Source organism: Rattus rattus, chromosome 1 (assembly GCF_011064425.1).
Source record: "Rattus rattus isolate New Zealand chromosome 1, Rrattus_CSIRO_v1, whole genome shotgun sequence".
Taxonomy (NCBI): domain Eukaryota; kingdom Metazoa; phylum Chordata; class Mammalia; order Rodentia; family Muridae; genus Rattus; species Rattus rattus.
The window spans coordinates 91,122,848-91,231,240 of NC_046154.1; the positions used below are offsets into that span (position 1 = coordinate 91,122,848).

General features: G+C 43.2%; 3 protein-coding genes across 7 annotated transcripts; 2 read left to right on the forward strand and 1 right to left on the reverse strand.

Moving 5' to 3' along the window:
- Positions 1 to 2,372: 2,372 nt before the first annotated feature.
- Cdc26 (cell division cycle 26) lies at positions 2,373 to 17,169 on the forward strand. 3 transcript variants are annotated; one of them, XM_032903307.1, is made up of 4 exons: positions 2,373 to 2,476; positions 5,199 to 5,308; positions 6,689 to 6,797; positions 14,692 to 17,169. In XM_032903307.1, the coding sequence occupies exons 2-4, from the start codon at positions 5,256 to 5,258 to the stop codon at positions 14,866 to 14,868; spliced, it is 339 nt and encodes a 112-aa protein (XP_032759198.1). In that variant the 5' UTR covers positions 2,373 to 2,476; positions 5,199 to 5,255; the 3' UTR covers positions 14,869 to 17,169. The 3 variants fall into 3 exon arrangements, with proteins under 3 accessions (XP_032759198.1, XP_032759206.1, XP_032759213.1); XM_032903315.1 differs by having other exon boundaries at positions 2,401 to 2,476; positions 5,273 to 5,308; XM_032903322.1 differs by lacking the exon at positions 5,199 to 5,308 and having other exon boundaries at positions 2,407 to 2,476.
- A 592-nt stretch (positions 17,170 to 17,761) lies between these two features.
- Positions 17,762 to 46,909, reverse strand: Slc31a1 (solute carrier family 31 member 1). 2 transcript variants are annotated; one of them, XM_032903361.1, is made up of 5 exons: positions 46,754 to 46,909; positions 23,658 to 23,829; positions 23,188 to 23,260; positions 21,539 to 21,707; positions 17,762 to 20,853 (listed from the first exon to the last, which is right to left on the reverse strand). In XM_032903361.1, exons 2-5 carry the CDS (start codon positions 23,775 to 23,777, stop codon positions 20,652 to 20,654), a joined length of 564 nt encoding a protein of 187 aa, XP_032759252.1. In that variant the 5' UTR covers positions 23,778 to 23,829; positions 46,754 to 46,909; the 3' UTR covers positions 17,762 to 20,651. The 2 variants fall into 2 exon arrangements, 1 of the variants encoding a protein (XP_032759252.1); XR_004387995.1 differs by lacking the exon at positions 46,754 to 46,909 and adding an exon at positions 28,288 to 28,756 and having other exon boundaries at positions 23,188 to 23,829.
- A 110-nt stretch (positions 46,910 to 47,019) lies between these two features.
- Positions 47,020 to 105,555, forward strand: Fkbp15 (FKBP prolyl isomerase 15). 2 transcript variants are annotated; one of them, XM_032903337.1, is made up of 28 exons: positions 47,020 to 47,222; positions 54,451 to 54,566; positions 60,222 to 60,306; positions 60,733 to 60,802; positions 65,829 to 65,903; positions 66,222 to 66,320; positions 68,053 to 68,202; positions 69,253 to 69,321; positions 70,489 to 70,635; positions 72,474 to 72,616; positions 73,203 to 73,266; positions 74,646 to 74,753; positions 77,550 to 77,652; positions 79,196 to 79,302; positions 80,919 to 81,033; positions 83,054 to 83,163; positions 84,175 to 84,282; positions 85,170 to 85,264; positions 86,373 to 86,475; positions 92,296 to 92,467; positions 94,291 to 94,427; positions 98,073 to 98,228; positions 99,140 to 99,292; positions 100,172 to 100,291; positions 100,943 to 101,050; positions 101,297 to 102,009; positions 103,026 to 103,122; positions 104,949 to 105,555. In XM_032903337.1, the coding sequence occupies exons 1-28, from the start codon at positions 47,170 to 47,172 to the stop codon at positions 105,024 to 105,026; spliced, it is 3,654 nt and encodes a 1,217-aa protein (XP_032759228.1). In that variant the 5' UTR covers positions 47,020 to 47,169; the 3' UTR covers positions 105,027 to 105,555. The 2 variants fall into 2 exon arrangements, with proteins under 2 accessions (XP_032759228.1, XP_032759236.1); XM_032903345.1 differs by having other exon boundaries at positions 47,055 to 47,222; positions 86,373 to 86,445.
- The last annotated feature ends 2,838 nt before the right edge of the window (positions 105,556 to 108,393 follow it).

A 108,393-nucleotide genomic window follows, 5' to 3' on the forward strand; every position in this document is an offset into this window, starting at 1 on the left:
CTCATTAACACTCAAATTTCCTTCGGTGTTTAGAAGTTGTAAAGCTGCACACATACACCCTTCTATCTTATAGCTTTTTATAGCTTACCATTCTCAGCTTATTAAATGATGGCAAACACATAAACCCAAGTGATGCTTTAGACTGAGAGCAGGAAGATGCGGGCTACCTCTTCCATTTACTTCATTATCTCTTTACATGGCTTAGAACATCTCTCATTTGGAAAGCCTGACAGAGATGTTGCTTCTTACCTGCCATCTGCTGAAACAGTACCTCACACACATTAACTAGTGAGAGGAAAGAATGATCGTGAAACACGGGACTCCTCTGACAAATAGGAAAGGCTTTTTGCGTACTATGGTGACTAGCTTTGAAACTCACAACAAACACTCATATTGGGAATGAAGACAGGCTTGAAGACATTAAGAATAGTGGAAGTATGTATGGATAAAGTGTGAGGATTTTTTTAAATGCTCGTAATTACTTAGTTAAATCAGCCAGGTGGCGGCGGCACATGTTTTCAATCCCAGCACTCTGGAGACAGCAGCAGGTGGACCTCTGAGTCTGAGGTCAGCCTGGCCTAGGGCTACACAGAGAAACCTTGTCCCGAAAACCAGAAACGAAAATGAAAACACAAACAAAAAACCCCACAAAAGTAAAGGAGAGGATCCTATAAACAGTTATGCATTAATGCCAAAACTACATTACCTCTCCTAAAGACAAATACACCTGATGAATCCAAACCCAAACATCCACTGAGTATGCAGATAACCAGTAATTCCTGCAAGGAACTGTATAAAATGTAAGAAAACCACTCGCTGGGTGATGCCAGGTAGGCAAAAAAGGGTAAGGTTGTATGCGTGTGCATGTGGAAGTTGGTATGTCTCCCCAACATTCAATTCCACCACAATGAGCTTTAAAAAAAAAAAGAAAGAAAGAAAGAAAAAGAAAAAACAAGCCAGCAAAAAACGTGAGTTCTGGGGCTCAATCTCAGATCCTAATGGTCACACAGAAAAGCTTTTGGCACCTGAAGTAGCTTCCCAGACCAATAGAAGGTTTTGATCCTATAACATGACTCATCAGAGGGGCACAGTAGTGTACACCTGATTCTAGTACCAGGGAGGAGGCAGAAGCAGTGTGAGGTCACAGGCAAGAGTGTAGTGGAAAGATGAGAATGTGGTTCAGTGGCATGCAAAAAACCCTGGGTTGGATTCCTAGCACTGTTAAAAAAGGGGGGGAGGGGGTGTGTGATTTGCAATTTGCATCTTACCAGACGTTATATTAATATTTCCTGCTTCAATGCCGGCTTTGAGTCCTTCTTTTCCCAAAATCCCAGACTCTCCTTTGGCCAGGCGTTCCCGCTCTTTCTCTTCCAAGCTTCCATAATAGATGTGTGGTTTCTTCACAACAGGAGCGACTAAATCGTCAGGTGCTTTAGTTTTGGTTGTCTGTTAAATCAAAGACCCCGATTAAGGTTTGGTCCTAGCAAACCATGCTTTCCAAAAGAATGAAGGAAATGCTGAGCTTTCATTTTATTTTCTCTCAAAACTAGGACAAAGTCGAAAGTGACTTTGCGCCGAGTTCACGCTCTCGTTAAATTTGGCACACAATTACAATTAAACAATTTCTGTCTGATATGTCTTGGTTTGTTTTGGGGCCTGTTACTTTAATCTATTCGAAATGCAATCTTCGATTTTACGAAAATAACTTCTCGCCACTGGGTAAACACCCAAAACAACCCAAACAATTCGGCGCACCAAGTCACAATGTTACTGGAATACACATTTCAAATACTTTCTGAGCCTATTAGAAGTTGGGAGGCCTCATAAGTACCAGTCGTACAGCTTACGTCAAGACACTGCCCGATTTCAAAGAACCGTGTTTTGGAGCAGTCAGAAAAAGTGTTGTTCACTGCTCAGGGCTTAAGTAAGAGCAGTGCAAAAAGAGCTGCAGTACACGAAGGCGTTTAGAAATCAGGAAAAGGCTGCTAAGGTCCACACCACGGTCCCCCAGCCTTCCTCCTCCTCCTCCTCTGCCCGGACCCGTAAGGTAACGGCCCTTTCCCACGGGGACCCGGTCCTCCCTAGGAGAGGATAAGCATGAACTTAGATGCGGAACTCCGTACCGTGGAAGAGGCTCGTGAGGAGGCCATGCCGGGCTCCGGAGCCGCGAGGCCCTAGCCAAATCCCGTCCTGCTTTTCAGACCGGGAACCGCGCGCCTAGCAAAGTGGAAGTGCGTCACTGGCCGGAAATGTACCAGTTCGTGCTCTAGGAGTCGCGAAGTATCTTGGGAGTGGTAGTTGCCAAGTGTCGGCTGTCATCGATGGGCGTGGCCTTATAGAGAGGCACAACCTCTCGGGAGAAGAGGCGCGTGGGAAAAAAGGCGCAGAGCAACTTGGGAAGTGTAGTTCGGGCTGCGTAGCAATGGAGTCAAGGTGGGAGTTGAGGTTCTGGGAAGCTTCAGAGGCCTGAAAAGAGGTAAGTTTGCGAATCGCAACTCTAATCTGGAACAAACCAAGGGTCTCTGCTCTCCTTCGGGAGGCCTTCCGTCATTTCGAAGCCGAGGCCTGTGCTGCCATTGAAATCTCTCCCTAGACTTCTGCAGCATTGGAGCTGGGAAAGAGGACTGTTGTTCACGACGGAAGTTCTCCTGGGGCCCCTGGAAACTGGGTGGCTACGAAGTGATTTTGTGCTTTAAGAAGACATTAAACTCGAAGAGCCTTCTAAGGCTAAAATAGAGATGTGGTGGAGGAGCTGCGGCCTAGTTTGTTGTTGTTTTACTTGTCTACAGCCTATTCTTTTTATATGTTCTTTGAAATAAAGGGTCCAGGGAGGCGCCAGATAAAGTGTATACCAGCAGCTGCAGTTGCAATGATTGTTAGGCCGTCAGAGATTTTTTTTTAAAACCCTTACATGAAAGTTGCGGGGATTGCAAAATATTCGCGTTTGCTGAGCTGAACAGACTCAATCTCACTCTTAAGCCTCTTTCTTCCCCGAACAACTCCAGTTAGAAGAGCACTTCCTCTTCGAGGGTTTACTAAATGCCACGTTACGCGCAAGGAGCTTATTCTATCTTAGTTATTTAAGTCGCGGGACAACAAGAGTAAAGATCAGAAAATAAATTCTGGCGAGAAAAGGTAATCCGTCGTTCTGGAGCCACAGTGTAGTAGGGTTAGTAATGTGGCGGGTGGACAGCCGCGCTTTTAACCCGTACTCACTGTTGCTCTCTAGTGGTGAGGCTTTCAGTTCATACCCAAGTAGGAAATTATTTTTCTAAGTATTTCTTCCATTTCTCTACTTAGGGATCTGGTAGAAGGTAGTATCTGATAGAATAAAGCAGTTTGAATTGTCACGGGCCAGTGTTTTGTGTTGACCATATGGCCCCTTGAGATGTGATATAATGTGACACTCCTGAGAGAAGTGTAAGAAGTGTAAATGTTTCGTATACATCGTAGTCTTTTGTTTCATTCTGCTAGCATGCAATAATAATTTATATGGATGCACACACTACATCGGAACTTTTTTTTTTGCGGAACTTTCACGAAGATCATTATCACAACTTTTTATTCTAGTGGTCTATGAGTAACTTTTATAGGAGGCTTTTTTCTTTGGAAGACAGGGTTTCTCTGTGTAGCCCTGGGTGCCCTGGAACATGTTCTGTAGACCAGGCTGACCTCAAACTTACAGAGATCTGCTTGCCTCTGCCTTCAGAGTGCTGGGATTAAAGGTGTGTACCACCACCACCCGGCTTCTGAATTTGTTAATTAAACTGTTTGCTTCAACTTTATAAAACTGGAATAATTTTTCAACCTTCCCAAGGCTTCTGTATTAAAGTAATATAAAGAATGGGAATGTGGGTTGGTTCAGTCGTAAAGGAGCCCGTGCTAAGTGTGGTGTCCCACATAGTAGATGGAGAGAACCGACTCCCAGACATTGTCCTCTGACCTCTGCCTGTGGGCTATGTGCTTTCACCAGCACCTAACAAATAAATAGAACAAACTTTTTTTTTTAAGAGGCAAAAACTTTTGAGTTACCAAAGTGAGAAGAAAAACCAATAATGGGAGAGTCTAGAATTTAAGAAAAGTTAGTTTCATTTTCTCTATTTTTTATGGCTCAGTTTACTTTGTTGTGGATGCTGTGGAGGACATAGAGACAATACCTTCAACAGATACTAAAGTCAGCTTAGGTTTTCTTTTTTTCTTTTTCTTCTTTTCCTTTTCTTTTCTTTTTTCGGAGCTGGGGACCGAACCCAGGGCCTTGCGCTTGCTAGGCAAGTGCTCTACCACTGAGCTAAATCCCCAACCCCTTAGGTTTTCTTTTTAACTTTTGATTGATTCTTTGTGAACGTCACATCATCCACCCCAGTCCCACTCATCTCCCTGTCCCTTTGTATCCCCCTTGCAACCTCCCCCCTACAATAAGAAAATAAGATAGAATAAACAAAAATTTGTCATGGACTCTGTAGCACATCATGGTGTATCATGGAGTATACCCATTTGTCCACACACCTAAACTTGTAAATGCTCATTCAGTGCAGTGAGTCACGGGCCTGTTTTAGGGCCTCTGGCTTTTGCTACACTATACTGGAACCTCACTAGGACTCCTCTCAGATATGTTGTTGCCCTGTGTCATGGAGATGTGACCCTGCAGCTTGCGCAGATCATAGATGGGGTAGATGCTGGGGTGGGCCAACTCAGAGCCCTGGATTTGGTCCTGGGAGGTAGCTGAGTTGATCAGCCTGCCACCTGTACCTGCACCCTCAGGGTGAACTCTCCAACACTGCTCCTGCTAGTTTACCCAGTGCCACAGCTGGCAAGGGGGAGGGTCAGCTCTCCTGTTCTCATGTCTTCAGGGACTACCTCATCCACGCCTTTCACCGGGGCTAGCTCTACTGCTGCCCAGGTGAGTTGCTGGGCCCACTCTACCGGGTGCTGCCAGCTCAAGTGTTTGTTCTGAAACAAACATGGGCTTTGTTAACACAAACCTTCATTCTCCATATGAACTTCTCTGACCTTAAGTCTGCCTGCCTACCCTTCAAATTCACTAAGACACCTTTTCCCATAGGGAATTGAGATCCCTAGCCACTCTTAGGCAGCCCAGCCACGGCTAGACGCTCATGCAGTGCTGTTGAAGGACCCTCCTTAGAGTTCTGTTTTTGCCCTAGATTGGCATGGTCTCTTGTGTTGTGTTTTCCCCACAGATTTCGACAGTGACTTTAAACTCCTATAGCTCAGCACAGGAAGCATCTGATTAATGAATGATTTACCCATTTAGGACCAGCTTTGATCCTGTGAATAATCTTGTGAACTGGTAAGTTTAGTTTTCATTAGTTGTAAGCCCGCTGGTTATAATATCCAGGAATGGTCACAGTCTCTGATGATGTTTATAGAAAGCAGATTGGACTGATAGCCTGCCCACTTTTCCTAACTACACTAAATTTGGATGGGATAACCATTTTCTTTTTTTCCTTTGTATGTGTATATGTGAGGCATAGGTGTGTACTGTGAGTGTGGTATGTATATATGATTGTATACCTTGAGGCAAGAGGGTATTGGCTGGGCATCCTGCTTGGTACCACTTTGCCTTACTCCTGGAGACAGCCAGCCAGCAACCCCCCAAACTCAGAAATCTTACATTCCTTCATAGTTCAGACCCCCGTAAGACTATGCCTTTTTTTTTTTTCTTTTTGGTGACAGGGTTTTTCTGTGTAGCTCTGGATGTCCTGGAACTCACTCTATAGACCAGGCTGGCCTTGAACTCACAGAGATCCACCTGCCTCTGTCTCCCAAGTGCTGGGATTAAAGCATTGTTCCACTGCCGAGCTGTGGCTGGCTTTTTCTGTGGGCATTGGGGATTTGAAGTCAGGCCCACCTGCCAGGGCAGGAAGTGCCAGGGCAGGAAGTCCTGTGCAGCCACCTCCCTAACTCTTCTGCTCCTTTTGTTTCTTGTCTGTTTTTATTTTTGAGACAGGGACTCCCTATGTTTCTTTGGCTGGTCTCCAACTTCCGGGCTCAGGGGACCCCTCTGTTGTCACGTGTCACTGTCCTCGGCTTGTTTCTTTTACCCAGTGTGTCTTTTGGAGGTTATTGGAACACAAGATTAAGGTGATGGTTGGTGTCTTGCTTGGGGGCCCACAGCTAGAAGGGTATTGGGACCTGAGAGTGGGGGCCCAAGCTTGCTGTCTGAACTAAGAACTCTGGACAGAGAATAGTTTCTGTGTTGCTCTCTCAGTGCTATCCCCCAGGTTTTGAATAAAGCATCCCAAAAAGTGTTAAAAAGAAAAAAAAAGGGGGGGGGGAAGAATTGCTTAGATTCTCTGATGGCAACTTGCTGGGTTTTGTTTTTAAAGTTTTTATTTTCAATTTTGTGTAAGGGCTGGAGAGATGGCTCAGTGGTTAAGAGCACTGACTGCTCTTCCAGAGGTCCTGAGTTCAATTCCCAACACTGCATGGTGGCTCATAACCTTCTGTAATAGAGTCCAACACCCTCTTCTGGTGTGTCTGAAGACAGCTACAGTGTACTCATATAAATAAAATAAATAAGTCTTTAAAAAAAAAAAAGAGCGTGAAGTCTATGCATGGAATCTAAATGAGTTAATGTCCCATTCATTTTTTGCTTGTGTTTACAGATTCATCTGTTTGTAGCTGAGACTTGGCACCATCAGCTTTTCCTCTCCCACCATTTTAACAGCCCGCAGCTCACCGGGTCTGACTTCATTATGCTGCGACGAAAGCCAACTCGCCTGGAGCTCAAGCTCGATGACATTGAGGAGTTCGAGAACATTCGAAAGGACCTGGAGGTGAGAATTCAGTTTCCGATGCTTAGGGGATACTTCAGACAGTAATTATTACCTTCGGAAGCTCAGACTCCACCAGCAGCAGTTTAAAATCCATGTGGCTGCTTAACAGACATCTCAGAACAAAAGGAACTTCCTGTGACTGTCATAGCAAAGAACTAAGGACTCAGTGGCCTGAAACCACAGAACGCGATCCCTTTACAGTTAGTTTTTTAAGTAGTACCATTTGTTTATTAATTCTTTCATATATTTTGATGATGCTGCCCCATCCCCAATTCCTCCCAGGTCCTCCTTACCGCCTTAGCCACCTAACTTTATGTTCTTTCTCTTTCTCTGAAAAACAATACAAAAGCAAATCCCCAGAAGAAGAAACACCAAGTCCACAAAGTACCACTGAGTTCATCTTTGTATTGGCCATGGAGCCTGCTTAGGAGTGTGGTTGATATATCCAGTGACAGGGGAGATGTTGGAGAAGACTGATTTTCTTTGTGACAGTGCTGTCGGATAGCTTGCAAATAGCTCCTCAGTTAGGGGTGGGTGAGACCCTGTCCGGCGTGAACTTCCGCAGGTTTTGTGTGCACTGCCACAGTCTCTGCGAGTTCTTTCGGGCATCAGCTCTCTTGTGTGTGGATGCTGCTGTTTCTGTGGGGTCAGCCTTCACCTCTGGGTCTCTTAGTCTCTGCCTCCTCTTCCACATGGATCCCTGAGCCTTGAGGGGAGGAGTTTGATGAAGACATTCCAGTTAGGACAGGGTGCTCCAAAGTCATCCACTACCTACACATTGTCTGTTTGTGGGTCTCCGTTAATTCTCATCTAGTGCAAGAAGAAACTTCTCTGGGCAATATCTCGTCATTTACTGCTCTGCTCCTTTTGCAGAGCTGTCTAGATTTGCCCTCGGCCTGTGGCTTCTCTAGTCTCAGGTTGGGCGTGATGGGCAAACATTCTACCAACATTATCCCAGCCTGTTAGCAGTTACAGTAACTTGAAGTTACCATTACATTCCCCTCATGCTGGAGACCAGTGTAGGAGCCTGTGCATGTTAGACAGAACGTTCACCTGTAAATGGTATTTTAAATGCTACTTAATTGCTCTTAGTGATTAATAAGACTCAGCCAGTCCCCAGTAATAAACAGGGTCCCATGGATTGTATTATCAGCTTTAGCACAGTTACTAGGCAAATTTCCCTGAATCTAGTTTTCTATGTGCCAGACTGTTATTCTCACCAAGCACGTGCTGTTTGAGTCTCCTCTGCGTTATTCCTGCCCCATCAGCCTGTCCCGGGGCATTTCACTCGGCTGCGTGATCCGGCTCCATCACGCCTAATGGAAACCTCCTGGCCTCTCTGCCTTCCTTCTCCTCTCCCTCTTTCATTTTCCCCTCTCCCTCACCTGCTTCCTCTCTTCTTCTCTCCTTTTGGTCCTTACCTGCGACCCCCAGCCCAGTAACCTAAACCCTGGCTACCTTTATTCTCCCCAGTAACTGGCTGTAGCCACTTTTATCTAACCAATAGCTTTAAATTGGGGAGAAAGGTTTATACAACATCATTTGGTACACATGAGGATCTTTGGGGCAACCAGATCTTGGGGGCCGCTATTTAGCATTTGAATTCATAGCAGCACCAGACAACCCCAACATTCTACTGTTCTTGGAATCATTTGGTCGTTTATTGTAAAACTCTTTTATATTAGGAACTTTGATTGCACAAATCATATCCATGTTCTTCACCATTGAATTTCTAGAATCTAGCCTGCAGTAGAACACTATTATATTTTTTGTTTGAGACAGGCTCTCACTGTCTGGAACCCATTATGTAGACCAGGCTGGCCTTGAACTTGAACATTTGCCTGTGCTTCCTGAGTGGTAGAGTAACAGGCACAGGCATACGATACCTACCACACCTTGCAGCTGTATTTTTTTCTAAGTCTGGCTTTGCCATATTATATTAGATATCCATTAATCAGAATAAATTCTTTGGAGGCAGAGGTAGACAGATCTCTGTGTGTTTGAGGCCAGCATGGTCTACAGATCAAGTTCTAGGACAACCAGGGCCATTACACAGAGAAACAAAAATAAGAAAAAAAGAAAAGAAAAAAAAAAGATTCTTTCACACCTTCAAGATGAAGTCCAAATTCCTAAGTGTGGTACATGAGGTCCTTTATGACTAGGTCCTTGCTCATCTCTCCACTTTATCTCCCAAGTTATCTTTACTCTCAGTGCTAGTGCTGTCCCTTTGCCTGCCGTGCCCTATCCCTCATCAGGCTCCCCAGCTGGGTTAAGTCACCACCCGTGCTGAATTCTTCTAGGTGCCACCACTTGTGTTGTAACTTTGTTGGTCTGTTTTCTTTGACTGGGCAGGAAGCTCCTTAAGGCTGGGTTAGCATATTGAGCTCTGGACTCTTCTTAGACAGCTCTCTACACCCCAGCCGAGGTCGCTGCTCTTCGAGGTCCTTTACCTGACAGGGAGCTTTGCGTCTTGCATGTACCCGGAATGTGTGGCTTTATATCATTCAGATGAAGATGGATCATGTACGTTTCTCTTGCTCTACATCCCAGCTTCTGTAGTTCCTGAAGTACTGTTAGTTTTTGCTTTGTGCCTGTGCGTGTGTGCGTGTATGTGTGCGTGTCTGTGTGTTTGTTTATTAAACTTCCTGTCACACTCTACTTAGTCAACACTACAAAGAACTGACTTTAAGAAGTTCAACCCAAAAATCTTTATGAAAACTACTTCTAAGAAGCAAAGGAATCTCTGAGAATACTCAACTGGACTGACATCACTTTGAAAGTTTCATGCTGAGAACAACTACAGAGTGTTCCAGAATCTAGTTATGGAGGTGTCGACAAAGTTTAGTAAAAATGAAATATGAAGGGGTGGAGGCGGAAAGGTGACTCAACAATTAAGAAAGCGTATTTGCCGCTCTTGCAAAGGACCCAGCTTCAGTTCCCCGTACACACAGAGCCACTTACAACCATCTATAACCTCCAGTTCCAGGGGTCCTGACGCCCTCCTCTGGCCTCCCACAGACACTGCACATGCTACAGATTCATAATCAAAACCTTCATAACAATTTTTTTTTTAAAAAGAGCAGAGCCAGGCATGTAAGTACAAAATATTAGTACTTGAGAGGCAGGGGCAGGAAGAGTTAGACAGCTTGGGCTGTAGACTTAAACCAGGGAGGGAGGGAGGGACAGAGGAAGACATACTTTTTCTACTGTTTTCATTTAATTCATTGCAAGAGTGTCTCTCCTTCCTAAGCTGCTTGAATGGACACCAAACCCACCACCTTTAGTGGAAAAGCCAACTCAGCAGTGAGCTGACTCTGCAGCGTCAATATCCATTGTGCCAGCATTTATGATTCATTACAACTGAAGTTTAAACCATACCTGACACTCATTCAGGCCTGATGACACACGCCTGGAATCCCAGCACTCGGGAATCTGAGGCAGAAGATCACAGTGAGTTTCAGGCCACCCTGGCCTACACAGTGAGACCATATCTCAAAAACAAAACCAAAAGACAAAAAAACAAAAAACAAAACCAAAAACCTTACCCTTAATAATGATTACCAATATGAGTTCTTTTTTTTTTTTAAGATTTATTTATTTATTATATACACTGTAACTGTCTTCAGACACACCAGAAGAGGGTATCAGATCTCATTATAGATGGTTATGAGCTACCATGTGGTTGCTGGGATTTGAACTCAGGACCTCTGGAAGAACAGTCAGCGCTCTTAACCACTGAGCCATCTCTCCAGCCCCCCAATATGACTTTTTTTTTTTTTCTTTTCTTTTTTTTCGGAGCTGGGGACTGAACCCAGGGCTTTGCGCTTGCTAGGCAAGCACTCTACCACTGAGCTAAATCCCCAACCCCCAATATGACTTCTTAAGAAGAAAGAAAACCTGTGGGCTGGGAAGACTACTCAGTGAGTAAAAGACACTTGCTGCCAAGCGTTAGAGTCGGAATTCAATCTCAGGAAAAAACATACACAAAATTTTTATTAGTAGCATGTCCATGATAAGTGTATGTTGTAGCTGTAACTTTCTTCGGGACCGCCCCAGATCCCAAATAAGGACACAGAGACTTCTATTTATTGTAAGCTTTGGGTACTATGTCTGGGCAGATTCTCAGCTATTCAAACCTGACAATACTGGCCTGGCCTATGTCCCGTCCTGTGGTCTGTTACCTGTCTGTCTTAGTCTCTTCTTGGCACCTGCTTCTTCATCTGCGTCCCACTGGTAACATGGTGACTTCCCACGCCTGACTCTTTTTCAGAGTTCAGTCTCCCCAGAAGTCCTGCCTGCCCTCTCCCACTGTTAAAGGCTGTCCGCTTTTTTATTGAAACCAATCAGAAGTGAGAGAGGGAGTGTTTACCAGATGTGCTACAGATGCTGAGCAACTGGAATAACTGATGGCCTGGCACCAGACCTCTGGCAAAGGCACAAAAACATCAGTCCCACAGTAAGGGAGGGCATTTGTGCTCTAGGATGCTTATGTGGAGGTCAGGGGACAACTTTCTGGAGTTGGATCTCGCCCATCTTGTTCAAGCAGGGTCTCTTCCTGTTAATGTTGTATACTTCAGGCTAGCTTTGCCCATGAATTCCCCTGGCGCTGTCTCCAAGCTTGTTAGGAGTGCTGGTGCTACCAATCCCCACCACCTTATGCAGTTTTGTTTTGGTTGTTTAAAAAAAAAATGGGATCAGGGAATTGAATTCAGATTATCAGTATTGGGCAGCTATCGTTCTGGCCAAGTTCCTTATATTTGTTACTTAAAGGGTTTTTAACCACAGGGTACTTTATATTTGGACACATTTTAGGGTTTGGATATTTGGCTTAGGGATGCTTGATCTCTGTGACTAATGCATAAGTTCCAAAACGTGGGGAAAAAAAAAATTGAACAGTAAATACTTCAGGTCCCAAGCACCTCAGAGAAGGGATCCTAGCCTGGCCTTATTGGATTGACCGTTAATTAACTAATGCTGGGATTTGAGGGTTATGGTTTACTAGTAGGTGGTATGTAATTGCCAACATAATTTCAGTGATCAGAGCCCTTGACTTGTGCTCCCAGTAAAGAACTGTAGATAAAGCATCTGTTGTCATTTTTAGAAAGAGTTATTGACATCTAGTGCCATCTTTAGTGTTAGGCAGTGGGGGCTATGGGAATTCTGTAGCCATTGGTGACTTGGAGCCATATTTTGTTTGTGAAAGAAGCAAGCCAGGTTCTTCTGCTGTATCTCATATTCAACTTGAATTAGAAAGGTTGAGTTCGGGGCTGGAGAGATGGCTCAGTGGTTAAGAGCACTGACTGCCCTTCCAGAGGTCCTGAGTTCAGTTCCCAGCAACCACATGGTGGCTCACAGCCATCTGTAATGGGATCTGGTGCCCTCTTCTGGTCTGAAGACAGCTAGAGTGTACTCACATACATAAAATAAATATTTAAAAAAAAAAAAAGAAAGAAAGGTTGAGTTCAGTCTTCAAATGGCCATAGTCAGTCTGGGTTCCTCGATGTTGCCACCACAGGAGGAATAAGGGTTGTGAATCAGAGGAACCAGGCCTTGATTGGTGGGACTTTATTGACCCAAGCTTTGAAGGTACAGGTCTTGAGAAAGCCCCAAACAAAATGCTTATGGTCTGTCTGGTCCAGGTCTATCAGCGTTTGCTCATCCACAGCAGGTTGTTTGGTGGGCATAAAGTGCAACCAAAGGCCCTTTCTGGAGATGACTTTGTATGCTTTATGACATCGGCAGTGGGGATTTTTTTGTTGGTGGCAGTAAGAAATATTCAGAAGCATGGACTTTAAGAGACTGCTTTGAACTGTATGGCAAGATTGAAAGCAGTGGCTGTAAAAATGCTGGAAGAGGAGTCAGTTGATTCAGAAATAACTCTTTGTTGGCCTCATTTTGACATGGAAGAGGTCCCCTTTGAACAAGATGACTCCACTGGATGACAAGGAGGCTGTGGGATGGATCTGGTGACCTTTCTGGGTTATGAAGGAAACTTAGAGATGTGCTGGAGTAACTTAGGTCATGGTGGCAACTTTGGTAGAAGATGAGGCTGTGTTGGTGGTGGTGGTGGCAGAGGCCATTGTGGAGCAGGCTATGGTGGCTGTATGCATTTGTAAGCAGGATCAAGATGTGGAAGCTAAGGTAGATGCAGTAGTGGTTGAATATATGGTGGCTCCAGTGAAGGGAAATTGGCACTGGTATAATTATAGTGGTGGTGAGAACTATCATGGCTTTGGAAATTGGTCAAATCATAGACCCAGGAAATAAGCGACAGAAACTCAGGCAGGTGGTGGAGGAGATGTAGCGTAATTCTTCTGTTTTGTTTTGTTTTGTTTTTTTTTTTGGTTCTTTTTTTTCGGAGCTGGGGACCAACCCAGGACCTTAAGCTTCCTAGGCAAGCGCTCTACCACTGAGCTAAATCCCAACCCCTGTTTTGTTTTTTTTTAAGGTAAGGTTACACTATGTAGCTCAGGCTGGCCTTGAACATGTAATAGTCCAGTAGCATGAGTTCTGTTTTGATTTTGTTTTTTTGACACAGGGTTTCTCTGTGTAGCTGTGGCAGTTCTGGATTTCACTCTGTAGACCAGGCTGGACTCCATCTTAGAGATTTCCCTGCCTCTACCTCCCTAGGGCTGGGATTAAAGGCCTGTACCACCATGCCTGGCAAGTAGCAGAGCTCTAAACAGCAGAGGCTTCCATTCTTAGGAAAGGAGCTGTCAGGAGAGCTATAGGGTTACTTAGGGACAGTCCAGCCGAATGCCTTCAAGAAAGTCTAGGAAGTCGGCTGCAGAGGGAGTAACACCCATAACAGGATGGAAGGTTCTGCCTGGTAAGCAGGAAACCCCCCTTGTTTAGGAGGGCCGCAGCTACAAGTTGCAAAAGTGTTGCAACTGTTGATACAATGTGGTGCCAGCTGTATTGTCATCAAGGTCATCTGTCTACTGTAGGGCTTTTTCCTTTCTTGTTTTTGTTTGTTTTGGGTTTTTTGTTTTTGTTTCTGTCCCCCCACACACACCCCTCCGGGAATGCAGGGTTCTTTGTGTAGCCCTGGCTGTCCTGGAACTCACTTTATAGATGGTCAGAGATCCACCTGTCTCTGCTTCCTGAGTACTGGGACTAAAGGTGTGTGCCATCACCTTCTGGCTGTAGATTTTCTTTTCATTTCATCAGATTTACCACTCGGTGAGTAGCAGTAGTACCAAGAGGAAAGTTTTCAAAAATAATTCAAAACAAACCCAAAACTAAAACGGGGACTGGGATGTGGTACGGTGGTTGATTACCATTCATGAGGCCTTGGATTCAACTCCTAGCATCCTAGCATCACAAATAGATAATTAATTTATAAAATTTAAAGGCCAGAAGCCTATTGACAAGGTAGCATAATGTCTCCTTGAGTTACTGTAGTCAACATGGGGCCAGTAATTTCTTTTTTTTAATTTTTTTTTCAGGTTGTAGGTTTTGGTGGCTGCTAGTCATGTCATTTTTCTCTTGTTCTCCTTGATAGTAATTTGCTGAAACACCATTTGTTACCCCATCTCCATTATCTCCAACTGCAGGCTCCTGCTGGGCCTTTGTATTGTGCCCTAATTCCTCACACCCCTTTTATCTTTGGCATTGTGAGCTTTCCCATTATAATCCAGAGTACTCTGTGCTATAATTTACGGTTTGCACACCCGTTTGCCTTCTAGACTGTGACATCCTCAAATGTAGGGTTCTATCTTCTACGGTTGCATGCCTGTATCCTTGTTACCATCCTAAACTTGGGATATTTGCTTATTGTTTACTAGGCCTTAACCTTGTTCCATACCCAGTGCCTAGTACACGGTAAACTCTAAACATTTGTTAATTCGGAGACTGTGGTGTTAGATGCTAATTTTTTTTTCAATACTTTCAGGCCCGTAAGAAACAGAAGGAAGATGTGGAAGGTGTAGGAACTAGCGATGGAGAAGGAGCTGCTGGGCTCAGCAGTGACCCCAAGAGCCGGGAACAAATGATTAATGATCGAATTGGTTATAAACCCCAACTTAAGACCAACAACCGCACATCTCAGTTTGGAAATTTTGAATTTTAGAGATGGATTCTCTGACATGCCAGACCCCGGGGACGGAATACAATGATGACAGAAGTACAAACCAGATTTAGAGAATTAAGTGTGTGCAACCAAGCAGCATGTTTTCTGTCTCCTGCAGGGAGAGAGAACTTCTGCATGAAATTATTGCTGTTCAACCTTTCTGATAGGCTGGAAGCCAAATTCTGGCTTGTTCCTGGAAAATTGGACTGCAGAAAGCTTACCTGATTTTTTTTTTTTTAAATAAATATATTTTTGGAAAAAAGGTGAGACGTCCTTAAAGGTAGTAGCCCTGCTAATCCTTAGCTCTGACAGGTAACCGCTACAAGTGACGCCATTCTCCTTGTCTTTCCAAAAAGACTCCAGACCCAGAACACTTGCAGTTGATCCACTGGACTTTGACTTGTTTATTCAGTGTCTGGTGACTGCTGACCATCCCGGAAGCAACAGCAATCCCAGATGCATGTGCTCGGGCTGCAGCCCAGCACTTGGGATGCTGAAGTAGGAATCTCGAGAGTTGGAAGCTACTCTGAGCTACAGAGCGAAACCGTTTCAGAATGTCAAAAAAAAAGCCAAACGAAACCAAGATAAAGATTCCTGGTGGAGACTGGATTCTAATGACCAAATTGTCATAATCAGATCCACTTACAGGAAGGCTTTACACAGGGGGAAACACAGCAGCTCTACCAGTGAGCGATATTCTGTTCTTCACTTGGGACTCTTAAGAATGTTTGCACAGGACCCATCTGAGAGCTGCTCTGGATAGTTTTGCACCATGCCCTATTTTTACCATAAAATTCAGGGACGGAACCACCAGCTGTGGAAGCCAGAACATCTGGAATCAAGTTTCAAAGAAACTCCTTAGCTGGGATTTACCCAGGATTTTGGAGTTTGTGAGTGATGTGAATGGGAAGGTAGAGACAGAGGGTGATGTGTAGTCCCCTCTTCCTGCTCCAAGCTTTTCTACAAAACCTTTATTCCAGTTTTATTGATAACCCCTAAGTCCTGTTATCTTCCTGTCTTAGAAAACAATAAAACCCCCAAGACACAGGCTGTACATAGACTCATATTATTGTAGCCTTCAAAGGCCTTACAGGGGGCAAAGAAAAGAGAGAAAGATATGCCTGCTTCAGTTCTCCACTGCAACTCCGCAGTAGGACTTCCCGCAGTTGCTATGCCTCCTGCATGTCTTGCCTTTTGTACTTATGCTGTCATGCAGAGGGCTGTTTAAGACAGTGCTGAGGGATTCATGCAGATTCTCTTAGTTCCTGAGAGGGCATGCCATTCTGAGTTTGCAGAAGGGAGCCAGAGCAAGGCCATGAAATGGTAGGAACCCACCGGGCAGCCTGCTTTCCATGCCCATGCATCTAATGGCCTCAGCTACATTGCTTTCTTAGTTTTCTCAGCCGAGACTTCAAGAAAGCAGTGTGTGGGGGAGAAAACATTTTAAGTTTCCAAGAATTTCTATGCTCTCTTATTAACAGAATGAGACAATTATTCATCAGGAGACCAGGACTTATTGCAATTGCTAATCTTTTTTGAGCACACATATATTATATGTATCAATTCTGTGATCCTTAGGATGCTTGTTTCTGGATTACCAACACCCAAGTCTAGTCAGGTGCTTGTAAAGACACTTTATTCAGAAGAGTGACCATTCATTTTCCTGAAACCTTCAAGTATAATATAATCAGTACACAGTAAAAATGTAATAAGGCTTGGATGCTTGTCTCATGTGGGATGCCTTACCTGTATTGCTCTTGGTTTAAATAGGTGCTAGTACTCCTTTGTGTGTATGCACATGCAGGGCAAGCTAGGGATGGAACCCAGAGCTCAGAAAGGCACACTAGGCAAGCTCTCAACCAACTGAGCCACACCCATAGCCATTTGTTTTTGTGACAGGGTCTCACTGTGTTTGAATCCCAGGCTCAGCTGCACTTATGTCCATGTGCACCCTGTCTCCACCTTCATAGCTGGTTCTGAGATCCCTGCTGCTACAGGGAGACAGACAGGCTGTGGGGTGTCTGCAAACACAATACCCAAGTGTCAGGGTACACTTTATTTCCTTACAGACCAGGTTGCTAGACTCTAGGACAGTGGAGGGCTTCTGGTGGGGCACATCTGCCACCTCTGTGTATCTCTCCTCACTTCCCTTATGTCCTGAGTGGAACATCTCTTTAGAATTCCTCCCTTCTCCCTGCCACAAAGAACCAGAGATTGGTGTTGGGGCCTGAGCTCTCAGAGCCTGTCATGCTGCTGTCTGTATTTTTATGGTGCTAATTAATAAACTCTGGCCCAAAAGGAGGATTTACCTGTGTTCCCTTGAACTTCCAAACTGAAGACCTTTCATTAAGTAGTCCAGGTCTTTCCTCATGATCTTCTTGCCAAACACTGGACTATCAACCGCCCTTCTGTAAACACTAAGGCTTTGAGATGGCTAGAATAGCTGATCCTAAGTGGTGCAGCCCAGGTTTAAGCCTGCTGTCCCCAAAGGCGATGTTTATCACAGCATGCTGAAAGATTGCAGGAGTGGTGATGGGGCCAGCAGGAAGACCAATAACAGTGCTACTTCGCTCCCACTACAGGGATAGGGAAAGCCTGGCAGTGACCCTCCTGTAAGCCTAGTGCTCCTGCCTGATGGCATGAATACAGGGATTATGAACTGTGGATGAAAGGATGCAAACGTTAGCTTTTGAACTCAAGGGTCCCTCCTATACTGAAATATTTGCTGCTTCACGAAGACCCCATGTGCTATGTGCACAAAGTCATGCTGACCTAGCAGGCATTAGGTCTGCTTGTTAAGAGAGGAGAGGAGAGCAACAAGGCCATGCTATCGGAGAGACTGACGTCCTAGAAGCAGCCTATTTGGATACTATTTTCTGTAGACAGACATGCATGGAATCACAAAAATCAAAATATTTATTTTGTTTTCTTGCACACAACACTTAAAACATTCCCATTACAGCAATCCTGCTCTCTGGGAGCTTACAGTCTCTGAAACAGTCAGTGTGAATGTAGACCCAGGGATTAAGGCATTACATCAAATGCAGACCTGTCGTCTAATGCATCTTCTCAAGTGGCTGGAAAGGGCAGGCTCAAGATTACATGACATGATGTACCCTTGCCTCGCTCTCCTGACTCCTGCAAGGGAGTGTGGGACAACCCCACCACAGACCGTGAAGAAATCGGATGGATGCTGAGGACGGTGCACATGTGGGCAATGGTGCTGGCTGTTCTTCCATCCTGGACTCAGGCAGCACCTAGGACCTGTAACTCTGGGGACGCTAATCCTTTACCCAGCTCTATAGAAAGAAATCCCAGTGGAGCAAACTTAGGACCTCTACTGCTGTGTAAATACAAGATTCTAATTATTAGGTAATTCTAACCACCACAAGCAGTGCTACTGCATCAGGAAGGTGAGAGATGTTAAACACTAAACTACCTGGGGAAAAAGACAGAAAGGGAAAAGGGAAAAGAAACTCAGATATAGCCTTCCCACAGAAGAAAGACATTTAGATAAAATAAACACAAAGGCTGGGCATAAAGTTCAAGAGGATGGGACTTGAGCTCACCTCTGTCTGCACTAACCACATTCTCCAGCAACCTAGTTCAGGGATCTCAAGCTTAGGATTTGCAGTAGACTTATTTCTAATCGAGAGCTACCCTGAAGAACCATGTCAAAGTGAGGTTTCTCTTGGTTTCAGATTCATAGCACCTTGTCCTTGTAGGCCTTGGTTCTTCTCACCTCAATGATAAGTTCCCATTTCTGATAGTTTATGCTTTGCTTTTAGGGTGTTAGGGCTTAAACACAGGGCCTGACACATGCTAGGTAAGTGATCCACGTCCAAGCTGCATCTCAGGCCCTGGAAGGTGTTTTATAGAAGCTCATCTTGAGATTGAGAGAGCATCTAGAGAGCACCAGGGTCACCACTAAGTGTGGTTTCTGTATTCCCCTGGGTTTTTTATTCCCTGTCATCTGAGATGACAGCAGGCTATTTGCACCTTAATGTTGGGCTCTTGTCAGTACCTGTCATTTACATGCAATGCTAAAAACCAGCACAGCGGGATGAACTAAGAGAAAAGCAAAGCTCTAAAATTGATTTCTAAGATCTTTAGCCTCCATCCAATAGGCTTAAAACCTTCTCTTGGTTCAAAGCCACCAAAGTACACATTCCTTGTTCTCTAATATTTAATTGGCACGCACAGACAAAGTACAAACTTCAAAACAGCAAGACGGCAGGTTTGTTTCTTCTGCTCTGAGGCACAACTGGATCTAGCACCAAAGAGGGCAGGATTTTACCGACAGCATAGGAAGAGTAACTTTAAAGAGGTAGTTTGGGAACAAGCCTGCATGTAGATTGATGATTAACAGAACATCCGATGAGAGTCTTCCTTGAGAAAAGGGGTTTTGGCCACTGTGATCTATGTAAATCCCCATAAATAATAAAGGTGGTCGGGTAGAGGATGGGGGCCAACATAGTGCACACTGAGAACAATGCCCCATGTCTCTCCAAACAAGAAAGCTGGGGTTTGCCTTTCTGGCCTTTTGACTAGCTGACTCACCCAGTAGATCAAAGGTCTCTTGGCCTTCAAATAACTTCCAAGGAACCTTAGATCTTTAAAAGTCAGGACTAGAGACTGCATATATGCTGATAAGTGTACTTTGGCTGTAACCCCACACATTGTATGTGGGTATACATAAAACAGTTGGAGGTGAATACAAGTTTGTGGAATGGTTAAGTATCGACCAGCAGCATTTATATGTGACATGTGCCCAAGGCATACCCTACTAACCAGCATCAGATCTTCATGCCTGATACCAGGTAGCCCCATTCCTGTCCCTTCTAGGTGCACTTTTGCTAGTTTAATGCGGAGACTCTTAAGGTAAATCCTCTGGACTATCAGTAGAAACATCACCTAGGAACTCAGAAATGCCAAGTTTGGTGACTCTGGGGCTGCGGCCCACCACGTAGTGTCTTAGCAAGCCCTCTGGGTGATTCTATAGCACAGTAATGAAAATCATTGGTTTTGAGAAACACACACATAAACAATACAAACTCTTGTTCAGTTGGGACAAACCAAGGGACCGAGTCAAAGTCAAATACTAATGGTTTTATTTAACAATCTATTCCTGTTGTCTTAAATTGATTGTCCTGTTTTTGTTTGGTTGGCAAGTTCATTCTAATCAAATGTTAAGTAGGAATACAAGTAGATGAGTGGGTGGGAACTCGGCCTGCGTTTAGTCCCTGTCTGTCCCACCACTACTCGGGTTTCGGCATAAGTGCACTAGGTCTGGAGAGGCACCTGTGTTTCCCACACTGTGCTAAGACTGGAGATTATTTTCTAGTGTGAAATTTAAGTCCCGGCTGGATGAGATGTCCCTAATTGCCATCAATCCTGTTCCATCACTGACCCAGAACCCCAGCCACCAAATACACATAGTATCTGTTTAAAACAAAAATGCACCCCCCCCAAAAAAAAAAAAAAAAACCCCTGGAAAAGTAGAAAGAAGCAGATAACCAAGTCATTAACTAGGAAGCTACCTGGATTAGACAAGGCTCAGGATGATGAGGGAGAAGACATCTCACAGGTGACTTTCAAGAGAAAAGTCAATTTCATCTTATTAGAAAAACCACTACTCAGAGACTGTCAGCTAGACCTCTATTCAGTAGGTGTGTGTGTATAAAGAGACAGGAGAGAGAAGGGATGATTGGAGAGGGAATCATATCTTCCAGTCCCAAGATGCTTCCTACAGCAATTAATAAGGCCGTATGTGGAGTCTAACGTTAATGGCAGTGCTCTGTGATGTCCACCACCACAGCCTTCTTCCAGCTGAAGAGAAAGTATCCTGTCCCAGCCCCTGCAGCTACTGCAATGCATAGGTACCCATTGTAGGTCATGAAGATGAGCATGAGGAAGTAGCTGATGACTACTTGGATGATGTGCAGCACTGTCTGCAGGAGGTGGGGGAAGCTCAGCATCTGCTGCCTGGGGAATAAAGAGACAGGAGAGTCAGACTTGGGAGCCTGCAGGTCAGGAGAGCAGCCATAGCTGTTAGCACAGCCTCAACTGGATGGCATCATGGCTATCATAATAACTCAGCGATCCTGGAAACTCAGGAGTGAATGAGTGTGTGTGTGTGTGTGTGTGTGTGTGTGTGTGTGTGCGTGTGTGCACGTGCACGTGTGCTTGCACACACACGCTTGCCCGCCTACATCTGTTAAGAACTTTTGATTTTCCTTTAGTCAGGGTCTCATGAGCCCAAACTGGTCTCAAACTCACTGTGTAGCCAAGTATGGCCTTGAATTCTGATCCTCCAGCCTTCTCCAAGTGCTGGGACTACAGGCATCCATCATGTCTGATCAGATTTAACTTTGGACAGGAGGGAATCATTTGCACCTGCCATTCTTTTATATCTTAACTATAAAGTCTTAAAATGCCCATTACTATATAGCAAATGTCTTAAAAACTAGATACTATTAAACTTCTTTCAAAGTGACAAACATTTGTAACATAGAACAAATATGTATGTTCCTCTGCAGGATCCCAAATACCATAACCCACAACCTGGAACTTCTAAAGTTACACAGAATCACTAACTCCACAAGAATACCTGCTTTGTTAAATTATTAAGAGCTCTCTAAAATTTTCCTTTGGATCTGTTCTATCTTACCCAACAGTTTTGTGTGTCTCCATAAGGATGGTTCCATTTGGTCCTGGCACAGGCATGGAATTGTAGCGAATGCTGACTTGAGACTTTCGAAGCAGACCCTCTCGGGCTATCTTGAGTCCTTCATAAAACATTGCTAGTAAAAACACTGCCACAAAAGCTCCAGCCATTTCTGAGAAAAAAAGGGCAGGACAGGACAGGAAAGGGGAGGAGAGGGGAGGGGAGAGGAGCAAGAGAGAAAAGAAGGAAGAGATAAGGGTACAGTTAAAACTGCTGGGTACACTGACACAGGCCTCTGACCCAGTGCTCAGGAGACTGAGGAGGGAAGTGATGAGTCACAGTTAGCCTGGGCTACATGGCAAGGAGCTATCTCAAACCAAACCAAACCAAACCGAAAAAGCACCAGGCTAGGTCTGTGAATACACCGAGTGGTTGCATTTCTACCCATTTGGTAGAGCTGAGTGAGCATTAGTGAAAAATCACTGCCTCTGCTCACGACCATAGCTTTCCCATTATATCCAAACACATACAGAATACTGCAGAAGGCAGAGCAACTGTTGTTTTACTGTTCTACAGGGTTTTGTTGTGCAGCCCAGGTTGATCTTGGAGATTCTCCTGCCTCAGCCTCCTAAGCCATGGGATCAAAAGTGCTCACTGTCACACAGGCTAAAACAACCCGCTTTACAAGTGCTGCCTACGTAATTTGAAAGGCATTTTAAGGGATTAGGCATATATAGTTAAGCATTTAAGATGAATGTATTTATAGAACTAACATTTAACACACTACTAGGACTAAATGTTTTCTCTTCCTCTCCCAAAAGCAAATTGGTTTATTTCCAAAATAGGTTTGGTACCTTCTGCAGTAAAGTGACTTAATATTAAGCTCATGCATCTGTAATTTAAATGCAAAGCACACCACTATAAGACAGATACAGAGAGATAGGTGACAGTGCCTTAAATGAAGAGCGGCTCTATGATAGGCCAAGCATCAGGAATATGGAAACCATAGTTTGATGCAGCAGAGAAAGCACTGGTTTAGACAGTTCTAGAAAGTATGGTCCTTGTTTTAGCTCTGAGGTACTAATTGTGTGATTCAGGCATGCCATTTCTACTACACAGGGGTAGGTTTATCTGTAAACAGGCAGTAATGAGATCAACACAGTTGTTTTGGGAGGCAGCATCTACATAGGTCCTGGCTATCTTTGAACTCTCTATGAAGACTAGACTGGCCTTGAACTCACAAAGATCTTCCTGACTCTGTCTCTCAACTGCTGGGATTAAAGGTGTGTGCTCCCATATTTGGCAAGATCAACAGTTTTTAACCTAGGGTTACACCGTGATATTTGCATATGCTTATAATTTTAGGCCTAGGACCAGTAACTTAGCAAACAAGAAAAGGACTGCAAAAGATTTTTATCTGGCATTTTAATTATATTTTAGCGCTCCAAAGTATATACATTAATACATGTACATTAATTAAAGGAAACTCACTGGAGGATCAAAAATGGCCTCTTGTGCCTAGGGACTAGGAATTGCAATGGTTATGCACAACCATACAGACCCCATGAAAGAACAGAGAGAGGTGCTGGGTTTCCAAATCTAGAGTCATCTCTTATGACACTGTCATCTTCGAAGATTATCTGGTTACTCACCTCCAGGTGTGTTGATTACCAAACTGGAAAACAATAGGTCCACATTCTTAAAGCCAAAGTAGAAGGTCATAGGCTGCCAGAAAACCAAACGAGTCAGTTAGAGAAGACTGAAGATCCTAAAGGGAATCTGGGAGTCTCGGGCAATGAGACTTAGAACACTTAAAAGTAACCTGCCTGGATAAGAAGAAATACTTGAGGCAGTGGGAGGCTTACTACCTTGGCACTAAGAGCCCCCCGCCCCCAGTCCCATGTCTTTCTCTCTTTTCTACATGAAACACAAACACTAGGATTTAATTCAGGAAAAGGTGAATTTCAAAAGAAAGGGTTAGGGAAGAAAGAATTCTACAGAATCTTGGTTCTGGTGTCACTCTGTCACAAGCCTGCCACATGAACACTGGTAAGTCACTAGGCTTGCCTGGGGGATCTGCTGTGCTTTCCCTCTTGGGTAACCCCAAATATGGAAGCCTTACCATTGTCATCTCGTGGGAGTGTGAGGCCGAGGTGGTGGGGTGCTGGTGGGGCGGCATGGTAATGTTGTCGTCCGTGTGGTTCATCCCCATATGATGCATCTCCATGTGGTTCATCCTCATATGGTCCGAAGGATCCAGTTTTCCAGAAAAAGATGAGAGTCAGCGCAAAAGTCTTTGAAGAAAAACAATTATATATTAGGAACGTAGAATTTTCTTGATAAATACTTTGTGTATACAGAATTTTGTCCAATGAACAAATGCTCTCCTAGATGCAGAGTAACTAGGACTACTAAGGATCGCCTTTGAGAAAAAGGACCAAGGGCTTGTCCTGAAGGTTTAAGATACTTACTCTGCAGAATCATTCCTCTAAGACACAGGTTTTAATGTGTGTTTAATTTAAGGTAGAAAAACCCAGCCCCTTTAGATGGCAGGGAATAGATAATTTGTAATAATGTATAAGTGTAAGCCATTTACAAAATGTAACTGCTCTAAGGCTGTTTAATCATAAACAGCAGTAGATGAAAAGCCAAGACTTCACATAAGTCTCCTAATTGGGGTGGTCTGTGTAACCAGGATGCTCAGATTCCACTTAGGCCTAGAGGACAATTAACTTTGAGCTCATTTAAATCTGGAGAAAGGTCTGTTGCTGCCTCAGGCAAAGAGTGTGCCCAGACTTCAGAGACAGTTTTAGCTGCACCAGGACATTAGAGTTAAGAACATGAACAACAAGGTATAAATTGGATGAACTATATTAAATTAGGTTTGAACACTGCATAGTCAGCCTTGTGTCTTGCATCATGTTAATGCTTTTCTGCAGAGGTCAACTCCCACGGTTGCTGTGGAGACTGGGGAGTGGGGAGATATATGTGCAGAGGGAGATTTTCATAAAATCTGCCTTTTTCTTTTTTTTTGTTTTTTCAAGACAGGGTTTCTCTGTGTAGCCCTGGCTGTCCTGGAACTCACTCTGTAGCCTCAAACTCCGCCTCTCAGGTGTGTGTCCTCCTCCTCTTTCCCCAATTCAACAAGCCTGTTTTTCCTAAGTTTTATTTATTGTATGTGTGTGGGTATTCTGCCTGCACGAGTGTGTAGTATCACTTCTGTGCAGTGCCCATAGAGGCCAGAAGAAAGTGCTAGATGCCCTGGAACCCAAGTTACAGACACAAGTGAGCCACTATGCGGGTGCTGGATATGGAGCCTGGACCTTTAGCAAAACCAGCAAGTTTGCTTAACCTCTGAGCCATATGCCTACCTCCTGAAATCTCTTTGTGTCCCACACTTCCAGTATGTAGGAGAAATTCCAAATTGGAGCAGGGCGTGATGATACACATCTGTAATCTCAGCACTCAGGAGGTTGAGGGAGACAGACTCTGAGTCTGAGGCAATAGTGGGCTATATTGTGAGAACTTGTCTCAAGAAAGTAAAAGAAATTCCAATTAGGTATCCTTGGACTTGAGTCTGTGTATGCTTCTGATTACTCACTGATTAAGCTCCTATCAAGGGCCAAAGTACTAGTGATCCACAGCAAGCAAAGCAAAGCACCTGATGAGGAGAGAAGCGGTGAGGTGCACAGAATCACCTCATGACATAATCAGTGCTCTGGAGCAAACAAGCAGCGCAGTGTGACATCGACGAGATGTCAGAGATGCTCCTCGAGCAGAGCGTTCATAGCCAGGAAGCTACATGCCCAACTCGAGAGCACAAATGTGCAGCCTCCCCTCCCACTTCCTACCCCATGACTCCATGACAGCAGGCTTACAAAATAGGCACAATTCTATCACACAGGCAAGTTCCACTTTCAGCTCCAGTCACTGTCATGCTAGACCCTCCATTATCATTATAGACTTGACAGTGTATCTTCCTCTCAACACCATCGCTATGGTATTATGTGGTTTTGCTCATGAAAATTTTATAATAAACACCAAATAACAAAATATAATAGTGAGCCCACAAGTATCAACAATGAGACCATGGGTCAGCAGTCAGTAGCTTTGCTTTAAAAAAGAAAATGATGATGGAATGGTGGGATTATTGGTTATAACTTAGGATTCTGAACCAAATAAATGAAATGGCATCAGAATAAAAGGAGCCAGAATGACTAATAAAGACTCACAAACAGAAGGTACAAATGTTATTTTCTTCCAGTACAAGGCTAGAAGCGATAAAGAAAAGTACCAAAGATAATCTCATTCCACGTTATCAATAGGAATCCAGGCCATGAAGAGGCGGTGAGCATTTTATTGTGTTATTTCTGTGAGGCTGAGGGAGATAAAGAAATGAACCAATCTTTCCTTAGAGCACACACCTCATGACGTACTCTTTAAGAGCAGGAACACAGCAACACAAACTACGTGAGTCCTGTACCCTTGATTTCTTCAAACTCTGCCAACACTGTATTTAATAGTATTTGAAGACCTGGAAGTTTCCTTTTGTTTAAGCCCCATGTTCCAATTAGAGAGAACTACTCAATGGTAAACTATCAAAAACTCTTCAGACAGCCCAGGGGCCCAGGAAGTCATACACTCGTATGTTCAAAGCTCTAGCAAATCTTTAAACTCTGCACCTGCTCTGCACCTTCACGTGTAGGATGCATGCCACATTCACATGCACTAGGGAAGAGCGCAGGAAGACAATCTGCTTGTTTTTCTTGTAGTGGACAATGGACTTCTGTAATGGGAACCTTTTGCAAGGCTTACCCAGTGGAGTCTGAATAGGGAGATGCAGATTGGCGGAAATCAATATACAGTGTAGCTAAACTGCAATTTGAAGTCCTTGTGCTCACTAAGCTTACTCTGAAGATTGTAGCTCAGTGACATCATTTGCTTAGCATGCATGAGGCTCTAAGTTTGACCCTAGCAGTGAGGGAAAGATCCAACAGAACTATGTCAAACCAAATTTATATAAATATATAATATATAATATTAATGTATAGCAGGAAGAACTTAGGAATTATTGAAGAAAACATAATAAATAAGGGCTGGAGCTATAGCTCAGTGGCTGATCACTTGCCCTGCACAAGCGAGGGAGGCCCTGAGATTGATCACCAGCATACACATTATTTATTTATTTACTTACTACTTATTTATTTTGTATCTCTATTTACTTTTCTGTATGAATTTTTTGCCTTGCATACATGTCTGTTCACTGTGGAAGTCAGAAGAGAGCATCAGATCCTCTGGAACAAGAACTATTGACAGATGGTTAGGAGCCACTGTGGGGACTGGGAAAACTTGGGTCCTTTGCAAGAATAGCCAGTGACTTTAACCGCCGAGTTATCTCTCCAGTTCTTTGAAATTTTAGATCATAATAAGTAAATGCTAGTCCATATTTTTTCTGTCAATTTAGCTTTTCAGTGATGTACCATGTGTCTAGATAACTCACTCACTCGCTCACTCACTCACCCACTCACTCACCCACTTGCTTGCTCACTCTGTCTGTCTATAAAATTGGATACACACACACACACCTCAACTTAACCCATTCCCTGTACAACAGAAATTCTATTCACAGGAGGAAAATTGGTATTGTTAGTTTCCAGTGATAGCTTTAAGTTGACCCAAGCTTAGCTCATTCTAGAACAAAATGGATACTGACAGAATAAAGAATAAGTCAGAACTCAGAGGCCCATCCGGGAACTGTTCTGTTCCACTTATTCATGCTTCTCAAACTTCATGGCAACTTGCTCTCTAAGAACTGTTTTCTGTAATTTAACTCCACCCTTACCACCTCTTTCTAAGAATCCGGTTCAAGGTCCACAAAGTAACTGGTGTACATTTTATGGACTCGAGTTCTCTGTTATAAAGCAATTAGTGGACCGAGCAGTGCTGAGTAAGAGGCGGACTTAAAATCTGCAGTAAAGCAATTATCCAATGGGTGTCTGTTTGGACACTCTCTGGGTATATGGCAATTCCAACTAAAACTCAACTGTCCCTTTAACTGTATCTTTCTCCGCTGTCATCTCATCAGGTTCACACATTATTTATACACAGACTAACAAAACATGGATAGAACTGAAAACAAACAAACCCCAACCCTTACCTTCCATCTCATACAGATCCATTTGCAATATTGTTATGTTACTGGGCTTGTATAAGTGGGTAGAAAGAACAGAGATATTGTACTTTTATTTACATTGTTGCTCATTTAGATTAAGCTAGTTTTCTTTTACTAGAATTCAAGTAGGAGCCATATTAGAAAATCACCTTTGATTTGGAAAATGCTGTGAAGGAACTTAACAGCAGGCATGCGGAAGTTCCTAGTATAGACAACTTGTATTTCTATGGAAATACAAAACAGTCTAAGAACTGACAAAAACAAAACAAAATAGTGCAGATTTTAAGGAAACTAATCCATACAACAGCTAAGACATCTTCTACTCAGCCTCTCCTGAGCATCTTAGAGCTGCCTGAACTTGGCTCTGCCCGGGATGGACCCCATCAGGTGGAGAAAAGGCACACTCCACAGTGTAGAGTGGACACTGAATGTTGGGGAGCCCCCTTTCTGTGTCGTCCTTTCCTGCATCTAAGTATTTGTATTCATACAAACAGCTTTCTTTCTATTATAATACATTCTGTCTATCCCTAAGAACTATCAGAAAAAGCAGTTTCCCCTCTTTTCTCTAACAAAGACTCACTTGAAAGATCTACTCGAGGCAGGCTGAGGTAGATCATGGTCCAGACCTGCAAACCCAGCACTTGGGAAGCGGGTCACAAGTTTCAGGACAGCCTGAGCTACAGAGGGAGACCCAGTCTCAAAAAGCCAAACCAAGCCAAGCAAAACAAAATGTTTAAAAGGCCAGACTTCGGAAGTCCTTGCTCAACCGCTAGCAAAATAAGAATGAATTTGTGGCCAGAAGCCAGAACATCAACAAGAAAGCCAAGTCCTCATGATCCTCATGTACTGAGAGCTTCAGCACTTGCTGTATTTCTAACAGGTCAGCTCTAAACTTCACATTCTTTTATTTTCCTGCTAGTACATAGGGATGGAGGAGAAACGCTCCCCTGGGACTATGGAGTAGACCCACGAAAGGCAATAAGGAAGTGGTTGTGCGTGGCAGGCAGGCCCTCCTTCCAGCCTGGGCAGATATAATCGAGAGTCTTGGACAGTTCTTCTGGAGAGCCTAGGTCTTTCCCAACTTCCGTGATAAAGGGGATAAAGAAGGCTTTTATTCTTAAAATTATAAGGGTTAGGTTTCCTTTTACATTGGTACAACACAAACCAGACACTCAGCTTTCCTGTTTTTAGCATAAAAAGATAGGACAAAGTCAAGGTCAAACACATTAAACCACCATAAACAGGGACTCGGCTTATGGACTATGGCCATATGATCAAGTAAGCAGTTTAGATGCACGGTGCTACCTTTGTTGACTTGTACAGGGCTAGTAGCCAGTATGAGTACTAGCCAGGCTCTCTGTTTCAAGTAGCTTTCAAAACTTCCTCGTATGAAGGATCGATCTACTCTTTCATAGTCCATCTCTGAGGATGACCATAGGGAACTTTCCCATGGCTAAACTTCAAACTTTCTTCATGGCTTTATGAAAATCAACCCCTCTCTCCTCTCTCTCTCTCTCTCTCTCTCTCTCTCTCTCTCTCTCACACACACACACACACACACACACACACACACACACACCCCTCCTCTCTAAGCTTTACACATTTTAAGAAGTTTCCTAGGCTGGAGAGATGGCTCACTGGTTAAGAGCACTGACTGCGTTTCCAGAGGTCCTGAGTTCAATTCCCAGCAACCACCACAACCATCTGTAATGGGATCTGGTGCCCTCTTCTGGTGTGTCTGAAGACAGCAACACTGTACTCACATAAAGTAAATAAATCTTAAAAAAAAAAAAAAGAATATTGTCTTCTGCATACAATTAAAACCATTAAAAAAGTTTCCTAATGAGCTGGTCCTGGTGTTTAATGCTTTTAATCCCAGCACTTGGGAGGCAGAGGTAGGCAGATCTTTCTAAAGTGGAGGTCAGCCTGGTCTACATAGTGGGTCCCATGGTAGTCAAGGCTACATAGTAAGATCCTGCACCCCTCCTCTACTCCCTTCCCCCCAAGCCCCCTAAAACCGGAGTGAAACAATCAGTCTAATCAGTTTGACCCTCTAACTCTTTGCCCAAATAAGGATCTTCTCTAAATCCTCACCTGTTTCTCTTCACAGCACTGGTTGGGAGGAGAAAGATGTCAGGTTGGGCTAACAATTGATTTAGTGAATCTTCGCAGATTTTCAGTGATCACTATGTTAGTTTCTCTTTCTTCACCACATGTCACAGCGAGCATTACTTCAGATAAGCCCTGCTGTCCCTGAAAGCACTTTCACAGGAGGAAACCAGGCTGTGCCACTGTACACATTCGAGCCACAGCAGAACCCATGTTCCTGAATTACTCATACATTAGGCTCCCAGGCTGCATCAAAAGGAACCAACCACCAGACACATAAAGGGGAAAACTACTTCAAACAATTAGACTTAAGAGCTTTCGTTTATGAGAGCGGCCAATAATCTAGGCAAACAAGAAATGCTGCATGGATTGACAAGTTTTTAAAATCATAAAACAGCAGATACCAATTAATGGCTCTTCCTCCTGGAGGCGCTTGGCTAGGAATATATATTCAGCAGGACAGTAATTCAGCTGCCCCAAGATTCCAAATCTAATTTTGTTTGTAGAGAGCAAACCTGTGATCTGATTCTAATCAGAAAAGGACAAAAAAGCATTCTGTTTCCGGCTATTAGTTGAAGGCCACCTTCTCATGTTGTTTCATCAGCCCACATCACCCCACCTTATTAAGCTGTTAAGACTGAACAAGCACAAATAGGAAACCTGTTGGGGCAAGACAGAGGCTGGGGGGCTGACAGCACAAGGCATTACATAGCGACTAAGGGCCACCATTTTTAAGAGAAAGCATACCAATGTCAAACAGTGCTAATGCCCACTGTCAGTTGCTACACTTATGTCTCTTGTGTCCAAACATGAATGAATAGCAGAACAAAGCAACAAAACAAAGAGAAAAGAAGCCAAAACTAGTTTAAACATGAGACATGATAATTAGTTTACTGTGAAAAGTGTTTTGTACTTTAGAGCTCCATTTTCCTTAACTGTAAAATAAGACGGTATATTATTAGTGGAGCCCTACCCAAAGCTGAGTCCTTTTTCTACATTCCTGCTTGTATCTAGTAGAAACAGAATGTGTCTATCATCCTCATTAACTTCAGGGAGCACCCTGCTTTATTTATTTACCTGTCAATCTCCTACAGATCCAAGTAAAATCCAGGAAAGGGGACCTTTCAGGCAGGGCTAGTCATTATTTATTTTTTGTGGTGGTGGGACTAAAGCCAAGGCCTTGAGCTTGTGTGAACTCTATCACTGCACTACATTCTCCAGCCTGCAAGGTGAGCTGTTAAGAGTTGGATGAATTAATCTCACTTCAACTATCTATTTCGTAGACGTCTATAGGTTGAAACTACAAATTTGAATATTTATACTTCTGGCCTAACTGGTTTGCCTTTACAGATAGATGGCTTTAAAAATATGTTTATTTCGATTGACAAATGTAAGGGAGAGGCTATAATAAATCTTTACTTGTTTCTAAAAGTTCAAGTAGACTGACATGCCAGCCCAGATCCTAGGAACTGAGAGCCTTGAAGGCCCTAAACCTTGACAAACAACACACAAATGTACACTAGAGGAAACTCAAGAACTGTCAGGTTAGATCAACTTAAAAGTCCATTTACTCTGTACATTTACTAATAAATAATTGGGTAGAACCTGAAACAAACAGCATGTTAAAAAATCCTTTCTTTTGCTGGGCATGGTGGTTCATGCCTCCCAATACTCAACGGGAGAAGACAGGCAGATCTTTGTGAGTTCGAGGCTAGCCTGGTCTACAAAGTGAGTCTAGTATAGCCAGGGCTTGTTACACAGAGAAATCCTATCTCAGAAAACAAAACAAAACAAAACAAAAAGACAGAGGAAGCAAGGTGCAGACCTCAGTGGCCTACTCAATACTATACTAGAGATTTCCCCACCTTGCTCAGTCTCTGGAAGTTAAGATCTTCCAGCTGTCTTTGGGGCTTCACCATTGACAGCTCTTTTCCCACCTTTGTGCCTACAACACTCTTGTGCTCCAGCCTCAAATGTCCACCCTTCCAATGTCTTTGTGAAACAAGTCCTCCCTTGTGTCTACTTCTAAGACTACTACACATCTGTAAAATGGACCTTTTCCAGTAAGTCTAGCTGGGGCTGGGTGGCAACAAATCCCTAAACTGTCTTCATGACCTTTTCAATCTGTGCTCATTTCTGTCAGCACGCTAACAGAATGGTGTAGAGAGAAGGCAGAAGAAACAGTTGACTGGAGGTGTTACTCCAAAATGCCTTCTCATTAAACAGAAACATTTCAAACCACTTCTGCAGACATTATTATTATTATTATTATTATTATTATTATTATTATTATTATTTTTATTATTATTTTTATTATTATTATTTTGAGATGCTAAGGAAAGAAGCCTGGTTTCAAGCAAGCAGGACCCCAAAGAAACAAACTGGAAAGACCTTAGAAAAGTTGCAGCACAGACCCATCCCTAAATATAGTAATTTTTAATAACCGCTCCAACACCTGTGGTGACATGTCAGGAAGGCTGTATTGCTCCATTCCAGAAATATAAGCGAACTCTTCCAGCCAAGCCAAAGAAAATGGTCCACAGGGATCTGAATCTCGTGCTATTTGATGGTGATGGTGTTGGTCCAGGAACCAGCAGTCCAGGTTAAACTAGTATCTCTAGTCCAAGAGTTCACTGTTTCTCAAGACGTAATTGTTTTCTAGGCAGCAACAGGAAGGACTCTTAGGTCTGTGTCTGTCTCACTCTCTTAATATCTCAGTATAATCCTCTTCACATGGGTCTCTCTCTGTCTCTGTCTCTGTCTCTCTGTCCTTCCCTCCCTCCTTTTACCCCTCCTCAGTCTAATTCTCTTCACACGGATGTGTTTCACTAAGACAGATAGTAGCTTTTCTGAATTTAGCACTTTAAACTTGCTTTTTTCTTTTCTTTTCTTTTTTTCTTTTTTTTTTTGGACTGTGCCCTCTTGAAACTCACTTTTCTCCCATATTTCCATAGGTCCAAATCCCGTTCCTATTTACACGTATTGTGCAGTACACACAGAGCACCCAAACTAAGGATAAATCAGAGCCCATAACTCTTGTGTGTATGTACTCTAGTTCATTCTGTGGAACTAGGGTATCCCTTTGATGAGGATTTTCTTGTATTTTTTTAACAAAAGAAATCTCCTTTTTTGGACTTTGCTACTTATGAAAATTTTAACCAATAGTTCTTAACATACATGATGCACTCTGCAAGGACAAGAAACTTTCTAATTCCTACTTTCCGGCTTCTAGAGGACCATGCAACCAGCAGTCTTTCAAAGGGATTTGTTGGGCTGTGTATGAAGCTCACCCACTTGGTTCAGGGCTTGCCAGCATGCAGGAAACCCTGGGCTCCATCCCAACACCATCACAGAAAGAGGGCATGCTGGTGCAAGTCTGTATTTCTAGTATTTAGGAAGTAAAAACAGGACCAGAAGATCAAGATTATCTTCAGTGACATAGTGAATTCTAGTCTAGCCTATGCTACATGAGAACTTTCCCCTCCCCACAAAGCAAAAGTATTTATTAATTCTTAAAAAAATCCATGCAGATTTTAATATCCGTTTACATAGAACTAGATAAAAATGACAAGCTATTGCTTTTGGGGAGTTCCTTTCAGGGAGAAAACCCTCCTTAACTATAGAAGCAAATATGTGTAGGTATACGCAACTTGTGTTAAGTGGATGAAGGGGAAAACAAGTGCAGATGGAAGACACACAAAGAAAAATTAGACAAAATGGGGCAGGGAGGAAGAAAAGAGGAGGGCTCTTTACGAAACTGCTAAATTATTAGAGCTTGGTAGATGAACAGGAAAGTGTCCCAACGAGGCAAGACAAGATCAACAGCACAGTCAGGGAGAGACGAGGTTGATGAGACGGTAGTCAGTTAAAGGACTTAAGAGTCCATCAGTCAGGAGTCTATCCTGTATCTGAAGGGTAACTCTGAGTTCTTTTCAAGCAGCAGGCAGGGACAGACACAAGCAAGGAGTTATACAGTATTCAAATCCTGGCTCTGTTCATTTCTGGCTCCTGGAATTTCTTTAAACAGACCTTGGTCTTTAGGTTTGCAGTAAGTACCATGTTCATTAGTTGTGCTAAATTCAAAGCACTTGGACAAACCATTCAAATCTGATACTTGTCAGCCAGCGAGCCAGTCAGCCAGTCAAGCAGACAAGTAAATGCAGGTGGACTAAGGTCCAGGAAGTACATCGGCAGAATATAAAACGGCAGGGGTACTTAATAACTTCCCACTGGACCTCTTAACTCTGCTACACCAGAGCCGCAAGCCTCATGCTTCACTTACACCTCCCCACAATACCTGTGACTAGCAGTAGGGAGCTCCAGTTCTTTTTTTTTTTTTTTTTTTTTTTTTTTTTTTTTTTTTTTGAAGCTGGGGACCGAACCCAGGGCCTTGTGCTTGCTAGGCAAGCGCTCTACCACTGAGCTAAATCCCCAACCCGGGAGCTCCAGTTCTTAATATCCTGCTTTAAAGACAGTGGACAACATGGGAGAATGAGTCCACAAGCTGGATGTTTGTTCCAACACCATCATGCAGAATTATTTTGTGTAAAACACTTCTTAGTCTCAGGATCTCTGACATTTTGAGCTAGACAATCCATTATTACAAGCTGCCATATGTTACAGGATGTTTAATAGCATCCCTAGACGAAGTTAACAGCTAGAAAACCATTCCCACTCATAGACTCACACTTTTCTACATAATTCCCAGGCAACATGAGTTCAGGCCACCCGAACCTTTATGATAATTACAATTAGGAATTTTGGTTCTAGCCTTGATTATTTTCCTTATACATTAAGCAACTTAGTCTTTTATAGTTCTCTTAGTCAAAGGATGGAGTAATTTATCTTTAGTGCCTATTCAGTTTAAAAGTCCAGATGTGGACAGCAGTTTCAATAAAGCAAATGCACACCTGCCTTTCTGAATGTCTCGGGGTTGACATGTTCTTGACATCCTGACCTTTCAGAGGCTTTAGCAGTTACTTATCACACACACAGATCGTTTGCACTGCACTTTCCAGTTCACTCTCAGATAATCATCTCCTCTGAGAGGCATTTGCCAAAGTGGAGGCTGCCTCTGGAGTGGGGCTGCTGACCAGGTGAACAGCCAGTCACCACTGGAACTCAGAAATGAACTCATATACGAACACATTAAACTGGGATAATAACATCACAACACTGTACAAATCAAATGTAAATGTATACATGAAAGCAACTGCTACCCTAACACACAATAAATAGTAACTGCTAATCACTTTCTTCCTAACTAAGGTGCTTCTTGAAGCACACTCCGAAGACTGCTTGGATCAGAATTACTAGTAACATTGCTGAATATAATAAACCCAGTGAGCTAAGGAGCAGGATTATGAGGTCCAGGCCAGCTTGAGCTCAAGAGAAGTTCAAGGTCAGCCTGGTCTACCTAGTGAGACCTTGTAACAAACCAAACAAAAAAAGAAGCAAGGGATGGAGAGATGGCTCAACGGTTAACAGCACTGGCTTTCTTCCTGGCATCCAAATGACAGCTCACAGTAATCAATAACTTTAGTCCCAGATACCTTCTTCTGGCCTCTGTGGGTACCAGGAATCCACATGAAACGTGGCCATTCGAGCAGGTAAAAAATACAAACCCACATGAAATTTAAAAAAAAAAAAAAAAAAGGAATTAAAATGATACCACAATACCCCTCCCCCACAATTAAGACTGCGTTCTGTGTTTTTGAGCTAAGTATAATACGTTGAGATACTCTTCAGACGGGCCAGTGAGATAGGTCAGCAGGCAAAGAAACCTGCTGCCAGGTGCTTTACCCTAAGCCAACCCTCGTTGGCCCTGAATCATATACTTTCTGACGGTCTGCATTTCCAGTTTTTAAAACAAGGAAGCTATGCACAAGAAAGAGACATTTTTCCTTCTTAGTTATGGCAATTCTGCAAATGTGCAAGCGATGATCTGTATTCACTCTCCAGTGGGTAGGACGGTGGGGTGGTACTTACTGCCTGTGTGCCCGTGGGCGCATTACGTACTAGCTTTGTGCCTCAGCTCTGAAACAGGGAAAATGGGGGAACTTATCTCAGCGGATCACTGTAAGAGATATTATCAGGACTCCGCTGAGGTAAGAGCATAAGAGCAGAGGCTAATTCCCTCTAATAGGGGTGACAAAGCTGGGTGTGGTAGATCATGGCTGTAATTCCAGCCTGCATCCATAAGGCTGAGCCAGGAGAGCTACAAGGCTAGCCTGGGCTAAACACAGAGTGAGACAATGTCTCAGACAATCAGAATAAATAAGTATAAAAGAGAGAGACAGCAGCATCTGTCTCAAGACAAAGTGGATGTAAACACTTAAGCAGTGTCCACCACAAGTATTCAGATCACTGCACTGTCAGGTGTCATGGTCCATCAGCACTGGGAGGCACAAGCAGGAGGAGCTCTGAGAGTTAGAGCTCAGCCAGAGGGACAGAGGAAGAAACAGTTTTAAAAACAAGTTAACAACAAACCCTGCTTCCTAACCCTCCCTGAAACTATTACTTCTTTAAAAAAAAAAAAAAAAAAAAAAAAAGCGGGGTGGTGGTGGTGGCGGCACATGCCTTTATTCCCAGCACTCAGCCAAGCAGATCTCTGGGTTTTAGGACAGCCAGGGCTACACAGAGAAATCCTGTCTTAGAAATAATAAAAAATAAAACAAACAAAAAACCAAACCAAACCAAACCAAACCAAACCCCAAACCCTTTTACGAGTTAATTTATTTAGCTACTATTTGTCTGTAGGCCTTTAATCCCAGGACCCCAGAGGTAGGAGTAGAAGGAATTAGTTTTCATCCTCCACCAATGTGAGTTCTGGAGATTAAGCTGGTTCTCAGAGATTCCTGAAAGAAGGTGTCTGTAGAGGCTGACTGCTGAAGATGAAAAAATAATGAAGAGTCTGGAATATTGCTGATCCCATAGCTTAATAATGAAGATAATAAATGAAGATAAAATAATGAAGAGTCTGGAATATTGCTGATCCCACAGCTTAATTAGGGTTTCTTCTGGGCTGTCTTTAGGCCCCTCAAAGAGCTACTCTAGCCAGCTCAGTAATCAGAACTCACAGCCTGATAAACAGATGAAAACCTTTGTGTTTATTTCACAAAATCCTATTTTCTACCAACCGAAGGGCTAAGAATGCTATCAGGGGGCTGGAGAGATGGCTCAGCGGTTAAGAGCACCCGACTGCTCTTCCAGAGGTCCTGAGTTCAATTCCCAGCAACCACATGGTGGCTCACAACCATCTGTAAGGAGATCCGATGCCCTCTTCTGGTGTATCTGAAGACAGCTACAGTGTACTTATATATAATAAATGAATAAATAAATCTTAAAAAAAAAAAAAAAAAAGAATGCTATCAGGACTATATGTTCCCATCTGCACCTACAATGTTTCAAAGTTACCACTTCTGCCTGTCTTCTGACTACAAAAGATGCTTTTTTCTTACATTTTTCTTTTTTCAGACATGGTTTCTCTGTGTAGCTCTGGCTTTCCTGGGACTCACCCTGTAGACCAGAATGTCCTCAAACTCACAGAGATCTACTGCCTCTCCTTCCCAAGTGCTGGGATTAAAGGCACGCACCACCACCTCCCAGCATAACTGCACATCTTTAAATATATAGATCTATGGCAGTGTCACTAGGATTTTGGGAAGGGAAAGATGAAAGTTCAAAATGCCATCTTGAAATGGAATGTGATTATACATTATATATACGTAGATAATACAGTATTCTTGTCCAGTCTATCTTCTCTGCATTCGAGTTTAGGAACAGAAACAGTTCAGAGGTACAAGATGGCACCCTCTAGTATTGTTGAAGTCATAACAAGGAAACTCTTTTCATAGGTAGTTTTCTGGAAGGTTTCTGAGCCTCTGACAGATTACCTAACCAGGAAAATGTGGCCTGCGGGCCTTCAATCATCCAGCAGCAACTTTCCCTGGAAGACTGGGATCCTTCAGTAGGGCTGCCTAGAGAAGCCGTGTGTTAGTCTACAATTCTGTCCTCCAATTTCTAGGAGTGGTAGTTCAACAGTTGACCTGGTTATTGCTTGCCCCTCGGAGTTCATTGGAGCCATTCCACAGATATGAATGCTTACAGCCTGGTCAACATGTGAGTTTTATTCTAAAATCCAAAAAAAAAAAAAAAAACCACTAATCATTGTATCTTCTTACTGTACATCTTGGTGACTGTAAGAGATCGGAGTTGTGATGTCATACACCTTTTATTCCAGCATTTAGGAGGCAGAGGCAGGTGGATCCCTGTGAGTTCCAGGTCAGTCAGAGCTACATAATAGAGAGACCCTATCTCAAAACAACGACAAAAACCAAAAACACAGTAACAAAATAAAACCCAAACCCAAACCAACCCTTACCCCCAAACAAACAAAAATTAAACCAAAATAAAAGTTATCTCCTCATTTTGAGTTCTATGGTTTCACACACATAAAGTCTATTTATGGTGTTTGACATACCCCTTATGCTGCGCTTACTGTGTGTGCTTCCCTCTATAGCCAGCAAAACAATGTTCCAAATTTTCAACAAAGAATGACATTGGAAACTAGAAAGGCATTTGTATGCATCACTGCAACACACACACTCACACTCACACACAGCTCAAGGCAGCTGCTTGCCTTTAGTCTTTTCTCTGGAATATACAAAGGGACAAGGAGTTGAAAGGTGACAAAGCTGTGCAGAGGAAAAGGACAGGCAGGAACCTGGAAGGGTTCCTGATTTCGTACCCACTGCCCCAGGGGCCACAGGAAATCCACACAGAAAAGGACAGAAGGCTCTGACTTAAAGCTGCAAAAGCATACAGCAAATTTCTGAAATGCTTTGGGAACTGAGCAGCAGAATGTAGGCAGTGAGGAAAGAGGACGAGAAGGCTGCATACAGTCTATGCTTAAGGAAGTATGAGGGGAGAAACTGGATGTGGTGACAGACATGCCTCTACTCCTAAGACCCCAGAGGTGGAGGCAAGAGGATCAAAAGCTCAAGGTTGTCCTTCACCTACTTAAGGAATCTGAGGCCAGCCTAGTCACAAGAGACCCTGACTCAAAATAATAATAATAATAATAATAATAATAATAATAATAATAATAATAATGATGATGATGATGAAAAGAAGTTATTGGCTGGCAATTCGGAGTTGCTTTATAGTCTCTCATCTCAGAAAGACATGGCTGTGAAGGTGTCCCATACTTCAGAAAGTTACCAGCCATATCCCATAATTATTACAATATTTGAGAAGAGGGAAAACACATCGGCATGGTGCTCCTCACAGTCTCCCTCCCTCTGTGGACTGTTCTCAAGGGCCAACGTTCCTACACGTAAGCAAGGTAAGTATGCCTGGGACATGGTCCCTCCTCTAAGTTCAGAATAGTCATCTTGTACGTGAGCTCTTTAAGGAATGCCATGTTGAAAAGCACTAGAAAATGTCTAGAATTCTGACACAGGTAACGTACCTGTGTAGCTTGTGATTTTCAGCAGAAACCCCATCTACAGGAGCGGGACATGTGCTAAACAACCCCTTGTGCAATACTAGTGGCTCCTAGTTTTGCTTTATCAGCTCTGTCCAAGTCCACTACAGAGCCACCTCACTTATCAAACGAGAAAAGAAAACACGGTTCTTGGCAACTTTTTAAAGACTGAACCACCAAAATGAGATATGGCTAATCTAGACAGTTGGGTACATACTCTCCTAGGGAAGCCCACACCCGTACTTGGGTCCATCTTGCTTTGGGAACCTTAAGTACATCTGTCTGTCTTTCTCTTAATCTCCATATCTGAGCCTATATTAAAGTATCTTTAATGTTCCTATACGTTTCAGAGAATTCCTTGGGCTGCTGAGGATGGCATCTGTCCTTTCATGGCTGACAAAGTGACCTATTCAATGTCCCCATTGATAACCTGGTCTCTTAATAATAGAAGTTAAGACGTTCAAATGGTTTTCCCTGTGCGTTGGTGATTAAAACCGTACAAATCATAAGTCAGCTTCAGTTATCACTCTTATGCATACATCCCGACACCTTGAACAGCTCAAAATATTCGGGCAAATATATGAGCTGTCACATGCACAGAGCTACACACTACAGACTGTCTGTAACACCAAAACACGGAAAGCACAACCCAAGTCTTCACTGATTAAATTAGCTGCCACATTTCTAGAAAATGGAATGCTCTACAGTGCCTTAGAGTAAGGAATGTTCATATGCCTTTATAGGACGACCTTTATAGGACGACCTTCATACGACATAGTATGAAGTCGGGAGGAGAGCAGGGCACACTACATGGTATGATTTATAAAAGCATTTTAAAGGGGAAAAGTATATACACATAATGTTCAACTTCAAAAATTAAATGGTCAGGTCCAATTTCTTTATTTTCCGCATGGGGAAACCAAGGCACATGTTATTGGAGAATGCCATTAACATCCTTCCTAGCCAACCTTACGTTTGCTTCTGCAGTGGGACTCTCTCAGCTCTGCTCTCCATGTCTCCAGATGGTTTGCTGGGAGGTGGCTAGGCAGGTGTTTCTGAGCCCCACATATCCTGTTTTGGCAGTAAGCACTATGGAGGCTCTTTCCTTTGGCCCATTCTCACCTTTCCTCACAAAGAAGATCAAGTATAGAAATACATTCTTCACAAAGGCCTTTAGAAAGCTTTTATTTGTCTGTTCCCCATACACAACTCAAATCTGATACGACAAACGAACTGAAAGGTTCTTTAGTTATGCAATGGCAGAAGGTCCCAAGTCCACTGGGGAGTGGATCTCCTGGACACTGTACTCCACTTCTCTGCTTCCCTTTTGTTGCTGGTTAAACCACATCCTGGAATCAAGCAAGCATGACACGAACTCTTTCTTCCTTCTCTTATTGCTCCACTGCTGTCTGGGTGGAGTTTCAGTCCCGTAATTAGAACTATTTCGAGTATTATTTATGTAAAGATTTTAAAATGCTTTACATAGAATATCAGAGTGGAGCCAAGTGCTGCATTATATTTCACAGACTGAACTTTGCCACACATTAGCTGGATGATATTAAGGAAAACAATGCGAAACAAAAACAAAACAAAATAACCAAACATGAGGAGATGGCTCAGTGGGTAAAGCATTTGTTGGGCAAACCTGGAGACCTGAGTTCAATTCCCAGAATCCAATAAGGTGAAAGGAAAGAACTGACTCCACAAAATTGTACTCTGATCTCTACACATATGCATGCCCGTACCCACACCTGCATAGCATACAAAATAAATACATAGCCCAAGCTGGCCTTGAACTTACTAAGTAGCTGAGGATAACCCTAAATTCCTGATCTTCCTGCTTCCTCTTCCCAAAGTATATAGCTTTTGGCCACTTGATTAAAGAATACTAGTTACTCAGGTACACGCAGGGGCAAAGCATTTATTCAACTACTTGCTTGCTGAAGTCAAAGGCAGACTGTACTTGCTACAGTCCAAGGTCTTTCATTGTTTAATCTGTTATTTAGTTACAGAGGATTTCAATGGAGGATCCCGGAATACGGTATGAAACAGAAATTAGAAAACAGTTGAATTGTTCTTTTTAATTTAATAGGATACTGCAATTAAATATATAAGAACTGGCATCCCATCAAACCACTAATTAACAAAAGACAACATTATCGAAGTGCAGTATGAGAACAACTGAAAAGAAGAAAACTGGGTGATGGTTCAGATCTTTAATCGCAATGCCTGGGAGGCAGAGGTAGGTGGATCTCTGGGTTCCAAGTCAGCCTGGTCTACATGGTGAAACCTCTAAAAAACAAAGAGCTAAGACACTATGGGTACATAGTTAACAGCATCCCCCTTTTATTTTAGAAACCAAATGACTACATTCCAGTGCTCTGAACTGCTTGACAATGAGATCGATCCAAATTGTTCTTTAACAAGAATTAGGGAAGGCTAGAAAAGGTCCATTAATGTACTGCTAATGTTTTGCTCTCAAGCCATTTTTCCAAGTTTACTTTTGGGAGGCACACTTCCATCTCATGCTGCATTGCATAATGTCCTCAGCCTACAAAAGCAGGTTGTGTACAAAACCCTGGGGCCATTGTGTAAAGGAAAAGAGGTAGGGTGGACCCTTCTCAACCCCTTCCTTCTCCACGGGGTTTGCATTCCTAAGGATGGGCCCCTCCTCTGCTTGGGGATGTTACCTAAATCATAAAATGATACAACTCAAAGCCATGGGACTTCAAAAGCATTTTCTTCCCAGAACTACTACAAGGAGTGTGTGTATGTGTGTGTGTGTGTGTGTGTGTGTGTGTACTTAATACTGTAATGTATTAATTATAAGACTTCATACCTAGTTACAAAAAACAAGAGACCTGTTATAAAGATGGCTTTCTAGTGCTAAGAGCTGAATGTTGGGGTACAGGCATGAGCACCCAAGTCCTAATTGTCCCCAGTCAAGCTTGCCTGGCAAATTTAAAAGGCAGAGTTTTCTGGGTGATTTATTTGACTTCAGTTGAAATCTCGTCACTATAAACATTTCAACTTCCTAGTGATAATTATGTCATCTTTTCTCTCTTGTACTGCTCCTGGGACAAAACCTCAGCAATAGAAACAAGTCAGAAACAAGAGGGCAAAGGGATGACCCATAGAGCAGAAACATTTAAGACGCACGCACACAGGCTGGCCTCAACCTTGTTATCTACTTGCCTTCTCTGATCCTGAACTCCTCTTCTCCCCAATGCTGAGATTATAGCCACCAGTCCAGCTAAGGATCAGAGACTACTCACACTTAATTATTACCTTACAACAGTCACTTCAGTTTATTTACAGTCTGGAACTTTGTTTTCCTCAACTCAGAATTGAGATTACAATCCAAAGGGAAACTGGATTGAAGCTTTTAAGATTACTATCCGTGCCCCAAGTAGTGTTTACCACGCCTTACCTCACTTCAACCAGTCTGCATGATCCCATGTTCCAGGATTACTAGGTAGAAGGAAAGGGGCTACCTACCCAAGAAAGACAAACTTTTCCTTTGTAGACGCCTACACTAACCGGATTTTAAGAAGGTTAATCAGGCCATGCATATAATCCCAGCACTGAAAGGCACAGGAAAGGTGTGACTTGGAGGCTAGCCTGGTCGGCATACTTCCAGGGTAGCTGGGGATGCACACTGAGACCCCGTCTGAAAAATCAAACCAAACTGCCAAAGAGCATAAATCATTTCATGCTGATCTAATTGGAAACTTGTCACTTTAGATTCTAATAAATAAGGCTTTGGGTTGCTTTTACATAGTAATTTTTAATTCTCTGTGTATATTACCTCAAACTGTCAGAAAAGAATCCTAAAAAATTCCCTAAGAATTTAACTGATGAAGAAGAGATTTATTCAATGGCCACAATGGGAAAAAGGGGAAAAAAAATCCAGTGGCACCTCCTGCCCCCGAATCTGCCTTCAGGATTCTGAAGTGAAGGCAGTTTCAGTAGAGGGCTTGAAAGCAGTCAAGGTGTGGTCTCTACATCATTGTGTCTTCTGTAATAAACAAAAATTGTATCTAACACGTTTAAATCCTTTTCCAGGAGAAAGGGCTCCTCTCTGGATGGCTCAGGCTTTAGACTCTTTTCTCACAGCATGAGGGACCACTGTGAAGTAGCCACAGATAATATGTAAATAAATGAGCACGGTCGTGTTCCAACAAAACTACCAAAACAGGCAGCGGAGATAAGATTTGTCTGTAGGCTGCTGATCTCTGAGAACCATCTTCCAAGTAAAAGTTGAGGTATTAGGTTTAAAACAACAAAACTCACAGAGGACTCTTGTGTTTTAAGTTGGAGAAAGACATGTAAAATGTGTATGGTTCCATACTTTAGCATACTTTAGTTAGCTGTCACAGTCCTTCCTAAGTGCACGAAGCAGGGAAAAGGGCAACCTTTGCGAAGCCCCCCTTAGGCTGCTGCTATGTAGCTCAGTGATAGAATGCTTGCCAAGATGGGCAAAACCGTGGATTCCATCGCTGGCACCATGGAAACACGAACCTACCTGTGCTTACTAAAGTGGCCCTTTCAACTTGGAAAACCCCCTCCCAGCTTCCTTCTGGATTCCTACTCATCGTCAAACTGCTCATGTAAACCTACACTCCAGCTAGTTTAGAGCCTTCAAAGGAAGTGTTTAATCCCTAGAACATGGGTCATGCAGATTGGCTGAGGTAAGGCATGGTGAACATTACATAGGGCACTGGTATTAATCTTAAAAACTTCAATCAAGTTTCCCTTTGGATTATAATGACTGAGATTATAATGAAGAGATACAATCTCTTCCTACTTTGATATTCTACAATAATTTCCTAGAGTGTTCATTTGCTATCTACACAAAATCTACACACAGTAGACTCTCAGGTGATGTTTCTCTAATGGTTTTATAACATTGTTTTTAGTAACTTGAGTGAATAGAATACTATAGAAACATTTTTTATCTCCATTCAATCCATATTTCTTTACCACTGGAGATTAATATTTGCCTGTTATAAAAGTTGTCACCTTTTTGCAAGTCTGACTTGAAAGGAATTATTAAATTTGCTGCTTCCTAGTGTTCCTTAATCTTCAGGGAATAAATACAAACATACAAACACACACACATAGTACACATAGATAATTGTATTATTTAAAATCAATTCTCACTCTGGCTGGCCTGGAACTTACTGTGTGGACCGGGCTGGCTTCTAATCCTCAGAGATCCACCTGCCTCAGCTTCCTAAATGTTAGGATTAAAGGGGTCTGCCACTACACCTGATAATCAATACATCATATACCTATTTCAGAGCTGTATGGTTAAGAAAATGAACAAGAATACTGAACTCAATTTATTTCTCAGCAGATGTGTCTACATCTGATTTGTTCCTTTCTTAAGGTGTTTAGGGAACCTGGCCCAAAGTTGGAGTGAGTTATCGAGGCCAGGGGACAGGAATTCAGGTCTCCTGGGTATTTTTAATCCAGGAACACTGGCTTTCCAGATGCACCAGATCCTATGTTTCTAATTCTAAGCCTGAAAAACTGAGGAAGACTCATTTCCACCTCTCCTTTTCTCATGTTGCTAATGAAATTCAAGATCAGAGATGCCTAGAGTGTCCCAATCACCAAACACGACAGTTTAAAAGGCAATTTCAAACACTCACAAGAGAAACACCTCCACACAGAATGCAGGGAAAGAGCTCAGATGCTCTTTTGGGTTTTGTTCTCTGTTTTTTTTTTTTTTTTGTTGTTGTTGTTTTAAATTGCTTTAATCCCAACACTGGAAAGGCATAGGCAGGTGTATTTCTGTGAGAGTTCAGGGATAGCCTGGTCTACATAATGAGTTTTAGGGCAGCCAGAGCTACACAAATAGACCATCTCAAAAAAAAAAAAAAAAAAGAATAAAAAGTAAATAAACAAAGCATTCCTGAAATATTTTAGTGCTGGAGTGACCAGACCCAGGGCAGGGTTAGAACTGATCCATCCATCCCTATCCACTCAAGTTCACAAGTCAAACAGAGCTGATGTTCCAGGCTCCAATCCTACTGCACAGACTGCAGTTTATCATTGCTTTAACAGTCGGATTGCACTGCTTTAACCACCTTAATCTGTAAAATAAACACAGGAAGCAGACCAACAACAGCCTTATCCGCAGATAAACAGGAACAATTTACTCACAAATATTCTAAGTAACATATAATATTTCTGACTACATTATTTCCCCTTCCCCCTCCCCTGGAGTTTCAGACAATAGTACAGTCACCTTCAATGAACAAAAGGGACCAAGCAACCCAGACAGTTCACAGCCAGTACAGCATTTTTATCTTTCTGGAAGCTACCTATAAAAGATGAGAGCCACTGCTGGGCTCTTTGGGTCACACGGGGGGGGAAAAAAAACCGAGAGTAAATTAAGGAACAAGGGAACAAAGATAAATTATATTATTCAATCTAATAAAAAAAATTAATGAGAATCCACTGCGGGCAACAAGACTTATAAGTTAGTTCAAAAACTATAATTAAAAAGCCCCACAGGGGAAGTGCCAAGAGGTACAAAGTTCTCTGGGAGAGAGCTACCAGTCTCTTTATAGTATCATCAGAAGAGACTAAAGCATTGCGGTAAGGGATACTTCAGGACCAACCTGACTGGGAAGAAAACAGAAAGAACTCTAACGAGATCTGTGGAAATGGACTGGGACACGCTACCTGCTTATCCACAGCGTGGCTAAGCCAGGTCTAGTTCAAGATCGTTCAAAAACGATACCAGGTTAACCAAAGAAATACAGAAGAAAGACAATCACGATGAGGGCGAAAACTGGAGGCGGAGAAGTCAGCAACAACTAATGTTGACTTAAAATCTTGGCAGCAACTCAGCTCAGCAAAACCGGGCTGAGGATTTTCTACCTCCAAAGTCCCGTCCATCATCCACCCTCCCGAATATCCCAGCTCTTCTGGATCTCTCCTATCTGGACTTTAGAAACAGGGTCATTTCCCAAGCCGTATGCCACACAGTCTAGTTAAGGGACAGGGTTCTTTACTCATCAGCTTTCTAAACCCTGATACAAAGGACCAGGTCTGCCCTTTACTCTGTGTGACCTCGGACTAATCACCCAAGTGGCTAGTTCTCCTGTTCTTGTCAGCAAATTAGCTTATTACGAAGAGACCGGATCGGACTCGATGATTTCAGAGATTTAAAAATCTTGGCAAACCGCATATAGAGACACTGGACACTCGGTCCTTGGTGTAGATGGGGAAACTGAGGCACCGAGCACCCTGCCTAAGGTCATAACAGCAATGTCGCTGTAGGGTCCCTGCCACCGCACGGCTCAGATCCCATGACTTTTAGTCCTGGGCTCTTTCTCCTTCCGCCCAGCCTAAGGGAGCTGCGGGGGGTCCTGGTTTGGGAGGAAAAAGGACAGCGAACACACCGGGTTTCGAAAAGGGAGGGGAGAGGCCTTACCTTCCCAGGGCAAGCCCCGCCGCCTGAGTCTTCCTCTCAGAACTGGATCCCTAACCCGGTCTGGACTTCTCCCAAGCCCCCGCAACTACTGCCCGGCTCGACGTGTCCCACGACCGCAGTAAAGGCCGCCGATTCTCGCCCTGGCCCCGCCCCCTGAGCCATCTGACTAATCATCGCTCAGAGTCTAGGAACTCCACCCCCTCGGAGGGCTGGCGAGGCCTTGCGTCACTGGGAGCTCACCTCCTCATTTGCCTTTGCTCCACCTTCTCTACGGCTGGTCTCCTCTGGGCCTCACTACCCTGAGAGAGTTTGTCCTGCCGGAAAGCAGTTCGCCGCCACGGCGTTTTACGTTACCGGCAGTGACAGGCCCTCGTACCATCCAGTTTCCTCCCTTCAGCTGGGCGAAAGCCGACGTGATGTTCGGTGCGGGAGACGAGGATGACACCGACTTCCTCTCGCCAAGCGGCGGGTGAGTGATTGAGAAACTGGGCCGGAGCGCTGGGCTGAGAGACTGGCGGGTGGTTGCTGGGGTCGGTCTCTTCTCAGGCCTCTTCCCAACTTCCGGGTCTAGACAGACCCTGGTCAAGTTCCACGGCTCAGACTTTGCATTCTGAGCAGCGACGTCGGAATGGCCAATCTGGGTTCAGGACCTGGTACCTCCCTTGACACCCTTTTGTGAATCACGGTTTCTCCAGTGAAATGGAGATGATTGCTGGGGAGACTGCCTGCCTCGGAGTTTATAAAGGAGTCAGCTCCTATAATAAATATATGAGCTGTAAGTTCAAGAGACTTTCTCTTCCCCGTGAACAGGGTGGTGACACTTTGAACCAGGACCTGGTGGGTCATCTCTGGCATCCTTCAAAGGATGTTACCTTTTTGGTGATTCTCTGCCCTCACAGTCTCGGGCGGAATAGACTGCTTTATCTTCCTTATTTCCACGAGTCTTTGCACATGGAACCTTCTGAAATCTAAGCCCCGACTGAACAGATTATGTTGCTAATTTCTGTCTAGCTCTCAGAACAGTAACTCCTGGTGCATACTGATTGCTCACGAAGTGCCTGAGAAATTACAGTTTTTAAGCCTTAAGGCTTGAAGCCAATGGGAAAGACTGCTTTCGTTTTCTTCTGCCTTCAAACATCATATATACTATCTTGGGATAGAAGTCTTTAATGGCAGTCAGGATTTCCTCCCCTTCTTTTTAATAATTAGCTCAGTGTTTTTCCTTGCATTGTCTTAGTGGACCTCTTGACTTCCTTCAGACTTAACTGCAAAGCTCACATCTTTGCAGAGCCCTTCTTTAAACATCTGCTTTACAAGTTTTGTGCATCGTGATGAACCTGCTTAAGAATGACTGACACATCAATATGCCATACATCCTACCAATAATATCTAGAATACTGGGCATTCAATGTAGGAGTGACCATAAAATGACAGGCTTTCTTTTGATTTTGTGTGTGTGTGTGTGTGTGTGTGTGTGTGTGTGTGTGTGTGTGTGTGCGTGTGTGCGTGTGGCGGGGGTATATGTATATTGTGAAGATCTTTGTCGAGGACAGAGGTTCAGTATCAGGGGTCCTTCTCTGTAGACTTCCACTTTATTTTTTGAGACAGGTTTTTCTCACTGAACTTGAGCTTGCCGTTTTGACTAGACTGGTTATGAGATGCGAACTCAGTACAGTAAGCACTTTACCTATGGTTCATCTCTCCAGCCCCTCTTATTTGGTCTTCCATGGTTAAGATCTTTTGATACCCAGTGAGTGGCTCTGCATTGAGCTCCCACCACCCTCATCCTCCCAGGTCCCCACCTGAGAATGCCTGTACCCACTTAGCTCTACTTGAATTCATTTAGTTGCTCCATTATTTTTGAGTTAATTGGACATTGTTTCCTTTCTTTCCTATGTCACCAAAAACATTTACAGCCTCTGAGCTGTTGGCTGGATGTTCAGCCACAACCTGTTTTGTGTATGTCTGTATATGGGGCCTTTTGAATATCTAAAGATTTATTTATTTGGGACAGGGTTCATTATGAAGCCAGGGATTCTTTATATAGACCAAGCTGACCTTGAACTCACAGGGATCTGTCTTCCTACCCTGAATGGTAGGATTAAAAAGGCATGTGCCATCACACTCCAGCCTCGAGGTATATTTTAATTTCATAATCTTTGCTATGTGAGAGTATTTGAGGAAAGCTTATGAAGGAATTTTAAGGCTCCCAACTTTCATGCATCAAAGAATCCGCTGCTGACTAGGCAGACAGTGACAGTCATGTGCTCTTCTCCTGATTCCTGACCCAAGATAAGTTCTTCCTGTCTCAATCTACTTTCCCGAGAAGGCTTAACTAAGGATTGACGATACTTTACACATATGACTGTGGGTCCTAGGCATGAAACACAGACAATTCGATGATAAAAGACTCAACAAAGAAAGGTACACAGATAAATTTTTGTTCCCGGTAGTAGCTAGGAAAACAGAATCAAAATTAAGGTTAAGAATAGGAAAAATGAGCCAGAGGGATGGCTTAGTGGTTGAGAGCACTGGAGGAACTGGGTTCAATTCCCAGCATCCACACGGTCGCTCACAACCATCTGTAACTCCAGTCTCTGGGAATCCAAGACCAACTTCTGGCTTCTTTAGGTACCAGACATGCAAATGGTACATAAACATACATGCAATCGGGCTGGAGAGATGGCTCAGTGGTTAAGAGCACCCGACTGCTCTTCCAGAGGTCATGAGTTCAATTCCCAGCAACCACATGGTGGCTCACAACCATCTGTAAAGAGATCCGATGCCCTCTTCTGGTGTATCTGAAAAACAGTGTACTTATATATAATAAATAAATAAATCTTAAAAAAAAAAAAAAAAATAAAAAAAAAAAAAAAAAAAAAAAAAAAAAAAAAAAAAAAAACAAAAAAAAATACATGCAATCAAAACACTCACATAAAATAAAATGAAGAAAAGACTAGAGAAAGTTTTGTGTGCAATCTCTGATTTGGCTGTTCCTCCATTAGTTGTTAAGGAAGTAGAACATCTGACAGTGAACACTGCAGCTCCTTTCCAGTTCCTCTTTATAAATGCACTTTACTTTAAAACTGCTTCCCTTGGTTTGACCTAACCTTCTGACTTTCTTGATCCCACTCAGGCTACTGAGGGCTAACTGAGGCAGGAGCACTGATGTCTAGGATGGCTATTTCAATGACTGGTACTCTGCTGTCCATGTTCCTGGGCCTCTTCTCGTTCGTTTACTTGTTATTTGTTTTTGAGACAGGATCGTACTGTACAGCCCTGGTTGTCCTGCTACACACAATGTATGCTAGACTGACCTCCAACTCAGAAATCGGCCTGCTTCTTCTTCCTGAGTGCTGGGATTAGAGGCCTGAGCCACCAGGCAGGGCCAGGTTCTCCAACCTTAAAGTCAATGGTTAACCTAAAAGAACTAATCAAAAGGCATGTCTTCTCCTTCTGTCTTAGTCCTTTCCCCACCATTACAACTTTGAAATGAAGAAATAGGCAGATGTCTACTAAGTAGTTCATGTTTGACTTCAGATAAGACAGAGAGAAATAAGATACAGTTCCTACACCTAAGATAATTTATTTAAGCAGTAGAATTAAATCAATCCAACAATAATAAACACAATCACAAAGCTTTTGAAAATTTAGATTTATTTATTTATTGTTAACATGTAAGAGTATGTGCACAAGGTCTCAGATGCCCTGGAACTGAGGTCACAGAATGTTGCGAACCACCACCTGGGTGCTGGGAACTGAACTGAAGCCTTCTGTAGCGCAAAAGGTGCCCTTAGCATTTGAGCCATCTCTCCAGCTCCCACAGGCTTTATTTTGAAATCATAGCTCACTATATTGTCCTGGAAGTTCTTAAATTCCTGGGTTCAAGTACTCTACCAGTGATTGTCTGAGCAACATTCTCACCTGACCTTCTTTTTATTATCAATTATTTGCGTGTAAGCAATTATTCATTATCTAGATTTAGGCTTTGGGCCAGCAAAGCCTTGACAACCTAAGTTCAATTGTCATAAACCACATGAAGAAAACCGACCTACAGAGTTGCCCTCTGATCATACATGCACACATGGCACAATGCAAACATGTATATATCATACATATGTGGTAGTAATAAGTTGCTAAAAACTTAAAATGCATGTAAGATTGGACAGTTTTTCCACTACTGTTAAAGATATTGCCCAATTCTCTCAGAATTTTACTCTTTTAAGGAACCTCAGCCAGGCATGTAGCACATGCCTTTAATCTCAACCCTCAGGAAGCAAAGTAAAGTAAGTTTCTGTGGATTCAAGTCCAGCCTGGTCTACACATGGAGTTCTGGGGCAGCTAGGGTTGAAAAAGAAAGGAGAGGGAGTCTTTAGGTCATGCTGACCAAAAGGGAAAAAAAAAATCTGTTTCTTCTATGTTTTTTAGCATGTGTTAATGTCTTTATTAAGTCAGCATTACTCTCACTCAAGTATTACACTTGCATTGTCATCTAAACCTCTGTGTCTTTAAAGTGTTTGTGGTACCATTTATAGGACATTTGAAGGAAACATACTAGATTCATTAAAAAAATAATAATGCCAAACTGTCAAAGGCCAGCGTCAACATCCAGAGTAAACTGAGACAGGGTGTAGAGTGGCCATTGCTCACTCAGAAGACTTTTCTCTAAGGGAACAAAATGTGATTCTCTTGAACCAGTGAGACGTTCCCTGGAGATGAGGAAAAGGAAGAGGGAACAAAGGTACGTACACACGCACGCACACATTTGGTGGATGAAGCAAAGCTCCAAGCAAGCTCCAACAACTTTATTTTTTTCTCTTAGCCTTCTTACATCACCTAAGACAAGTTTCTCTATGTAAGAAAAAAAGATTACCTCGTAGCCACAAAACAATCACCACAAGAACATATTCTTCAAAAACAGATTGAAATCATTACACATAAGGAAATTATAACAGGATTATTGATTATATATTGTATTATTGATTATGTATTGATTACTCATGCCTAACTAAACAGTTTTCATGTATCTTTCTCTTGCAAGTTCATCGTGGAGATTGATTTTTTTTTTTACCTCAAAGCTGTAATTCTTTTGTCACTGTTCAGCCAGGTTTAAGCAAGCTAGTCTGTTCAAGTTTTTTCCTATGCTTAGCTGACGACAATTTGTATTTACCAAAAAACCAGATCATCATCTATGTCTTATTTTTGAAGTCTTGTTCAGCTAAACTGACTAGTCATATATTTTCTAGTCTTATACTCAGAATAGAATTATTTACTCTTTACTTATAACCCTGTCTTTTCATGGTGTACACAGAAACCTGTGGCCACATCCCTAGATCACAAGATCCAGGAACTCAGACCCAACCTAGAATGAATGTTTTCTTTGATTATTAACTTGTCCCAAGCCTATTTTTCCCTTCCAAGTACAATTACATGTTTGTAATGCATGAAAGCCCACTGCTCTCCTTTCCTAACCTCTGCAGCCCTCACTACCCTGCAAGAAGGGGGCGCATTCTACTCTTAATTCTAATCTTGTTATATCTTTTTGGCAAAGCAACTTAAACTATCTCCTTAAACTTTCTATTAACTACCCTAACTTCCTAAAACTATTTAAATCAAATCAAGAATTCTGTAAAATCATTATTTCATCAAAACTATTATTTTATGAAAGTTTATTGACCTGCAGGAAATTGTCCAATAGAGTGGTCTGTCTCCTAAGAAACAATCACCCCAGACTATAGGCGGTGAGGGTCTCCTGACAACCCCTCACACCATGCTAGATACATGAGGAACACAGCAATGAGAGACACGAGAAGGCAGAGTAGCAGCAAGGAGGAATCTGGAGACAAAGGCCCTGGGGCTGGGCCTCACCAGGTACATTCATTGTGGCTGTGCAGAATGGTAGACCATCTCCAGGAAGCTCACTTGTCCACTGCAGTTCTCCTGTGTGGTGTCCCCCACCTAATCACATTGAGTGTATTTCGTGAAATCCTAATTTATATTTATACACATACATAAATTACATTTTTTAAAAAGTCAGAAGAATTGAATTGTTGAGAAGCCTCAGAGTTTGTACACCCAAACTAAGAATAACTTTGGAGAAGAGTTCAGTGCCAGACTGGATTTGAGAATTAATTATTTTTCAGTTGATTTGTGTTATTATAATAGAATATAACAGACTAGGTAAGTAATTAAGGAACAGAAATTTAGGAATTAGTGGCAGGATACACTGCCATTGAACTGTTGCCCTTTTGGATAACTCAGACTTTGTTTTGTGATTAAATGTTACTTAATATATAATCTCCTCACTTGACCATAAAGTTCTGTAAAAATAACCCAGTCTTGTTCACCTGTGTTTACCTAGTGTCTAAGATCTCTTAAGCTGTAGGAGAACATCTAACTTAGATTAGGGAAGCTTACAGGAAGAGCAGCCAGAAAGAATACTTCAGGCAGAAGGAATTGTATTCCTAAAGACTGGATTTAAAAAAGATCTTACCTTGGCCTGGAGATGTGGTTTAATAATCAAGTCTGTGCTCATCCTTCATGAGACTTGAGTTTAATCTCCAGCATTTGCCTCCCTTCCCCCCAAAACATTCTTACCTTATACAAGAAACTGAAGGGATTCAGAGATGGCCTATAGGTTAAAAGCACTGGCCTGCTTCCAGATTATCTGGGCCTATTCCTAACCCATGTGGCACAAGTCCCAGGAAATCTGATGCCCTCTTCTGGCCTCTGAAGGCACTGCATGTGACATACAGACACATGCAGGCAAAACATCCATACACACACAAAAAAAATTATTGCTGGCCATGGTGGCACACATCTTTAATCCCAGCACTTGGGAGGCAGAGGCAGGCAGTTCTCTAAGTTTGAAGCCATCCTGGTCTAAATCATGATTTCTAGGACACCTAGGGCTATATAGTAAGATAATGATACCCTGTCTCAAAAACAAAATCTCAACAACAACAATAATAAATTTAAAAAATCTTTATAAAGAAAAAAACTGAAAATTCCTTATAATAGTTGTAGCACACAGTTGAAAAATAAGAAATGGCCAAGTATGAAGTTATATAAGTTAGGAGAGATCTTGAAGGATCCTCTAAAAACACCTTGCAGAGTTTAGGTTAAAAAAATATTTTTTATATTTATTTAGATCTAGTGGCACAACCCTGTAATCCCAGCTACACAGGAGGATTGAGAGTTCAAGGACAGCCTGGGCAGTTTAACAACACTCCACTGTAAAGTGAAGTAACATGGAAGGGGTGGGGTAGTGAATAGCTCAGTGAGAACACATGCCTAGCATGTTCAAGGCCCTGTGGTCAGTCCCCCAGTACTGCGGTGGAGCTGGGGCAGGGGGAGAAAAAGAACTACATAAGACATAGGCAGGGAGCTGAGTTAAGAGATTGTTACAGCAGTCCAGTTAGACAGAGGTGAGGACAGCATAAACTGAGGAAGTGGTGGTGATCTGGGCAGTGGTGAATGCATCCGAACAATCTTTAGGAAGAACCATCAGCTGGAGCTTGGGTCAGCCATTGCTGTCAAATCACAAACACAGTGTTGATTTCAGAGCTTCAACTGCTACTTCTGTTACTGAATGGGGAGTTACACCATTAGAGATGCTTAAGTATGGGCAGCAGTGTTTAGAGTGATTGCAATTGGGATATGTCAGATGACATTTTGTTTTCCTTTTCATGTAACAGAGCCAAGCTGGCTTCTCTTTTTGGACTGGACCAAGCAGCTATGGGCCATGGAAATGAATTCTTCCAGTATACAGCCCCAAAGCAGCCTAAGAAAGGCCAGGGAATAGCAGCAACAGGTAAGTTAAGAGGCTTTAGGGTTATGTCTTAATAGGTTGGTTGGAATGGCTAAGTGTCTTTGGAAAGTGACATGCTATGATGGTTAATATTAGTTGTCGATTTGATAAGATTTAGAATCACCTAAGAGACCAACTCTGGGTATATGTGTGAGGAGTTTTTATACTGGATTAACTGGATGAGAAAACCCACTCCGACTGTGGGTGGCACCATGCATGGGCAGGGATCCACACTGAATGAAGAGGAGGATTCTCTGATTCTCTCTGCTTCCTGACTGTGGTGCAGATGAGCAGCTACCTCAGGTTCCTGCTGCAGTGTCTTCCCTGCCATGAGGGACTCTGTCCTTAAACTGGACCTGAGTAAACCCTTCCCTCCTTCCCTTCCTCCCTCCCCCCTTAAGTTGCTTCTGTCAGTTATTTGATTACAACAACACATTCAGTTAACAATGCGTACACCAAGTCCTCTGCTGTCCACTCGTCAGCCTAAGCTTACCCCAGTAGTGAATGCCTGTTGAAGCTCTCAGTTCTGGTTTCTGACAGCTAGATGGTGCCCTTCCTTAGTTGGGAACTGAGAGCACAATAGCAGGCAGAATCCCCTGCACCTTGTCTCTAAAACTGCCAGAAGCAATCACTGTTGTGTACTGGTTCATTTATCGTGGAGGACACAGGAATCTTAGTTATGCGGCATCTGCTGAAAGGGGAGAATGAGAGACTGATAACGTCTCAGGTGTCTGCTCTGTCTTTGGTGTTCCCCGTGGACTGTCACTTCATTCTTATAAAGTGGATAACATGACCAGATTTTGGAGGCTTTGAGCAATTTAGGAATTTGGTTAGTCAACTGTAATGGCAGAATTGAAATTTGGACTCTGAATTGACTGACTCTACAACTATTCTTTCCTTTACACTTTACTGTTTTGAGGTAAGAAGCCAAAGAGGATAAGGGATTGGTCATAGAAGAGCCCTGAGGAGAGAGAGTAGGTAGTGAGGGACATATGCTAAATACTTTAAGATCAAAGTGTGGAGGGCCTTTTACCTGCCGGGCACGATGCTGGCTAGTCTGAGGATACTTGGCAAGATGTTGAGGAGTAGTTGAAGCAGATCCCTCATGGATGGCCATGCAAGAAGAAGATGCAAACAGTCCTGTCCATTCCTTTGGACTCTGCACACTTCTGTGGTGCGAGAGGTATGTAGGATTTTCCTTATGTACTAAGCCATTCTGCAGCTGACAGTATGTGAGTATCCTGTGATTCCATTCAATTATGAAGTTATCTGTCCAGATATACTTCTGACCAAGGGTCCCATGGCCTCTCCTAGGTTCAGTAACTCACAGGAGTTGCTCATACAGCTCAGGAGGGTATTTGTTTTTTTTTTTTTTTTTTGTTTTTTGTTTTTTTTTTTTTTTTTTTTTTTTTTTACATTTGTTTATGTATTAGAAAAGATAAGGATACAACTCCAGCCAGGTGAGGAGATGAAGAGAGGATGTCTGAGTAAGTTGAGAGGATGCAGTTTCTGGACCTCTCTGGTTGTACCACCACTCCATCTCTGATGGACCACCTCCTTCTCTGGCTATATCATCACCTTCTTTCTGGGCAGACCATCCTCCTAGCACTTTGCTTTATAACCTGGAAGCTCTTCAAACTTTGTGCTTTAAGAGTTTTATCCAGCTTGTTCTAGCCCATCTTTCCTGAAATTGGTGAGTGTAACTGAAAGTTATAGTCCCTAATCCTGTAATTACTTTGTCTTTCTGGTGGCTGGCTCTGTCCTCAGGAGCCCCACCCTTGAGTTACCTCAGCAACAATGTCAAAAGACAAAATTTCAACTAAGTTTTAAGACCTTTCTTAACTGGCTTTTATTTGCAGTCCTAGAATCGACAAATACTGTTCTATAAAATGAGGTGTCCTGATGAGTTGAGAATAGAACTTTGGCTTTATATGGGCAGAAAAGAGCTGAAGAGGGCACAATCAAGAAAAGTAGATTAGCCATTTTGAAGTTCCTTACTTGGTAAAAGAGGAAAATAGGCCATAAAAACTGTTCTGTGGGAGGTATCTCACATGACACCAGACACAGTCACATGAAATTTGGGGATTTAGGTATTATTTATCTCTCTTGATTTAAAATTTCAGCTTAAAAATGTTGGGATTTTTTTCTTGGTGATATGGAATTGTAAAATAAGTAACCATTTTGGTTTCTTCTGTTGGGCTCAACATGTAGACCATCTCAACATGTAGACCAGGCTGGTCTCTAGCTTGAGGTCCTCCTGTCTCTGCCTCACACAGGCTGGGATTACAGGCATGTGTCTCCATGCCTGATAGTGCATAAACTCAGTTATGACTAAAGGGACTAAACACGAAAGACTCCAGAAAGTTCTGAGGAGCAGCATGCAAGAGCCAAATAGATTTCTCAAAAGACACTCACTCTCACTACTCAGGAAACGACAAGGACTTAGGAAGTGGGAACAAGATCCAATTGTACCCTGCCACAGCCATCGAGCTATGTGTTCCTTGTGTATTTTCCTCTTTTCTTCCTTGTGTGCTTCTGACTCTGATTAAAGTGTTTGACCGTATAGGTGTAGAGGAACACAAACGACCTCAGGCTTCTCTGTTGAAGTAGCTTGACTTTTTTCTCATTTAACAAAAATGAACTGATTGTTCGGGGTGTGGTGGCACAACACCTTTGATCCTAGCACTGGGGAGGCATAGGCAGGCAGATCTTTGTGAGTTCGAGGCCAACCTGGTGTACCTGGAAAACCAGAGCTATGCAGAGAAACCCTGTCTGACGCCCCCGCCCCCACATGCACTGATTGGTTGTGGTATGTATACAGGCGGACGCATGCCGTGACTTAGGTGTACAGGTCAGAGGGTGACTTGTAGAAGTCAGTTGTCTTCTTCAACCATATGGGCCCAGTTTTGTTGTTGTCATTGTGGTTGTTTTCTTTTTCTTCATAAAGGTAGGTAAGTTTATTTTTTCCTGTGAAAAATTATTTTTCAAGTGAAGGAGAAACTAGAAGGTACACAGGAATAAATAAACAGATTTTTACCTTTAAAGATATAGTAGGTTGAAGAAAGCCTTTTTTTTTAATGAAGAGATTAAAAAGGACTCAAGATAAATTCACTAATGAATAATGAAGATAAGAAAAATATCTAATCAGCCCCTGAACAAGGAGACTGTTAAGAAAACTTTGCTCAAAAAATTTTTTTTCAAAACTACACATTAAAAGATTTCCTCTTGAGTGCTAAGTTCAAGAATGAGAATAATGTTGACTCTAGAGAAGGGGGAATCCTGAACCAACCCTGTGGGAGGATCACAGGATGATGGCCATGCTCTGCCCGTGCCCCTGGCAATGGCAATAACAGCCTGGGGGGACTGCAGGATGCTGCCCTGGCCCTGAGGAGGATGCTCAGGGAGGAGGACTGGACTTCCCAGATAGTGACTTTCTTTTCTGGGTTTCACACTTGTCTGGGTTGTTTAATGCTAGCCTTCCCACTCCTGCTTCATCAGGAGTAAAGATTTATCATAGTACTGCCTACAACCAGAATACAGATTAAACTAAACTGCATATAGCTTATTAAACACAGTAAGGAAAACATAGACCTTACCACCTAGAAAATAAGTAATAACATGGTGGTCACTTCATTTTTATAGCTCATTCCTGTTATTTCTAAGCTAGCAGCCTGCATCTGGATGCTGGGAAATGTTCAGTTTCCACTTCCCTGTAATCAGTAAAGTTACATAAACAGCAATGAGATGGTATTCCGCCTTTCCTGTTGTCCTCTTACTCGGCGAAGATTTAGAAAGACAGTTTCCCCTTGGCATTGATGTGGAGCAGTCCCTCCTGATGGGAGGGTGTAAATTGCTGAGGTATTCCCAAAGTATGCTCTCTGGGGCAGGGGAGAGCCAAGACAATTTGCTAGTTATGCTTCTTCGCCTTAGAGTTCTGTTTTCAGGAATTTTGTCTAAGAAAAGAGTCACACACACACACAACACACACACACACACACACACACACACACACACACACACATGTGTTTTAAAGATGTTCTCCATAGTGTTATGCATAACAGTAAGAAATGAGGAGCGTTCTTAGAATCAATCGTAGTGCTTTGTGTAGCGGTCATGAGGCAGCATTTCAGGCAGTAGCCATGAGCCGCCCACCTAGGTTCGTTTGGGGGAATATAGGGAGGACTTACAAAGAGGTCAGGGAGAAGTGGAAGAGGCCAAGTGGAATCTTTATTTTGTTTTACAATACTGAAAAAGCTACTGTAGAGCTTATGTGTACAGGAAAAGGACTCAGAACAAGCACTTCACACTCAATAGTTTACTGATGTTTAATTTTGGTTGACGAGGTTCTAGGTGGTTTCTATTTTCATTGTGGTTTCATGTGTCTATCTGACTTTCTACAATGTACTTGTATTCTGAAATTGAGGGGAGGCTTCAAATAGAAAAGAGAGAAGAAGGTTTTGAAAGCAAGCTCATTGAGTTTTCCTTAATGTATTCTCATTACATTTCTATCTAGACATGCATCTAGGGAGCTTAGCACTGGGTGTGGGGGTGAACACCTGTGGTCCCACACACAGAGATGATGCAGAGCATGAGTTCCAGGCTAGGTTGGACTCATAAAGGAGACCCTATGTCCAATAGACAGACAGACAGAGAGACAGACAAAAGCCAAAACAATATCAGAATACAATTTACCCTTAATATGCTATCTTAAAACTACTGTTACCATATAGCCTTTGACAGATTTAGGTGACGAGTATGATTTAAATGTTGATACAAAAATATACCTCAAAGAGGACAAGAGTATTCTGAAGCCAAATATGAGCCACTATGGCCCTGGGAACACAGATTGAGGTCCCCCCAAATCTCATGTTGCAGTATGCTAACAGTTTGGTAAAGTTTTAAGGGAACAGAACAAAGAGAGTCACAAATCAAGGCACTTTTCACACAGTGTGATGGAGACATGAGGTTCAAACAGACTGAGGAAAATCTCTGCCGTAGGCCTCAGATGCTATCTGATGACATTCTTGGCCTTTTGGTTGGTGGAAGCTAGTGGTCTTTTAAGTCAATAGATTCCAAAAGGCTCCAGCTATTAGTCACCAGATGTTAGATTCGATATAGGAGTGGGCAAGGGAGGGCTATTAAGGGGCTGAAGACAGCCTGGGATAGGTTGCAACTGGGCTCTGACTCTGCAAAAACACTCCTGCCTTGGCCTAGTCACTGGCCTTCTAATCAGTTGATCAGCTTTGTAGGAAGCTCAGTATCAGCTATTGCTCCTTCCAGGAACTCTCGTCTCCACTATCACCCTACATTCCCTGTACCAGAGAGGGAAATAGCTTTACTCTACATACCTTAGCTGTCAGAGCACTGACAAGAGAAAAGAAAATAGAGTATGTCTCTGTTTTCTAGACTTCTGTCTAGCTAGAAAATTTGTCTGTGGTGTATGGTGTTGGGGCTAGTGTGAGCCTAGCCTCATCTACTGTCGTTTAGAGTCTGTTTCCTCACTACCTGACATGGCCATGGAGCTATCTCTGGATCCAGTGAGCTTAGTGGTAATGAAAGCATCGTTACACTAACTGTGAAGCATGAAGTGGGATTTTTGAGGCTAGTTTTGAGGTTAAAAATCAAAAAATGAGTGACCTTTGTTTCCTTCATCTTCAGGAAATCAGTCAGCACCAAAACCAGCACCAGCTACCACAGGCACGTCCTCAGTGCTGTTTGCCACTGCAGTGCATGCGTACCGCTGGTAAGTAGCTGGGAGAGAAGGCCCTCAGAGCTGGGGAGGGCATGCTGAGCAGGCTGCAGTCCTGTCCTTCTCAGAAGCATTATCCTGTCTGTCTGGGCCCTCCACAGCAGCTTCCTGAGTTTTTAGGGATTCTCTGGATAGTAGATGACTGAAGAGTAAAAACATTGGGACTGGGTATGATGGCACTCGCCTTTAATCCCAGCACTTGAGAGGCAGAGTCTGCAGGTTTCTGTGAGTCCTAGATCTGCCAGAGTTGTACCAATGAGACCCTGTCTCAAGGAAAAGAAGTTGCAGAAGAGCTTTAGACTATAAGCTGCCCACCTCTGACCTTTCCTACAGGCCAGACACCTAGCTGTTTAAGAACAGATAACTGGCCCTTCGTGGCTTACAGGGATCCTGATACTTGTCGTATTCTTGCTTCAATAGCATAAACGGTCAATATGCAAAGCAGGGCAAATTTGGAGCAGCTGTCCTGGGGAACCACACAACCAGAGAGGTGAGAAGACCCACATTGGTTTATATGACACATCCCAAGTGTCGTTAATGCTGGGGGTCTGTTTCTTATCTGTTGGATAGAGACTTATGTGTCAGAGGATGAGGGTGTCTGCTGGTGATAACTGAGTGTGGACTGTTAGGATTGAGTAAATGCCCTAGTTTGTTACTGTTATGCACTCAAACAAGTGCTGCTGTTCAGAACGCTTGTGTTAGACTTCTACTTTTGTGATGACTCTAGCGTAAGAGCTGGAAAGCTTTAAACTGTTGGGTAGCTAATGATCATTCCATTCTCTGAGTGCATTCCATCTTTTTGCCTATGTTAAAGACCAATATTTATCCTTTGCAGTCTGAAAATAAGGCTGAGCAGTTGGTCACTGTATTAGGGTGAAGTATAGTGGATGTCACTAAATGCCCCCAAGCCTGACTTCCTTGAGTTGGTACATCCAGTTCAAAACCACTCCAGAATTTTGAGTTAGAGATTATTGAACTAGACAGAAGAAATTCTAGTATTTTGAGGCCCAGAGAACACAGGCTTCCTGTGCTCTGCCATTCTCAGCACAAAGCTAAGATTAGTTGCCCATGGTGACTGATGCGATGGCCAATACTCTAAGTCAAGTCAGTGGAACTTCAGTATTACCCATGAATATCAGTCCTAAGCCCTCAAAGCCATTAGCTTTCCACCCTCCTCCCACCCTCGCCTCGCTCTTTGCCCACTCAGGTTATTTTGAACAGATCTCCAATATACAGTTTCAGCAGAAAATGCTTTAGTATATAATTCTAAGAGATGAAATACTTAAAAAGAAAATTATCTCGCCATTATCAAAAGTAAACAGAGTGTCATAGTCACTGCCAGGACGTGTTCAGATTTCTTTTTTCCCCTCTATTGTTTTTCTTCTTATCCTTCTATTTGAATCAGTATCTAGTGAGGTTATCCATTATAGTTGGTTCCTGTGTCCCTTCGATCTTTCATCCTCCCATCAGGAAGCAAATGATGTCTCTTGTAGTAGATACTGATGACTGTTATCTGGAACTCTAGTTTTGAGACTCCACTATGCTTGACTGACAGAAGGAGGTGGTAGGTTGGTGAAGCAATTATAAGGAAGCCGATAAGAGGCTAGAGGTATAGCATAGTGGTTAAGAGCACCAGCTGCTCTTCCAGAGGACCTGGGATTGGTTCCCAGCACCCACATATTGGCTCATAACTATCTGTAATCCCAATTCAGGGGACCTGATGCCCCCTTCTGGCTTGTGTAGGTACTACATGCATGTAATGCACAGACATAAATGCAGGTGAAACACCTGTACACAAAAAATAAATTGTGGGGGGCTGAAGAGATAGATGGCTCCACAGTTAAGAGCCCAACTGCCTTCTCAGAGGACCCAGATTTAATTCCCAGCACCCACATCACTGTTCCCAGCCATCTTTAACTCTAGTTTTAGGGGATCCAATGCTCTCTTCTAGCCTCAACAGGCACAAGGCACAGACTTGGTATGCAGACGGAACACTCATTCACATTAAATAAAGAGTAGAAGCTGATGGCTGGGCGGTGACATTTAATCCCGGGATTTGAGAGGCAGAGGCAGGAGGGCCTATGTGGTCTCTAGGACCAGACTGGTTTACATACTATGTAGTGAGACCCTGTCTTAAAAAAGAAAGAAACAGAAAAATTGCAACAATTATATTGTAAAGTTATTTGGAAAAGCAAAACAGGACAAAACAAAACAAAAAATCTCACTGGAGAGTTGCAGAAATGATGAAGGGAAAATAAACTAAAATCTTAGAGAAAATACTAACGATGAGATGTCTTTTTGTGTCTTGAGCATATTGCTGACTTTAGGTGTAGTCTAGGCAACAGGTATGACACAAACAGAGACTGCTTGAGAAAAGAGAAACTGACAGATCTGGAGATCTTGCAGCTCAACACTGGTATTCCCTTTGTGACATTTGTTGAATTCAGGGGTGGTATAGAAGTCCAGGCACTATTCCAGAGTCAGAACAATTTCTGCAGCTTTGTGGTGCATGGGAGAGACACTTCTATAGCAAGACTACCTGCGACGGGTAGCAACTCCCTTCCTTTCCTTATATTTACTAGATTTCCAATGTCATGGGAAAGTATGTAAAGAATTCAGCTAAAAATCCCCGTTGAGTAAAATTTTAAGAACCTAGGAGTTAGAGACTTTCTAGGCTTCCAGCCAAAAGCTTGGAAAGGTTCTGCATGAGTAAGAATTAGAACAACTCAGAGGTAGACTGATTCTTTAAAAAATTAAAATTTGTTCCTTTTATTTAAGTGTATGAATATTTTGCCTGCATTGTTTTTCTATGCACTGAGTGTACAGTGCCCATGTGAGAAGGGGCATTGGATCTCTCTGGAGCTGGAGTTAGAGTTGCGGTGAGCCTCATGTGAGTACTAGGAATCAAGCCTGGGTCCTTTGTAAGAGCAACAAGAGTGCTTAGCCGCTGAGCCAGCTCTCTAGCCCTGGTAAACTGATTCTTTTTTTTTTTTTTTTTTTTTTTTTCGAGCTGGGGACCAAACCCAGGGCCTTGCGCTTGCTAGGCAAGCGCTCTACCACTGAGCTAAATCCCAACCCCTAGGTAAACTGATTCTTAATAAAGTCTAATCCTCTTACAACTAGTTCCGTCTACAGTGGAACTAGGGTGATCAATCCTTCATTTTGAAAAATAAAATAAATATTTCACATAAAATCACACAGCAGCCCTTATATCCCTATGTTTCAAGGACAAATTTCATCTTTTAAGAGTATTTATTTTTACTTTTATGTATTTATGTTTGCATGTGGGAATGTGCTATGAATGCAGGTTCCTGAGGAGGCCAGAGGTATCTGCTCCCTCGGATTAGGCTTACACATGGCTTTGCGTCTCCTCTCATGGACATGGAGAATTGAACTCAGGTCCTCTGGAAGAGCAGCTAGTGCTCTTAACTGTTGAACCAGCATGTCTCCTAGAGGGTAAATTTTAATTATTTGGATGTCTGTGTTTGTTTAATCCATATATAGTACACACGGTTATCCCTAAGTCTCTGGGAGATTGGTTCCAGGGTCCTTTCCTATGTATAGATAAGAAAATCTGTGATATATACTAATGATATATGTGATATAAATAATATTCCTTATGTAAAGTGGAGAGGGCTGTACTTGTACATCCTTCCATATACTTTAAATCATCTCTAGGTTATTGTGCCATCTAATAGAGTGTAGATGCTACATAAACAGTTGCTGTTTTATTTAAGGAATATAAGAAAAATGTTTAAATGTATAGAACTAGAATCTATGGAGGATAATTGTAACATATTTTTTATATATACAATTTTGTAGTTTAACATTTTAAGTACACAGTTTAGTGGTATTTTATTTCTTTTTTTTAAATGTTTTTTTTTTAAAGATTTATTCATTTATTATCTATAAGTACTCTGTAGCTGTCTTCAGACACACCAGAAGAGGGCATCGGATCTCTTTACAGATGGTTGTGAGCCACCATGTGGATGCTGGGAATTGAACTCAGGACCTTTGGAAGAGTAGTCAGGTGCTCTTAACCGCTGAGCCATCTCTCCAGCCCGGTATTTTATTTCTTAATTAATTTACTTTGTATTTATTTATTTTATGTATGTGGGTGGTTTGCTTACATGTATGTCTGTGTACTACTTGTGTGCCTGGTGCCAAAAGAGGCCAGAAGAGGGTGTTGGATTCCTTGGGACTGGAGTTACTGGTAGTTATGAGTCACCATGTGGGTGCTATGAATCGGACTCAGGACCTCTGGAACAACAACCGTGTTCTCCACTGCTGAGCTGTCTCCACAGCCCCAGTCCAGTGGCTTCAATGGCATCCAGTACTAAGTACTCACCACCGCTGTTCTAGTTCTTCCGAATCTCAAACAAACTGTTAAGTGGTAAACCTTATCTCCCCTCTGCTACTCCTTTGCATCCTCTAATATGCTACTGCTGTGAATTTAACTGTCTTAGATACCTCATGTAAGTGGAATCGAGTGGTCTTTATCTTTTTGTGATTGGCTTGCTCAGTATCCTTGAAGTTCATTTATGTTTTTTCTTACTCAAGACCTTACTAAGTACATGCTCCAGCCCTGTGCTATACAAGAAAAATATCTGTAAGAAATAATCCACTGCCAGTAGATTGTTACTACGGGATACTCTGAAGGAAGCTCGTTAGGTAGAAGGAGGTATATATGTCCATGTCCTCCTCAAGGCCTGGAGAAAGTTCTCAGATGTGTTATCCATAACACATGTGGTTTCACACTGTACACAACTTGAATAGCTATAACTAGGAGAGTGGGTAAATAGGCTGTGGCATGTTCACATAGAGTAGTAGTAACTGACAATATCGAATCAAGTACCAAAAAACAAGTAACAAGTAAGTAAAAGAAGCAGGACAAAAATCAAGATCTGTAGGCTGTTTGCACTAATTTAACAATAGAAAAATGGATCTGTGACTGAGTCAGAGTAATAGTTCTCTGTGGTAGGGATGTAGATAATCGGGGGCAAAAGGAACTATCTGGGATGTAGGAAACACTGGCTTTTTCTCAGTCTGCCTGGTAACCACATGAGCACATATACATGTGACAAGTCACTGAGCTGTACACATATGACTTGTATGATTTCCCCCTCAAATTTAAAAGATTTTTGTTGTTGTTGATTGGTTGGTGTTTGTTTTTGAGATGGTGTTTCAAAACTCATGGCAGTTGTCCTGCCTCAGCCTCCCAAGTGCTAGGGTTACAGACTTCCACCACCAGATCTGACCTGCGTATTCTGTAAAGCATCTGTTACCGTCTCTTAGTTGCCCTGCATATGAATGGAAATGCCAACAAAATAAAGCTATTGCTGGTCATGGTTAAAGAGTGAGGCCAGAATGCAAAGAGGTGAAAGGGGCAGTAGAAATTCCAGTTGGGTCTGAGCAGGCTTGGATTACAGCTGTAGGAAGCATGACCTCATGTCTTACTGCTGAGTCCGTGTTACCTTTTAACATCTGTTTTCTCTTTCTACCCGTTGTGAGTACAGTATAGGATTCTTCTCTACATCAGTCAGCAGCAGCCAGTGACTGTTGCTACAATTCATCTGAACTTTGAGCTAATGGTAAGAGTCCTCTTCAAACTGGAATCACTAGCCCCTTCAGGGTTGTGGGAGACATGGGCCTGAACATTGATGATAGAAAAAGATCCTCTGCTCAGGCCTGAATGTTAGTAAGCAGCCTTCCAGAAAGGTCTCCTGGCTCCTTCTGGGAACGTGTAGGGTAGAGGTAGGGATGGGGTGGGCTAAGGCAGAGGAGAAGGGCTCCTGCTAGCTACCTCTCTGAGTCCACTGGATCAGTTCTCCTCTGTGAGCTGAGGCAGTCAGATGTACTTGCAGGCTGCTCTACCCGAATGATCCAAACTTCCCGTTTTCTTTTCCCAGGTTCGGCCCAATAACTACAGCACCTTTTATGATGACCAGAGACAAAACTGGTCTATCATGTTTGAGTCAGAGAAGGCCGCTGTGGCATTCAATAAACAGGTGACGTCTTCTTACTCTTTCCTGTGCAAAGCCAGAGCACTTGTTTGGACTCTTCCTTATTTTAGTTATGGCAAAAGCACAACTGCTCTGTGTTACTAATGGCAAGGTAAAGAACACACTAAGCTTGCTGTGTTTCAGGAAAAGAATAGATCTTACTGAGATTGCCTGAGGAATGTCTAAAGGGAAAAATAGGGAAGCATAAGCTTATTCAGTTGAACACCTTTTATGCTGGGGCCCAATGGTTAAAATACTTGTTGCAGCTGGGCTGGTGGCGCATGCCTTTAATTTCAGCACTCGGGAGGCAGAGGCAGTTAGATTTCTGTGAGTTTGAGGCCAGCCTGGTCTACAAATAGAGTTCTAGGACAGCTAGGGCTGTTACACAGAGAAACCCTGTCTCAAAAAAAAAAAAAAAAAAAAAAAAAAAAAAAAAAAAAAAGACTAACAGAATCAGGGAGTGCTGGGTTTAGCCAGAGATCCACTTCAGAAAAAACAGCAATCCAGGAAGTCACCTGACTTTAACCTCTGACCTCCAGACACATGTAGCCACATACCCATGTGCCCACACATGTGAACACACCACACATGTACATACCCATACTAAAATCCCCACTGTTTTTTTGCTACACACTTTTCATAAAGACACATGAAACTTGTAAAAGTTGCATTTCAAAAGACTGTAATTTTATGAACTCGTTATAGAAAATGTAGAGACAACATTAAAAACTCATGTAAGGGCCAGCTGGTAAAGCGCTTGCCATGTAAACATGAGGGCTCCAGTTTGATCCCTGCAACCGTGTGGAACAGGGAGCCAAGAGTGGTGGTGCAACCTCAGCCCGGGGTAGGCAAACACGGAAGCCCTAGGTCCAGCAGGCAGCCAGCAGAGCTTATTTGGCAAGTGAGAGACACTTTCTCAACATTCAAAGACAGTGCCTGAGGACCAACACGCCTGAGGACCAACACTGGAGTCTGTCCTTTAGCCTTCACACACATATGCACACAGGCAAATGGACCTGAGCACACATGCGCGCCTCACAGACATAACCCACATACATACACACACAATCATAACTTTACTACCCAGAGTAACACATATTAGTACATTAAATTGCTTTTTAAAAACTGTGTTATCAGGAGTAAGTATGCGTATGTATGTAAGTAAGTAAGTATGAAGGAATCTTCAAGAGTTCTATGTATTATGTTTTTTATCCTTCCACCTCATGAAAATTATGTAGAAGCTTGTAACGTGGATGTTGTCTGCTATGGCTTGAATGTGCCTTTCCCTCTAGAGGTCACATTACTGAAACTGACTACTAAGGTCTTTGGGAGGCGATCCTGAGGTCAGATACTTACTGTTAATACTTAAGTTATTTCCTAGCCGTATTGCCAAGCACTCTGTATTGGCCCGTTTAATTTTCATAGCCACCTTGTAAGATTTGCAAAGCTCTTTTCTTCATTTTTGCAAGTGGGAACGGGTAGGTATATGGAGATTAAGTTATTAGCTAAAGGTCAGACTTAAGAAGTGGCAATACCTGGATCTGTACCCAGACATTGTGACTCCAGTGCTGACTTGCTGGGCACCCTGATGCCTGGCCAGATTACTGACTTGGGAATGGTTAGAAATACCTTGTAATCTTTGTTAGTGGGTGCAGCTGTTTGAGAAAGAATATTAGCAGTGGTGGGATGGCTGTGAAGCTTAAACCAAGCTCATGGTGCTCTGACCTTGATCTCGCAGGTGTGTGTGGCCAAGTGCAATAGCATTTCTTCCTTGGATGCAGTGCTGTGTCAGGACCTGGTTGCAGCAGAGGGTCCTGCTGTGGAAACTGGAGATTCTTTAGAAGTAGCCTATACGGGCTGGCTCCTTCAGAACCATGTGCTGGGCCAGGTAAAAGAGCATGCTCTGCAAGTTCTTTCTATGTATGTGACATGCAGCCGTCCGTGTACACATGGGAAGTGAACTGTGGCTGCTGGCCAGTAGAAACGTTTAGGGAGGCTGAATTAGTCTCCACAACTGCTTTTGGGGCACGCTCGTGAAATGCTGCTGTGCAAATGTGCTCAGTGCCTCCACACCCTGTCTCCTATTTAGGGAGAAACAGTCTCCCAAGATAATTCATGTGTATGTCTTGTCCTCACTGCCAGTTTTAAATGTGAGTATATCTTTAAGAAGGAGGTCTTATTTTAAACCTTCTCTTTTTTTGTTCTTTCCCTTTTTTTTTTTTTTGAGATAGGAGCTCAATATATAGCCTTGGATGGCCTGGAACTTGCTATGTAGACCAGAGTGCTGGGATTGAATGATGTCTAGTTATCATTTTCTTTTTAACAGGCACTATAAATATATTGCAATTGTTATGTTTTTAATAAATACTGTTAAGTTCTTGAGAGCAATATGATAGATAGAAAGAACGGAATAACTTAAAAAGTGTGAGTGTGTGGGGCTTGGTGTCACATGGGAGGCAGGTGCAGGCAGGTCTCTGAGTTTTGGGCCAGTCAGGGCTACATAGTGAAACCCTGTATCAAAAAACAGAGAGTCAGGGATTAAGTCCCGGTTTGACCTTGATCAACTCTCCAAGCTCTTATTTTTCCCATTCATGCATGGAAGTTAGTCGGCCTTGACCTGCTTTCTTGGAAGGACTGTTTTAGTACCAAATGAGTACATTTACTGAAAATATTTTATAGATGGAAAAGTGCTTCAATTAATGGTGCCAGGAGTGGGTTTGCCCCCAGTTTGGCAAATTATTGTTCCCAGGGTATTCGTTCATTGTGCTAAGCTTCACGTATGTTATAGTCCTATCTCCTCAGCTTCTTCAGCAGCTATGTGCCCTGACACCTGTTGTTTCCTGTGTGGGAAGCACTGACCCTTTGTTGATTATCATCGTGGTGATTATTGTTTGTGAAACTGGCTGAATTTTTTTTTTTTTACTTTATCAAATGGCAGGTTTTTGATTCTACTGCTAACAAAGATAAGCCGCTTCGCCTGAAATTAGGATCAGGAAAAGTTGTCAAGGTAAAAAGGCCTGTTTTGGAATTTAGTTTAAATGTTGAGACATCTCTAGTCTGTTCTTATCTAGAGTCTGGAAATGCTTGGTTGAACAGTAGGAAGGAAAACGGTGTTTTACACAGTCGGCATTTGGGAGAGTTTACCTGTGAGAAGCTAGACTGAAGAGGGATGTATTTGTTTTCTTCAGCCCCACCCTTTCATCCTGTGGCTCTGGAGACATTATCCCATTGTTCCCAGAGCCTCATGGAGAGGGGCACTGTTTCTTTAGCAGCCACCATATGCTTGGTCCTCACCTATTTGATCTGATGTAGCACGAGGGGCACTATTCTGGGATTCAAGCTGTGAATTTTGCTTGATCAAGAGCACTTTACATATATGCAGTGTCATGTGTTGGGCATGTTAGGGCTTTTCACTGTGTCCATTCATCCATATGCACATTTTTTTTCCCACTTATTGCCTATGGCAGTTTCACCCAAATTTTCTGGAGACTTTTCTGTTAAATAATTAAGGCAGGCCCCTCACAGTTAGGCAGGTCTCATGCTCAGCCTTAACTTAATACCTACTGACCGTGTGCTCTCAGGACCGGGAGCTTGCTTTCTCACTTAAGTGAGTGAGGGTAATGCTAACAATCATGAGGTTAAACAAGCAGGCAGAATACCTACCCACAGGGCCTGAGAAATTGTCATTAATATGTGATAGAGTCCATTCTCTCTCAGTACTATACGGCTGTTCTCTCTCATCATTTAAGTGTCTTACCCAACTCCAGATATGCCAGCTTTTATCCTTTCTTTTTCATTTGGGGTGTGTGTGTGCGTGTGTGTGTGTGTGTGTGTGTGTGTGTGTGTGTGTGTGTGTGTGCGTGCGTGCGTGCGTGCGTGCGCACGTGCACGTGTGTATGTGTATCACAGTGTATATGTAGCAGTTAGAGGACAACTTTTAGGAGTGAGTTTTCTCCTCCCACCATGTAGGTTCTGGGAATCAAACTTAAGTCATCAGGTTTGGTGGCAAGTAAGGTGGCCCTAACCCTGTGAGCCATCTCACTGGCTCAATAGGACAGTTTTTATGTAGTTTTATTTTCTAGAGTACGTGTGTGTTGTATGTGAGTTTATGTGTTTGTGTGCATGTTCATGTGCTTTTGTCTGATGAGCTTTTTCCCACTTCTAATATCTGTAGGGTTTAGAGGACGGGCTTCTGGGCATGAAGAAAGGAGGAAAGCGATTGATTATCACTCCTTCAGCCTGTGCTGCTGCCTCTGAAGGAGTGATAGGCTGGACTCAGCCAACAGACTCCATCCTGGTGTTTGAAGTAGAAGTTAGGCGGGTAAGTGAAACCGGCCTGTGTTCTTATAAATTAGAGTCTGAAGCTATAGATAGCTTTTAAAATAGAAATGGTAGGGTAGGACAAAGGTTGGGAAAGTTCTTGCCTTCAGGCATGAGGTCTGAGTCCAGTCCCCAGAACATACATAAACATGCTGCATGGTGATGCGGGTTTATAATGACCACATATGTTTGTATACATAGTCACACACACACACACACACACACACACACACACACTATCTCTCTCTCATGCATTCATAGGAATTTCTGAAAGCTTTAGAAGAAACTATGAGTGCTTTGAGAATGGCATTAGAGTTTAGCATCTTGTCTTTTTTTTAATGTATATAATCTCGTCAGTAAGGTGTGGTGGGGCATGTTTAATCCAAGCAGTTGGGAGACAGAAGCAATCAACTCTTTTTTTTTTTTTTTTCCGGAGCTGGGGACCGAACCCAGGGCCTTGTGCTTGCTAGGCAAGTGCTGTACCGCTGAGCTAAATCCCCAACCCCAGCAATCAACTCTTAATGAGTTTATGGCCAACTTGGTTTACTGATGAGCTTCAGGTCAGCCAGGGTCACATGGAGAGAGCCTGTCTTTGGATATGTGTAATTTCTATACTAAATAGCAACGGTTTTTGGTTAGTTTATAATATTCCTCCCAAATGACCCTGATATTATTGGGTTGAAATTAGGTGCTGGTGACTCTAAACTACAAAATGCCGTACAAATAATGAATGTTATGGCTATCTCTGTGTAGTAGTTATGCTTGCCACAGCAGAGAGATAGCCCTCCTAACAGGAGACCCTTTTCTCTGTTGGGTCATCTAATCTTACAGTGACATGTCCCCAGATGCTTTCTTTTAAAGACATATAGATTCTCTTACGTTTTCTTTGAGCTTGAGGAAACCATGGGTAATGGGAGACAGCAAGCAATGTTGAAACTATTAATACTGAGACATTTTAATATTGTTTAATATTGTAAACATAAGTAAAGTCTTCTACTTTACCAGTAATCAAGAAAGTAGAGCCAGGTATAATAGTGCATGCCTCTAATTCCGGCATTTGAAAGGTAGAGGCAGGCAGATCTCTATTAGTTTGAGGCCAACCTGGTATACATAATGAGTTCCAGGACAGCCAAAGTTACATAGTGAGACCCTGTCTCAAAGAGAAAGAGAGAGAGAGAGAGAGAGAGAGAGAGAGAGAGAGAGAGAGAGAGAGAGAGAGAGAGAGAGGGGAAGGAAGGAAGGAAGGAAGGAAGGAAGGAAGGAAGAAATTAGAGAAAGCATACATGAGAGAAAAAGACTGATAGGGAAGCAATGAAGGAGAATGGAGTATGTGTGAGAGATGAGGAAGAGAGTACTAAAATATACTTTGTGCAAAAATCTAGACGTAGAGCTAGTCACTGAATTAAGGCATTCTTTGTGATAGCAGTACGCCATCTAGCTGTGAGAAATAGGTTTTTATAAGAACATACATGCTTATGATTTCTGTTCAAGAATCCTTTGGAGTCTTTACCTTGTAGACCATAGCAGGAATGAGCATGACCTTGAGGTTAGACATGCTCTTCGGTAGCTGAAAACAATAAAGATATTTAGTGACGTGGAAATACATTAATGTATAAGCAAGTAAGCAGCTACAAAGCTCTGGCCCCATTTGTAAAAGCACACATGCTCTCATTCATACACACGGATGATGTAATGGTAGCTGAGTCACAGCTAACTGCTTTTGTTTTTTCTGTAGCATGTTTTCATTTTGCCTATACTGAATAGGCAATAGCTTTTATGCTAAAGAATAAATAAAAGAGAGTATGGAAGGGTGAGTGTGTATACTCTGTTCCACTGTAGGTCAAGTTTGCCAGAGATTCTGGCTCTGAATGCCACAGTGTGAGCTCCCGGGATTCTGCAGCCCCCTCCCCCATCCCTGCTGCTGACAGCCTCTCAGCTGATCCTGTTGTGACACCACCCCTACCACTGCCTCTCAAACCCGGGTAAGGCTGTGGCAAGTTCTGGGATTCTTCAACGTGGTTCCTGAGATGTAGTTTAAAATTGCAATCAATTTTAAGTAATTGAAAAGAACAAAGAGCAGGATCAGGAAAATGATGTATTTTGACAATAATTCATTTGACAATGGATTAATGGCTGTCGAAGTGGTGATAAGAATACCTACAATCCTTTCTTCCTTCCTTTCTTCCATCCTTCCTTCCCTCCCTCCTTCCTTTCTTTCTTTCTTCATTTTTCCTTTCTTCTTTTCTTTTTTCCTTCCATTCATCCTATGTTTTTCATTAATTCCTTAAAAAAAAAAAAAAAGAATACCTACAAAATTCTGAGCAAAGGACAAAGGGCAAAGGGCATGAACACAGAATGCAGGACCATGGGAAAGTGGAGTGAATTTGAATGAGAAAGTTTGTTCGGTTCAGCCTTGGTGGCTTTCAAGGACTGTACAAATAAAGAGGAGCTAAAATTCTGTTTTAGCTACTCAGTTGACTATTTCACCAACAGTGTTTCAAAGCCAGTTTAATTTGGGTTTGCCATTATAGGTTTTGTATTATCTCAGGATGTTTTATTTGATTTCAGGGATCCGGCTCTTTGTTCCAAATCCAGCTCTGTCAGTGAACCGCTTACTGTAAGTACAATAAGTGTGATTCTGTCCCCCAGCCCTGCAGTGCCTGTTTCATGTGCCTCGCATGTAGTTGAGAGCCGCTGACTTAGAGTAGACACTAACTATTACTTTATTTATTTTGTCCTACTTAGACATCAGTCAGTAGAAGTTAGCCTGGACTTTTACATCCGTAGATCTGAGTTAAAGCAGATGGCCATGAGAAAATGATCTAACTTTTCAAATCCTCAGTTTCTCATTGGTACAGTGGAAATAATTTTCACAGCCTCCAGTCAGTTCGCAAAGCCCTGAGTGCAGAGACTGTGAAAAGCTGTTTTTAATGAGTGATAGCTGTGATATTGCTATGAGAGTGGTATGAAGCTGGGCTGAGCCCTCAGGTAAAGCTCACTTCATCCTCAAGTTGCCATTTATTCCAAGAGGAATGCATTAGAGGTTAATCTTTCTCTGTTGCTTATTCTGTGTGACCATGAAAAATTTACTCTGTAAACATAGGTTTATTTCTTCATCTATAAATTGACATAAGGAAATGAACACTAAGTTTTCAGTATTGTATCTGGCATATTGTAAGCGCTTAAAAAGCATTGTTCACATTATAATTGTCGCTAAAATAATTTTATATTATATGTATTTTATCTCAAAAAGAACAAAATACTACCACTGCTACCCAGACCAAAGAGGGTGTGTGTAGGAGGGTCTTTGGAGAGCACTCATTTACCTGAGCCAGTAGACATCCTTACTTCCATTCTCTCAGAGGAATTCAGGCTTCTTCATCCACTGATTGACTTTAAGCAGGTCACTGGTTTTGTTTCCCCAATGGTGAGAGGAGAGGACCAACGTTATTTCGGTTTTGGATTTGAATGCCTTTAGGAAGGATGTAAAAGGTGGTTTGCTGCTGTCCTGCATGGTCCATGCAGGCTCTGGATGTGCTGCAAGTGGACCAGATGGCAGACAAAGAACTTCAAGCTTAAGCCAGGCCTTCCCCTAGCACTGAGGACAGTAGGTAAAGGGTAGAGCCAGGTCCTCCCTCTCGCCCTGTGCACATTCAGCCCCAGCAGGAGCAGTTTACAAGCCATTGGTCTGATACAGTAAAAACTGTTGTAAACCGAGGAAGATAAACCAAGTCTGCCTAAGCACTCTCGTTTTACAATGGGGACATTGGTTAAAAGAGCTCTTGCATATGAAAGCAGTCCATTCCCAAGCTATAGGGACTTAATTTAATGTTGATATTATGAATCTCATTATTTGCATTGTTTTTGGTATCATAAATAATTCTTGCTTTCTAGAAGAAATGGCTTCCATTAAGTAATAGAAGGATTAAAGGTTTTGGCATAGGGCAATGAAGTAGACCTATTTGAAAGCAGTAAACCTCAGTCACAGTGGTGTCTGTGCCTTCTTTTTAGAGTCCTGATACAGCCAAGGCCAAGCTGATCTCTCGGATGGCTAAAATGGGCCAGCCCATGCTGCCCATCCTTCCTCCACAGCTGGATTCCAATGACTCAGAAACCGAAGTAAGTTCCCTGACTGTGTTAAAATGCTACAGGTGCTGCCACCTTCTGTTTCTTTGGTTCAAATAAGTGCCTTTCCTGCTTCTAATCCAGAGTCACTGAGACCAGGGTGGGTGTATGCCTTTTAACTGTGACTCGTACATCCTCAAATGGAGGTTAAGCTCTGCACATCTAACCAAGAGGTGGCTTAGTGTTCATGAGTCGGGATCTGGAATCTGCATTGCTCATAATCTTTAGCTGCCTGTCTGAAAGTAATAAATCTGCTTCATGTTGAGAAAAAAGGATCAATCTTAGACAATAAGATACGCAGACCATACAGGCCCTCTGTTTCTTTAGGTTTCTTTTACTCTTTAAAAATGTTTTATTTTGATGCACATGAGTGTTTTGCCTGCATTGATGTCTTCATGTCTATAGGTGCTCAATTCTTCTAACTTTTTTTTCTTTTAAGACTGAGTCTCACCATGTTGCCTAGGTTTGTAACTCCTGGGTTCAAAGGACTTCCTACCTCAGCCTCCCTATCGTATAGAACTATAGGCACGTGCTACTGCTTCTGGCTTCCACCCATGTTTGTTGGTTGAGTATTTGGATCAACTTAGGAAGCACTGATCTTCTCACTGATGATATCTGTTGTTTAAGTATCAAACTGTTAAATTTTATGACTATATATAGTGCTTTTTTCATGTTTTAAAAATGTTATTTAGCAGTTCAAGATTTCATTGAAATCAAGTCTACCAGGCTTTTGCTCTTGATGTTGTGCTTAGAAAGCATTCCTGGGACTGGGGAGATAGTTCAGCAGGTAAAGTGCTATGCAAACCTAAGTATTTGTTTCCCAGCACCCACATAAAAGCCAGATGCCATAGCTTGTGCCTGTAATCCCAGCTCTAAGGAACCCTGACAGAGGGATCCCTGGGTCCTGCAAGTCAGCCAGGCTGGCAATCAGTGAGCTCTAAGTTTGGTGGGAGACCCTGACTCAAAGTTAAGGTGGAAAGTGATTGTGTAAAACACATGTCAACATTGTTGACCTCTGACCTCACCATGCACAAAAGAGGACAAGTTGCACACACCCTCCTGTATGTTATACATGAACACATATAAACATACACATACATTAGAAAGCATTTTCATATGCATACTTTAAATACTTCAGAAATATGATTATTTTATATTTATTTAGATCTAGATTTGTAATCCACAAGAATATAAAGTAACTTAAGCCGTTTTCAATGATTAACTTGTTACTGACAATTCTTTCTCAAGTGAACTGAAATATATGATTGATTGACTTTTGAGAATTTTTTCATTTGATAGAAAATGAAAAAAGATATAAAATATACTCTGAAATATTTTTTAGAGAATTGTTTTATTCCACACCCCTCCCCCAGAAAGATCTAAAATGTATCATTTAAAATGGAAGCTTATTGTTTTGTTACTGTCTTCCCGGTTTCTACAAATGAAAGTTGAATAATAAAATTCATTAAAAATTGCTTTTAAGGGCTGGAGAGATGGCTCAGCAGTTAAGAGCAATGTCTGCTCTTCCAGAGGTCCTGAGTTCAATTCCCAGCACCCACATGGTGGCTCACAACCATCTGTAATGGGCATCCGATGCCCTCTTCTGGTGTGTCTGAAGACAGCAACAGTGTACCCACATACATGAAATAAATCTTTTTAAAAAATTGCTTTTTATATAATTAAAATTTAAATATAATTAATTAAAAATTAAAAGTTACTTTATTGTATAATAATTAAAACTTATAAAGAATATATTTAGGAAAAGGGGTATTTTCTTTATATATTGCTTTATAAACTGACTTTTAAACTTAATGTTATATCATAAATACCTATGTGAATATCAGTAATATATACAAAGTGTATTGCTTTAAAGTAAAGTGTATTGCTTTAAATACAAGTCAGTAGTCTTCTGTTTACCACAATTCCCTTTATTCTCCTGATAGATGTTTAAGGTGATTTGGATTCAGTGATAATCTAAAAGTGGGCTGATTTCCCAGAGGAGAACAATGGGGCTGGGGAAAGCTCTAAAGTACAGGAATAATCAAGAGATGACAGCCCAAGAGCCACAGCACAGCAAATTACAGTCACATGACTCCTGCTTCAAGACATTTTGGCCTTGCATGAAGCAGGAAGACAGGCAGCTTTGGTTTTATGAATTTTTAAAAATATTTTAAGAATGAGATCAAACAGCCAGGTGTGGTGACACACCTTTTATCTCATCACTTTCAATTAAGGCAGAGACAGGAGCATCTCGGAATTTGAGGCCAACTAGTCCACATAGCAAGTTTCAGGACAGTCATGCTGCATAGAGAAACCTGTCTCAACCACCACCACCAACAAAAGGATTAGGACACGCATCCTAGTCAGACATCACCAAAGGCAGCGCGCTAGTGAGGGGCGGTGACTCCTGCTCTGTCCAGTTTTCTGTGGGTGTTCTGAGGTTTGAAACTGCTTGGCAGAAGAGGGAGGGAGGCTGGGTTGTTGCTGATCAGTGGGGTAGCTGATGGTGCAGTCTGTAGAACTGTCAGTTTAGCTGCCTGAAGTAATAAGACACTGACAGAACACTGTAGAAAATAACTAATTATTTGAAATGATTTATAGGAAGAAGAGCTTACTCTTGCATAATCGAGTCCTTTGTACAACTCATATCCCTGACTACTGTCTTTCTGCCCGCCTTTCCTTCCTCTTTCTTGATTAGAAATCCTGTGTTGTGAGCTGAGTTAGAGACAGGCAGCCTCCGTCTTCAGCTAAAGGCCTACACATAGTGATCAACCCTTGTGCTTCTTTCAGGATGCAACTCTTCTGCGAGGAGCTGGGCCATCCCTTGTGACACCATCTGTCCAACCCTCTCTTCAGCCATCTCATCCGGTATTACCACAGATGGCCTCACAGGGTAAGAAAGGAACTTCACTAAAGCTTGCCCTTGAGTTGAGTCAGTTTTCATCTGTGTTCCTTAGATTATTAACTAGCATTGTTAGTGCTGGGGCCTGGGTTAGGCACTAAGACTTGTCAGTTTGTCTCCGAGTAGAACACTTTGAGACTCAGATGTATTCAGCCTGTGTGTTGCAATGTCTGTTGTGTTGCTTTGCCCCTTTTGGAAGTCTGTGCTCAGCTGTTGAGTCATCTCCTATGTATTATTTTGCATTCGTGTCAGCTGATGGGATCTGAGTCAGATGAATAAGAAAACACTGTTCCCACCTTTGCTCGGATGCCCATGGGCTGCTTTGGGAGATTAAGTGAGGAAAGTGGTCTGGTTTAAAGCATGGGAATGTTGGGTGCTAGTCCAGTCTTACGAGTGTGAAGGAAAGTTCCTGGAAAGAGCCCCACCTGACACTGAACCTTGTGCAAGGCTGGCTAGCTAATGAGAAAGCCAAAGATTGTGCAGAGGCAAGGATCCAGCAGGTTCAGACCATTGGTCATTTATCTTGGGCTATCTTTAGCATCCTTAGTTGTTTGTTTAACAAAGTTCTTGGCAGCCAGATGCTGGGGTGAAAGCCTGCTCACTCAGAGGCAGAGAGAGCACCCAGCTGACCTTCCTACTCAGGCTAGCCTCAGAAGGAATGCCCCCTCTCCCCATCTCAAAAGATCTCCTTTAAACCGAATATCCCTCCCATCTACTTTCTATGTATCTCTCTATCCGTCCTCCTGACTCCCTCTTACTCTCTCAGTTTTTTTCTAGTCCTTTGTTCATTCCTGTCAACTGGTTGCTTGCTCTGCCTCTTGACCATAGTTGTCTTTATTTAATCCTGTTTACAGTATTCAAGCAGAAAGATTAAAGGTGTATGCTAAGACTGGGCCATACCACAACTAAAAACAGATTTCTCTAGTAAATGACACAATCTTAGGGTTCATAGTGTGATCAAACATCCTGCAACACTTAGTAGCCATTTACTGCCCCTCTCTGTATGTGACCTAATATCTCTGTCACTATTAGGTAAATCCTTTGGAATGTACAGAGTACTAGCCTCTACCAACCAAAAGCTAAGAATGTGATCAGATAGTATCTGAGGCCTTAAACAGATCTCACTTTCTGGAACATGCCTCCCTGATGTTTTTAAACCACTCTATTTAAAGTGTCTAGACTGGGTGGGTGGATGGGTGAGACAACACCCTCATAGAAGAAAGGGGAGGGGGAATGGAATAGGGGGTTTATGGATGGGAAACTGAGAAAGGGGATAACATTTGAAATGTAAATAAAAAAATATCCAATAAAAAAAAAGAGAAAAGAAAGTGTCTAGGCTTGTAAGAACTTAATGAGACTGTTAACTATGTAGGAACATGGGATTGGGAGTCACCTGAATCTGTGTTCCCAGGACATGCTCACATATATTTGACTCCAAAATAAATGATCTATCTCCTTTGAGGTGAGAGTTGTGTTTTTGCATGAGAAAACAAGCAAGGATGGGTAATAGTAAAAATATCTTGATTTGTCTTAGCACCTCAGTCAGCTGTTTCTGGGCTCCAGACGCCCTCTGCTGCCTTGATGCAAGCTGTATCCCTTGATTCTCACTCAGCCGTATCTGGAAATGCTCAGAACTTCCAGGTAACTATGTTTTAATTAATTAAGTAAGTAATTAATTTGTTATTTTGAGAGAGGGTCTCACTATGTCATCTTGGCTGATCTGATATACACACCCCTCTTTCCCCTCTCTCTACACACACACACACACACACACACACACACACACACACACACACAATCAGGCTGGCCTCAAACTCTCAGAGATCTGCTTGCCTCTTGCCTCCTGAGAATGGGATTAAAGGTGTGCACCACCACATCTAGTCCTCAGGTAACAATATTATTTTAAAACTCTTTCAACCATGAGATATGATTTATGTTGTTCTTGTATGAATATAGAAGATCCCTCTCCTTTTTACACAGCAGCAGTTCCCCAAATCAATGCTTGTCATTTCCCCTCTCCTAAATTACTGCTTTCTTCTCCCTAAAACCACACGAAGTTTTCTGTGTACAAGTTTTTGTGAAGATTAAGTGCAAGAATAAGCAAATTTCTTATTAAAGGCCTGGGCCTGGCACATGGGAAAGTTCCCATTGGTGCACATAAGATAGCGAGAGCTGCCTCTCCTGCCCTACCCACCCTGGAGGTGATTCTGAATGGAGATGTGGGAGCCATGGTGGGCAAGCTTTGCTCTACTGGGATAAGGAGAATCAAACCTGTAAAAAGTCTCCCACAGAGGGATGGAATATCCTTCTGCCACAGACAAAGAATTTTTTTAAATAATTAATGTTTGGGTTGTTATGTTGTCCTTGAAAATAAAGTAGTCTTCCTATGGGGAAAGAGTGACTTCTTAAAATGATGGCTGATGTTTACTGTGCATTTGCCTTGCACTGGGCACTTACTTTGGCAGTTGTTAGGGACTTTGCCTGGACCACCTTTAGCTCATTTAGCAAATTCCCAAAGCTTTCATCTTCCTTTCACAGTTGCAAAACACAGTTCAGAATAATGAGAGCTTCTGGTCACCCAGATAGTATCAGGATCTAGTGAGTGATGGCGTATGTCTGTTATCCCAGCATAAAGAAGCTGGAAGCAGGAGGATCAGGAATGCAAAGGTATCCTCAGCTATGTGGTGATTTTAAAGCCAGCCTGAGCTACCTGAAACCATGTCTGAAACCATACACAAAACAGAATCTGGAGGCTGAGCAGTAGATGACTCAGCTGTTAAGAGCCCAGCATAGTGGGTGGGTTAGAAAGCCCCATACTTGTCCTTACATAGATACATACACACGTACACACAGATTGGGAAAAAACAACTTTAAATTAAAAAGAACCTATGGGAGAAGCATTATGAAGAATCTCAGAAACTGGCTGGCTTAGTTTGGAATTTTGAAAAAATAGTTTTTTCTTTCCTTTAAAAGGAAACTAAACAGGATGTGCTTAGTTTTAAGTTTTCCTTAAAAATAGGCCTGATAGTAGGAAATCAATTCCCATGTCATTAAATCATATTGCCAGAGGACTGGGTAGCAATCCAAGATCCTGTTCCTCAGGTTTTTGGTAGGACTGGAGTGACCAGGTACCGTCACATCCCATAGACAGTTGCCTGACAGTGATCTTGTTATCTCCAGCTTTAGTAACTCCCTCCCTGGTTCATGTGCTTTGTTCTATCACAGGAAACCAAGTAAGTAACCTGTCACTTTCTCAGCCCTATGCAGGAGTGCAAGCCTACACATACCCCCAGACATCCTCAGTTTCTTCCCAGCTGCAGCCTGCTCGGCCCTTGTACCCAGCGCCACTGTCCCAGGCTCCCCACTTTCAAGGTAGAGAATAACTTCCTCCTCCCGTTTTTCATCTTCTACCCTTGCGGGCTCTCCTCTTCCTCCCATTCTGCTTTAATTTTTCTCTAGCAGCTCTCCACCCTTTCTTTTCATTGTTTGTTTGTTTCAACAGCTTGATTGAGATGTAATTTTTATACCATATGATTTATTCAAATATGTAATACAAAGAAAGCATATATATAATATATATGTATTACATGTTGTATATGTGTGTATGTGTGCATACATATAAATGTGCAGTTATGCATACCTGTGCACATGTACATTGGATGTCTCCCTCTATTGGTCTGCAGCATATTGTTTTGAGACTAGGTCTCTCAGTAAACCCGAAATCTGCCATTTGGGGTAGACCAGCTAGCCAGGAGCTTTCCAGATTCACCTGTGTCCACCCCCAGTGCTGGGCTTATGTAAAAACCATGCTCAACTTTTAAGTTATTGTTTTAATATGGGTGCTAAGGATTCACATTTGGGTCCTCGAGCTTGTGGAACAACTACTTTTACCAGCAGAACATCTTCCCAGACCCCAGGATTTTTTTTTTTAAGGAAATGTTCAGAATTATGCATCTGTCACAACAACCCATTTTTAGAACATTTATATCTCTCCCAAAGGCCCTTTGTGCCTTTGTTCTGGGTGTTTTTCCTTCCATGCTCTCCAACCATCCCTTTAGATTCTGCTGTCAGAGTAACAAGAGCTCATAGCAGACAGTGAAAGAGCAAACACTGGAGGGCATTGGGGGAAGCAGGCACTGCTGTGGGTGGTGAGTGACTCTGATAAAAACCGTTTTATTAAAACATTGTAAATTATGAAAGTAATTCACTGTAGTAAAAATGTCAAGCAATACAAAGTAGGATAAAATGTCCTCTCTGTCATGAAACTTCTGCCAGTAGGAGAGTGTCTCTCACAGTGCGTGGGTAACTTTGTGTGTATTTTGTGCACTTGGGCAAGTGTAGGTGTCTTTTGTAAACAAGGCAAGAGCAATGTTGATGGATGTGTTGGTTTCCTGCTGTGGTGTGCAGCCTGTCTTTTGCTTGGTAATCGCTTTGGCATCAGGATAGAGAAGAGGAACAAGTACACCCAACAGCCTAAGCTGCATTTCTGCAGTGGGAAGGGCTTCCTGAATGCCGCCTTTGTCTGGGGCCCTGTCCCTTTTCCATCTTTGAAACATTCTGACATCACTCCAACTAGATATTTTCTTTGGCTCACCGCCTCTCCATCTACTGCTCCCATAGACACAGCTGCATGTATTCATCGCCAAAGGTCAACATCATTTTTAAGGTGCTACTTTTGTACCTTGTACATGGTCTTTTTTCTACACTTGAAATGACTTCCTTCAAAAAATTGTTTTTTTTTTTTTGTTTTTTTTTTGTTTTTTTTTGGTAAAAATGTACTTTCTTTTATCATGATGACAGTTCTAGTTCTACAACAAGGTCACTGTTGTTTCATGGTATGAAATAACATTTTTTTTTTTAAAAATTGTTTTTAAGACAGCATGTCATGTAGCCCAGGCTGATCTTGAACTCTGAATCTTCTTGTCTTGTGAGTTATAATCACATGCCACTATGCCCATCCTGCATTTAACACACTGTGTTGTAATGATTTGCTTGTGTCAGTTTCCCAACTATAGCCCACTAAGATCCAGAACCGTATTTTATTCATCACAGTACTCTCGGTGCCTGTGCAATGCCTGGCATGCGGTTGGATGAATGGGAAACAATGTAAATGCAGGATTATAGTCGTCCAAAGTGGATACACTTGAGCCAGTGTGCTTTTGAGCCAGATTCTAGCTCTTGAAGCATTTTGCAGAAATATAACTTAGTTATTATTAGTTTGGGAGCTCTTTTCTCTATATTGCTTGTTCTATGCCTTCTCCTGACAGTGTGAAATCACCTATGGTGTTTGCTCATACGTGGCCCCGTCTTTCCTCTGCTAAAACTGCCCTTGACTTTTCTATATGTAGTTTTCTCTTTCCAGGTTTCTAAGTTCCTTTTCATGTCTGTTTAGGATCAGGTGATATGATGTCCTTTCTGATGACCGAAGCCCGGCAACACAACACTGAAATTCGAATGGCAGTCAACAAAGTGGCTGATAAAATGGATCATCTCATGACTAAGGTGACTGAGTCAGAGCTGAGGCTCTGTTGAAAATGGGCCTGATGGGCCAGGGATGGCTCAGTAAGTAAAACCACTTACTGGACATGCCCAGTGGTCTGAGTTTGATTCCTAAAATTTATCAAGAAAAGAGAGAACAAGTTCCTGCTCATTATACTCTGACTCCCGTTCATGTGCCATGGCACAGGTATACATACATGTCCATACTCACACATACATATGTGCACATGATAATAGACAGACACAATAGAGACACATTGTTTAGATGTATGAAATTGGGCTGGAGAGATGGCTCAGCGGTTAAGAGCACTGACTGCTCTTCCAAAGATCCTGCGTTCAATTCCCAGCAACCACATGGCGGCTTGCAACCATCTGTAATGGGATCTGATGCTCTCTTCTGGTGTGTCTGAAGACAGCTACAGTGTACTCACACATAAAATAAATAAAAGAAAGAAAGAAAAGAAGATGTATGAAATTTTAATACAGAACTAATAACAGGCTAGAGTAACAGTTCAGTGGTTAAGGGCACTGACTGCTCTTGCAGAGGACCAGGTTCAGTTCCCAACACCCACATGGTGGCTCACAGTCATTCCTAACTCCAGTTCTGGGGATCTGATATCTTCTCATCTCTGATGCACATGGCTCATGCATCCTTGTAGATTAAACACTCAAGACACATAAAATATAATAAATAAGTCTAGAAACATGTTTTTTAATTTTAAAGACATAATAAATTAAAATGTTAAAGGGGGTATAGGACGTGGGCAATAAGTGGGATGTAATGGGAACAGCCACAGCTGTAAGAACACTCTTCCTTGGCTTCCCATATTCACAGTCCTTGGCCATTCCCTAGAAGAGTTATCATCCTTACTTAGGGATTAATTTAGCAGAGAAAGTAAGTTTACATTTAGATACTGTTTCGGAAATGTATTGGCTCTCTCAAAAACGGGATTGGTTGTGGGTGAATTGTATTCTCCACTTACACATGTTCACAGGGGAACTTCCCTTCTGCAGGTCGAAGAGTTACAGAAGCATAGCACTGGCAATTCCATGCTTCTCCCTAGCATGTCAGTCACAATGGAAACAAGCATGATTATGAGCAACATCCAGCGAATCATCCAGGTGAGGATGAGGCAGAAGGCGACCCAGCCTGGAAGGCTTGTTCATGCACCCTCCTCAGATGTGCTACCCTCCAACATCTGTCCTCACCCCCAGAAATAGCATGTGTTCACTCCTAGAGTTGGAAAAACCATTATGGCTTAATTTGGTTCTGTGGCTTATACTTTCATTTTAGTTATTTTCCTTGTCGCTGTGACCAAATACCTGACAAGAAACAACTTACGGAGGCAAGGTTTCTTTTGCTTCCTGGTTTGAGAGCATGCAACTGGTCTCATTGAGCAGAGAGCCAAGAGGGAGTGGGACCCGGCTAGGGACACCCTCAGTGGCCCACTTCTCCTAATTGGACCCCTCCTCCAGTCCACCCCAAGCTGGAGATCAAGTATTCAAACACATGAGCCCGTGGGCGACATTCACCTTGGAGCCACAGCATCTGTATTATACTACATGCTATGTATACTAACTACTCTGTATGCTATATTATACTATATTCTACGTGCTACATAGCAGCATGACTTCTACTCCATGTAGTCAAAAAAGAAGCATTGCTTTTGAGGCCAAGTTTAAGCTCTCCTTTCGTTTTTTGAGCATCTCGATCCTCAGCCTGTCCAGCCCAGTGATTATAACCTGGCAGGTATAATTGGTTTGTTACCTTAACAGTTGCATCTCTGGGAACATAAGTTTTATGTTTGTTCATAAGGCCATCCGTAGGTTCAAACTGTTTGGGGACCCAGTTGTCATGGCAGGGAAGATGCCACAGCAGAACAGGTGGCTGGTCGGCTCCAGCTATAGCTGAAGCAGAGAGTGGAAAGGAAATGGAACTTTCTAGATGCTTACCGACTCACTGGGCACTTTTAAGACACTTAGTTTGTATGTTGTATATTTGGATTTAGGAAAATGAGAGACTGAAACAGGAGCTCCTTGAGAAAAGCAGTCGGATAGAAGAGCAGAATGACAAGATCAGTGACCTCATTGAACGAAACCAGAGGTAATGGAGCGACCAGGAAAGGCCTGGGGAGGGTGGACCAAGGGTTTAATGTCCGTTTGCCCACTATAATACATGTTGTTGAGGGCAGTATATTAATTACGATTCTCCTCTCTACACTTTGTTTTGTTTTTTGAACCTGAGCACCTTGCACATACTGAGTATGGAATACTGAGCTACAACCCGTTCCCCAGCCCATGTATTTCAACCATTTCTGTTTCTGCCCATTGTGTGAATTACTTTTACCCTCAGTGGAAAAGGCTCAGGTGGCTGGGGTTGGTATGAGACTCACTTGTGGTTGACTTTCAGCCCTGCACTTCCTTTATTATGTGCCTCGGATATTTTCTTTACGTCTGCAGGCCTAGCTTTCTCTGAAAATGGTTTTAGGTAGAAAATTGTGTCCTCTCTCTTCTCTTTTCTGTGTGGGCTATGTTATCAACCTGAACTCAAACAGGGACTCATCGATTTGATAAAGCACATTTTATAGCTCTTAGTGGATCCTTCTGGGGTTTGGGAAAGGCAGAAAGGTAAACAGAACTAGGCTCAATTCATTGTTTCACTTGGAAAAGTTACTTTTTCCTGTTTCTCTTGTTCAGTGTTTTTGTCTCTCTCATGGATGGACTGGACGAGTAACTTCTTTTCTTCTTTCCCCATCTCCTATTAGCGTGCACCCTGTGAATGTCTCCCTTCCTTAGGCAGAGAGAGTCATTTGTGGCCCAGGTTGCTACCTCCTTCCTTGGTCACTGCAGATAGCTTGGTTAATTTCTGCAGATCTCAGGAAAGCAATGTGATTTTACATTGTTGTTTGGCCTTTAAAAATAAAAAAAAAAAAATGGATATTTGTCTTGATATCTGTGTAGTGCCCTGGGAGAAGGAGCTGGATCCCCTGGAACTGGAGTTACAGATGTTTGTGAGCACCATGCAGATGCTAGAAACTAAAACCAGGTCCTCTGCAGAAACGTCAAAGGCCCTTAACCTAGGAGCCTCTTTCCAGCTCCCTTCAAACTGTTTCTGATGAAGATGTGAGAGCAATGTTGTGAGAACTGAAGGCCTTGTCCCGCGAAACATTCAGTGCTTCATGAATGTTTTCTTTGCCTTATTTCTGTCTCAGGTATGTTGAGCAGAGTAACCTAATGATGGAGAAGAGGAACAACTCGCTTCAAACAGCCACAGAAAACACACAGGCAAGAATATTGCATGCTGAACAAGAGAAGGTAAAGTCACTGGGCTGAGGCAGGCCCAGGTCAGGGCACATTGAGGAGTGGAGTAGTCTTACATAGGATCCCACTTCACAGTGTCTGTGCAGCGGATATTTGTCTCTTTGGGAAGAGACCTGGAACTCCTCCAACAGAGTTTCATGTATTCATCACCCCTAGATCTGTTTTACTAAATGTTTTGCAATAAGTTGATTCAAAAACAATGATTGAATTTGGGGTGCTGTTTCATGCCTGTAACCCCAGCTTCTGCCAGGCAGAGGCAGGAGAATCTGTAGTTCAAGGGCAGCCTGAGTCATAGTAAGATCTTCTCTTAAAGAAAAAAGAAAACAAAAAGAAAAGAAATCCCAATTATCTATCTTAATAATGATAATGGTGAGATTCTTATAGCTCAAAAGAAGCTAAATGTATTCTTTTGATAGAATCAAAAGAAAATTTCTGTTATGCCATGTAACAAATGTGTATGTTCTTAGTGGAGTTTAAGATGGCCTAATTTGCTCCTTTGTGTGTGTTTTAGTATGTTATTCATTTTGGTCTGACAGAAGCATTTTAAAGTGCTATTTGGAGCCAAACAGGTGGTGCATACATGCAATCCCAGCAAGGCCAGGCTAGGCTGGGCTACACAGTGAGGCGTTGCTTTTCAAAGCAGGTTAAAATTCGTGCATTTGAAAAGCACCTAGAGATGTGCTAGTGAGTCTTGGATTGGGGTCAACTAATTCTGAAGCCCACTTTCTTGTCTACTGGACACTATCCAGAACAGATTCTTTCTTATTTGGGTCATCACTCTTCAGCTGGGAAATAATATGCAGTTAGCAATATGTTTGACCTGTATGGTGGTTTGAATGAAAATGTCCTCCATAGGCCCCAACAATATATTTAAATGTTTGGTTCCCAGTTGATGGACTATATAGGAAGGATTAGGGGGTGTGGCTTTGTTAGAGGAGTTGTATAATTGGAGGAATGGGCTTAGAGGTCAAAAGCCCACAGCAGGCTGGGTCTTGCTTTCTCTGCCTATAGCTTGTGGATCAGATGTGAGCTCTCAGCCACTGCTCTAGTACCATGTCTGCCTGCCTGCCTGCTACCATGCTCCTAACCATGATGATTAGGGATTAATACTCTGAAACTGTAAGGAAGCCCTCAGTGAAATGCTCCCCTCCCCCAAGTTGCCATGGTCATGGTGTCTTAACAGCAATAGAACAGTAATTAAGACAACCATGTAGAGTCAGGTGAGCTGTGTCTTGCCCTGCACAGGGTCCTCCTGTTCTGTTACTGTTTATTTCCCATTGCTACATTCATTATTTGTTGTGGCTATCTACTAATGACCTGGTCACGATCAACAGCCTAGACCTTCATTGTTCTTCACAAAATGTGCCTTATGAGTGTGTCTCCTCTTCTAGTTTTATTTTTGTTTTCCTCTCCTTTTCTTTTATCTCCCCCACTGCAGGCCTACTGGGGTAACCCAGGTATACTGTTTATCCCCATTGTTACTATTCAGGGATAAAATGATGATTACAGTATATTCTATAGACTAGAGATGTCCCAACAGCGGCTTAGCTGCCTCAGAATCCCTTGGGAAACTTGATCAGAAGCCTTATCTTCTGGGATCTAACTTACTATATAAAGCCAAGATAAAACTTTTCCAAAAATCCCTGCCCAGGTATATGAGTCACCTCTGTTGTCATAGTCTCTGGATATGGCATCTGGATACTTTTGTTTTTACTAAAGTTCAACATGTGACATCCATGTTCAATATCGCTGCTGTTGTATGTACATGTATTCACAAGTATGTTCCAATAGAACTTTATTCCCCAAAACAAGTAGTGGTCCAGTTTGGCCCTTGCGTCAGAGTTTATCAAGCTCATACTTAGCTTGCTCATCCACCTGTGGTTTTGCATCTTCAAACTCCACAGGCATCTGGCACTGAGCCGAGCAGGTGTCCTGTGTGCAATAGGTAAACAGCCGAGTAGCTTACGAGTCTACATTTGCTCCAGGGAACCTCCCAGCTGATGACTAGGGTACCATGTATTCCCCTGATCACCATTATTTCAGTGAGACTTTTTATACCTTAGCCGTGCCCTGGTAAGGTATTTGTATATTTGTATCTTGTTTATTTGTATAGGTTCTCACTGTATAGCCCAGATTTGTTCAGATTAGGTTTTGGTATGTAGCCCAGGCTAGCCTCAGACTCTCCAGCCTCCTTCTCACTTTTCCAGGTGTTGGAATTACAGATGTATGCCACTATCCCTGGATGATTTACTTTTTTAAAAAATTTGTTGTTTGACACTATGTATGCAGTACTGGCTGGTCTGAAACTGGCTATGTAGACCATGCTGGCCTTGAACTTAAGAGATGTGCCTGCCTCTGCCTCTTAGAGTGCTGAGATCGAAGGGCGCACAGCTTTAATCTACTTCAGCACTCTCCCGAGATCTCTCTTAAAGGGAGATGAGCGTTCCCTTCAGGAGGCAGATTTCTGTGTCCAAGCATTGCTCAGAAAAACATGGTTAAGTGTTCAAGGAGTATTTGGCAAGTGAAACTATGTGAGAATCAGTTTTCTTATGAAGCCATGATTCGGAGGGAGGGCAGACCTGTCAGAGGAACTGACCTTAGTGAGCTTTACTTTAGGAGAAACAAAGCGAGGAGGCTCGGAAGGTAAAGATGACCTGCTCAGGGGCTCATTTCCAGCACCGTCCTCTCGTGCCAGAGCGCTGCCTGCTGAGGCTGGGTTCCTGCTTCTAGTCAGTGCTTCCTTGTCTCTGAATCCTTGCTTGGTTTCCCAGCTCTCTACCTCAACAGTGGACACTGTTCCAAAGTAGGAAGCAGAGAGTCCTCCCATTACCATGAAGATTTCTGCTGACTTCCTTTTCTCCTGGACATTGCCGTCCCTGACAATTTTTAAAATATTGTGATTATGTCTATTAATAGCTACATACACACACATAGCGACAGGTACTCTTGTCTAACTTATAAAAGTTGGATCTGTTCATTCTAATAAAAAACCATGACATATAAATCACCTATAGTCCTTCCACTCAAAGATAACCATGGGTAATATATTTTTGTTGTTGTCTTTGGGTGTGTACATGTGTTTGTGGGGGAGTATTTCTGTACTTATGTAATAGGCCTTTCTAGGTTAAGACTCGGAGATAAAAATTTTTGAAGCTGACCATAATAGTGCATGCCTCAATCCTAGCACTTGGGCTGGGGTAAAAGGATCATTAACTTGAGGCCAGTCTGGGGTAAATAATGAGATGCCACTTTAAAAGGAACTGTGGGGAAGCACTTTAGAAAGGCTTCTACTCTGTCCTTTTGGACAAGAGGTGTCTTTAAGGTCTCGATGAGGGTTCTGCTGTAATTAGTAAACTCTCTAAGCTACGTAGAGATTCAGAGCTGTCTGAGTTCTATGTTAGCTCAGTTTTCATGGGCTGTGTGAAGTAGAAGGGCAAGTAAATTTTATTCTTTATTCTGTGTTAGAAAGATGAAGCCCACTCTGGAGATTCTAAATAAAAATAATTATCTGAATGCTTACTGTCTTCGTTAGGGTTTCTATTATTGTGAAGAGGCACTATGACCATGGCAACTCTTATGAAGGACAACATTTAATTGGGGCTGGCTTACAGTTTTAGAGGCCCAGTCCATTATCACCATGGTGGGAAGCTTGTCAGTGTGCAGACAGACATGGTGCTGGAGGAGCTAAGAGTTCTACATCTTGATCCAAAAGCAGCAGGAGACAACTGACTGGGACTTCGAAACCTGCCCCCACGGTGACACATTTCCTCCAGCAAGGCCACACCTACTTCAGTAAGGCCACACCCTTCATTTGTACTCCAGCCACAACACTTACTGTAAAGGTCACTTATACTCTCACACAGATGGCCTATTTATTTTGTTTCATTTCCTTTACCTTTAGGGGAGTAAAAATACTAGACTTTAAAGTTGATAAAAAATACTTGGGGATAAGGCAAGGAATAAATAATTTTTTTGTATATGTGATTCTAGGGCTTGAATTTAGGGCCTAGTACATGCTAGGCAAGTGTCCTACTACTGAGATATATCCTCAGTCCCGGCAATAAATACTGTAAAAACAGCTGTGCACAGTGAACACCATTAGAAGCTACAATAGAAGAAAGTAGACAGCTGTAAAATGTGCACTAAAATGTGTAAGGATGTAGAGGGAATTATGGTATCTATATCATAGCACAGGGGAGTCAGCCCAACGCCAGAGCCTAAGCCCCACAGGATCCCCACACTGTCTTGTCATCATCATCTCTAGTGCTCAGAATACCGTGTGAAGGTTTGCAGTCATCTCGCTTTCATCATATGTGCCCTGAGGACACTTAGGCTCTTTAAGCTGGTCCTTGTCTAGCATAGACATGTTAGAATGTGGCACAAATGCCATTTCCTATCAGCTTGATTGAAAGTTTGGCAATGGGCGATGGAACATAGAATAGCTGATGGAGGAAAGGCAACAATACACAAAATTGCATGTGGATTCACTCTGATCTAGCAGTTCTGCATCTAGAAATGCTCTAAAAGGCTCTTGCATACAATGGATCTAAGATGCTCACAGGTGATGGTCAGAAACACTCCATGTGTGCCACAAGACAGATAAGCTACCTCACATCCAGACACTAGAATGTGATTCAGATTTTTAAAAATGAGAGGGGAGAAGACGCATATGTACTACTGAAGAGTGTATAACTTACCTGCTGTTTTATCTGGAATGTGTGAAGACTCAGTGTGTATATAAAGAGTCACTTATACAAATGGGAAGTTGAATACCTATGTCTTTTGCTGTTTTTATTTATTAGTTTTGTGTTCATAAATGTACATATATATGTGTGAACACACACACATGTATATGTATATATATGCATGCACTTACTACAGTGCACATGTGGAGGTCAACTTTCCAGTATTAATTTTCTCTTCCCACCATCTAAATGCTAGCAATCAAACTCAGGTTGTCTATCTTGGCAACAGGCATCTTTACCCATTGAGCTGTCTTGCCAGCTCCTGAAAAAAAATATTTCTCTGTGGTTACCAATGTGAGGCAAGACAGAACTGGGTAAAGTGGGAGACTGTCACTGTTTACTTTTTAAAGTCTCTTTTAAAATTGAGCAGTAGAACATTATCTTTTTAAAGAATAATTGGTGACAAATCATTTTGAAAGATTCATGTAAAATGTAATCCAATCAGCAAGAAGAAAGTGAAAAGCTTCTCTCTAGATTGGCTATTGGTGCAAAATACCTGCAAGCTCTTTCCTTAACATACAGACCATGTTACAAAAACAGAATAATATTTAACATACTATTTGATAATCTGTTTATATCTTCATTTAGCAGTAGGTTTCAGCTGTATTCCATGCCACTGAGTGTCCTACTACTGTTCAAACAAACTAGCACACAGGATGAGTGTTCCCTACTTTTCCTAAGTCTTTCAGTGTTCAGTGTTAGTTGTGCATTCCGTTACAACTTAATGCTGCATTCAACAGCCTTGAAACACACTTTTGTCTCCTATAGCACTTGCTTCTTTGTATATCTGCTTTGAAACAGTTTGGTTACATAACACAGACTTGTCTGGAACTCCCTATTCTCCTGCCTCAGCCTCCCTAGTGCTGGATTTCAGCTGTGTGCCATCACGCTAACTTGAGTATTTACTAAGAACACACTTGTGCAGCAGAGTTCTGACTGAGCCCTTGTGCACTTTCCAGGCTCGATGTTAGCCCCACGCAGATGAAAGGTGTCCTGTCAGCTTAGAGTCACAGGAGGTTCAACCAGAACTTGGAATGTTTATGTCTAAAAGGATGTTGCCTTTTGTCAGGCCAAGGTGACAGAAGAGTTGGCAGCAGCCACGGCACAGGTCTCTCACCTGCAGCTGAAAATGACTGCTCACCAGAAGAAGGAGACAGAGCTGCAGTTGCAACTGACAGAAAACTTGAAGGAGACAGATCTTCTCAGGGGCCAAGTCACCAGACTCCAGGCTGACCTCTCGGGTAAGCTCTCAGGGGAGAATGACAGGATGATGCCATTTAAACTTAAGTGGCATCTTTCCTGCCAGTCCCTTTGACATAATGTTCATGGCACGCATGAAGGACTGAGCATCAAGGGGGACTGGTAGAAAGACTGCTGGATTGTTTTACATAAACAGGAAGGCAGCCCTCCTTCAGTTCAGCTGTTCTTGATGAGTCTCACTGTTTCTATTTGAGAAAATACTGACTCCTGACTTGGTGGGTTTTGAAGAAAGAAGCACTTCCTGCTGAGGTTTCCTCCTTCCTGGAGAGTGGATTGCAGTGCTCCCGCTTGGACTTGAGAGCGCTGCCATAACCATAGTCCTGCTGATCACTCTTCCGCCCATTCAGTTTTGCCTTTCATCATGTTTTATTGGAATAGCTGGTTTAGAGGGGTGTGCTCACACAGCGTGCTCCCCATCGTAGTATCTCCAATCCTCTAGAAATCTGCCCCTCACAAGTTCTAGCTTGTTCTAGACCATCTGATCTTTCTCTAAATCCTTTATCTCTTAGTGCATTACTCTGATCATTAAGATAGCCTTTGCTAAGCATCATTTATAAGTCTCTTCTTCCCACTAGGCTACAGCAAGCTCCTGAAGGGCCAGGACAGTGACTTACCCCTCCACATCAAGGCCACTTCAGTGCTGGCACAAGGGCAGTAAGGAAGACATGCTGACTAGCTAGAAGTTTGTGAATGCCAGCATATTCCTTTATGTCTCTGTGTAGAGGAACCTGTGTGGAAGGCACACAGTGGGCAGGGGAAGAGGCTGCTGCAGCAGAGTGGATGGATGTTGTTTTTTAACAAAATCTCAGTCATTCAGTTTTGCCAATGAAAACTCAAGAGCTGGGGCAAAGTCCTGCTCGCTCAGAGAGGCAGAGAAAGCACCCAGCTGACCTTCCTCCTCAGTTCAAGTCCCAAAATGGATACCCCTCTCATGCTGTCTCAAAAAACCTCCTTCAAACTGAATGTCCCTCCCTTCTACTTCCTGTACATCTCTGTCCTCCTCCTGACTTCTTACTCTCTGTCTTTTCTTAATAATCCTATGTTCACTTCCTGTCAGTTGGTTGCTTGCTCTTTCTCTTAATCCTATGTTCACTTCCCATTAACTGGTTGTTTATTCCACCTCTTGACTTTGGTTGACTTTATTTAATCCTGTTTACAATATCCAAAGCTCTTGGATTGTAGGTGTGCACTAGGGCTAAGCCGCATCACAACTACAAACAGGTTTTTCCAGTAAGTAACACAATCTCAGGGTTTAGAATATGATCAGATATTCTACAACTCATGTAGCTATTTCACTTCTGCTTTCATGGTTTCTCCTGACAGTTCCTTGTGACAGTTACTTCAAGAGTCAGTTTCCAAACAAGTTTTAGTATTTTAAATTAAAGGTAACCCCACCCCCAACCTTATTTGAGAAGGAATATTTTGAAAGCAAATTCTTAGTCAAATGTCCTAGCTACCAAGAAGGTTGAGAGTCTTAGCCAGGCAGTGAGAAGGACACGACCTCTGTGGCGATGGGTACAGACGTCTACGAGTGATGATGTTAAGGGTGGTGTCTGACTATCAGAACATTCTCTCACCTTGAATGTACAGAGGGAGGTGTATGCATATAGAAGCTGCCCTTTCAGGTTTAGCATGGGTGGGCAGCAGAGTCAGCGCAGGGCGTGCTGACCTTATTGCAGGTCAGGGAGGCTTGTTCATGCAGTAGGACTGGGCAACTAAAGCATGCAGCTCTGAAAGCGCGTCTGGGATGCCACATCGTCCACTGCATCTCTGGTTCTAGTCATGACTCCTTTCTCTCTCCTAGAGCTTCGAGAAGCCTCTGAGCAAACACAGACCAAATTCAAAAGTGAAAAGCAGAGCCGGAGGCAGCTGGAGCTCCAGGTAACATCCCTGGAGGAAGAGCTGACTGACCTCCGAGCTGAGAAGGAGTCCCTTGAAAAGGTAAATTCCAAAGCCAAGTTTTTCTTGGACTCAAGTGCCAGGTATAGCTGATTAGTAAACACTTCTGTTTTTCTTTTAAAATTGTTATAATATGAATGTATTAGGGAAAGTGCAAACAATACAGAGAAGATAACATTAAAAAGTTGTTTTTAATTCCTCCTCTAATTGTATAGGTTATAAATAACAACTACACACAACACATTAACGCTCAGGGCAGTAGGTCATTACATATCGCCATATACAAATGTGCTGATAGCATCTGTAAACAATACTGAGCCCATAGTAAATGCCTTAAAAGTGTCGAGGACACTATACTCACCACTGCTAGGCAGTAGCCCACTGTTAGCCTGGTGTGCAGCTGACCTCTCCTGGTCAATGGATAGTTACGTTTCTAGTTCTTCATTTCAAACTGCTGAGGACCTCCTCAGACTGAATAGCTGTTTGTTGGTTGATTGGTTGGTTTGTTTGTGAGTATTCGGTTTTTTAGACAGGGTCTCCTTATGTAGTTCTGGTTGTCCTGGAGTTATGTAGATCAGGTTAGCCTCCAGCTGCTGCTTCTGCCTTCTGAGTGCTGGGATTAAAGGTGTGCACCACTATGCCCAGTAGCTATGTACTCTTATTAGTAGTAAAGCCTTCATATATTTCATTCCTATTATCTCTCCTGTGAGTTCTCTTTTGGCGTTCTTTATCATCTTTCCTATAGAACTATTAAGAGTATTAATCCGTTGTTAGCCATAAACATTGCTAATATATTTCCATCTTGATACTTTTTAAATTTTTTTCTTATTTTTTTTAAGACTCACTGTGCATAATGACACATGTCTTTAATCCCAGGACTCCAGAGGCAGGTGAATCTCCGTGAGTTTGAGGCCAACTTGGTCTTATTTATATAATGAGCTTTAGGCCAGCCAGGGTTACATAATGAGACCTTTTCTCAACAAACAAAAACGATCTGTGCTTAATAGTACATGCCTTTAGTCCCAGTACTCAGGAGGCAGAAACTAGTGAATCTGTCCAAATTAAAGGCCAGTCTTCTCTACAAAATGAGCTCCAGGTCAGCCAACAATACATAGTAAAACCTTATCTCTAAAAAGAAAAAGAAAAACAAAAAACAAAGACAAAACCCCTCATTCCTATTATTATTTTGTGTGTGGGCATGTGTATATAGATGGGTACCTCAGGGAACCAAAAGAGTGTGTCAGAGACCTTGGAGCTCAGGGGTTGTAACCCCTCAACATGGGTGCTGGGGCCTGAACTCAGATCCTCTGGAAGTGTTAACAGCAAGCTCTCTTAACTGCCAAGCTGTCTCTTCAGCTCACTTCCCTAGCCTATTTTTCACTCATATATTTAAAATTTCAATGATTAAAGTTTAATATCAGGGTGTATTGTATCTTTTTCTTTGTTCTACAACAGTTTCATATGAAAAGAGAACTATTCTTGCCTGATACCTGTTTAGGAATCTTATCCAGGATTTTTATTACTTTAAAGTGTGTGTGTGTGTGTGTGTGTGTGTGTGTGTGTGTGTGCTCGTGCCAAAGTCCTTGATGAATGGTGTGTGTGTGTGTGTGTGTGCACCAAAGTCCTTGATGCATGGTTTGTGTGTGTTTGTGTGTGTGTGTGTGTGCAGCAAAGTCTTTGATGAATGGTGTGTGTGTGTGTGTGTGTGTGTGGTGTGTAGCAAAGTGTGTGTGTGGTGTGTGTGTGTGTGTGTGCAGCAAAGTCTTTGATGAATGGTGTGTGTGTGTGTGTGTGTGTGTGTGCACCAAAGTCCTTGATGAGTGGTGTGTGTGTGTGTGTGTGCAGCAAAGTCTTTGATGAATGGTGTGTATGTGTGTGTGTGTGTGTGTGCACCAAAGTCCTTGATGAGTGGTGTGTGTGTGTGTGTGTGTGCAAAAGTCTTTGATGAATGGTGTGTATGTGTGTGTGTGTGTGTGTGTGTGTGTGTGTGTGCAGCAAAGTCCTTGATGCATGGTTTGTGTGTGTGTGCAGCAAAGTCTTTGATGCATGGTGTGTGTGTGTGTGCAGGAGAGTCTTTGATGAATGGTGTGTGTGTGTGTGTTGTGTGTGTGTGTGTGTGTGTGCAAAGTCCTTGATGCATGGTTTGTGTGTGTGTGCAGCAAAGTCTTTGATGAATGGTGTGTGTGTGTGTGTGTGTGTGTGTGTGTGTGTGTGTGTGTGAGCAAAGTCCTTGATGCATGGTTTGTGTGTGTGTGTGTGTGTGTGTGTGTGTTATGCAGTTGTATAGTGTCTGTCTGTCTCATGTGGTGTCTGTGTGTGCTGTGATGTATATGTGTTTATGGTATGGTATGCATGTATGGTTTGTGTGTGTGTGTGTGTGTGTGTGCACCAAAGTCCTAGATGAATGGTGTGTGTGTGTGTGTGTGTGCACCAAAGTCCTTGATGAGTGGTGTGTGTGTGTGTGTGTGTGTGTGTGTGTGTGTGTGTGTGTGCGTGAAGAGAGATCATGAAAGCAACAGCATGCACACAGAGGAGGAGAACCTTAGGTGTCAGACCCGTCTTCCATCTTGTTTGAGATGTCCTGAGCTGGCCTATGAGCTTCCGAGGATGCTCTTGTCTCCAATTCCTCTCTGGCCATAAGGAGTGCTGAGACCAAGTCTGCTTCTCTATGGGATTTGAAGCTCTGAACTCAGGTCCTCACACTTGTGTGGCAAGTGATTTACCCAGTGAGCCATCTTCCCAGTTCCTTTTTGATGTTGTTGTGCTCTTTAAAGCAGCTCCTGACTTGGGCTGTTTTCAGTTTTTTCTCAGCAGACACTATAACAGGGGTTATCCTTATAGTCTTTGACTATGACTGATGGCTTTTATGAAAACTGCGTCCATTTTCTCACCAGCCAGCCAGACGTGTCTGCCTTCTTGTACCTACACTAAAGTTGTGCTGCCCCAGCTTTTAAGAGAATGGCAGTAAATTTATTGTCTGCTTTTTCCCTGTCACAGTTCATCTCTGTAGGATGATGTCATTATACAGGTGAGAGTAGGTACAAGATAGAACGAGGCCTGTCATTGGACGAGAAGGAAGAATGGGTGGGAGAAGAGTTTTAGAGAGAGGAGGAGACTGGAGGAGAGAAGAGAAGCAGTGGAGAGAACATGGAGGTGGATGTTAAGATTCCTCTCTGCACATTTACAGGTTGTTAGGAGTATTCTTAGGGAATGGATATGTACAGGGTCTTGTATGTCTAGGTGGGCAATTATATCTTATCAATTGGATCAGAGGTTATTGTGTTGTGTGTTCTTTCATGTGGAGATTTAAATTCAAGAAGTGTGTATGTCTGCCATGGTGACAGCCTACCTTGGGAACTTGATGGGTAGAGAGATTGTCACCAGGCTCAGAGAGAAGCCATCGGCAGTGTGATATGGGATGGGGTAGAGCGGGTGGGACACTTTGCTGACTGAGATAAAGATGTCTACCAGATATCTTGGGGCACTGTTGTGCTGGACCTAGTGCAGGGTAAAAGACAGCATTTTTTAAATTTAATTCTACTACAACACGTGGTGCTTAACGTGATGAAAACTACAAAGGTGTGTGAGGCTTAAAAAGGAACAGTCCCTAGAGATGACCCTGAGGTCATCGACCACTACCCCTTCACACTGTTCAGTAATGCTGAGGATGGTTCTCTTGTCCCTAAGAACCTCTCAGAGAGGAAGAAGAAATCAGCCCAGGAGCGCTGCCAGGCAGAGGAGGAGATGGACGAGATTCGCAAGTCTCACCAGGAGGAACTGGACAGACTTCGGCAGCTCTTGAAAAAGGCTCGGGTGTCCACAGACCAAGCAGCTGCAGAGCAGGTAACAGGCTCTTGGCAACACAAGGAAGCTGGGAAGGACACATGGCTTCCGCTTACCTTAGGAAGATGTTTCTTATGGCTTATACGCACCTGGGAAAATAATGCAAATCCTGACAACTGGTGCGTCACCTCTTAATGTTTAAGTCCTGCTTACCTTGGGACTGGGGATATGACCGAGTAGGTAAGAGTGCTTGCTGTGTGTAAGTGAGGTATGGTGAAACCACCGAGCTGGACCACTCCATGGGTAGGCAGTAAGGTTTACTAGGCCTCAGACTGCCAGGTCTGTCTCCTCAGGTGGGTGTTGAGGGTGGTGCTGGAGAGAGGGAAAACAAAATGGCAGGGAAGCAAGAAAATTTTACATGATAGTCAGCAGGGTGATCTTTGAGCTAATATAGGCTGTTTGGATTGATGGGGGAGAAGGTGGCCTTTGAGGCAGTTGGCCTTTGGTGGTAGATTAAGGAAGGTTTCAGATAAACAGAACCCCCCAAAAGAAAGTCTAAAGAAAGGTTTACCAGCTAGAGTCCTATTTAGGACTTTGTCACCAGCTCTGCCATTTTGAGTGACCACTTTGGACCTGATACTGTGCAAACATGAGGACTTGAGTTTGAATCTCTAGCATCCAAGTAAAATGGCTACATGTGTGTAACAGAGACAGGAGGATCACTGGAAAGCTCTCTGCCTGCCAGCTAAGCTCTAGGCTCAGTGAGAGACCCTGATATCACAACAGAGAGACCAAGAAGGATAAAAGAGTACTTTCAAAGTAATTAAGACCATTTCAACAGTTGTTTTTTACTTAAACGGGCCACGCACGGGTTGAGGGTCTTTAAATTCTACAGAGAAGAATGGGCTTCCTTTGTTGTAATGGGAACCAACTTCCACCCCTCTACCCATGGTTGTTCTTTCTCTTGGCAGCTATCTCTTGCACAGGCTGAGCTGCAGAGCCAGTGGGAAGCAAAGTGTGAGCATCTTTTGGCCACTGCAAAGGATGAACACCTGCAGCAGTACCGAGAAGTGTGTGCACAGAGGGATGCCCACCAGCAGAAGCTGTCTCACCTTCAAGATGAGGTACGTCTTTCCCTAAGTCAGCTTAATAACACAAGACCTCCAGGCTATGGGGGGCTTGTCTAGCCTTTATTAATAGCTAGAAAACACAACCAGGGTAGTCTGACTTGCAGACAGTTATCTTTTACATGTTTACATAGGGTGGTAGGTCAGAGATGAAAAAGCCAGTATTCCAGGTCTTGTTTCCAGTTACTCGACTCTGCATATATTAAGCAAATATTTACTGAACACCAGTTTGGCTCTAGCCACTGTGTTATTGAAAGGGCATGCAAAGGACTCTGCCCTCAAGAATCACTTAATCACAAAAAAGAGACAGATAAGTGATTAGGTGCTTTGAGAGGAAGTGCCTAACGGAGCTGGGAAGGAGTCCCAAAGGAGGTGACTTTTGAGGAGAGTCAAGAACAGGTAGCTGTGATAAGGTAGATGGGGTAAGTGTGGACCTTAGTGGAATACTTATATGTGAGAAAGAGATCTGGGAGGGGATTGGGGGATGTGCTATGGAAGTCCCTTGTCTGAAGGGCAGTTCCTTGCATTATCCAGTTAAAACCTTTTGATGTGGAGGTCTTGGATGCAGTCTTAGAGGTAAATAGGTTGCTGAATATGTGTGTGTGATCACCATTATCCACACCCCCTCATTTCCTTTATATTCTTGACCTCGCTGTGAACAAGTCAAGTATCCTAGATGGAAGGTTAGGATGAAGCTGCAAGTTGATTGTGGAGGAAGTAGGGTAACCTGCATCAGCTGGTCTAGAGTGAGGACCAAGGCTGGGCCTAGCAAACCTAGGTGAGGTCAGGACTTGTGCGCAGAATGGTTCTTGTGTGTTTCCTGCCATCAGTCATCCAGATTCCCAAGGCCACAGCCCCAGTCTGTTCATTTTGCAGTGCTTAGCTCTCCAGGCCCAGATCGCAGCCTTCACTCAACAGAATGAACACATGCAGCGACTGGAGAAGAGTAAGTCCCAGGCACCTGCAGGCAGAGCTGCTGCTGACCCCTCAGAGAAGGTGAGCTGGCATTCGAAGCAGCAGCAGACCTATGACAGCGAGGCAGAGACTGCTTTCCAAATATTCAGAAACCATGTGATGCATTGTGATGCTGACAGCATTTCTCCAACTTTACTGATACATCACTTGCCTGGGATAAAAACTCTTTAAAATCAAGAGACTATTCCTCCAAGCTTTGACAGACATGGAAAGTCCCCTTAAGTCATAGACAGGGGTTGGAGGGTAGTGCTGCAACCAGAACCCAGCACCCACTAATCCTTGTAGTCAAGGCCACACAGCTTTCGGTGGTACTCATAGTTGAAGTGACATCGTAACAGTAAATGGGCAGTCTTGTATGCGCAACCATCACTTGATTGGGAATTCTTTTAGCTAGTCTTTCTGTTAAAAGATGTTTGTCTCCCTGGTTGGTGGCCCACTGGGAAGAGGGGAGGGAGGTGGGACTGTGATCAGGATGTAAATTGAATAAAAAGAAATTAAAAATTTAAAAAAAGTGTTCATTACTTAAAGTTGTTTTCTCCATGGTGGCAGGCAGATCTCAGTGTTACCAACCATTCATGAGCATCTATGTCTTTCCATAGAGTTCTAACTCAGGATTTGATGTGTCACTTAATGCCTTGAGTTTAGTAGCATGCATGTTTGATCTTGGCACAGGTCAAGAAGATCATGAACCAGGTGTTCCAGTCACTGAGGGGAGAGTTTGAGCTGGAGGAATCTTATGATGGCAGGACCATTCTGAGGACCATCATGCACACAATCAAGGTACACCCCGAAAGCTGTCAGCTGGCTCACTGGAATGGGCATTTTGTTTAATTATGAGTACCTTCTAAGTACTCATGCTAAGTGATGGGAACCCCTGACATGACATATGTCCAGATGGGTGTGGCCAGCCTCTTCCCACAGGAGAGACAGTCACGTGAGTTAGTGGCAGCTGTGCTTCTGAGGACAAGGACCTGTCCTGTATACTGTCTTCCTGTGAGTGTCATCTCCCACTTGGCTTTTGAACAGATGGTGACTCTGCAGCTGTTGAACCATCAGGAGGAAGAGCAGGGAGAGTGCAGCAGTGAGGAGGAAAAGGAGGAGAAGCCTCTGAGACCTTCCCTGGAGCAGCCAGGCCCTGCCACTCCTAGGACGCCTCCAGCACTCCCAAGTGGGGAGCCACAGGAGGCTCCCAAGGTGCTGTCAGAACAGGTAGTAGGGGAGACCATCCCACTGCCTCTACAGGCTCTCCCCATGCCAGAGAATGGTGCACAGACCAGGAAAGGGGAGCCCTCAGAAGCAGAGGTATCCTCAGAAATCAAAGACAGTTCTCTCCCGCCCGAGCCAGCTGGCTTCCCAGCCCACAGAGTACTGGGGCCCCCGACTTCAATCCCACCTAAACCTCCAGGCCCTGTAACTATGGACTCCGAGTCTGAGGAGTCAGTTGCTGCTGGCCAGAGAACACTGCAGCCCAACAGCCTATTGGAAGAAGAACATGTCAGGGAAGTAGCCACAGATGGCCTACTGCAAGGAAACCCCAGGAGATTGTCACTGACTCCAGACCCTGAGAAGGAAGAGCCACCAGCCTTAGACCCTGAAAGCCAAGAAGAACCTCAGCCTCCTGAGCTCAAACAGCCCAAGGACATTAGTAGCTCTGGTCCCTGTGAGACAACGGACACAGAGCGTGCTGCAGCGGACACAGGAGCATCCCCCAGACACAGCCAGGACTCACAGCACTGCAGGTGTGCATCAGAGCAGGCAAAAGATGGCTATCTGTGAAAGCGGTTTCTCTTTCGTAGGGTGGACATGAGTGCTGTACTCATTCATTTTCTCAGCAGCAGCTCTGTGGCAGGCACCATGGCAGTGTGGTAGGCAAGGCGGGCGTGGTTTATGAGTCTGAGGAGCTTGCAGTCTGTGTGCGTGTGTGTGTGCGTGTGTGTGTGTATGTGTGTGCGTGCGTGTGCGTGTGTGTGTGTGCGTGTGTGTGGCAAATTCGTACTTATGTTAAACAGTGAGGTGAGTGATAACAAATAGAAACCGCTAGTATTGAGAATAAGGAGGGAGAATTCTGTTAAAATAGGTGCTCAGGGAACGCAGCTAAGAAGGTAGCATTTAACTGTGATTCAAGGAGGACTGAGAGTTGTCCAGACTGACAACAGGAGGAGAGGCAGAGAGAGGAGCACACACGGTGCTCTGGTGGGATGGGCACACTGTAAGGAACTAAATGGAGCCAGGAGGGACAAGTGCACTCAAACTGAGGCTGGAAAATAGAAAGGGCCAAGATGTGTGGTATTTCATGTCACTAGTAAGCTTGAATTTTGTGCAAGTACGATGAAAAGCTATGAGTAAAAGGATTTAGGCAGACGAGTACTGGAGTCTGATTTATCAGCTCTAGGAATTGTGCTGACTGTAGACTGTGGAGGGGCTGATGCTGGATGTAGTCAGGAGGAGATTGACCCAGGCTGTAGTCTGTAAGGACGGACAGTGTAGAGACTGGAGGAAATGCCATACAGTGTAAATGGAGGGGAATGAGGCAGGGTATACCATGGAGGGCTAAATTCGTGTAGATTGCAGAGGGGCTAGTGGACAGTGGAGGCCATTGCACAGGATGTTGCCTCTGGAGGAGCAGATGCAGTGCAGGAAGAGAGATTTTAATTGAGTGAGTGAGTCTCACTTCAAGGCCCATGACCCTTGAAGTTGGTGGGCACTGTGACCGGGGCAGAAACAGCAACCTGTCTGTGGCTTGATTCTCCTTCAGTGTCTCTGGGGATGAAGAGGACGAGCTGTTTAAAGGGGCAACTCTGAAGGTTCCGCGGCCCACAGCCCAGCCTGAGGAGGAGGATGAAGATGAGGTGGTAAGGAAATCTCAGGCTCTGCTGAGTCCTCACACCACCACCTGGGGGCTCTTCCCTGCAGGTTCAGAGACAAGAAAAGGTGTCTGTTGGTGGCTTATTTCCTGGACTCTGTGTACAGGACCCTGTGGGAGTAAGCTTGGAGCTCAGAGTGGACAGCTCTGTAAACATGGTGGGCATGGCCAGCTGCCACTGTTCTCTTAAGGGCCCTGGGGAATCATTCCCACTTGAACTGAGGGAAGGTGGGAAGGATTCTGAGGATCAGCTGCTTGGGTCTCCTCATCCCCAGACAAAGAGATGGGTCAGAAGGGTCGTTCAGGACACTGCTCTTGTGGCTACTCTTTTCTAAACGTTTGCTTACCTGGCCAATCTGCTCTTTGTTTGTCATCTCAACACACTGGGCAGCCGGTGGCTTCAGTGTTGACAGTGTAGCTTCAGCTTAGGGAGCAGGAGAGCTAGGGACAACAAAGGAAGTTGCTGACAGAGCTGGGATTGGAGCCCAGGCTTGCATCTGACGCTTGACCATTTTGGCTCTGTAATGGGAATTTCATTGTCAGGAAATGTGTGTAGAGGAGACAAGAGCATTAGACTCCATCCATCCCCAGGACAGAACTATGAGACTAAATACGGGCAAAGCCTATTGTCCATCTACACCATCCACCTAGAGTGTGTCCTGCTTTTCCCAGAAGGCAGTGATGCCTGGAACCCAGCTCAGGTGGATCAGACCCTTTCCTCTTGCCTGCCTTCAGAGGTGTACCAGCTACTCCTATTAGCCTGCCTTCCTAAGAATTAAGTTTGCATTTGAGAACGCTAACTACAAATTCTGCATAGAAACCGAAGGAAATACTGTCATTTCCCACAGGTAATAATCTGTTTCTTGGGTACTCAGAAAAATACATCTTCATTTACCCTTCTACTGCTATGTCCTAAGACAGAGGGCTGAGGCTCCGAGAGAGTAAATAAGGTAACTCAGTTATATGAGGAGGATAAAGACAGGATGTGCATTTTGGCTCACAGTCTCACAGGTTTTAATCCAGGATGGGCTCACTCCATTGCTGTTAAGCCTGTGGAAAGGCATGTGTAGAGAAAAGGAAGTGAAAGACCAAGGGAGGAGGGCCAGAGCTCCCCTCTCCTCTGAGAGCAACCTCTAATCATCTCAGACCTTACTCGGCCCCACCAAAGCAAAGTTCCCACCACCTCCCAACCCACCAAAGCAAAGTTCCCACCACCTCCCAACGCTGCCAAGCTGAGGACTTGAACCTTTAACACAGTAGCCTTTGGCTAGGACTCAGGGGTCCTAGCACACTTCAGCCTCTGCATTCCACTCCCGCATTAAAGAGAGCAGGAGCCCTGCCTTTGCAGACTGCTAAAAGATCTCTTGGGATACTCCACTTGCATTTGCCTCTGTATGCACATATTTATGAGTTTGACTGGCCACCTCAGGCAACAGCTGGCTTTAGATATGACTGTCACCTTCCCTTAGTCTCTGGTCCCAGGCTGCTTTGCTTCTGCTTCTTTCTCATCCCATCTCTCCTCAGTGACCCTTCCTTTTTCACATGAAATGTGTAAGTTGGCATATCTGTCCAATCAGTACACTTGTTTCACAAATAAACTACAAAATCAGCCAAGTAAAGTTGGTCTTTTGTCTCTGTTCCTGCCTGTTCCACCTTTATCTGAGTGCTTCAGTTCTCTGGCCACAAAACCTGTCCTTCCAGTTCATCTCCTTTCCAGCCCGAGGCAGGGCAGACACTGGACCACTTCCCCTCCTAGGCAGGAAGCCACCTGGGCAGGGATGAGTGAGGACTGACCTCTCTTTCCTGTTTTGTCAGAGCATGAAGGGACGCCCGCCCCCAACCCCCCTTTTTGGAGATGATGATGATGACGATGACATTGGCTGGCTGGGGTGAAGACCTAGGAAGCAGGCATGCAGGCTCCTCTCCCAGCCCTTCCCTAAGCATGGTTTTGCACAGCCGGCCTCAGGTCTAGGTGAGCCTCAGGGTGAGGTCCCGGTGAACATTCTGAGGACAGTGGTTCAGGTGTCTGAGCCCCCGCCAGACCTGGTGAAGAGGACCATGAGGCTGTCTGCAGAACAGGTGTTGTAACAGCCTCAGTGAGTGGCCCTACCATGGAGGAAGGGCTGGGAGGGTTGCCTGCAGCCAGTCACAAGCAAGCTGCCATTTCTCCCAAGCTTTTTCTTACTCATTCTCAAGGAGACTGGAAGCCCTCCTGCTTTCTCAGGGCTCATCAGAGTTGCTGCGACAGGAGGGTCCTCCTCAGAGAACTACGAGATCCATCGTGTTGGCCTAACCTGTGGCTCTGGGACATGTATCTTCTATCTCTGCCTTAAATCTTACAAAAGAGGTCAATGGGTATTTGGAACTAACAAGACTAAAAATCTGTAATAAAACTTGACTTGGGCCCTTGAGGAGAAACTGAGTTTGGTTTCCAGGGCTGTCGTGTTCCTCCTTGGGATCCTAAGGGTGGGAATTGTAACTGGGTCAGTTAATGTGCACGAATGCACTGTGATATATTTCTGTTGGCACCTGTCCTTGAATTTGAAGGTTTTCAAAGAATCACATGGCTGTAGTTCTAGCTCACCAGAACTTCCTAAGCTTGGGGGATTGTAGTTACCTGAGGACCAGTCTGAATCCCACACTGATTTCTACGGGCTACACTACAGGCTAAGGAGCCATGCAGGGCAGGGAGGGGATTCCTCATATTTACTGTTTGTTACCTGAGGAGTTCTTCTAGTCCCTGTGAGTCCCCGAAGTCTACACTATTGCAGAAAAGAGCAGGGAGAAAACACTCGTGGCCTTTCACTTACTCTAGGATCTTCCAAAGATCTGCAGCCCGTCTTAAAAAAAATAATTTAAACAAAAATGTTCCATGATTTTAAATGTTCGTAAGGCTGTATCTTGAATCATCATCCCCATCTCCCCCCATCGCCCTCCCCCCACCCCACCCTCACACCTGGCCATCACCCTTGCAGGCTTTGTGCCTGTCTCCTACATTTGGGCCTAGGAAGCGTTGAGAAAGACTATATTAAATGGGTATTTAAACAAGTTACTTTGACCACTAAGCCTAAGTTTTCTCCTCTATAAAATGTGGATAAGTGTCTTCTGCAGTGGCTGATGGCAGTGAAAAAGTCTGAATACAGTACCAGTCACTACAGAAGACACTGTTATCCCCATTTTTTAAAAGATTACTTTTTATTTGATATGTATTCGTGTTTGGCCTGCATGTATGTCTGTGTGTATGCAGAGGCCAGAAGAAGGCAGCAGCGTCCCTGGAACTGGGCTATAGTTATCAGCTACTATGAGTGCTGAGAACCAAACCCACGTCTTCCAAAACGGCATCAAACGCTGTTAACCACTGAGCCATTGGTCCTCCCCTGCTCCCCAATTTTACAGAGGGGAAAATGGGCTTAGAGGAACAAAGTAACCTGCCCACAGTTACATAGCCAGTAAGCAGGACAAGAATTCTGACCCTGCCCAGCTGACCAAGAGCTGAGCTCTTGTCCACCAACCTTGGCTGTCCATCCTTGGAAGAGGGAAGGAGCCAATCTTGCTGGCTGGGAATACTGGTCCTGGGATTGTGTCTCTCAGTAGTAGAGCACTTGACTAGCATGCACAAGCCCTAGATTTGTGTCTCTCAGTAGTAGAGCACTTGACTAGCATGCACGAGCCCTAGATTTGACTCTAGCACTAAAGAAAAGAAAAATTCAGGCTCCTGGCCCATCTCCCAATCTAAGAGAATTCCCAGTCATTGTGGAAACACAGAACAAGCCTCATCTGCATTCTGATCCCACGTCTGTATATCACAGGCACTGTATGACCTCTGCACCTTGCCAGAGTTAATGAGGAAACACTGAGTGCTACTCTTCTGCTCATCCTTACGTGACTGTCTCATGCCTCAGCTTCCTCATCTCTGGGATGAAAGCAGAGAGGTCCTGTGTGGTAGTGAGAATGGGATGAGTTAGTAATTGCATAAAGTGCTACGACTGTCCAATTACTACCCATACAGGTATTCATTTTAAAAAGAAAATTAAACAGGAAAAGCACCACCTTTTGTGACTTGGCTCTGAAGAATATTAAAATGAGGGCATATGTTACTAAGTGTAATCATATATTCATTCTATAGACCATAGGCAAAAAGATCCCTATCCCACGAAAGTCTCAAATATAGTGACTGTAAGAAAACAGTATTAAGTTGAGAAACCTGCCAGTCATTCATGAAAATGTCCGTCCCAGCAGTGCCCTGGGAGCCAATGCTGGTCAGCCCAGGCTGTCACAACTCCACTGGAGTGGGCAGCTCTGTGGATGGCCTCTGTGTGGATGGACGGAATGCAACAAGCAAGCCCACACGTGCCCTCTTCCACAGTTCTGTGACCCTGGCCTCTTACTGCAAATGAAAAGATGGCCAGGGTTTTGCTGCTGCCCCCGGAAGGGAGGGTGCTAACTGTCATGCTAACAGTGTTTATGGTCTGCATGAGTTAATCTTTCGCAGCAGGCATCTGTTCCAGTCAGTGACTTGGTATATGACCTAACACAGCCAAGTTGCTGCTCTGGGGTGTTAACCCACAGGCACGTTTCCAGCCTTAGTTTCTCTGCATACAGAGGTGTCTTTATCACGTGCTGTCTTAGTCCGTGGTCTCACAGAGTGTCCCGCAGCTCCTGCACTGGCAATGTGTACTGTTGGAAAGAGGAGAAATAGGCCAGCAAACACAGACTGTTCAAAAATAGAAGTTTATTAAGGTGTGTTTGTTTTTAATTCCCAAAGCTTCTTAAAACCGTCTTTTCATTGAGCCCATGAGGTACTTGAACGTAGACATTATATAGTATGTAGCAGTGATTGTCATGTGTGCGTGTGTGCGTGCGTGCGTGCGTGTGTGTGTGTGTGTGTGTGTGTGTGTGTGTGTGTGTGTGTTTCACTGTGTATCTCAGGCTGGCTGGAACTCTCTCTGGCCTCAAAGCTACAATTGCCTGCCTCCACCTCCCAGATACTGGAGATTACAGGTCTATGCCCCATTCCTGTCTCTTTTCTCTGTAAAGTGAAAAGGCTCAAATATCTGGAATCCACTTAACCCCTGACACGACCCGGCTTTGGTTTGACTATTATTGCACCCCCAGTCAGTACCCAGCCCCCAGCACACCCCCGCTGAGTCAGTACTAAGTAACTGACCCACATTTCCTACCAGATCATTAGGAGTTAGCAGGAAGTAAAAATACAGGGTGGTCAGCTCTGTTACCAAATGCTGTTCTCTGTGATGCATAC

Bases quoted from the DNA above. Each gene is read 5' to 3' on its own strand.
- Cdc26 (XM_032903307.1), top strand. From the start codon at position 5,256: ATGATTTACCCATTTAGGACCAGCTTTGATCCTGTGAATAATCTTGTG. The intron at 5,309-6,688 runs GTAAGTTTAGTT...CCATTTTAACAG, and splicing joins GTGAATAATCTTGTGAACTG to CCCGCAGCTCACCGGGTCTG. The intron at 6,798-14,691 runs GTGAGAATTCAG...CAATACTTTCAG, and splicing joins ACATTCGAAAGGACCTGGAG to GCCCGTAAGAAACAGAAGGA.
- Slc31a1 (XM_032903361.1), bottom strand. From the start codon at position 23,777: ATGAGGATGAACCACATGGAGATGCATCATATGGGGATGAACCACACG. The intron at 21,708-23,187 runs GTGAGTAACCAG...TTTTTTTCTCAG, and splicing joins GGTAATCAACACACCTGGAG to AAATGGCTGGAGCTTTTGTG. The intron at 20,854-21,538 runs GTAAGATAGAAC...TTTATTCCCCAG, and splicing joins GAGACACACAAAACTGTTGG to GCAGCAGATGCTGAGCTTCC.
- Fkbp15 (XM_032903337.1), top strand. From the start codon at position 47,170: ATGTTCGGTGCGGGAGACGAGGATGACACCGACTTCCTCTCGCCAAGC. The intron at 85,265-86,372 runs GTAATGGAGCGA...TTTCTGTCTCAG, and splicing joins CTCATTGAACGAAACCAGAG to GTATGTTGAGCAGAGTAACC. The intron at 100,292-100,942 runs GTGAGCTGGCAT...ATCTTGGCACAG, and splicing joins CTGCTGACCCCTCAGAGAAG to GTCAAGAAGATCATGAACCA.